The sequence below is a fragment of the Heptranchias perlo genome, chromosome 11 (assembly GCF_035084215.1).
Source record: "Heptranchias perlo isolate sHepPer1 chromosome 11, sHepPer1.hap1, whole genome shotgun sequence".
Classification (NCBI taxonomy): Eukaryota; Metazoa; Chordata; class Chondrichthyes; order Hexanchiformes; family Hexanchidae; genus Heptranchias; species Heptranchias perlo.
In genome coordinates, this window is record NC_090335.1 from 45976887 (window position 1) to 46121065 (window position 144179).

General features: G+C 43.3%; 1 long non-coding RNA gene across 2 annotated transcripts; it reads right to left on the bottom strand.

Moving 5' to 3' along the window:
• Positions 1–7953: 7953 nt before the first annotated feature.
• Positions 7954–84875, bottom strand: LOC137327277 (uncharacterized). 2 transcript variants are annotated; one of them, XR_010964414.1, is made up of 4 exons: positions 84671–84875; positions 68574–68731; positions 63777–63935; positions 7954–8769 (listed from the first exon to the last, which is right to left on the bottom strand). It is a non-coding gene; the product is annotated as an uncharacterized lncRNA (long non-coding RNA). The 2 variants fall into 2 exon arrangements; XR_010964415.1 differs by lacking the exon at positions 84671–84875 and adding an exon at positions 80305–80375.
• Positions 84876–144179: the final 59304 nt, after the last annotated feature.

Sequence of the window (144179 nt, forward strand, 5' to 3'; positions counted from 1 at the left end):
TGAGGTCTGCTTGATGCGGCTACATTCTTCCATGTACCACAATAAATACTGAGTTCTCCCAGGGAAACAAAACAAAAGAAGTACCCAGCAGAGTGTAATGACACTTCTTACTTATTTACAAGACTCTTTGTTTCTATTCTACTCTGTAAGTTATTTGTTTCTTCTTCACAACACTGACAAGCTTTCCATGGCTAGGAGCCAGTTGCAATAGTTATGTATTCAGAATAATATAAGTAGTGACATCTTGAACTACAGCACCAATAAGCAACATGATTATTTTAGGTATTCTAGCTTTAGGCTGCAAAGTAGGCAAATGTAATTTTCCTCATGATTAGCACCAATTTAGCAGTATTAAAGCAGTGGGTGAGGAACCTATACTGTTGGATTCCTGCCCTTTTTATAGCCTACTGGATTTTCTGGAGCCATACCTGGAAAGCAGTCGCCCAAATAAGGGCGGCCAAATTTAAATTTGGTGACAATGACAAGGTGACGACATATATCACATTTTTTATCATTCTCACTTTAGTCATGCTGGACACTAACATTTGCTGGTACACAATAGGCATCCATTGTTGCTAAGAGAGATCCAACAACTCTCAAAATTTAAATTTCCGAAACATTAAGTCCAATCGATACAGGGTCTAAATTAAGTGACTCTACTGAATCTGGTAAGGTTTGCAGGGCACTCTGTCTGTGCACAAGCATTGCGATCGTGGCTACGTTTTTCCCGTAATCAAGGGATCAGCCCTTTATTTTTGTAATAGATTCTGAAGTCTAAATAAATTAAAAGAAAAATAAGTGACATTTTGGTTTATCCATATTTAACAGATGAAATAAAGATTTAGGAGGAATTTCTTTACAGGGAGTGGTGAGAATGTGGAACTCGCTGCTACATGGAGTGGTTGAAGCAGATAGCATCAACATATTTAAGGTGAGTCTTGATGCATACATGAGGGAGAAAGGAATAGTGGGATATGGGGGCAGGGTGGAAAGAGGTAATTAGAGTGGGAGGAGACGCGTGTGAAGTATAAACATCGGCATAGACCAGTTGGGCTGAATGGCCTGTTTCTGTGCTGTAGATTCTATGTAATAGACCAACCACACCATAATTTCTCCAAAAGCAATTTCAACAGTTATGCTCTTCTTTCATGGAGGCACTTTCTCCTTTTAACCTCCTCCCCCCCAGTTTGCATTGGCACTCTTCTCACCTTTCTCCCTCAGTTCATGCTGGCACTTTCCCCTCTCCCCCTCTTTAGTTCACGTTTGCACTCTTCTCTATTCTCAGTTCATTTTGGCAACTTTAACCCATTTCCCTGCAGTTTGTGCTGCCGTCTTTCACCATCTTGGTTCCAACTAGAAATCTCCTTCCCTCACTCCTTTCTCCACTTTCTTCTCCCTTCTCTTCTTAGCATTGCTTCCCTTTCTTACTTCTTCCTGTTCCAAAGGATGAAATACATTCAAAGGATGAACCCAATTTTACAAGCCATCAAGATCACAGGTCTTACCTGGGCCAGTATGCGACCTCTTTGTTAGCAAAGACCTGAGAAGCTAGGGAGTAAACAAGTGACCTGGTATGTCTTGGTACCGGTGCTTCATTGATTTAGAGATGATCAAGGGTGTCATCAGGGCTGTGTAAAGTGATTGACACCAGAAGGCCTGAACTCTTCAAACATGTGTCACTCTGATTGGTCAATAGAATTGAGGCGGTTTCTTTGGAAATTAAGGATATGTAAGATTGTGTTTTTGACACTAATCTTCAGTCTCAGTCTTCAATCATCAATCTTTAGTTCTTAGTTTAGTTCTAGTTCTTGTAGTAGTCCTTGCAGTAGAAGATATAGGAGTTCTGTGCCTAGTATATATAGTCATGATGTGGAGATGCCGGTGATGGACTGGGGTTGACAATTGTAAACAATTTTACAACACCAAGTTATAGTCCAGCAATTTTATTTTAAAAAATAAAATTGCTGGACTATAACTTGGTGTTGTAAAATTGTTTATAATAGTATATATAGAAGGATGTCTCTGTAAAATCGTAAATTATATTTCCAACATAGAGAGAGGTTACAGCCAGATACAGGCAGATATAAGTGTGTCACTTAAATGTACAAGCTTCCCTGAGATGAAATGAGGTAAGATTTAAGCGAGTTTGTCCAGATACAGCTATCACACGTGGAATGTGAATTTACCTGAGCGCAGAGGATCCAGGAGAAATGAACAGCACCTCTAAAGATGAAGGTTCGTCATTCTGATGTTTCAGAAGGCTAACAACATCCTCCCAGAGGAAGGAGAAGAATCCAATTCATCCATGCCAGCTCCTAAGGACAAGATCACATAAGTTCCAGAAACATTGCTAACTATAAGCATGGCAATCTATATCGTCAGCTATATAAGGAGTCCAATCCGAAATTCATCTCACCAATTTATATCAATCTCAGGCACTGATCTCAATTGAAAATTTATAATCAGCAAACAATTACTGCTGACATAACTGAACAGCCTTTGTAACCTCTGTTATTTATTTCGTCAATTAATCCTATCTACTAATTATTTTCATAGTCAGTGTTTAAATTTAAATGCTGCTAATTATGATTCTAAGGTTAACAAACAATTGTTAGTTCATGACTTTGTTGTCTGAATTCTTCGTTGATAACTGGCAAGACAGGATTAATTCATTCACTCAGTAACTTGTACGGATCCTGATGGGAGATTGATAGTGTAAATTCTAATAGAATCCAAATGAGTTGATGTAAGACAGTTCAGCAGGCTAAATTTAGCCAGCTTTAACTCCTAAGCATAAACTGAGTGGTACCCCAAACGGTTCCTTGACGAGTTAAGGTGAAGGAATAAGGATTCATCTGGTACCCTTGATGAATACTCTTGTCAGGATATCAATCCCGGTGTTCTCACGCAGTTGCGTTTCATTCCGTAGGACAGCTGTAAATTGGGGTGGGAGTGGCACTGACTGACGGAGTAGGCATCTCCACTAATTTTTGCTGCCCCATGAAATTAAAACATGTAGGCAGATGCATACACTGAATTCACCTGACTGCCCCTGCTTGGGCTTCATTTAAAAATAGCATTTTGAGCCATATAAGAGTTGTTTATAGGTCACCGGCAATGGTACTTGTAACAACAGTTAGAACTGAGGAAGTGATGAATTAAGATTATCAAAGAAGAAGCGTGTTGAATATTAAAGTGTATTGTATTAAAGTGCCATTTTTTGCCTAGTGTACTGGTACCAACGCACCAAACAAGAATATCAACAACATTGAACTGTGAGTATTTTTCCCACTAGAGATGTTCAGGCCTAAAATTTCTAAGATTGAGCTCTAATGTGTTTTGAAGATTGGAATATCATTCATTATTTTCTAATCTTCTGGACCATACTGTTATTCAGGGAACTGTATTTAATTCAGGTCTTGAAACCCAAAATAAAAGTGCTCCCAGGGGTTTGTAATGTGTCAGCAAGGCCTTGTTTTCATTGTACGCTCAGCAGGGCTGTCCCACAGACTACTGAACATGTAGGACTCAAGAGAGAACAGCCTTTATTTCCCCCAATTCTGTTACAATGATCAAGTAATAGTTTTTAATCAAAAAAAATGTCAAGTATGTAAAGTTTTAGTGCTTTCATTTTATGGTTTTAAATTTATGCTGTATTAATCGGCTTTGAAATGAAAACTATATATAAAAAAGACTTGCATTTACGTAGCATCTTACTCCATCTCTCAGAGATGTCTCAAAGTGCTTCACATACAATGAATTAATTTTGGACTTCAGTGGCCATTGCAGTCTATCTGTTTCAGCAACATCCCACAAACAACAAGGGAAATTACCAGTTTTTCTAGCAGTTTTTTGAATGATATCCCTCCCTCCACTGATGTGGGTGCCCAGTTGCACCGTTCCTAGTCTAGGCAGTTGCTCACCACATGGAAATGTCCCTGATCTCAGGATTTGGGACAGGGTCAGAGGAGCATCCATTGGGTTGGGATAGAAGATCCACGTCAGTCCAGATCCGTCCCCAAGCCATCCAAAGGAATTTCATGGCTAACATTTCTGTCAATTTATGTGAAGTTGGTCACTGCAGCACATAAAATCAGATATTCAGGGCACTAAATTGGGTCGTGTAGCGCCTGTTGTTTCAGCGCTACACGTCCTCTCTGAAATCCAAGATGTTTTCTTGGATGCACATGCACGTTTCCAGCGTGACATGCACTGGACGCCATCTTGGTACAGGAGATAGCGCAGGCGCAGATAACGAACGCTGGAATCATGTAAAGTAGGGAGAAAATGGCTTCAATCAGTGTGCAATGCTGACTTAAAGTGACAGATACCATTTTGGGACTTAACATTCAACTCAACGCACAGTCTTAACCCCAACCATCTGAACCTCAGAGTGCCGAGAGGACCCCCCACCGGCGCTATTTAAAGGGACCATGCAGGATTTACAGGTTAGTGGCTGGATTATTGCTTCTGGCTGGCGAGACATTTGTAACTGTTTTTGGAGGTCTCCTACACTTGAATACTAGGATGCGGGGACATAGCCTAACATTTAGAGCCAGGACGTGCAGGAGTGAAGTTAGGAAATGCTTCGACACACAAAGGATGGGAGACGTTTGGAACGCTCTTCTGTAAATGGCAGTTGATGCTAGCTCACATGTGAAAGTTAAATCTGAGATTGATAGATTTCTGTGAACCAAGGGTAGTAAGGGATATGGGGCTAAGACAAGTATATGGAGTTAGGTCACAGGTCCACTATGATCTCATTGAATGGCAGAACAGGCTCGGCGGGCTAAATGCCACTGACACTTGCTGCCTCTTGATATGCGCCACCTTCCCCTGCAAGAAAACGGGACATGTGTCTGGGTGATGTGTCTGTCATGGTTGAATAGCTGCCAGTGTGTGTGGCCTGTGAGTTGTGGGTGGGCGGCTTGAAACGGTGGTAATGTGTAAGGGTGAGAAGAAGCATCTGGTTGGAAGAATTGAGTACTGATGGAAAGAATTTGTTGGTATGTGGGGGATGGGGGGTATAGTACGTGGTGCAGTTGGTCGGAGACCCCACTTGACAATTAACCTCACTCACCTTCACCACTCATGTCAAAGCGTTGAGCTTCTTCCTGCACTGCATCCATGTTCGTGGTGCTGTGCGCCTGCATTGACTTCGTTCCCCCGCTGCCTCCCACTGCCTTTTGAATATATGTCTGGAGGGCATCTTGCCCCTCCCCCCCATCACCTCCCCTTCCCCCCGCAGATGTGGGATGTCCCTCCTTCTGTCCACCACTTGCACCAAGGTCTCTTGTTTATCAGCAGAGAATCTTGGTGCTGCACTCTCGCAGGCCTGGTACCAACTCAGATCGGCAGATTGGTGAGGTCCAGCGAGCAGATTGGAGGATGTGGGATTTAGTAGTGTGCAACCTTTATTCAATGTTTTAACATAACTCATCAGGTGTAAACATAGCGATGGGACCTGCATCTGTGTTTTACGTGTGCAATGTCTGATCTCCGTTCAGACTCCGTGCAGACAGTAGACTGTTATTTTCAGCAAATAACAGGTACCAGCTACCTTTAAGAGATTTCTAAGAAACATCCTCCCTTTAAGAGATTGAGCTCCCTCTGGTGGTGGAAAGTGCAAATTGCATTGATTCCATGTGCAAGACCTGGAATGGAACGCTGATTGCAGGTAAGTCCTGGGGTGGGCCGAAACTTGCGTACTGCCTGTGCAGGGGCCATTGGGTGTGGGGTAATAGCACATCACGCTACCTACGCCCAAAAACGGCCCCTATCGATTTTTTTCCCCTTCAGACTTATAATAGAGGGCATTTTTGTCAATTTACTAGAATTGTGGAGACATAAGGGGAAACATTCCACCACCAGAGGGAGCTCAATCTCTTAAAGGAAGGATGTTTCTGAGAAATCACTTAAAGGTAGCTGGTACCTGTTATTTGCTGAAAATAACAGTCTACTGTCTGCATGGAGTCTGAACGGAGATCAGACGTCGCACAGATGTAGGTCCCATTGCTATGATAACACACTGAGGAGTTATATTAAAATATTGAATAAATGTTGCACACTACTAAATCCCACATCCTCCAATCTGCATGCCAGACCTCACCAATCTGCTGATCTGAGTTGGTATCAGGCCTACGAGAGTGCATGCACCAAGATTCTCAGCTGATGCACTAGATGCCTTGGTGCAAGAGGTGGACATGAGGAGGGACATCCTACATCTGTGGGGGGGGGGGGGGCGGGGCTAGAGGCCCTCCAGACATATATCCAAAAGGCAGTGGGAGGCAGCGGGGAACGAAGTCAATGCCAGGCGCACAGCACCACGAACATGGATGCAGTGCAGGAAGAAGTTCAATGCTTTGACATGAGTGGTGAAGGTGAATGAGGTCAACTGTCAAGTGGGGTCTCCTGCCAACTGCACCACGCACTACACCCCCATCCTCGACATACCAACAAACTCTTTCCATCAGTACTCAACTCTTCCAACCAGATGCTTCCTCTCACCCTTACACATTACCACTGTTTCAAGCCGCCCACCCACAACTCACAGGCTGCACACACTGGCAGCTATTCAACCATGACAGGCACATCACCCAGACACACGTCCTGATTTCTTGCAGGAGAAGGTGGCGCATATCAAGAGGCAGCAAGTGTCAGTGGCATTTAGCCCGCCGAGCCTGTTCTGCCATTCAATGAGATCATAGTGGACCTGTGGCCTAACTCCATATACCCACCTTAGCCCCATATCCTTTAATATCCTTGGTTCACAGAAATCTATCAATCTCAGATTTAACTTTCACATGTGAGCTCGCATCAACTGCCGTCTGCAGAAGAGCGTTCCAAATGTCTCCCACCCTTTGTGTGTCGAAGCATTTCCTAACTTCAATCCTGCACGTCCTGGCTCTAAATGTTAGGCTATGTTCCCGCGTCCTAGTATTTAAGTGTAGGAGACCTCCAAAAATAGTTACAAACGTCTTGGCAGCCAGAAGTAATAATCCAGCCACTAACCCATAAATCCTGCATGGTCCCTTTAAATAGTGCCGGGGGTGGGGGGTTCCTCCAGGCACTCTGAGACACATTCAGATGGTTGGGGTTAAGACTGTGCGTTGAGTTGAACATTAAGTCCCAAAATGGTGTCTTTCACTTTAAATCAGCGTTGCACATTGATTGAAGCCATTTTCTCCCTACTTTACATGATTCCAGCGTTCGTTATCTGCGCCTGCTCTAACTCCTATACCAAGGTAGTGTCCAGCGCACGTCACCATAAGAGATCATAAGACCATAAGAGATAGGAGCAGGAGTAGACCATTCGGCCCCTTGAGCCTGCTCCGCCATTTAATGAGATCATGGCTGATCTGATTTTTACCTCAACTCCACTTTCCCGCCCTTTCCCCATATCCTTTGACTCCCTTGCTGTTCAAAAATTTGTCTAACTCAGCCTTGAATGTATTCAGTGACTCAGCCGTCACAGCTTTTTGGGGTAAAGAATTCCAAAGATTCACGACCCTCTGGGAGAAGAAATTCCTCCTCATTTCTGTCTTAAACGGGCGACCCCTTATTCTGAGACTATGCCCCCCTAGTTTTAGATTCCCCCATAAGGGGTAACATCCTCTCAGCATCTACCCTATCGAGTCCCCTCAGAATCTTGTATGTTTCAATAAGATCTCCTCTCATTCTTCTAAACTCCAATGAGTATAGACCCAACCTGTTCAGTCTTTCCTCATAAGACAACCCTTCCATACCCGGAATCAACCTTCTCTGAACTCGCTGGAAACGTGCGTGCGCATCCAAGACGCCATCTTGGATGTCGGAGAGCCCGTGTAGCGCTGAAACAATGGGCGCTACACGGCCTAATTTAGCGCCCATAGCATATTATGGGCACAAGCAATCAATCAAAAATCAAAGTCTGAATTTACTGTATGCGTTCATTGCTCTTTTGTTCGAGGATTCATCATTTTTATTTCAAAGTTCATCTTTTTAATTTAATACATTTTTACATTAATTTTCAATAAACAGTTCCATTGATATATAACTGAGAAATCCTCAGTGTTACTGCTTAGTTTGTACAGTTATGACCAGTTATAGCCACTGAAAGATAAGCAAGCCCCTTTATAGTTTGTGCAGAGAGGGAAGAAACAACAGGTACTCTAAGAAAGGAAGTTAACTGGGTAAATGGCCTGCAAATTGTTTATCAGAAAAATATAAACTTGTAGATGATATAAAAGATCATCTCAGTGAGCCAATGAAAGGACAAGAGCAAAACAGTGTGAAATTTACCAAGACAGTGAGAAAGGCCCACACATGGAAAAACATAATAAAATGAAGGAAATATTTTAAAAATGCAGAGATCTTAAATGGAAAATAAAATATTGAAGCACAGAGTAGATCTGCCTGTACCCGAAAAGACAGGTCAACCTTCAAGACACACATCTCCCGCCGCAACTATATTCTGACATCAACCTGCCTCTTCTTCCCTCGGACACCAACAGAAACTATGGTGGCAATAGAATCGTTCAGCACCATGTCGAGCCTAGAATTCATTCAGCTCGGAATTTAGGTGGAGGGGGAGGGGGATGACGCTAATGCTCTTATTGAGGATATCTTGTCAGAAAGTGGAAGTTCAAAGGGGATGGTGGAAACCCTGCAAAAAGGCATCTGGATTGGAGTGAGGTTAGGAGAAGTATGGTTAGAAAAAGGTAATGGGGATGAAGGATCTGGGGGATTGGCATGAATCCAAGAGTTGCTTGCTTTTCTGATCCTCTCTACCTGAAAGGAAGAGAAAAAATGTTTTGTTAAAGCAGCAAATGAGATGAAGGATTACGTTGAACTGATGACTAGGACAGCTATGATGTAGACTGAGCCAATGTTGCTGCGGAGATAGGTTGAGCACATGCATGTGGTGGTGCATGGCAGACAGGGCAGATAGCACGGAAAGCAGAGAGCAGTAGCCAGAGAAGCACTGAACATCAGAAGGTATTAGTGATCATGAGTAAATCCAATGGAGGAAGAGTGAAACTTCAGTTGCAACCCATGTGGATGAGTCAGAGCTGGAAGCAGGTGCCAAGAAAAGAGATTTTGCTGTGAAAACTGGTTTTGGCAAATACATAATCACAAACAAGAAGGGAAAGGGACAACATGATGATGAACAGGATAAAAGAGACAAACAACAATCACAACAAAGAGAACAGAATGTCTTCAAGGCTTGTATTTGTGAAAGAGAAGCGGCAGTGAATAAAACTGTAGAAAGATAAAGGAAAACTGCAAGTGCTGAAAAACTGATATAAAAACAGAAATTGCTGGAATTAACACAACAGGTCCACCAACATCTCTGAAGAAGAAAGAAAGGTTAATGTTTCAGGTGTACCCCCTTCATCTGAGCTGAATGCATTTATTTGAAGTTGACTAGATATTTTATTTACACACTTCACTCATAATTTTGCTGCATCAATACCAATAACAGAGCTGCCAACAGAATATATTCTTAAAATTCACAATTGTTTTTAACAGTGATTTATGATCCTCTGTTATATATAAATATATTGTTGGCCACTAGAGGACACCATTTATCTTAGCTAGAGTCCACAGGAGGTGCACAATGAATATAATTCAACTCCTTGAACGTACAATCCTACAAATAGTTTAACATGGTGCTCAGAGTTACCTTCCATAAGTGGGGAGTAAGAAGAAAATGTAAGCATGAGGAAGGTATAATCAACACTGCATAAATCCTAGGTGTGGAATTTTCAGTCATACCTGTTGTCTGTGTACCAAAGGGCTTCATTTGAGCAATAAAAGTAGGTAAAAGCATCAAGCTGAGTCTGTCATACTGACCACAAGGACAAAACCAAGTGACATCAAAATATTCTTGATTCCTCTTTTTTTTATTTTTGTTCCCTTAATTTTCTCTTCTTTTTTTCCCTCTTCACAGCTTAAGTAACTATAGGATTTGCAAGTGTTTTCTCTTCTTCATCCCTGTCTCCTTGTACCTACAAAGAGACATAGGTTTCTGTCTGGCCACCCTGCATGCTTAACAGTTGTGTAACAATGTATTCATTTAACTATAAAGACGACAGTTTTTTGAGTAGAGAGCTTTCACTATCATTGGGTGCATGGGGGAAAGCTGCCTCTAAACAAATGTGGGCTCCAGCTGATGTCTGCAACATTATTATTGATTCAAGGCTCCTTGACCAATGGTGTATGTTACCTGTCCCACAACACTCCAAGCATCAACACTTCTGTATCTTAAAATACAATGGTTTACAAAAGAAAAACTATATTTTTCATGTCAATGTCTGTTGAGATTTTTTTCTCTCCTCTTTAAGACCCATACGCCATTCCACAGCTGGGAGGGTGACAGGTAACCTGTTGCCAGGGTCACAGTACATAAAATGGAGGTGTACAGTCTCTTTGACAATGACAAGCTACGACAGGTACTGACTGTGGGTAGAAGTGGAATTCTCATGAGGAAAGCATTTATGTAACTGGCAAGCTGTCAATGAGAAACAGCAGAAGCAAAGAAAACTGGGAGAAGGAGCCTGCAGCTGTTTAACCCTTCAATGGCCGATGTAACACTTCTGCATCAAGATCAAGATTTTTATAAGTTAAACGTGTTGGTTAAATTATTCCAAGAATACAGTAAAGTTTGAAATATCTGTAGGCTTCTGTATATTTCTCTAAACTAATAAATCAGTATGATAAATGTGTAGATAGAAACTTGGTACATCGGTGCTGTAATGAAGTATGATGTGGAGATGCCGGTGATGGACTGGGGTGGACAAATGTAAGGAGTCGCACAACACCAGGTTATAGTCCAACAGCTTTATTTGAAGTCACCTGACGAAGGAGGAAAGCTCCGAAAGCTTGTGATTTCAAATAGAGCTGTTGGACTATAACCTGGTGTTGTGCAACTCCTTACAGTAATGAAGTATAACATGGATATGTGCCCACAATTCCCCATGTGTGACTTGGTGATTTTAGGTGGGTTCTTTGAATAGAGTGAAGGATCTTCCTCTGAAGAAGCGAGAACATCATAGATGAGTCAATGTGCAGCACTGTTCCCTGCCAAACTGAGTCATTCTTCTCAACTGAGTCATATGGAGATGTACTGAACACAGTAGAGGTCCTTTCTCCAGAAGAAGAGAAAGAGGAGGATGAGTCAACTGGCACTATTGCTCAGTCTCAGCTACTGACTGCATAGCATAATTGGCAGAAACTTAGGAGTAAGTCAGCTGTTTGCCATTTCTGCCAAAGGTTGATGAATGTTGTGGGTGGTTTTAAAAGAGAGGGGGAACAAAGAGGGATCATGTAATATTCAAACTGTAGAAATTTATTGTGGGTTTTTGAAAGAAAAGTTTTTAAAAATTGAATACTCAAAATGTGTAATAGGGAATTTGTGCAGGAGGGTAGCACTTAGAGAGAGCAGTTATTGATGTAGGGATTGTCTAAGGCTACCTCTCTACTCAATTTATTTTGAGCAATAATCCTTGAACTTTGCTATTTGCTGGATCAGGATGGCTTTCATGGACTAAATGTAGATTTAACTGGCCTTTCTTATAATGCTCTAACCTTGAGTGTGATCTCAGTCACAACATACTATTTTTATGGATCCTTACTTTCTCTTTGAATATTGAGAGGATAAAAAGTCTTAAGCTACAATCTAAAGTTGATTTCTTGCTTAATCTGTAACATATCTAAGGGGCACAATGGATTTATATTTTCAATTGTCAACAGGATGAGTTTTTGAGCTTGTTTGTGCTTCCTGGGGTGGGCTTTGTGGGAGATGCCAAGTCAATCACCCCTGTCCTCGCTAACCTATATTGGTTCCTGGTTCCCCAATGCCTCAGATTGAAAATGTTCATCCTTGTGTTTAAATTGCTCCATGGCCTTGTCCCTCCCATTCTCTGTAACCTCATCCAGTGCTACAAGCCCCCCCGCCGCAAACTCTCCGTTCCTCTGTCTTCAGCCTCTTGTGCATCCTCCTCTTTTTTCCCCTCACTTTTGATGGCTGTGCCTTCAGCCACCTATGCCCCACACTCTGGAATTCCCTTCCTAAACCCCTCTGCCACTTCACCTCCCTATCCTCCTTTAAGAGTCTCCTTAAAACCCACCTTGATCAAGCTTTTGGCCACTCTTCCTAATGTGCCCTTCTTTGGCTTGGCGTCCATGTTTTTCCTCATGGCTGCGTGAAACGCCTTGAGATGTTTTTTGTAAAGATGCTATACAAGTGCAAGTTGTTGTTGTAGCAGTGGTAGCAGCCGCTGAGCGTTCGTCGGAGGGAATTAGAGAAAATCTACCTCTTGTTTCCATTCCTACCCTTTGGAGAAGTACCTGGCTGCTACTAACCTTGATGTCCATTTAAATGTGAGAACTCGGTGGATATGGAACTGTCGGTGTGACCTGCATTGTCGCATTCATTGCAGAGCACTTTGGATCAGCAACAATGTCGTGCCAGGCTTTGTTTGTTTTTAACTACTACCAGATCCTCTGTGGGTTTACTCACGAGTAGTCTGGGTCTGGAAAATATTTATGATGTTCATCCCTAACGTGGCCCATCCAATTAAGACTATTGTTCCAAGTAGGCAAATCTAAGTAATTGTAGCTACTTATAAATTGGTGAGGTCAAGCAGAGGGCAGTTGTTCAGTGCTTATGAGTTTTAAGCTCCAGATCGATGTCTGGATTTTTTTTTCTTTAAGATTATTTTGCATTTGTAACAAAATGTGACATGTGAAGTGTGATATATATATATATATATATATATATGTTATTGAAATGCATTCATTGTGAACGGGTTAGTGAGCAGCTCCTTGAAAGGTTTGCACGGCAAAAATAAAAACTATAATTCAGATTCTTTAAGCATTACTGAAATGGGTGACTGGGGAACAGTTTAATCAGCAGCATTTGGTGCAAGGCTGAGACTCGTTTATAATGCTCTCTTATGATAATATGCTGCTTGACTGGCTCCCAAACATATGTCATAATGAAGATCTGTTGTATGTGTGAGGGTAGGCAGTGCCCTTACTAGCAGTTTGTTGTTGATTACTTCTTCCATCATTTTGCTAAATGTTTTTTATTTTATTTTTAAGTAAGCTGCTTTTCTCATTGGTCTGAGTGATGAATCTATAACATGGGTCCTTTTGCCTTTACTCAAATGGGTGACTGTGAACAGTCAGGTCTTGAATTTCCTTGGACTTTCTGCCATTGTGCCACTGTAACTTTGCTGGAAATGTGTCGGACACCCTGTTTAAGTGTGTAAATTACCCCTTAAATGAGAATCACTAGCCTTTTTTAAACACTTTGGAGCAAGAAAGTTAAAAACATGTATACTGGGAGTTTCTGCGGAGGCTTTCCTGATCAGCTGCCATAACTTCAGCAGGAAATCTGTGGAAACCCCAGATAAACTCATAAACGGATTCCGTTGATCTTCCGCTGAAGTTATGGCGGCCGATCAGGAAAACCCCCAAGAAAATTCCTGGTGATGATTGAAGAAGTTTGGGAAATCTTTCTGACAATCACTTAGTTGCTGGCTGTTTAGAACAAGCTATTTCATGAACCTTGGCTGAATAAACAACACTGATGTAAAACTGCTTTAAGAATATATTAACTTCCATTTTGTTGTTTTATGTACCATTGTACTTTACCATTCATTGCATCAAAATGCAACATATAATTATGCAATATTTTATTTTCCCAAATAAGAACTGAGAAATAGCTCCCACCATGGGTCAGGTGGTAAATTCACTGCCAAGTGAATAACCAGGAATATAGACCAGGAAATTCTCAAGGTTGATCATCAGTTTGTGCTAAGTTAGCTGATCTCCTCCAGTATGGCAATAAGGTGGTTTCCATGCCCTTGGGCTAGGGAGATGAAAAAATAAAGGCATGATTCCTGATACATATCCAATAATTCCTGCTTGAAAGAGTACCTGTGTAGACATCAGCTGAGAACAGAATCAGACTCTGCTGTAATGCCTCCTATGAACATAGAAACATAGCGACGGGAGTAGATCATTCACCTCCTCAAGCCTGCTCCGCCATTCAATAAGATCATAGCTGATCTGTACCTCAACTCCATTTACCCGCCGTAGTTCCATATCCCTTGATACCGTTACCTAACAAAAGTCTATCGGTCTCAGTCTTGAAAGCTCCAAATGTCCCGGCCTCCACAGCCTTTTGGGGGAGAGAATTCCAGATCTCTACTACCCTTTTTGTGGAAAAAGTGCTTCCTGATTTCCCTCCTAAATGGCCTAGCTCTAATTTCAAGATTATGCCCCCTTGTTCTAGATTCCCCCACCAAAGGAAATAGCTTCTCTGTATCTACTCTATCGAGTCCTTTTATCATTTTAAACACCTCAATTAAATTACCCCTCAACCTTCTAAACTCAAGAGAATAAAATGCAAGTTTATACAACTGTACATACATGGTAGTTACAACATAAAAACAGGCCATTTGGCCCAACCAGCCCATGTCTGCATTTACCCTCCACACTAGCAAACAGTCCTAATCACGTTTACCCATCCTGTTCCCATATTTTTTCACCCTCTTTTCCTTCATCCACCATCCAATCTAATCTTGAATGTTGGCATAGTTTCTGCCTTAACCACTAACCCTGGAAGAGAATTCCATAGGTTTAGAACTTGGCAAATAAAAACAGAAAATGCTGAAAAGCTCAGCAGGTGAGGCAGCATCTGTGGAGAAAGAAAGAGAGTTAATATTTCAGGTCGAAGACCTATAGTTAGAATTGGAACATGTTAAAGAGTTAAAGTTTTTAAGCAAGTATAGAGCCAGGGAACGGTGTGTGTATGGGGGGTGGGGGGGCAGTTAGGGAGGGGAGAGAAGGAAAGAACAAAAAGGAAGGTCTATGATAGGGTGTAGGGCAAGAGTGATTAAATGACAAAAGGGATGATGGTGCAAGGCAAAGGTAATGGGACAAGTTAAGAAACAAAAGATCGGTCTAGAGTTGCTGTAAAAGGTAACTGCAGAACTTGGAAAAGGCTGCCAGTAGTCAAGATGCCTTTTGAGTCTTTTAAAGGCTTTAAAAATTATCATCCTGTTGTGATACTTCATTGTAATTGTCCCCATTCCTGTAAATTTCACTTAAATGCAATTTTCCACTCCCACCACTGAAATGTTCCCTACATCTGCACAGTTCTACCACATTGTGGAGCAGATTTGTCTCTTTAGTCTTTGGGTGTAAAGCATTAGAACCATAGAACCATAGAAAAGATGCAGCACAGAAGGGGGCCATTTGGCCCATGGTGTCTGTGCCAGCTCGAAGAACAACCAGGTTGTTCTAATCCCACCTTCCAGCACCTGGTTCGTAGCCCTGCAGCTTACAGCACTTTAGGCGCAGGTCCAGGTATCTTTTAAAAGAGTTGAGGGTCCCTGCCTCTACTACCAATTCAGGCAGCGAATTCCATACACCCACCACCCTCTGGGTAAAAAGTTTTTCCTCATGTCCCCTCTAATCCTTCCGCCAATCAGCTTAAATCTATGTCCTGTAGTTCTTGAACTCTCCGCTAGGGGAAACAGGTACTTCCTGTCTACTCTATCTAGGCCCCTCATAATTTTGTACACCTCAATCAAGTCTCCCCTCAGCTCCCTCTGCTCCAAGGAAAACAACCCCAGCCTATCCAATCTCTCCTCATAGCTGCAATTTTCAAGCCCTGGCAACATTCTAGTAAATCTTCTCTGCACGTTCTCCAGAGCAATTACATCCTTCCTGTAATGTGGCAACCAGAACTGCGCACAACACTCCAGCTGTGGCCTTACCAGTGTTTTATACAGTTCCATCATTACATCCCTGCTTTTGTATTCTATTCCTCGGCTAATAACAGAGAGCATTCCGTATGCCTTCTTCACAACCTTATCTACCTGTACTGCCACCTTGAGGGACCTGTGTACATGCACACCAAGGTCTCTCACTTCCTCCACCCCTCTCAATATATTCCCGTTTACTGTGTATTCCCTTTTACTGTTTGCCCTCCCTAAGTGCATTACCTCACACTTCTCCGGGTTGAACTCCATTTGCCACTTTTCCGCCCACTACACCAACCCATTGACATCTTCTTGGACTCTACAGCTATCCTCTTCACTATCAACTACATGGCCAACTTTTGTGTCGTCTGCAAATTTGCCAATCATGCCCCCTACATTCAAGTCCAAATCATTAATATATACCACAAACAGCAAGGAACCCAACACTGAGCCTGTGGCACACCACTGGAAACGGATTTCCATTCGCAAAGACATCCATCGACTTTTACCCTTTGTTTCCTATTGCTGAGCCAATCTTGGATCCAATTCGCCACATTTCCCTGTAACCCATGGGCTTTTACCTTTCTGACCAGTCTGCCATGTGGGACCTTGTCAAATGCCTTACTAAAATCCATGTAGACAACATCCACTGCACTACCCTCATCAATCCTCCTTGTAACTTCCTCAAAGAATTTAATCAAATTTGTAAGGCATGACCTTCCCTGAACAAATCCCTGATTAAACCATGCCTTTCCAAGTGACAGTTTATCCTATCTCTCAGTATTGATTCTAATAGTTTGCCCACCACCGAGGTAAGACTGACCAGCCTATAATTGTTCGGCCTTTCCCTCGTACCCTTTTTAAACAATTGTACTATGTTTGCAGTTTTCCAGGCCTCCGGTACCTCCCCTGTATCTAGTGAGGATTGGAAAATGATCCTCAGAGCATCCGTTATTTCCTCCCTGGCTTCCTTCAATAGCCTAGGAAACAATCTATCCGGCCTTGCTGACTTATCAACTTTCAAGGATTCCAGTCCCTCTAGTAGGAACATAGGAACATTGGAACAGGAGTAGGCCATTCAGCCCCTCGTGCCTGCTCCGCCATTTGATAAGATCATGGCTGATCTGTGATCTAACTCCATATACCTGCCTTTGGCCCATATCCCTTAATACCTTTGGTTGCCAAAAAGCTATCTATCTCAGATTTAAATTTAGCAATTGAGCTAGTATCAATTGCTGTTTGCGGAAGAGAGTTCCAAACTTCTACAACCCTTTGTGTGTAGAAATGTTTTCTAATCTCGCTCCTGAAAGGTCTGGCTCTAATTTTTAGACTGTGCTCCCTACTCTAGTACTTCCTCTCTCATTATGTTTACCTTATCCAATATTTCACACCTCTCCTCTTTAACTACAACGTCCGGATCATCCCTTTCCTTTGTGAATACGGAGACAAAATATTCATTTAAAACCCTACCCACATCCTCTGCTTCTACACATAAGTTACCCTTATCATCTCTGATAGGTCCCACCTTTTCCTTAGCTATCCTCTTGTTCTTAATGTACTGATAAAACATCTTTGGGTTTTCTTTAATCTTAATAGCTAATATTTACTCATGCCCTCTCTTTGCTTTGCTTATTTCCTTTTTTATATCATCCCTGTACTTTCTATACTCCTCCAGGCTCATTGCCTGGGGATAGTGCACAGAGGAAAATTGATGGGAAGGATCACATGTATGCAATAAAAGTATCCCATTTTTCCATCCATTTAAACTAATGGCTGGAACATCACATAGGCAGCATTGTAGGTGTGTAGTCCCTGCCCAATTTTTCTCTACTTACCTTGCCCAGGAGATGCTTTACACCTTGGTGCTAAAATGGAAAATCTACCTCGACTAATCTGATGGTATTAGCACCAGTCCTTAACTACTGGTGGTAAAAACACCAGTGGATGAAAATTGGCCCAGTGCCTTCAGGAAAGGAAGTGAGAAATGTAGAAGAGAAACACCCTTCCCCTAAAAATACGCAACAAGCATTACACTTTGCCAAAATGTTAATTCCCACCTAATCCGCCACTAAATGTGATGGTGTCTATGAAGCAGTCATCACAGATTAAATCAAAATCCTTAAAGTGCTGAAGGCACCAGAGCAGAAGGACAGTAATACTAGAGAAATGCACTCTCAGCAACTTGAACACTTCTGGCAGCATTGTTGTCTCTGTTAAAGTGGTAAGAAAGCGTTTTGCTTCTGTTGGTAAAAATACACATAATGATATAATTCATGTAACAAAAATGTCTCATCGGTTGCTTGTGTGTGGTGTCATTGTGTTGTGCTGCTCTTCCAGGCCTTTCTTCCCTAAAACAGTAATAGTTAAAGCCATGCTGGCCTTTTTGGTTTTAGTAACAAGGAGAGAGGCATTTTTATGACCAACAATGGCATGACATAATTAATGAAATATAACTTACAAAGAAAGAAAATTAGATTACATTCCACAAAGTCAGAATATATGTGTTAGTGTGTTATTCAGCATCACAAATAATAAAACACCAAATATCGTTCTTTCCTCTCTTTCAGGTCTTCTCTTTTTCTGTTTTGATTTTGTTGTTTCCTTTTATACATTTTAATTGCTTTGTTTCTTCCAGCTTGCCATAATTTGAACAGAATCTCATGGTGCTGCCAGTGTGATATTTTTCAATCAGCATGCACTGTCTTATCAGTGCTACCGATAGACTGAGAATGGAAAAGTGAGCTTGGACAGAATAGGATGCAGCCAGCAGAGAGCCCTGAGAAGTTTGAATTGGGACACAATGGGGATTAAAGGAGAGACATGTAAAATATGTGAAGTGGGACAAAATGGAAAGCAGCCAAGAAACAGATCATGGAGGTGGTAGATGGGATACAGTGGGGTGCAGCCAAGAGAGGGAGATTAACGAACCGGGACAGAACAAGACACATCCAGGAGACAGTCATGACAGACTTAGACTAAACAAAAAGCTATGTATTTATTCATTCCATAATTTTTCTTCTTTTAAACGCCCCACAGCTACGTGCATTAAAATAAACACTCAACCTACAATCTTCAATCATTGGGTAATAACTATTTCATTTTAAAATATTGCAAAACCATTCTTGCAAGAAAATAAGGACTATAAAAGAAATCACGTTTAAAATCCCCAAGTGGGTAAAATCAGCAGCAATATCACATATGACACCATTTCTAATATTAAAATCCAACATTTTGAGCACTAAGGTGTGCAGTGGCACAGCAACGAGAGGAGGGACAACACAAGGTTAATCTCCCATGAGTTGCTGATCTCAGCCAAATTGCTTTCAGGGGGTGACAAGTACAGGTACCTCCTCCCATGTGGTGTGAAAATGAGAGTCATTCCTGTCATGTGCTCCTCAGCAGTAGCTAAGAAGTAGCATTGATAGAAGACTAGAAGCAAGTTATCCCCTCCACCTCGTATCCTCTCAGCTGCAGGTCGTACGTGGGTCGGGAAGTTTTTTGCTCCGTGTGTAAAGTTAAAGAACAAGGCGCTGAAAATCTGTGGGCCTTTGATTCCGGCGTAAGCGTAAACATGGGACTGGCCTGCCAGGAACCTCTGCTGCTGACCCGCCTGGCACTGCTAGATGTGGCTATGAGTAATGAAGTACATCAGGTACATTAGCTGCACGTGGGTGAGCACTTTGGGAGTAGTGATCACAATACAATAAGGTTTAAGATCCAATTAGAAAGGGAAAGAGTCAGTACAAAATCTAGAACACCAGATTAGCTGAGGTGAGGTAGAAGGAGAAATTGGCACACAGAGCAACAGTGGGATGTTTTTAAAAAGGTGTCTCTGAACTTATTCCTTGTTCCATTTCGCTCAGAGTAAAACGTTTTGATGAGTAATCCAAAGTTTGATTATAGTTTAAGACTCAAAGTGCCTGAAAGTAATACAACAAAATATTTATTTTTCCCCTACAAGAATAAATAACACCCTCCTCTGTTTATCGTGCTTGCCTATATACCACGCTATTTGCCTTAAATTTCTATGTTGATGGATTTTGTTAGCTGATACTTAGAATGTCTGTATTTTGGTATTTAAGGATTGATATTTACAGTATCTGCATTTGCAAGTAATTTGGTAAAAGAATTTGACAAAATAACACGATGATATTGTATTACTTAGTTAATCTTTAGTGAATTATTCACTGTTGTGAAGTTGTAAACATCAATGTTTCAATAGCGCCATTTACAGCATCCACATACTAAGATGTAGAATTTGTAAGTAACAGACCTTGGGTGTAACATGCCTCTCATTAAAATGCAGGTTTCTTAAACTGAATCTTAACCATCATATTATCAAGAAGATCTACAGCGCAAATGAAAAATACTTCTATGTTTCCATTTTTAAAATGTAAATGCCTAATAATCACCACTTGAAGTTTACATTCATTTTCTACAAATGATATGTCAAACAAACTAATGATTTCATAAGACCTTTGAGAAGCAAAGGACTAGTCAAAGCATAATTCAAATATTTGAAACAATAAAGAATGCCTGTACCGATTATATCAGCAAATGAACGTGTGTGTGATAGAATCAGAAAATGCTGGAAATGCACAGCATGTCGTCAGAAAGGACATTTGAAAGGATAACCAAAATAGAACTTTACATTTACACTGAGCATGTGCAGTAGTTACATGGATGATCCTGTTACAAATATGCAGCATTGCTCTCTGCTGTCAGCTTTTCACCTTTCTACTGCTATGCATTGCTCAGCAGAAACACAAGAAGGTGGCTTTAGACTGCAGTGCTATAAGCTTTTAAGTACTGTTTCTATCTAGCTACTGACTTATGGGCCTATAAATTTGGCCGCACAGTGCTCGTTTCTCAGGTGCTAACCGGCCTTCTAATCCCCACTATGGCGGGCAGGAAGCGTGTGCACATTTTCAGTTGGAAGTGCGCCGCCCGCCATATTGGAAAGAAGGTTGCTCTGGCGACAGGCGCGCACACCGGCAGCATTGAAAGTCAAGAATAATTTGTGTAAATTACAGCCCTGTGCTCCTTGCAGGATCCACTGGAGATTTTTGATCGCCTTGATGTTTCACTCGCCACGTGCTGAGCTCACACAACACAACATGGCGCTAACCAGCAGGGAGGCCCCCTCACCAATGCTATTTAAAGGGATCATGCAGTATTTAAAGGTTAGTTGCTGGTTTATCATTTCAGGCTGCTGCTTGACTTCTGGGTGGTTTTTAGTGCGCTGTATCACCAAAGTTCACTTTGTCTACACACAGAAAGGTTTTGCTGGACTTGCACTGTTGTTGTTCTTTGCCTCAGAAATAGTTTGGCTGCAGACATGGATGGTCTCATTGGACTGCCTTCGAGGCTAGAGGATGAGGGGAAGCTGCAAGGAAGACACCATAGAAAAGGAGAAGCTGTCAAAAGAGGGAGGAGGAGGTGGAGGGCACTGCACAGGAGGCCATATCCACACAGAATCTTCAGGGAGCATCTCTCCTACATCAGTTTTACTCAGGAGCAATGTGTGAGGCGTCTTTGCTTCACCAAGGAGGCTGTCATCAAACTATGTCACCTGCTACAGCCACAACTCCAGCCTCAAATCAGGGCATGACTGTCAAAGTCACCGTGGCCATCAACTTTTATGCCATGGGCTCTTTTCAGGCTGCTGCTGGTGACATCAGCAACATCTCCCAGTTGGCGGTACACCGATGTATCAGGGAGGTCACCGAGACTCTCTATGCCAGGACAAACATCTACATCTCCTTCCCTATCGACAGAGTGAAGCAGGACGAGAGAACACTAGGTTTCGCACACATGGCAGGCTTTCCCAGGGTGCAGGGTGCCATTGACTGCACATCCATTGCCTTACAGGCTCCCTATCACCAGCCTGGCATCTTTATCAATCGAAAGGGATTCCGCTCCCTCAACATACAGCTAGTTTGCGACCATAGGCCACGCATCATTTGCTTAAATCCACTATCTCTCATCTTGGGGTACCCAGTGAGGATGTTCTCAGGGGGCTGACCTGTCCTTGGTTGAGTTTTAAAGTAAAGTGTAAACTGTGAGAAATAATTTCTATTTCACATAGGTTACAGTCTGTTTTGGTGTAATATGGACACCAAGTTGAGTGGCTGTTAATACAGCTTGACACAACTATTAAAATCTGCATTTATTGACCTAGGAATTTCAGACATTTCCATTATTTTCAGAGGGAAATGTCTGGCCTAATTTGTATAGCAAGAGGTAAAAATGAAATCCAGTAATTTTATTAATATACAAGTTGGTTTCACATGCTATTGTACACAGTAAATCAGAGAATATGGTCTCTCTCCTGCTGTCTCTGATGAATCTGTGTTGCTGAATCTTTATGTCTCTCCTCTTCTGCTTCTGTTTCTCTCTTTCTCTTCTCTACTGCTATTCTCCTCAACTTTTCTTTTTGCTTCTCTCTCTGTCATCTTCTGTTTCACTCTTTCTGTCTTTACTTCTTTTGTTTTGGGTCAAATATGATGGGTGGAATTGCATGATGTGGTAGGAGAAGGAGCCACCAACAGCTGAAGTCTGCATTTAGGGTGGGATTGTGGGGAAATTGTGCTCATTAAGTGTTTCCCATTCCCTCCTCTCCCCAATCGCTTGTGTTTCCCTCACCACCTCGCTCTCATTGTGTCCCATACCCCTTCACTTTCCCTCTACCCATTCTGCTTCCTACCACCCCTTCACACCCATCACACCCTTGCTTTTTCATTTTTGAATGACCCCTGTGTCCTCCCTTGTGCATGGCTCCACTGTCACTCACTTCACCCTTTGTCCTCCCACTCACACCCCTTCCCCAAGAGTGGGTGCCCTTTATTTACAGCCAGTTTCCTGCCTCACCTCCCACTTCAACCCTCCTTCCTACTTGTTTCCCTCAAAGAGGCTTTGTTTGTTCTCAAAATTCAACTTGCTTTTTTTAAAAAAAAGAAATCAAATTAAAGAGGTGAATTCCTTGGGTCTTCTCCCGCTCCACCAGCATAACCTCGGCGGAAGTTTGGCGGAACTCAATCTGCGTGTGTAAATGGGGTTTTCACCAAAGTTATGACGGCAAAGCAGGAGAAGCCCTGAGGAAATTGACCCAGAACGAGAAGAAATTGCTTTCTGTCTGCCATTCTCTTCACCATCAACATCCTGGGGGTCACCATTGACCAGAAACTTAACTGGACCAGCCATATAAATAACGTGGCTACAAGAGCAGGTCAGAGGCTGGGTATTCTGCGGCGAGTGACTCACCTCCTGACTCCTCAAAGCCTTTCCACCATCTACAAGGCACAAGTCAGGATTGTAATGGAATACTCTCCACTTGCATGGATGAGTGCAGCTCAAACAACACTCAAGAAGCTCGACACCATCCAGGACAAAGCAGCCCGCTTGATTGGCACCCCATCCAACACCCTAAACATTCACTCCCTTCACCACCGGCGCACAGTGGCTGCAGTGTGTACCATCCACAGGATGCACTGCAGCAACTCGCCAAGGCTTCTTCGACAGCACCTCCCAAACCCGCGACCTCTACCACCTAGAAGGACAAGAGCAGCAGGCACATGGGAACACCACCACCTGCATGTTCCCCCCCAAGTCACACACCATCCCGACTTGGAAATATATCGCCGTTCCTTCATCGTTGCTGGGTCAAAATCCTGGAACTCCCTTCCTAACAACACTGTGGGAGAACCTTCACCACACAGACTGCAGCGGTTCAAGAAGGCGGCTCACCACCACCTTCTCAAGGGCAAATTAGGGATGGGCAATAAATGCTGGCCTCGCCAGCGTCGCCCACATCCCATGAACGAATAAAAAAAAATTTGTGTCTTTCTCTCTGTCTCACCCTCTGTCTCATCTATGTCAGAAATTAGGATTTCCATCTCACAGGTGTGTGTGATTAGCGTTGACCTTTACTGTCAACAAAGCACAGGTGGAGATAATTAGCTGGCTTCAAAATTCAATTTTTTTTTGAAAATTGAAGTAACATCAAATGAAGAAAGATATTCTCCCCATCTCTCTCTCTCCAACCTCCCTGACTCATCTCTCTCCATTTAGTTTAATACACTTTTTAAAGTTTATAGGGCACAAAATAAAATCAAGAACAGATGTGTAACCAGAGCTATCTTTTTCTCTCTCGTCCACACCCCCATCTCTCTGTTCTTTTTAGAAAAAAAATTCAATATGTACTTTACCTCAATAAGGCTTTTGAAATTTGTCCTTTCATTTTTCAAAATTATTTGAAGAAAAGCTACTGAGTAGAAAGTGCTAGAAGCTGTTGAAAAATATTCCATCAGCATAACTGACTAAACAGTATTGATGCAACCTGGAAAATTAGGCATACTGCACATGTTTAGACTGCACAATACAAATTCAGCTCACAGACACAGCTCTGGACATAAATATCGGCCCTGGATTTCTGTGGGAGTTCTCTCGATCTCCCACCATAACTTCAGCAGGAGATCGGTGGAACCCCCAGACAAACTGTACAAATGGCTGATTTCAACTATTTTTACCATTTCTCCAGGGAGTGCTGATTGCTGAAGTTACAGCGGAATAAATTCAGGACCATTAAGTCTAAGCCCAGGTTTTTGGAAGAGGCTGAGACTGTAAAGTAAAAATATTAAAAGACAATTCAATGGGTAAATTTATTTATGTTATTGTAAAATATGTAATTTATTTTATTTTAATTTGTTTAGACTCTTATTTTGGACATTGGAAATTTCAGTTACAGAAAAAAAATGATGCATGGAAAAAATTTCAGACAGCTTTTGGTGGGAAGATAGTGATTTAACCTTCCTAAAAAATAGCAGCTATTGTGTGTTACATGGCATGACACCTTTAACTATGAAAGGCCTATCTCAGCGTCAACTACTGGAGTAAAAAGTACTGTAGTAATTTATGATGAGTTTTCAATGAAACGCAGACCCCACATACCAAATTTAACATAGAATAGGTAGATAGCTGTAACTGACTGGCATTGATTCACCAGTTTATCTCTCAATAATTGGTTACATTTATATAATGTCTTTAACATGAAACATGTCAAAAGGGGCTTCACAAATAGGCATTATGAAAATTGGAAAAGGCATGAGGACAAGCATATTGGTTTTTACTTACCAGCATGTTAAATAGGTTGGTGACATGAAGGAATTCTGTAATGTTTTTGGTATGTCTGTGTGAGGAGGAGGGGAGAGACAAAAAGGAATGGCTTATTGCATGAACCTGGGAGAGACCCATGTTTGACCTAGTTGTGACGTCATAAATAATTAGTTTAAACACAGCTAGCCTGATATTTCTTTTGGCTTGCTTGTGCATGTGTGTGATTGCATTTATGTGTGTCTGTTTGTATGTTTATTTTTGTGTGATTGTGTGAATGTATGCTTTTGTGTATGTTTGTTTGTATTTGAGTATGAGTGTGTGTCTTTCTGTTTCTTTGTGTGTGTGTATGTGTGTGTGTACCTGTGCACTGAGGGAGAGGAGAAACAAGGTGTTGTGGAGCAGCATGGTTAAAACTAAGAAAACAAGGATGCGATTTTCAATGGCCGGCTGCCCATTTCCTACCTGAAAAACGGGCATCAAGTGGTTGAAAATCTGGAGGGTGGGGAGAGCGGACCTCAGCTGCCCCTTGGCCGCTCAAGGCCCACCTGATGCAATTTTCAGATGGGTCTGTAAATGGACAAATTGCATACCCACCTGAAACAGGCAGGACGCTGTTCAAATATGCAAATTGGAGTCCTATCCCATTGTAGGACTCCGATTAGAATTTAGAATTTGAATTTTGAAACATGTGCCGCGCATGCTCCGCCCATTTGTACCAAGCGGTAAGTGACCTAACCAGTGGTCCTTAAAGGGACCAATGGTGGCCCCTTTAAAAATGGCCCCAAACTTTTTTTTACTTTTATTTTTGTGCTGCTCCTGGTTCCACAAAAATACTGCAGCCTGCTTCCAGCCCCTATTCACCACTCTCTTGGGGATCACTTCCCTACTCCACCCTCCGGGCGGCTCAGGGTGGGAGCTGGCCGCTTTCCCGTCCTCCCGCAATCATAAAGCTGCATTGGTGAGCCCATTGAGCACCATCAGCTCGCCCACTACATTCAAATGAGGCCCAAATCTGAAAATTGTTCGGGCCTCCCGATGCTGGCTTTGGGCAGGTGGCGTGTCTGCTCTGTGGATTTTGCACCCGTTTTGGGCGGAAGTTAGAGATTTACTCCCCAAATGTCTTAATGTGTTTTAGGAAGTTGAGGTAGCCATAGCTAGTTCCAAGTATGCCGGGGTTAGTTTTAATCAAATACCAAAGCCATTTCTCTTATCTTTCGGTGCAATTAAGATAGCAACCAGGCCATGTCATAACATAAACAGAATGACCATTATTTATTGAACTCAATAGTAAATTATTTTTGAGTTGGAAAAGATGCAAAATAAAAAAATAAGTGTAATGTATAATTTAAGCATTAGGTGGTGCTAATTCCTTAAAGATTTTCCATGCATAGTGTGGACAGTGTATGGCAAATGCTGTTGCAGGTGCTATTGGTGACAAAATACTAAGCTTTGGTAGCAGTACCTTGTTATTAATTCCTATATATATGCATTACATGCTCTTCAGTACATCCTGATCCCACAGCTAACTGTAGTGGCAATATAATCCAACCAAAGGCTGTGGTTTCCAATCCTTCCTGTGTTCAAAGTATTGAAATAGCTCAGACATCACGTCAAAATGACAGACTTCTGGTCTCCGTTGGAAATAAATAAACATAATGGCATCATAGAAGTGTGATGATGTTCATTTTAGTGCACTCCCACTGTACATGCACTAAAAAAAAAGCTGCTTTTAGATCTTTCCTGACGCATCAACCTTAAAAATATCCAATCAAAGCTATTTTCCCGGTTTCTGAACCAGTAACCTTTTCACTTCTGAGAATTTAAGGGATTTCTAGCACTTGTGAGAGGAATTAATGGTCTCATTTTTTCCCGATCTGATTGATTTTGATTTTCTTTTAATATTCTGATTGTTACATAAAATGAAATTCTGGGGATCAGACATTCTGAAGAAGATGATGTTATTACTGAAAAAGCAGGCAGATTAATTGTGACAGTGAGATCGGCCTCTAAAGTACATGTTTATTATTTGGGAGTGATAGTTTCCAGAGATTTTGAAAGCACATCCTTCATGAACTTTAACCCTTTACTGCAAAAACATTTATTTTGGACACCAGTAGATGGAAGGCTCCTTCTTCATTGCAATTACCTTTTAAATGAATGAGTCATTTGTGCTGACAGATTAATGTGCAAAGCAGCTGTGTTGCAAACCACATTCTGTTAATGGAGTGACGGGCCTCCCAGCTCACAGACTAGGGTTTGTTGATTGTGAGGACACGAATGCCAATTTTCATGCAGTCAGTGACACCAAGAACTTGATGCATGTCAGTCACCTCCTGTAATCCTTCATCAAGGGACCATATCTGCAGGAAACGTAACAGATTGGGTTGCTGTTACTTGACACTAGAGAGTGCTCTGACGCATTAACTTGCTGATTTGTGAGCTATGCCTGCAATGTCACCTCCTGTATCTGAAAAGAAACCAAGAGCAAACCAGACAAACCGTCCTTTAACAATTCAACTGGAAAAAAAATACTTCAGAGTCAGTTCTCTCAAATTCTGTCTGAAAGCTTAAACTAAAATTATAAACTAAGCCACAATAAGAGCTGTGCAATATTCGGTAACTAAGCATGTACACAACTTTTCATTTTAAAATAAAATTTTCTATCTGACCAGTCAGTAAATTACTTAAAGTATCAATTGCATAGCTTTTGACATTTAGTAATAATGAGTCCTATCCTCTACCGAGTGACTAAAGTTTACAAGAAGCATGAAAGAATTGAGGAGTTTAGTTTTTGAGACACAGGATCCAGCTTTAGCAGCAGGGTTTATTTGAAGCATTGGCAGGTTAGTGGCGGAGCAGGAATATCATTCACCAATGTGAATCCATTGCTAAATCCATGCAATTTAATCCCAGGACCCTTATTTGCTATAGAGGGTAGGTTTGGAGCAGTACTCTTCATCCTGACAGTGATACTGCCACTGGAACGGAGTGCAATAAATCATGGCAGCTTCCCGGGTATCAGGATAAGGTTAGCTTTGCACACTGTCTGGACATTAATAAAATGAATGTTCATAAAATTGAGGAGATTGTTATATGGGCCTTTGAGTACCACATGCATTCCTTCAATTGTTCCTGGGATCTGTGGGAACCCTGCCAGTCTTTAGTACTGGAAAAGTCTTTGTTTGTTTGTCTGCTTCCATTGGGAAGGATATGAATTGTGAACCCTCTTGAATAGAGCATCACTGACTTTCTTGATGCAATGATGAGCAACTGCCTGACTAATGTGGCAAAGGTGATCTGATGCTGCCTGGAAGGATCCAGGTGGAAATAAATTAAAAGTAATGGTGACCTTCACTTGTACAAAGACTGCTGTTCTCCTTTTGGAAGTGGGCTGCAAACGTTCAGTCAATAGTTGACATATTTCCCCAGTAGCCGGCTGTGCAAGCACAGACTTCTGAGACACTGATGGTCATAAAAGTCCAAGTAAGACCTTCTTGGTCTTTGGACCCTAGTGAGCACGTAGAAAAGAGACACATTCTGTGAAGCCTGACTCAATGTGCCTCCAATCTAGCCTCTTCCGCGTCCTAATCCTTATCATCTTCATAGCATAATAGAGGGATTTCAATGGGAAATCCATGTCCCCATTGCAAAGCAGTACTTTGAGCAGAGCTGAGAGAAACCAACAGCAAAAGTCCTGATTGAACCTCCAGAGTACTAAAGAGATCAATATGTGGGCAAAGTAATGCCAACCTTCAGTAACAGCTTCCTCGGTGTGATATCTTCCTCAGTTGCCACTTATATAGTGGTAGCAATTAATTGGGGTGGATTTAGGGTAGAAGTTAGAGGAAATGGGCCGGTGGCGTAAACCACACTGTCTTGACTCCATTTGCGTGTGGCAGATTGGGCTCCAGGTGGGCCTTAAAGGGAACTGGCAGTTTGTCAGGACGATAATTCAGGTGCAGATTTTTTTGTGGCAATTTGACATGGAACGCCACTTAGCTAAAGAAAGAATGAAAGACTTGCATTTATGCAGCGCTTTTATGACCTCAGGACACCCCAAGGCACTTTGCAACCAATGAAGTACTTTTGAAGTGTAGCCACTGTTGTCATTGCAGAAAATGGAAAGTACTTTTTTTCAATTGTGGTGGTGGTTCCTTCATGTTACACCATAGACAGAGCATCGTAAAAGTGTCCATGACTGGAGTGGTTCATTTGTAGTATGAAGTTACTATCTCAACAGGAGTTGTTGATGGGCTGTCTATGTCACCCATCAAGAATAGATACATATTTAAGTTCTTCAACAATATGAAGATCAATTGCATGGGAAGGGGGGGGGGGAGGGGGAGTTGCAGGGAGAAGGAGAATCTGAAATATCGCTGGCACCAGGTAAGACTCCAGCCACTGGAGAATTTTTCTTCAATCCCCACTGACTTCAGTTTTACTAGGGCTCCTTGGTGCCACACTTGGTCAATTGCTGCCTTGATGTCAAGGGCAGTCAATCTTAACTTACCTCTGGAAGTTAGCTCTTGTGTCAATGTTTGGGCCAAGACTGTAATGAGGTCTGGAGCCGAGTGGTTCTGGCAGAACCCAAACTGAGCATCAGTGAACAGGTTATTGGTGAGTTAGTGCCGTTTGATAGCACTGTTGACGACTCCTTCCATCACTTTGCTGATGATTGGTAGTAGGCTGATAGGCCAGTAATTGGCCACATTGGAATTGTTCTGCTTTTTGTGAACAGGACATACCTGGGCAATTTTCCACATTGTCGGTTAGATGCCAGTATTGCAGCTGTACTGGAACAGCTTGGCTAGAGGCGCAGCTAGTTCTGGAGCACAAGTCTTCAGCATTATAGCCAGGAAGTTGTCAGGGCTTGTAGCCTTTGCTGTGTCCAGTACATTCAGTATCACCTGCAGGTCCCTCTCTGTAAAAGGAGCAGTCTTCCCTGGCCACTTGCACTTCCTTCACCCATATGCCCCTTCTTCCAAGTCTGGCCGTTGAATTGTTGGAGCAATTATATATTAGTCAGATTAGTCAGTTCCCCTTTGAGGCACAGCAGCAACACTTTACGTTTGCTGCCATCCATAGTAGTTGAGTCAGTGCAAGAACATTAGCCCTGATTTTAAATCAGGGCGCGGGTTCAGCATGGGGATGGCGGAGTGAGCGGCAGGATTGCTCCAACTCACTGACATGAGGACCAGGCCATTTTAACTCCAGGTCTCATTACCATGGACCAGGTTCAATTCCAACCCGAACCTGACGGGAGTGACGTGGAGGCTGGCACATGAGAGTGGGAATTTGCATGGCAGCAGGCTGCTAGAGACACAAGGAAATGGTCCCTGGTATAAGGCTAGTGACAGGGCGGGGAAGCAGGCCGATTACAGTTGCGGGAATGGGAAGGAAAGCCTGGGGCAGGAGAGGCTCAAAGATTCCTTACAGGGCCCAGTGGAGCATTCCTGCTCCTCCTGGCTAAGAACGATACCTTCAAAAAATTAAAAATGTTTACTTACCTGAGTCTCTTCTGGCCCTGGAGCCTTCTCATGCCAACTACCCCAGGTGTGATCGGCACTGGGCTCAAGTCATGGCCAGGGGTAAAATAAGGCTGGGGTCCGAATGATGTCATCAGAACCCGACTTTTGCATCTCAATCAGGCCCTCGCATGCCTGGGGCCTATCCCAATTCCCATTTTTTCTATTCTCATCTGATGTTGATACTTGTACACTTTCTACCAAAGATCACCGGGTAGCAATGAGCATAAACCCTGGGTAACTTTTGGGCTTCCTAGCCCAGGGATACTGAGGCCAATTCTCAACCTGATGAATTTAAAGGCAAACATTTCTTCCTTTCTTTATGAGCACATGACATGGCAATATAAAGTCTATTAAAACACATCATCGCATCACTTGTGCACAATGTCAACTTTTCTTGCTCCTGAACACAATAAAAGGTTTTCATAAAGAACGTTGCCCCTTGAAAATTGTTGCCTAGTTACTTGTAGTTCTATAATTCTAATTAATAATATTCAGTGTTAAAAGGACACCTCTTCTATTAGTTCTGCCAATATTTTATTACAGGACAAGTGTATGTGCACTAATGTGTACAGAGAATGCTCAGTTATAAAAAAATAAACAAGTCTTTATCACAGGGATGGAGATCCAGATGTGATCTGTATACCTGAATCCGCGCTTAGCATTAGAACTGACAAACAGCAGTTTTCCATGGTATAATTAATCTTTGTCACAAGTCCCTACCCAGATTTCAAGGAGACAATTTTGGTTCCAGCTGGCTGGTGCCTGTTCTAGCCACACATCAGCCACATTCCTATTTCCTTTATATGTTTACTGTCTTCTCTATTGGCTTTCTGGAATGGTTCCAGATTCATGAGGCTCAGGGTATACTTGCCAACAGCTTTAGATGTAACTATTAGCAGCACTCCTGACTGTTTTAGTGTCCTACAATTAAAAGATGAACAGATTGTGCTCCAATTGGGTAATATGAAAATCATAAACATATCCTTATAATAAAAGTTCTTAAGTCTGACATGATCATTGTCCATACTATAACTTGATTCGGTTTGTCAGTTTTCTTTTTCCTCATCAATTAAATTTTGTGTTTTTCTACTTTCTAATCGGCTATTTTGGTTATTTTTCTCATTTTGTTATTCACCAATCATATTGCACAAAACTTTGTTCCCCATTTCAGCTTTTTGGCCAATCATATTCCACCAACAAAATTCTAGCCAATCACATTCTAGAAAAATAATCTCCCACCATGCAACAGCTCACCCATTCTAAAAATAAAACGTATAACAAACACAAAAGTTCACAAAAAATAGATAAACCCAGCTCCAACAACACACCCCTTCCCTGCCATAAAAAGCACAATGCCCCCGAAGCTCTGAACATCCTAAACACCCTCACCCTCACCATCATACTTCTTAAAGGGATCAAGGGATATGGGGAAAAAGCGGGAACAGGGTACTGAGTTAGATAATCAGCCATGATCATTTTGAATGGTGGAGCAGGCCCGAAGGGCCGAATGGCCTACTCTTGCTCCTATTTTCTATGTTTCTATGATTACTACACCGCCAACTGGCTCCACATGTTTGGACGCCTGTGGTAATGACCCCAATGAAATGGAAAAAAAACCCTTTTGTAGGTGTCCGTCTGCACTGTAAACAACAATTCCCAGGAGCATCGCTCTTCCAGCATATGCATAAAGGAATTGGCTTCTTCCACCTATAACCAATAATATCCCCAATATACGCATCACATATTTATTGAACATTCACCTTTAATGAACAAACTTGCACCTTTATTTCAGCAGTAAGGAACAAGGAGAGAAAAGTTAAACAGAGATGGGTGTTGAGGGGAGGGAAGAAATAGGGAAAGAGACTCTCTTGAAGAAAGGGGAATGGTGGAAAGCCATTCTGTTGGGTGCAGGGTCGGGAGAGGGAGAGAAACACTTTCGTGAACAATTGAAGGTGGGCATAGGAAAAAGAAGATAGAGACTGTTGGGCTGGTGAAAGAAAGACCTTATTAATGGTGGGGGGAAAAAGGGAGACACCCTAGCATATAAGAAAAGAGAGAGTTAAATACCCTTTTATAAGGGATGGAGCGAGAGAATCATTTGAGGGGGGAAACTTGTTCAGGAAGAGGAGAAAGTCTGTGCTGTGGTGGAGAGGAGAGAAAGTAAGTGAGGCACTCGGTTGAGTGGAGAAGGGGAAGAGCAGAGGAGAAAAACCCTGCTGTGGAGCACGGGGTTCTCTGGTTCTGCTGGGAGGGCAAGAGATGGTTGCTATTAGGCTCATGTTAGAAAGCAACATATACTCTGACTTAAAAACAGAAAATGCTGGAAACACTCAGCAGGTCATGCCGCATCTGTGCAGAGAGAAACAGAGTTAACGTTTCAGGTCGATGACCTTTCCTCAGAACTGACTCCCTGATTAATCCACTAGTAATATAGAGAGAGCCAAAAACAGATAACAACTATTGGCAGGTATTCAACCAATTATCTGAATCCATAGTCTGCATAATATAATAGGGTAAAAAGCATTTACCCAGCCTCAGGATAAAGGTTAACAGTTTTTTCTCGTTTAATGAATCCTGGACTGAATTGCTGTTATTACAATACCCCTGTTCAGTTGTGTGTGGATGTGTTGGAAGACTGTACCTCACCTACATATAAATGAAATTATTTGATAATCACCAAAAGTCTATGTTAAATTTGAAGCTGTTTTGATGGCAGGGTCTTAAAAATTCAACTCTGTGTCATTGAAATCCAACAATCAGCAAGTTGTTCACAGAATTAGTCAGGCAAATAGTTCTGGAAAAAGGCATGCAGAGCAGGTGTGTCAGTCTAATGGGCATAATGCTACTATAGAATACAAAATTTTCTGCAGCTAGTCCAGTATATTTTACTTAAAATGTGTCCCTTTTTTTGTCCCTTTCCCTACCCTAATCATACATTATGACCTAGGAGAGGACATAACAAGCTGGTCTGTGGTTTCCAATGGCAACTCCAATCAGTTGACAGGAGAAGCCCTTGCTGTGGGATTAACTGGAGTAGACAGTCGACTTCTGTTACCTTGTAAATGGTGACAATATTATTAGTGGCTCTGGGTGGGTTAAGGTGACCTACTTTTCCACTATCCCCTTTTTGAAAGAGCAGGAGTTTGATAGATCAGATTCATTGGTAGTAAGAAGTAGACAATAGACGCAGCTTCTGTATACTTAGCATAATATGTTTGAGGCCTGGACTTTTATTTCATTGTCCAACTGCTAGCAGCCCCTCTTGCCTTGATTCACTGATACATTTCCTGATCACTGCCTCATACAGAAGTCAAATTTCTTTTTCACAATCGTACGAATAGTTTATTAATTCCAAACCCTATAAGAAGGCCATATTTAGAAGCTAAACAACTCATCTTGGCTTTGTTTAAAATGCACTACTTGTCAGCCACCTATAGAGGGAAAAACACAAAGATTATTTTGAATTAGCTGCTCCCTGGGCTCTGGGTTTTGCCGTGGATAATGAGGATCTCCTTCCCACGTGTTGAGGATGTTGATTTAAATGTAGATCTCTGCTATTTGAAGCCTCCATTTCACAGAACAGCACCACACATTGGATTTCCAAGGTAAGGTAATGCAGGCAAAAAACATACAATCATTTAAAGATCAATTGAAGGCTCTGATGGGTGAACTGCAGGCTGTTTAGGATGTGGGATGGATGAGTTTAGGTAGACCAAATGCCTTTTCTCATCTGTATCTTTCTTGTGGTCGGTAAAGTATTAGTGTTGAATTAGTGAAAAATGATTTGAGTTGAGCACGTTTAGGCTACAGTCCCAGTGGTATAATGCTTAAAAATATTTGCTATGATAAGTACCTTTACTGCATGGTTAATTTCAATCCTGAAGTACAGCTGCATGAAAATACAATATGCTATGGGTTGCAAAGATGGAGATATTTAAATAGCCTGAAATGTCTACCAATTAAAGATGAAATTCAGATCCAAGGAGACAAGTTTTCATAATAATTTCATACTTAGTTCTAGACTGACTTACACCACTAGCTGTATACCACTGGATTCAGGACCAATTTCATATTGGTATAAATTCAGTAACAATCATTGGCATTATTTAAATGAAACTAAATATATGACCAGTACATCTCTCTCACAAACAGTTCAAGTTATTGCTGAGTCCAATGCAGTATTCCCTGGCCCTCCAGCACCTTCCCCTTGCGTCCTTTGTGTCTGTAGTTTGAATCCTGCAAGCATTCCACACCTGACTGATATCATCTGCAGTGCAATGTGCATCTGTGTTTCTATTAATAAAAAGAAGTCAGCTTCTAAATGCCACTGTCGTATCTTTTCTGTAAGCTGTTCATCTCTGAATCATAGAATCATAGAATTATAGAAATTTACGGCACAGAAGAAGGCCATTTGGCTCATCGTGTCTGTGACAGCCGAAAAAGAGCTATCCAGCCTAATCCCACTTTCCAGCTCTTGTTCCGTAGCCTTGTAGGTTACGGCACTTCAAGTGCATATCCAAGTACTTTTTAAATACGATGAGGGTTTCTGCCTCTATCGCCCTTCTGGCAGTGAGTTCCAGACCCCCACCACCCTCTGGATGAAAAAAATTCTCCTCAGCTCCCCTCTAATCCTTCTACCAACTACTTTAAATCTATGCCCCCTGGTTATTGATCTCTCTGCTAAAGGAAATAGGTCCTTCCGATCCACTCTATCTAGGCCCCTCAGAATTTTATACACCTCAATTAAGTCTCCCCTCAGCCTCCTCTGTTCCAAAGAAAACAACCCCAGCCTATCCAATCTTTCCTCATAGCTAAAATTCTCCAGTCCTGGCAACATCCTCGTAAATCTCCTCTGTACCCTCTCTAGAACAATCACATCTTTCCTGTAATGTGGTGACTAGAACCGTACGCGGTACTCTAGCTGTGGCCTAACTAGTGTTTTATACAGTTCTTGCATAACCTCCCTGCTCTTATATTCTGTGCCTCAGCTAATAAAGGAAAGTATCCCGTATGCCTTCTTAACCACCTTATCTACCTGTCCTGCTACCTTCAGGGATCTGTGGACATGCACTCCAAGGTCCCTCTGTTCCTCTATACCTCTCAGTATCCTTCCATTTATTGTGTACCTTGCCTTGTTTGCCCTCCCCAAATGCATTACCTCACACTTCTCTGGATTGAATTCCATTAACCACTTTTCTGCCCACCTGACCAGTTTATTGATATCTTCCTGCAGTCTACAGCTTTCCTCCTCACTATCAACCACATGGCCAAGTTTTGTATCATCTGCAAACTTCTTAATCATGCCCCCTACATTTAAGTCTAAATCATTGATATATACCACAAAAAGCTAGGGACCTAGTACTGAGCCCTGCGGAATCCCACTGGAAACAGCCTTCCTGTTACAAAAACACCCGTCGACCATTACCTTATGCTTCCTGCCACTGAGCCAATTTTGGATCCAACTTGCCTCTTTCCCATGGATTCTATGGGCTTTTACTTTTCTGACCAGTCTGCCACATGGAACCTTGTCAAAAGCCTTGCTAAAATCCGTGTAGACTACATCAAATGCACTGCCCTCATCGACCCTCCTGGTTACCTCCTCAAAAAAGGAGTTTAAAAAAAAATATTTCTGAAAACAAAAATTATTATCTTATAAATATTTTTAACAAATTGATATTCTAACATCCATTTCCACCTTGGTAAAAATGAATGTCAATGGGACACTGTCACCTTAAACCAAGCTTGCAAACAGAGAAGTGAATGATGACACATATCAGTGTTGCTATGAAGCCTTTGCTTCTTTAGTTGCAGCTGGTGCTATCAATATTTTATTTTAGTTGTAACTAAACTTGAAATAGATGTTATTTCAGTACACTTCAGTCTTTACCAAGAAAAAAAGAATCAAATTCTGCCCAGCAACTGTACATGGGCCATAGAAAGTCAGTATTTGATTCTGTCAGCTTTAGTGATGTATCATTCTACAGAAATTATTGAAATATATTGGAATGAATGAAAGAGGTATCGTGTTTAAATCAGATCAAAGTAAAGGCACAAAACCAAAGTATAAAAATGAATATTGTGAACAGTACAGTATTGTTCTATATATGGATAGCTGACCTTGAGCTAATCCAACCTCACCTTACGCCTTAATTATCTTTCCCTCCTGTCTCCTATTCCAGCTTAGAATCTGCTGCATCACTCTCTGCAATTTTAATGTGTACCAGATAGCGAATATCCTGGTAACACAGCAGAAAATAACTATACAACACTCTCCTTTCTATCATAATATAAACATCAAAATAGAACATCCTGGAGACAAAAGAAGAAAACATCAGACCACTGACTTTTTTATTTGTTTTTTTTCTCAGTTTTTTCCCCATCTATGTAGCAGGTGTAAATCATGTTGGGGTACTGTTCTGTAAGTGCTGTCAGTTCTCTGGTACCTCATTCAAGTGGCCATTCTCTGGGTGTGTGCCTGGGCAGTGTGTGTTGGCAGATTGTGTAATCATGGGGAGGGTTGCATCACAATCTAATCTTGTTCTCAATATAGTGATCAGGCGAGGGAACCTTTGATTGGCGGGATGTGACAAATGGTGTTCCCCTGAGCTTGTAGTGGGGCCTCCGATTTTCACCATGTATACTAATGACTTGAATGAATGAATGAGAGTTGTATATCCAAGTTTGCAGATGACACTAAGTTAGGAGGCACAGTAAGTTGTGTGAGTGGGAGCAGGAAGTTGCAAAGGGCGTAGACAGATTAAGTGAGTGGGCGGAACTATAGCAGATGGAGTTCAATGCAAGGAAATGTGAGGTCATCCACTTTGGATCTGAGAAAGACAAATAAGAATAGTTTCTTAATGGTGAGAGACTAGGAGCTGTGGAGCAGCTGTGGATTTAGGTGTCCATGTACACAAATCATTAAAAGCTAATATTCAAGTACAAGGAATACTCAGAAAATCTAATGGGATGATAGCCTTTATCTCAAGGGGTTTGAAATTCAAAAGTGAGGAAGTGATGCTTCAGTTGTACGGAGCCTTGGTCAGACCCCATCTGGAGTACTGCGTTCAGTTCGGGCACCAAACCTCAGGAAAGATATCTAGGCCTTGGAAGGGGTACAGTGCAGAGTCACTAGAATGTTTCTAGAACTTAAAGGGTTAAATTATGAGGCCGGGTTGCATAAACTTTGCTTGTATTCCCTTGAGTTTAGACGGTTGAGGGGTGCTCTAATCGAGGTGTTTAAAATGATGAAGGGATTTGATAGGGTAGATACAGAGAAACTATGGTGGGGGAATCCAGAACAAGAGGACATCATTTTAAAATTAGAGCTAGGCCATTTATGTGAAATCAGGAAGCACTTTTTGACATAAATTTAGTAAAATAAACCAGAAAGTGAGGTGGAGAACTGTCACCTGTGCAATTTTCTGGTGACATTTCCCTCTTGCGCCTGTGGCACCTGCCAGTTGGACAGTAACATCCTTCATTTAATTTGCCAATGTTCCTGCTGGGTTATTGCTGATTCATCTACCCAACCAGATGGGAACATAGAAAATAGGAGCAGGAGTAGGCCATTTGGACCTTCGAGCCTGCTCCGCCATTCAATATGATCATGGCTGATCCTCTATATCAATACCATATTCCTGCTCTCTCCCCATGCCCCATGATGCCTTTTGTGTGTAGAAATCTATCTAGATCCTTCTTAGATACATTCAGTGACTTGGCTTCCACAGCCTTCTGTGGTAGAGAATTCCACAGGTTCACCACCCTCTGAGTGAAGAAATTTCTCCTCATCTCAGTCCAAAATGTCCTACCCCGTATCCTGAGATGTGACCCCTCGTTCTGGACCCTCCAGCCAGGGGAAACATCCTCCCTGCATCCAGTCTGTCTAGCCCTGTCAGAATTTTATATGTTTCAATGAGATCCCCTCTCATTCTTCTAAACTCGAGTGAATACAGGCCAGGTCGACCCAATCTCTCCTCATACGACAATCCTGCCACCCCAGGAATCAGTCTGGTGAACCTTCGCTGCACTCCCTCTATGGCAAGTATATCCTTTCTTGGGTAAGGAGACCAAAACTGCACACAATACTCCAGGTGTGGTCTCACCAAGGCCCTGTATAACTGCAGTAAGACATCCTTGCTCCTATACTCAAATCCTCTTGCAATGAAGGCGAACATACCATTTGCCTTCCTAACTGCTTGCTGCACGTGCATGTTTGCTTTCAGTGACTGGTGTACAAGGTCACCCAGGTCCCTTTGTACATCAACATTTCCCAATCTATCACCATTTAAATAATACTCTGCCTTTCTGTTTTTCCTTCCAAAGTGGATAACTTCACATTTATCCACATCATACTGCATCTGCCATGTATTTGCCCACTCACTCAATTTGTCTAAATCGCCTTGAAGCCTCTTTGCATCCTCCTCACAACTCACGATCCCACCTAGTTTTGTGTCGTCAGCGAACTTGGAAATATTACATTTGGTTCCCTCATCCAAATCATTGATATATATTGTGAATAGCTGGGGCCCAAGCACTGATCCCTGTGGTACCCCACTAGTCACTGCCTGCCACCCCGAAAAAGGCCCATTTATCCCTACTCTCTGTTTCCTGTCTGTTACCCAATTTTCAATCCACTCCAGATAATATGGGTGTCTAGGGTTACTAGGCACTCAGCTGTTGATAGAACCCTGCCTGACGGCTGCAAGGAGACATTTATACTTTTTAACTGTATTTCTTCTTGTTTTGTTAAGATAATTTTGTGACAACTGTTGGGCCGGTGCTATTTTGCCCCAACTGCTGTAGTAGTAGCACAATGGGGTTTCCTGTGGGAATCTCCTTGCACTTGTGTTTGGAGGAAGAATGACCAACAGGAGGTTACAAATCAGACCAGACTGCACCAGAGGTGCTCTGTGCCTACCCGCTAGTACTCTTGCACCCACATCATCAGAGTGATGCATGCATATTTCAACATGTCAGGAGGAGTGTTTGCACAGACTGCAGTTCACAACAGGTTGCTACAAAGTGACCTGCAGCCAAACTCTTCCACAGGCACGTCACTGCCAGTGACTGTCAAAGTCACCACACACCTTAACTTCTATGCCGAAAAATTCATTTCAAGGTGCCACAGGCGACATCCATCCCGATGGATGCCTTGTTTGCTCAAGCAAGTAATTTCATCTTCTTTTCTATGGACAACAGGCAGCATTATGAGAGGGTGTGGAATTTTACTGAGTGTCAGGATTCCCAAAGGTCCAGGGGATTATAGATTGCAGCCATGTGACGCTACGCGCTTCATTTCACAATGTTACTACCCACATGAATCACAAAGGATTTAATTCCGAATGCGCAGCTCGTTTGTGGCCATCATCACAGGATTATGCAAGTCAATGCTCAATTCCCAGGCAGCTGTCACAATGCCTTCATTTTAAGGCGGACCACCATTCCATGAATATTTGATCCACAAAGGCAACTAACTACAGTACTGAGGATATCCTCGTCAGCCATGACACTTCGTGACATCCAAGGGCACCAGTTGAAACAGGTGTAATGAGATGCATGCTTCAACCAGAGTAAAGTAGAGCATACACCATTCACATGTTGAAGCAGTACTTGAGATGCTTGGACAGGTCTGGAGCATCCTGCAGTACACCCAGTTAAGATGCAAGGATCATGGTAATCTGCTGCATGCTGCACATCTTTGCCTGTAAAGGTGCCTCATTATGGCAATCCCAGCAAGGGTAGGGAAAGAGAAATCTAGGCCAGGGCAGTGAGGTGGTGGTAGCCTTTACTGCCAGAATTGTCCCTCATTCTTCGCCGCTATACCACGCCATTTTGGGCGGGATCGTGGAGGAGAATCCGACCCTAATTGTCTTACCATGACAAGCAGCAAAACCACTTAAAGATACAAATTTAAAGAAATACCTATTTAGAATTTATTTTACAACAATTAACAATATGTTGCTATCATCATTAATCTGTTTTAGTAATTTTAAATGGCATGGAGAGTATCCGTGAGGAGCTCTATTTTGCAATAAATAAAGCACAGAATGGTGTGGGTCCTTGGTTCAAGTGGAGAATAATTAATTTTTTGTAAAGTAATTGCTCGCTGATAATATTTTTTTCAACAATTTTGTCTGAGTTATCAGTGTGATTGTAGAGTCATGTACAACATAATTGACATCAGGCCAAGTGTTTTCTATTGTTATGTGATTGGTGCCCACATCAGTGATTTTGTGGCACTTTTAAAAAGAAGTTCCAATGCTGGCTCGTTGGAGGCATAAACCTCCGGGCACAAGCCACACTGGATCAATTAACATTAAGCCAACCAGTAGCAGAGCATGTGAACTCTTCACTAGTCGATCAGCTTCTGTTGTACAGAAAACTATGACATGGTTATGAGATAACATTTTCAAGATCTCTTAAGTGTTAGCTGGACAATATACGGACTGTGAAAAAAAACAGTCTGAATGAGCCTGGGTCCATTGCACATAACAATCATGTTATTGTGCAAAACACATGACCCACATCTAACCAGGAAGTCAAAAGGCTTTGTTTTGCCATCATGATTTAAAAGGTAGGAGGGGGTTGTTGTCTCCTTCAAGCATTTTTCAAAGAGGTTCAAAGGTTCAATTCCTGTCAGCAAAGAACAGGCTGCATTACTGAGTCTATTGTGTTGGGAACCGGTTCAAACTGCACCAGGCACTGTAATTCAATCTGCTGTAATTTAAAGGGACATGGATGGGGCAGGACCTTCCTCAGAATTACTACCTGTTTACTAGTGGATTTGTGATGGTAAATGGAGTAACATTGCTGGGGGGGTAATGTCCACCACCTCAAAACCCTCAGTCTAACATTGCACCAGAATTACCCTTCCAAAAAAAGTCACCAGGCCCACCTGGAGCTCCACCACACTGCATTTAAGTGAGGTCAAATGGGTATGGCTAACCTCTCCAACCATTTTCCTTAACATTCACCCCAAACCTGCCCCAAATTATTACCACCGCTACATATACTGGATTCCTTTCCTTTCCAGTTGCAATAAACCTTTCAGGATTGGGATTCAAACCTACCCTCAGTGGGTTAGTGGCATAATCAAATGTTCGGGTGGCATTTCCGCTCCATCGCTAATCTGCCAATGGAAGGACAATCAAGCCCCGTGTTCTCCAGGAAGTAGCATTTGGCAAACTTTTGTTGTTTGTTTGAAAACATATGGTGCAATGACATAACTTGAAAGGCATCATCATTTGTTTGTGCATGGTGTCATGGTGATGAAATGATGCACAACTCTTCCAGCTATTTGTTGCTGAAACAAAAAATGTTTTGCCAAACACTTTTTCATGAACAAAGTGCTCTTTAGATATTTCAGCAGCGTTATTTTCTCTATGTGTCATAAAGTTACTTGCTTGCTCCCTCACTCTTTCCCCTCATTCTTTCTCCATGTCACACATCTCTGGCTGAGAGGATGAGAGGGAAATCAGGTCCCAAGCTGAAGTTAGTTGGCCATTAGGAGATACACAAGAGTAGCCTTAAGTGACTCTCCATCCTTACTGTAGAGAGCAATAGCCTCTGCTCATCATCTCCCTAAGGCAGAGATTGCAACTTCACTCTTTAGGGAATAACAAACAAACATAATAATCATTTCATGAGATAGCACACCGAAGCTCCAACTTGGTATGGTAGTGGGAAGAAAGGGTACAAGAGGAGGTGGTAGAGCAATTAGATAGGATAATTATAGATAAGAAAGTATAAGTGGAAAAATTGATGAAGCTCAAAGTGGAAAAAGCACTGGGCTCTGATGGCATGCATCCTAGACTGCTTAAGGAAGCCAGAGAGGACACAATCTTTCAAACATTCTTGGATTTGGAAGTTGTGCCAGAGAACTGTAGGTTTGCCAATGTATCAGCTCTGTACAAAAAGGGAGAAGCCAGATTACTAGAGAGCAGTAGTAGCTCTGTACTACTGATGTAGTAACATCAGTAGTGAGTAAGCTTCTCAAGCCCATAATATGGAATAAAATTAATTCACATCTAGGTAGAGACATGGGTTAATTAAGGATAGCCAGCATGGATTTGTAAAAGGCAAGTCACATCTGACAAATTGAATAGAGTTCTTTCAGGAAATTATGTAGTATACTGATAAAGGAAATGCAGTGGATGTTGTGTATCTGGATTTTCAAGAGGCATTGTTGACAAAATTAAGACACACAATGTTAATGGGAATGTGGCAGCATGGATAGGAAGTTGGTCAAAGGATAGAAAATAGAGACTCATAGTTAATGGAAAATTTTCAGACGTGAGGGGATGTAAACAGTGTTATCCCTTGGGGTCAGTGTTAGGACCATTGCTCTTAGTATATAAAAATGTTCTGAACTTGGACATAGAAGATACAATAACAAAATTTGTGTACAAAATATGCAGTGGTACATTTTGAAATGAAAAATAAGGATTAAATAGTAAAACTTTAAAAGAGGTAGAGGAGTAAAGAGACTTGGGTGTTCAGATACACAGATATTTAAAAATGTGAGGACAAGTGGACAAAGCTGTTTAAAAAAAAGCATATAGGATTCTAGGTTTTACAAATAGGGACATAAGGTACAAAACTAAAGGGGTAGTTCTAAACCTATACAAGTCATTAGTTAGGCTATAGTTAGAATATTGCACCCAGTTTTAGACCATTTACTTTAGGATGGATGTTAAGGCCAGAGAGAAGTTACAGAATAGATTCCCAAAGATGATACCAGAGATGAGAGCCTTTAGTTATGAGGAGAGACTAGAGAAACTATGGCTGTTTTCATTACAACAAAGACAGTTAAGAGGAGATCTGATAGAGGTGTTCAAAATTGAGTTATTTGATAAGTAAATAGGGAAAAATTATTTCCACTAGTTGAGAGTGGGTAACTAGAGGGCATAAATTTAAGATCATCACCAAAAGAATGAAGGGAGAGGTTAGGATTTTTTTTTACAGAGAGGGTTGTTAGGTCATCAAATCCTACTAGAATAGTAGTGGAAACAGAATCCATAATGGCTTTTAGGAGGGAAGTGAATAAATATTTGAAAAGAAAAATTAAAAGGGTATGGGGAAAGTTCAAGGAAATAGGACTGAGTTGATAGCTCTTTTTAAGAAAGCCAGGACAGGTGTGTTGGATTCAATGGCCTCCTCCAATCCTGTAAAATTCTATGCTCCAGAAATTGTGCTGGGGCTGCTCCACTGGCACAAGTGCGGTGCAGTGGAACCGCCATTCACCCTGTACCAGAGTCACTGACTCCATCTCAAATTGCAGAACAAGTGGCATCTGCATGATTGGTGCAGGCTGTTGATGCCTGCAAGGGTGCTGCAGCATCGCTGTTCCTAATCCACCCTTCGGAAATTCAGCCCCTGTGGTTCTCTATGATTCTGTGCATCCTCTCTTTATATTTACAATATTAAACATTTAATAAATAGGTACCAGATTATGTGTCATATGGAATCATAGAATCTACAGCATAGAAAGAGGCTACTCAGCCCATCACCCCTATGCCGTTACCAAATCTTTAACTGGAGCTATCTTCAGTAATCCCATTGTTCTGCTCTTTCCCTGTATTCTTTTATATTCTTCCTTTTCAAATACCTTTCCAATTCCATTTTAAATGATGTTATAGTCTCTGGCATAATAGACCTGATAAAATGTCTTAAAGATACAGAATCCAAATGACAATGTATCCTAATCTATCCAATTATCTGATCACTTTTTGCCAAAAACAATAGAATAATCAATTGCTGAAACAATCAGTTAGCTCAACTGTGGATTATATTTTTTTCCAGTGATGCCACCATTGCAGAACTAGAAACAGTTAATAGATGGGTAGATCTGTTTTTGCTTCTAATACCGCAGCTCATCATTCTCTGCAGCACACCGTGATGTATGACACAATCCTCCACTGTGTGCGTATGAGGCCTGAGCTGTGAGGCAAAACAAGCTAAGCATTTTTAATGTGCACCAGGATTAATAAACTGTAATAAGAAGTAGCAAAAAATAGAATGAGAAGTTCAAAAATAGAACATGAGATATTATTCAGACTCATTGTTCTTGCTGTCATTGTATGTACTTCATCTTTCCCTGTAGTTCCAGGAGATTTTCATTTCTATTTTAATTACACCAGGTTTATGGGCATGGCCTCAGAAAGGTCATCTAAATTTGTTCTCGCAATGTCAATTAATATTCTGCCAACACTCACTGTTTAGGCTCATGCATGAAGAATGACCCCTTTGGGAGAGGTACCGGAGGGTATCCCACATTCATGGAATTGTACCTCAGGATGATCATGAGTTTAAGGAGAGGAGGGGGGGGGGGGGAAATCTGGAGGAAGTAAAAGAATGGTTTCAAATATATTCCAAGACCATATAATACTACTTACTGGCCTCTGAAATTCTGCATCTTTTAATTTAAATATATTATACACTCAAAATATTGAGTGTAGTATTGTATTTTTTTAAAACAAAACATACTGTAGCAATGCACCACTAAAAATCAAAATTACATTTAAAATAATTACAAGTGTTCTGTGTTTCCACAGACAATAGATCCTGGTGAGCTCTCAATAATTAACAGTCTGTTCCAGGATATGGATAGGTATACAGTTACTACAGACACCCTTACATGTATCCATGGAGTAACGATGGAATGTATAGCTCACTGCAGACCTTGAATTTTAATAAGAATCCAGCCACTCAGGTGTAAGGACAAATGGTACGAGGTGACGTCAAGTTGCAACACAGGAGACCTCTGTTGCTTGGAGACAGTGCAGATCAAAGAAGGGCTGCAGTTTTACTCAGGGGTTGTGTTTACACTTTACACCAAAGTCATAGTGGTATGAAACACAAGCAGGAGCTACTTCAGCAAATCGAGCAAGAATCACTGATTTTTGATGAGTCTTACTTTTTTTAGGACCGTTCTCATGACCTTACTGAAAATAAATCAAACCTTTATTATTTGGTTTTAACTCTACATGTTCTGAACTGTTTGTATGCTTAGAAGTACAGCCTAATTCTTCCTTAAATGGGTATAAAGTTTACCATTTTAATCGAATGACATTCAACAATTTCAGTGCAGAAATTACCCAGCAAAGTCTGTAAACAGGGAATACCCAACGTCTCAAGGTTTAGACAGGATGAGGTGGGATGAACCATATAATCTCCCAGAAATTTAATTCTGGTAGTTGTCAGCTCTGCATTTGCTCTAGTTTGATAATCGAACAGTTAAAGCTACAAGTTACCTTTTCTGGAGATGAATCCATGCTGAAATTCCTCCAGAGTAAAAATAAACAGAAAAAATAATCTACTTTATTGGGCGTGTACCTAATTTAAGTGTAAGTTAGAGACTAGGGCCCTGATTTTAACTGCCCTCACCTGGCGGAAACCAGGCGGGGGGGCAGTTAAAATAAGGCCAGTCACTTACTCCCTCTGATCCCGCTGCCTTCCCTTAGTGTCCCAATCTTAACCTATTCTTTTGAGCAGGCGAGTGGGACACCTGCAGGAAGGAAGCGGAGTCCTACTTTAAATATGCAGATCGGGTCCGATGATGTCATCAGGACCTGATCTGCAATTTTAGTTGAAGGGCAGAGCGGGGGAGACGTGATGGCTTCCCCATCAGGCAAACCTGTCAGGAGCCGGATTGTTGGAAGGTAAGTTTTAAAGTTTTATTTTAGCTTTTCTTGTATGTGAGGAGCGGCAGGAATTCTCCTCCGGGCTTCACAAGGAAGCCATGGGCTTCCCCTGTGCCAGGCTACCCCCCTTCCGATCCTAGCCCGATGTCCACCCACGAGAACGTTCGAGCAGAGGTCACTGGAAAGCAATCAGGAGCACGAATCCAAGGTGCAGGATCGTGATAGAGAAGCTCAGAACCCTAACCCCTATTTGATAGCTGCTGAAGTGGAGTTGATGCTGTATATGGTGGGTTCCCTCTGTGCCACTACATGACACCATGCCTGCAAGGAGATGAAGCCAAGTTTTAGGCAACAGCTGACTGTTACTGCCACTGACTGTGCCAGCCTAAATGTTGCATGGTAGCTGCAGGTATCCTTGGAGCTGATGGAACAGCACCATATCTATCTTACCGCTAACCCACACACTAAGAAGACAGTTCCCTGTGGTCAATGCCAAAGTCTGCAGAAATGATTAGTAGCATCTTGGCAGGTGTGGCCAATCAGGCAGTGCTGGCTCTTGATCACCCTGGAATGCCATCTTTCATGCAGTGCCACTAAAAGCATGACATACTGTGATTCTGAGGAAGTATCCAACAATACGGTTAGTCAGAGATTTACATATCTTAATAATGCTATCAGGTCTGTTGTTCCCACTTCCTTTGGAAAGTATTAATCATTGCCAAGGTGAAGTATGCAGACCTTTGTCTGCAGATGCAGGTGTGTTGGTACCAGTAGGTGGGCACAGAGCATCTCTCCTGCGGCTTGACATCCCTGGCATTCCTCCGCAGGTCCTCTTCTTCTTTCAAACATGTCAGCTAAGGAGATTCCTTTTAGGAGTCTCGTTGGTGCCAGTAAAAGTAAGGAGGCAAAAAAATATTTAAACTAATTGGCACACGGCTCATGAGAACCTAAGTGCCACGAAGAAAAAAAACCCCAAAAAATGAAGAAAACGGTTAAGAAATTATTAAAGTACATTTCCCTTAGTATAACGGTGTCCTTCCCATGACCTTCAATATACTTACCAGCGCCTAGCAACCCAGGATGCCTATTTCAAATGAGCATTCTTTGTATCTGGTGTCAGGACGGACGCTCCTGTAAACTAATGTTAAAATGAAGAATGTTCTGGTTTGAAGTGAGCATTTCCAATACCGCTGCTCCCACCCACTGGAGTGTGCATTGCGACACAAAGTGAGCACATTTCAGGCAAGGCAGGACTTCTATCCATTTCCCGATACTAGCCACACGATTTATGCCTTAATTCGCATGAGAAAATCTAGGCTGTGGTAGCCCACCGACTGAAGTACAGACAGGGGATAGAATCCAGAATTCTCCTGTTCTGTATGGCTCACTACATGGTGCTATTCAGCACTGAACCATTGGGGCATTCTCAAGCTTTTTTTCCTTTAAAATGATATGAGCATGCAATGCTCCACATGCAAATTTCAACGGGGAGGGGATTGCAACAATATAAATGTAGAAATTATTGTTACTTACAGTAATGGACAAACATTTAATGAGTTTGTACGACATTCCTCTGTCTGCTATTTTAATGCATGCGTTGACCCGTTTATTTTAAATGTGGTAACAGCTTAGTTAAAAATAGCACAAAAAGGAATAATATGCAAATAAATTTAGGGAAGATTTCATAGAATCATAGAAAGGTTACAGCATGGAAGGAGGCCATTCGGCCCATCAAGTCCGCGCCGGCTCTATGCAAGAGTAATCCAGCTAGTCCCACTCCCCCGCCCTACCCCTGTATCCCTGCAAATTTTCTCCTTTCAAGTATTTATCCAGTTAACTTTTGAAGGCCATGATAGAATCTGCCTCCACCACTCCCTAAGGCAGTGCATTCCAGATCATAACCACTCGCTGTGTAAAAAAGTTTTCCTCATGTCACCTTTGGTTCTTTTGCCAATCACCGTAAATCTATGTCCTCTGGTTCTTGACCCTTCCGCCAACTCTGTCTAGACCCTTCATGATTTTGAATACCTCTATCAAATCTCCTTGCAACCATTTCTGTTCCAAGGAGAACAACCCCAGCTTCTCCAGTCTATCCATGTAACTAAAGTCCCTCATCCCTGGAATCATTCTAGTAAATCTCTTCTGCACCCTCGCTAAGACCTTCACATCTTTCCTGAAGTGCGGTGCCCAGAACTGGACACAATACTCCAGTTGTGGCTGAACCAGTGTTTTATAAAGGTTCATCATAACTTCCATACTTTTGTACTCTATGCCTCTATTTATAAAGCCCAGGATCCCGTATGCTTTTTTAACCGCTTTCTCAACCTGCCCTGCCACCTTCAATGATTTGTGACATGTACCCCCAGATCTCTCTGTTCCTGTACCCCTTTTAGAGTTGTGCCCATTAGTTTATATTGCCTCTCTTCGTTCTTCCTACCGAATGTATCACTTCGCATTTTTCTGTGTTAAACTTCATCTGCCATGTGTCCGCCCATGCCACCAGCCTGTCTATATCCTCTTGAAGTCTATCACTATCCTCCTCACTGTTTACTACCCTTCTAAGTTTTGTGTCATCTGCAAATTTTGAAATTGATTTTCTGATGAAGTTATTGTGATGTAACACCAGGGGATCTGGGTGGAAAATTCTTCTGAAGCTGCTGCACTGGGTTTCCGCTCAGCTCATTACTTCTGGGTTTTTCTGCTGGAGGTGATGGGGACATAGAATACATGCAGCCTAATATAATGGAGATATTCTAATGACATGAAAATGACAGGAATTCATCATTCTACATATTTCCCATAATTTTCACTCTAGGAAGTCTAGGCCATAGAAATGACTGTGTGTTCCTGGTATCCATGATTGCTAAAGGGGTGGAGGGTGTGACTTTTAAAAGTTAAATGGTCACCTTAGTCTATGCAATTGGTTAGCGATTGATTGCATAGTCCAAGGCGGGATTGTTCTAAAAAAAATGTTTTAAAGTATGGAAAGCCCCAAAGGCTGCTGCCACACATGGCCATTTTCTCTTTTTCCTAGGTGGGCTCCCTATCAGAGGTGGGAATTGTGGTAGGTGCCCATCTAAAATTTGCAAAAGGAAATGACTAAATAAACTCAGTCAGGGTGAGGAGGGCAGATGCAAACCCCATTCTGCTGGAGCAACAAATCCTGAGCTAACGTGTTTGTTTGTCCGCTAATATTGAAAATGGTCATTTCAAACAATGAAGAGTATATTTTTTTTATGCCCAATAATACTATCCCCCCTCAAGTACAGATGAGCAAGTTTATTGGGTTTGATCTCTTGCTGTACGGGGCAAACAAAATCCCTTGAAATCTCCTTTAACTGGATCATGAGGTGCTGTTTTCGTCAAACACTATTATCCGCAGTTTCAACAGTTTGTGTTTCTTCACACAAAAGAAAGTCACTTTTAATTGATGAAAGAAATGGCATTGAAAAATATCGCAAACTACAGCCATTTTATTCAAGAGTATACTGTACATTATCTAAAAAGAAACAAAGTCCAACAAGATCAAAACCAGGACATTCTTTTAAAGTAGTAAAATCTGAACACTCCTTGTGATCTTTGCTCCTTCCTAGGTGGCAGATTTAATTGTGGGACACATCAGAGCTCTGCTTTAATTATTATTGGATTGTTTTCACTGCTCCCATTGTATTCACTAAATGCTCTTTGTACTAAACGCAGACTGTGCACTGTGGTCCAGTTGTTGCAATGCAATACTTTTGAATTCTACTTTTGCATATCTTGTGAATGTTTTTTGTTAAATTTGTTATTAAATTTCACTTCTCTCATGTTCTTCTGTTGTGAAGTGAACAAACACTACAGGGTGATTTTAATGGAGAGCGGGATTTTAACTCGTGGGCCTCATCTTGCTGTCAGTCTCTCGCCTGAACCTAGCAGGAAGCACTAGCTGGCTGCGGGGGGCGGGGGGGGCGTGAGCAGGATTTCAGGCGGAAGGAGGCTGCTGCCTGTGGCCCGAAGGAATGGTCCCCTGCATTAAGGTAAGTGGTTGGGAGGTGGGGGGGGGGGGGTTGGACAGTCAGAGTGGGAGGAAACCCCAGGACAGGGAAGGACCAAGGTTTCCTTGTGGGGCCCAGAGGAACATTGCTGCTTTTCCTGGCCTACAAGAAAACAAAAAAAAATAAGAAACTTACCTTTTCCTGATGTGGCCCTGCTCCTCTTCCCAACAGGTTTGGCCCGGCAGGGAGCCCAATCTGCATATTTAAAGCAGGAGCCTGCTGACTTCTGGCGGGTGTCCTGCTCCCCTGCTAAAAAGAGCAGGTTAATATCAGGACCCGCAGGAAGGCAGCGTGATCGGAGGGGCATTTTAACTGCCAGCCTGGTTAATGCTAACTTTGCAGAGTTTAATTCATAAACCGATATAGGTTCACACTAGTAAAATGATTTAGAAAGTTCTGTTATAGCAGTTTCACTTTAGGTTAGACAAGAAGAAATACTTTTTGTACACGTAGGGGTAAATTTTAACCCTGAAGAACGGGTGGGTTGACGGCGGGTGGGCAGTGAAAATTGTCGGTTTTGGGAGTGGGACCGCATCCCAGCTCCAACCCATAGACTTCTGGGTTTGACCCAGACGCGTCTGGGTGCGCGGGCACTACTGAAACCCAGAAGTCCTGCCAGCACTTAAAGCTGGCGGGACAATATTTAAAGGGCCAATTCAGATACTTAGAGTACTTAAGGATGTTAAAGTTTTGTGGTTTGAACTGCACAAGCCATATTAACTACTTCTGAACATGTCTCCTCTGGCCTCTGAAAGACGCCATGGAAACGGAGGCGAGTTGCAGCCGGCATCCATTTTGGACCTCTACACCAGTGATTGACACACGTGAAGAAAAGGTGAGTTTTTGCAGCAGGGCAATCAGTTCTCTCAGACAAACCTTTGGCTGGGAGTTCTTTGTGCTTAGACTGAGATTTCTTGGTTCACACTCAGAATTCTTGTGTTCAGACATATTTACCAACATTATGGACCCCCTCAAACTGACAACATCAGGATGGGGGGCGCAATGGATTTATTCTACAGTACATCTGAGGAGGACACATCACCATTCGCAGCAGGAACATGTGCAGTTCTGGGAGTTGCAGCTCCACGAGACAGAGGTGCGCCACAAGGACCTGCAGAAGAGCAGAGGGGAGACCGATGGAGGGGCCGAGGTCTCAGAAGGCACTACCCACGTGAGACAGAGGATGAGCTTCCTGGACCTCTCTGAGGAGCAGTGTCTATGAAGGCTCAGATTGAGTCGCCAGGTGGTCGCGGACATCTGCAGGCTCCGCCATGCAGAGATGCCCCCAGCTGGGCCTGGTGGCCACGCATTGCCCGTCACAGTTAAAGTCACCACTGCTTTCAATTTCTTCGCCTCTGGATCCTTCCAGGGTGCCACTGGTGACATCACCAGGATCTCTCAGTCATCTGCACGTAAGTGTATATGACAGATCACAGATAGCTTATTGGCCAGGACATCCGACTATGTCAACTTCTCCATTGACGACATCAGCTAGACTGAGAGGGCAGTGGGCTTCCACTCTCTGGCTGGCTTCCCACGGATACAGGGTGCAATTGATTGCACACATGTAGCAATCCGAGCACCCCCGCATGAGCCCGGACTGCTCATAGACCGAAAGGGATATCATTCCATCAATGCGCAGCTGGTTTGTGACCACCAAAAGAGGTTTCTGCAGGTGTGTGCCAAATTCCCTGGCAGCTGCCATGATTCCTTCATTTTGTGCAAATCCAACATCCCGGCCCTCCTCCACACACAAGACAGACTTAAGGGCTGGCTCCTTGGAGACAAGGGATGCCCCCTGCAGACATGACTCATGATACCTTTGAGATACCCCACCAGCGAGGCACAGCAGCAGTACAACAACAGTCACATCACCACCAGGACTGTCATTGAACAATCCATAGGAATGCTCAAGATGCGCTTCAGGTGTGTGGATCGATCTGGGGGAATCCCTTCAGTACCCACCGTGGGTGGGTAGAATAATAGTCCTGTGTTGCGTCCTGCACAACATCGCTCAACAGTGAGGGTTACGGTGGATGAGGCCCTATGCGCTCCTGAAACATCTGCATCTGCCATCAACATTGAAAAAAATGAGGAGGATGAGGAAGAGGAGGAGGAGGAGGAGGAAGGAGGAGGGGGACGATGGGCAACCCATTGGCAGAACAGTGGCACACCTGGCTGCTCGTGATGCCAGGGGGTCACTCATATTTGATAGATTCTCATAAGGAGATCTGCAAAGTGACAACAGTCAAGTACTCAGACCGCCTGGAACAAGCACCACCACCACCAACCCCCCCACCCCTGTTTGCACAAAACAGTCCTATAACCACACATACACCCATTGTAAACACGCCCAATGGGTGGCATCAAGTCTTGCCGTTCATGATGAGGCACATGCAAGGGCGCTTTCATGAAAGGGACTCAAGAATGGACAAGCTGTGGCAGTGATAGTGACAGGTATGACATTTATTGTGAATGTAGCAAAAAACAAAGAGAAATGAAAAACATGACATTTAGTCAGACACCCTTGTGCATACCCTTGGTGATCACAAAACCTTTGCCTTCCTCTTCCTACTACTTCTACGGGGTGCTTCCCTTGTGGCTTCAGCAGAGGTGGTGGCAGGTTGGTCAGGTCCCTGCCCTGGACTGCTGAGATGCTCTCGGCCTACGCCCTATGGGTTTTGGAGCCCATGAGGGCCCCGCCAAAGACTGCTCCACCTGCGCCTGCGCAGGCGCAGACTCGGCCATTGGGAGAGGAGGCAGCATCGCGGGTAGTGGTTGGGGGGGGGGGGGGGGCAACAGGTGAGATGTGGGAGCGATTTGAGTGAAGTCCCCACTTCCATGTCCTCTTTCGCTATCATCCCTCTCCTGGGCTAGGGCCACATCACCTCTAGCACTCTGCTGGACAACAGCTTGCAGCAGATCTGTGACATGTTCTAAGGCCACGGCTAAAGTATCTGACTGCCTGTTTAAGGCGGCAAACATGTTGGCATCCAGAGTCCGCACGGCCGTTGCCAGGGCCTGAATGGACTCATTTGTGAGCCGTGCTTGAAGCTCAATGGAGGCTGCCATTCTCTCCATCGCAGACATTCCCGCACTTACTTGCGCCACCAGTCCACTAATGCTGGAGGTGGACTCCTCCATCCTCTCCGCTATTGTGGAGAGTGTACGTGGCATATTTTCCAGTACATCACAAAGGTGCATCTGTACCTCGATCATTCTCCTTCTCAAGGATGGCCCCCGGGGTTCAGCCTCTGTGTCTAGCTGAGCATGGCTTGGAGAGGAGTGCGCCCACCGACGTGGACTCTCCGTAGCTGCCCCTGTCACCAGTGTCTGCTCATGCTCACTTGTATGTGGCGAATCACCAGGTGACAACCCAACTAACTCTTATAGGACCCTCCAAGGTGTGAATATCTGCGCTGGTGCATGGCTCGCTATGATGTGACGGTGCACCCTCAGAGGCATGGAGCTCCTCTGGGGAATCGTCCTCGTCCAGGTCGTCTGCTGCTTCAGCATCCTTGAAGGCCTTGGAAGAGAACATACAGCAATATTAAGAATCATTGCAGAAGTGAAGTTGCGATGAGCATCCTGAGGTGTGCGACAGGTCAGTCATTGATAACATTAATTCATGATGTGTGTGAGGGATGTTAAAGTTCTGTCACCAGACGTTTGCTGGGTGCCATTCTTGGCATCTTTGACGATCAGGCATTCCTGCGTCCAGCTGAGCACTAAGGCCTCCTCCTTCGCCTCTGTCAGGGCCACAATTTGTGGTGGCTCCCCTCCAGTCCAATTCCTCTCCCTTGCATTTTGCGCTCTCTTCTCCGACAAGTGGAGAAAGAACAAACGTATGTGTGAGTGAGGGTGACGGGGCAACCCGATGGATGCATTGCTCTGGGTGAGGCTGACAATGAAACAGATGCATCAGAGGGTGAGTATCAGACAGATTAATCACATTGCATCAGGATTGGGGTGAATGGGAGTGGTGGGTTCACAAATGGGGAGGTGAGGAACTGCACAGAAAGTGAAGGTAACATGACACTGAGCCTTAAGTGGGTGTGAGGAGTGATGTGATGGAGTAGGCTTCGCAGGGCAAAGTGTAAGAGGTGGGGTAATGTGCACCACAGATGTTGGTGAATCAGTCGTCGTACTCACATTTCCTGACCTGGTTAGGTCACTGAAGCGTTTCCTGCATTGCATCCAAGTCCTTGAGAGTGTGCTCCTGCTGCTCACCTCCTCTGCCACCTCGAGCCAGGCCTTCTTGGTGGCAGAGGCAGGACGTTTCCTCCTGTCAGCCTGGTATAATGTTTCCTACCTGCTCCTCACACCAGCTAACAGCAACTCCAGCAAAGAGTCACTGAACTGGGGTGTTGGCCTCGTCCTCTGCTGCTCCATGTTTGTGGATTTTTCCATCCTCCCTCAAAACCCATGGTTGCAATTTCCCTTTAAATAATTGAGGTCCTGGCACATCATTCAGGTGCACAGTATGCTCGCTGCGCAGCATGGAGACGCAAAACCCAGAAGTCACATTAAGGGCCTTCAATTGAGTCGCGATCGCTCGAGAAAACGCACGAAAAAATTTTCCCGGTTTTCCACTCGTGCATTGACCCTGCTGCTGCAATCCCGCTGGTATGTTAAAATTTACCCTGTACAGTCTGCATTGGTAACCAGGCCACAGTGTTAAGAGATTTTAGCTGATAGACTTTGGATATTCTCCAAATGGTAAATCAACAGTGGTGACTACATAATGTGCAAATGACTCAGTAATACTCTAGCTCATGCTAACCTGATAGTTGAAAAATAAAATACTTAAAAAGCTTTAGCTGCATCTTTTAGATCCAAATCTCTCAATTTAACACCTTAGAACTTAAAGTACTTTGACCAGCTCTAACCACAATCACCATCATATACTTCCTGTTGTAGCTATTTTACTGAGCCCTTTGGTACTCAGGGTGACAGAAAATGATAGTTAGATTATATTCAAAGAGATCTTGATCCTGTGATTGGCTAAGGCAGCATTGTAAAGTTATTGGCATAGTGACCTGGGAACAGCAGATGGGTGTCTAATTGCCTTCTTAGAAATCTTATGCATAATGTACTTTTATTGCTTCTGTTAACTCCTTTAACATTCCATTGAGGTGCCAAGTTGTTACAACAGTTTTGTAAAGTATATGTGCAATTTATATCTATATATATATATCTTATTCCTTACATATATATTTTTAGAACCTTGTAATATAGGCCCAAAAGTAAAGTTTGAGGTGTGCATATCTTAGAGTTTTTATCATGCAGGTTTCTTTAAGTGTTCAGCTTCACCTCATCCCAAAACAATCGGTCCCTTGTTAAAACTGAGAATCACCCCTTTACATTCATGAGTTCATTTATTTTGTATTCTGGTCCTCCAGCTACTACTCCGTTGATGCAAGCTCATTCTGATGATTGTGGCTAGGGGCTATATAATGAGCACAAAGAGGAGTGGGAGCAGGAAACACCTTTGTCTGGTCCACCTCTGAAGGGGGAGCGTTGAGGATGGGAGGCCAGTCGTTCACACGTTGAATGTAGGGCTGGAATATGGGAGTCCAATCCACTTTTTAGAAGTGCCACAAAGGTCATTTGTCTGGGTACAGCAAAAAGGAATCTCCATTTCACTTGGTTCAGAGCCTTTCTGTTTCTGGAGAGATCATTGGGGCAGGAATGTTGATGCTGTTGTAGTGGTGCACAATGTTGAATAGGCATCTGATGTTGTTCCGAGTGGTGACCTCCATATCAAGCCCGTTTGGTCAGTGTAGACTAGATCAGGACACTTGCATCCAGCCTGATGGGCGGATCTTGGCCAGAATTTTGTAGTCAGGGTAGCCAATTGTATAACAGCATATAAAGCAAAAGATTTTTCCAAACAGATTGAAAAGAATGACTATTTTGAACTTCTCAAGGTGTTGGAATGTAGAAATGGTGAAATACATTGTATTCAGTGGAGTACTTTGTACATCTGCTGTGGGATTGTTTTCATGTTCTGCTGTATCACAGGGAAGTTCTCAAATATGTGGGAAAGGTAATTTATATTAAAATCCAGAAGAGTCTTTTGTGTATTTATTTGGAGAGTTGCCATGTTGACAGGGCTGAAAATAACAGATTGGTTCTCTTGGGCCTTTTAGCGGCTAGTAAATGTATATTGGGGGTCATAGGCAGAAGTTGGGGCTATGCTATGAGAAAGTGATTATTGAAAATGCTATTAAATTTCAGATCTTTTAAAAAAAATCACTGGGTACAATAGTGCAAGAAAGAGGAAAAATACTAACTTGTGGTCTTGTTTCAAAATGGAAAATTATCAGGGATACCAGGAGGGATTTTACAGAAGATGGGGATCTGTGTTTTGTGAATGGGGTTTGTTACCTGCAAGTTTCGGGAATAGTTTTAATTGTTGATGGTGATTTTGTGGGTTCTTGGAAAGCTAAGAATGTGTTGAATTGGTTTTATGTTATTTGCTGGATTTTTTGTATATTTAAAGAATTAAATAAATAATAGGAAAAAAAATAATCAACGCAGTAATCATGGTGTGAAATTAAAAATGCTGGAGATTTAACATAGATCTGCACTTTCTTCAGGAGAAGACAAATGTAAGGAATCTTACAACACCAGGTTATAGTCCAACTGTTTTATTTGAAAATCACAAGCTTTCAGAGGCTTTCTCCTTCGTCAGGTGAGCAAGTGTGGGATTCCATGGAAGGTTACCGCATTTATAGTCAGAGAACAATACCTGGTGATTACAGATAATCTTTCCAACTGCCCGTTGTCAAGGCAATCAAAGTGTTCAGACAGAGTGATGCTACCTATAGGACCACCGAAAACACAAACGGCCATAACAAAAGACAGACAGAGAGAGAGAGAAACATCCGAAAGGAAGAGAAGACAGAGAATGACCCGTTGTGTTAAAAACAGATAACTTTTTTTCATGTCACGCTAGACGTAACCCCACCAGTGAAAAAAAGTTGTCTGTTTTTAACACAATTGCCTTGACAACGGGCAGTTGGAAAGATTATCTGTAATCACCAGGTATTGTTCTCTGACTATAAATGCGGTAACCTTCCATGGAATCCCACACTTGCTCACCTGACGAAGGAGAAAGCCTCCGAAAGCTTGTGATTTTCAAATAAAACAGTTGGACTATAACCTGGTGTTGTAAGGTTCCTTACATTTGTCAACCCCAGTCCATCACCGGCATCTCCACTTCAGGAGAAGAGCTATAGATTCATGTTGAAAGTTATTTCTCTCCTGACTGTGTTTTCCAATGACAGTGTAGTATTTACTTTCCTTTCTTTGATCTTTAGAGGACAATTTTGTAAGGAGATTGAGCTCTACATTATTGTAAAGAGCAGTTTTATTCTGCTAATTCAATTGAAATATTTTCGGAGTCTTGAGTTACCTGATGTAGTGTTATGCATTCTGGGGCCTGGGAACCTACAATGACAATCCCCTGGTGGGAATGAGACCATTATTCACTCACAATGAATGGTTCTGCAAGTGAAAGAGCTTATTTAATTACACACGACTGCAAAAATTGGAAGAGTTTTTAAAAAGTCAGTACCTTTCATTTATTTCAGATTATTAATTTCACATCCATGTTATTAATTGAGACTAAAACTCATTATTATCCTGACTGCTATAATAAGAGAAGAAATATGTTATGGAGAATAACCAACATCATTTTCCTGCAGAAAATTCTGATTTAAACTTTGGCCATATTTTTGTTCCAGTACATTACATATTTATTTTATTACAATTGTTCTTCAGTTACAGCATGTTCTCATACATTATACATGCGTTCACGGTGTAGATCACACACAGCAGTGTATATTACCTCTCTGCGTTTGTTTGTTTTTCATGTATATATATTTCCCCCTTTTTTTCTGATCACATTAATATGTCTGTCTCTTATCTTTCAGTTCTGAAGAACAATATGTATTCTAAACATAGACAATCTGTCTTCTCCACAGATGCTGATTCATCCTCTGTGTTTCCAGCTTTTTTTTTGTTTCAAGTTCCCAGCATGTGCAATATTTTGCTTTTTACAGAGTCTATGATACAATGTGGCATGAAGCATATCTTACTAATAACCCCGAGGGTTTGCTGTGATGAATAGTAGTTGTATTTGAATGTACTGCTGTGATCGCCCACTGTATCGATAGTTGACTGCATTGCTATAGCTTTATGAGCTTCCATGGTCAGGTGGATAGATACAGGTCCCTCTTATGTGTGCCTGAAGTGGTGGTTATTTTATTTGTATGATGGCCATTACAGATTTGGTATAATTTAAGAATGGTGCATCACTTAAAAATTCACAATGATTATCAATTGATATAATCATTTTGGAAAGTCAATTTTTGCATGCTACATACTAAATAATATGTTTACTTCACAAGTATAGCAGTCGATATAAATTAGAACATGCATAGCGCATCCCAATATGAAGGAAAGTTAGACACATACAGAGCAGTAAAATTAATACCCATGTCAATATTAGACTTGATGTTAATGCAGTTATTGATAATTAACAATTTTGGCATTTTCAATTTAATGCATCATTAAACCTGGTGCCATTTATATCAAATTATTCATCTGACATCAGAATTTGATATTTACTAAAATCTCTGGTTTATCCACTCCACTTCACAAGAACAGGGAATCAGTAAGCGTGAGAAGCTTCTTCCAGAATTTATAGAATCAACCACAACTTACATCTGAGAGGTTGCTGGTGTTAATGAATGCTGTGAACTTCCTGTCTGGAACAGTACCAGCAAAGTCAGACGAGTACATGCTTTGCCTAGTGATTCACTGAATTAAACCAGAGCAAATATCTTACTTATCAGGAAAGGCTGAACAGGCTGGGGCTCTTTTCCCTAGAAAAAAGATGGCTGAGGGGTGACCTCAAAGAGGTTTTTAAGATAATAGGGTTTGATAGGGTAGATGTAAAGAAAATGTTTCCACTTGTGGGGGAGTCTAAAGCTAGAGGTCATAAATATAGAATAGTCGCTGGTCAATCCAATAAGGAATTCAGGAGAAACTTCTTTACCCAAAGAGTTTAAAGAATGTGGGACGCGATACCACAAGGAGTGGTTTAGGCAAATAACACAGATGCGTTTAAGAGGAAGCTAGATAAGCACATGAGGGAGAAAGGAATAGAAGGGTATCCTGATAGGGTTAGATGAAGTAGGGAGGAAGTAGACTTGTGTGGGGCATAAACACCGGCATAGACCAGTTGGGCCGAATGGCCTGTATCTGTGCTGTAGTTTTGAAGTAACTCGATGTAAATAGAAGTCTTTGGCTTTAAATTGGTTAACCCCCGAAAACGACCGCTGGGATTGTGGTCCGCGATTAACCCATGCACGGGTTACATGATTGCTGCGGGGGGTGGGGGGGGGGGGGAGGGGGGGGGGAAGAGAGAGAGAGGGGGGAGAGATTAACCTGCGATTAACCCGGTTTATATGATTGCAGCGTACAGCCAGCACTATCTGCGCTGTTGAGTGGCTGCTCACTAGCAGGGTGCCCAGATATCGCAAGAGGCTAACACCACTTAAAGGCAGCCTGCACCTCTTAAAAGGGAGGTGCACTGGGGCTGCAGGAAGTGGTGGAAGTCAATTGTGAAGTGAATCTGTGCTGCAATATAGTGAAGCATGGTGATGATGGGAACTCTGGAATTTTTAATGAGCAACAACTTGGCTGCTCAAAGTTTGCGGGACTCTGATATTTTCAAAATATAAGATACGGGTCTGAACAGAGATCAGAAATCGCACACGTAAATCACAGATGCAGGTCCTGTCCTTATGTTTACAAACTGTTGAGTTCTTTCAAAACATTGCATAAAGGTTGCTTACAACTACATCCCACATCCTCCAATCTGCATGCTCGACCCCGCCAATCTGCCGATCTGAGTTTGTACCGGGTCTGTGAGAGAGCGTGCACCAAGGTTCTCTGATGATGCGCTAGAGGCCTTGGTGCAAGAGGTGGACAGAAGGAGGGGAATCCTATATCCGGGGGGGGGGGGGGGGCAACAGGCCCTCCAGACATACGCTCAAGAGACTGTGGGAGGCAGCAGGGGATGAGGTCAATGCTAGGAGCACAGTACCATGAACATGGATGCAGTGCAGGAAGAAGTGCAATGATTTGACACGAGTGGTCAAGGTGTGTGAGTTCAATTGTCAAGTGGCATATCCTACCAACTACACCACTAGTCACATCCACTGCTCCACGCACTACACCCCTCCCATCATCCACATACCAACAAACTCTTTCAATCAATACTCAACTCTTCCAATCAGATGCTTCATCTCACCCTCATACATTACCGCTGTTGCAAGCCGCACACCCACAATTCCCAGGTCACACACATTGGCAGCTATTCAAACATGATAGCCACATCACCCAAACATCTTGCAGGACACTCACTGACACACGTCCTGCTTTCTTGCAGGAGAAGGTGGCGCATACCAGGAGGCAGTGGCTCCATGGAACATGAACTTGCTGTCCTCTCTCAGGATGACAGCATTCCTGTCCTACCCCTGCTACTCTGCCAGTGCCCTTGCTGTTGCCTGTCAGCTAGCCAGCCCACTCTCTGTAGAGTATTAAAACTTTATTATAGGAACATAGGAACAGGAGTAGGTCATTTAGCCCCTCGAGCATGTACGGCCATTCAATGAGATCATGGCTGATCTGTGACCTAACTCCATGTGCCCGCCTTAGCCCCATATCGCTTAATACCTTTGGTTAACAAAAAAAATCTATCAATCTCAGATTTAAAATTAACAATGGAGCTAGCAGCAACTGCCGTTTGCGGAAGAGAGTTCCAAACTTCTACCACCCTTTGAATGTAGAAGCATTTCTTAACTGCACCCCTGAAAGTCCTGGCTCTAATTTTTAGGCTTTATCCCCTCGTCCTTATATTCAAGTATAGGAGACCTCCAAGAACAGGTACAAATGCATTAGCAGCCTGAAGCAATAATCCAGCAATGGATCTGTAACTCCTGCATGATCCCTTTAAATAGTGCTGGTGGGGGATTTTCCACGCCGTTTAAGACCGGTTCAGCTGTGCGAGGTTAAGACAGTGTGTTGGTTGGAGCGTGGAGTTCTAAAATCGCACAGTGACCTACCGCATAATCTCCCTACTTTACATGCTGCCAGCGATCGTTAAGTACGCGTCTTCAAACGCCTTTACCAATATGATGTCCTGCGCACGTCACGCCAGAAGTGTGCGCACGCATCTTGGATGCCATTTTTGGTGCTTAGGAGTCCACGTAGCGCCTACACAATGGCCAGTGTGAAATCGATAAGTGGGGTATAATAGGACTTATTGCATCATTTCAAAATGATTTCCGAATCACAGTGACAACTGTATTCAAACCAACACGAGTTCCGGATTTAGCTTTGGGTGTGAGACCGCATCAAAGAGGTACTCTCACACTTCATGATTCCTTCACACCATTTGCAGTACAATGTTTTAAATCTCAGATAGCCTACAGACAGACCTGCCTTTACATTTTTTCAATTTTCTTCTCTCCTTCCCTGAAGATATTAACTCCTTTCTGGGATACAGCTCCAGGTGTGCCAGTTGCCCACTGGTGCTATGTCCAAACGGCAATTATTTGATGTGCAAAACTTGACCATGGATGTTGGCACGCTGTTTTAAATTGGGGGGCATTATAGCTGAATCCGATCCTGTCCTTAATTGATATCCACTCAGATTCATGTGCCTTTCCACAGGTGCCATGACCAACCTGTACAGGAAGGGATTCTATTCTGTCATTGTTCAGGTGGTAGACAACCATCTGCAGAAGACCATGCATGTTAATAGAAGCTTCTTAGGAAGTGCATACTGCAACAACCTTAGATGCCCAATTGTTTGAAGATGAAAAGAGGCTGTTGGGAGACTTGGTTACCTATTACAGCCCTGGTTAATGACATTTGTACCCCAAAGGAGAACAAGTATAATGAGGCATATGTGGTGGACAACAATTGCAAATGAGCAGACATTTGGGATACTGATGCAACCCTTCAGATATTTGGATCACTCAGGGAGAACAACACATGAGCCAGACAGGGTCTGAAACTGTAGTGATGGGCTGCCTGTTACACAATTGATCAACAGGCCTTGCCCTGAAAGTCGTTGAGGGTCAGCACGAAACAGGAGAGGACACTGGATGCTGTACTGGAAGCAACATCAGTAAAACAACCAATAAAGAGAGGAAGACTGCAGTGTCAGGCTCTAGTTGTCATCATCTTCAATTGAAAATATTCCCCACCACAATACAAATTACATCAACAACATTAAGATTCCCACTACATCAAGGCCCCCTATAACACATTGGTCACAATACTGAAAATTCTCCAAGACAATCCAAATTTCACATAAACAATAGCAGAACCCATTTTCTTCATCATACTTCTGTTGCCCATACATCTGTATATTTAGCCTTTCCATACCTAGTAATATTGCTTGCCTTCCTGATAAGCACAATAAAAAGAGTGACTCAAATTATTAAGGAAGTCGAATGTTTTAAATCATGTAATAGAGCATGCAATCAATGTGTTGTAAGATTCCTTACATTTATGTAATGTATCACAGTGCTGGCTCATTATACCACATGCATTTGTACCGAATGACCTATCCTGTGAACTAATCTTAACTGAATTCTTGATGGAATTTGGATTGCCACTGACCAATAGGGTCCTACACCTATGGCAGCAAATCCTTGTGTAGTTCCAGTTGATAGGGCCTGGAGTTTCTGGGGGAGGGGTACATCCAATGTCACATGTGTAGAGGCCTAGGTGTAGCATTGGTTTAGGAGCCAACTGTCTGTAACTAGGAGACTAAATCCATGCCACTGCTCAAGATCAATTCCTTAGGGAGGCCATGATCTGTGTGAGCCATAGATCACTTGCCTTCCATGCGGTCTTGAAAAACTTTTCTCCTGCCTCTATGTGTTCCTGGAGAGGCTGGAAACCAACAGTGAATGCTTCCTGGAGTTTGGACCCATCTCCATAGCAGCTGTGTAATCATTCATGTTAGAGTTACTCATACTTTGTCAATGGCCTGGATTAATGGGACCTTTGCTGCATATACCATCTATAGCGTTCCATGCTCTATGGTCGACAGCTGTGCAGGTAACTGTTCCTTCGTGACTGAGCAAATCTGTGTAGTGGATTCCATTAAACAGCCCCTAAACTTTGCAGGGTTTTTTCCATGGAGACAAAACCCTTGTAAAAATCTAGTGCCAATGCAGCATTCACTTTTGTAAGCAGGCCCAGCGTAATCTGAATCCTGAGGCAGTGCAGCACAGCCACTAATCAAACTGAACCTCTGCCCTACAAACATTTGATGTTTTGTAGCCAACATGACCTTTCTCATTTATGTTCCGTGCCTCACCCTATGTTCCCTTTTGTATCCCTGACGTTTGACTTTCTAGTTTGCGTACATCTCTCAATTGGCACTTCTTGAAGTGGTGTTGACACCGTGTTGTGCTGTAGGAGTTTGCTGGGAGGGACTGGCTCAAGCCTAAAAAGGAAATATGTGACATTTTGAGTACGTGGCCTCAGTAATCCTTATTGTGGCTGTACTCACAGGACATGCTGTACTCTGGAATGAATGTCTGTGCCCCAGATAATGTTTCACTTATTGGCAATGTTGCACAAAGTAGGCATTCTAATACTAACCTTGACTTGGAACATCTTCCGCTTCGCCATTCTCCATGTCTTCTAAGGTCTTTAGGCCTATAATCTCCATTATAGCCATCTCACGAGGGTAAGCTCTGTAGCGTGGCTGGTTCTTCTGTCTGTCTGCCTCTACTGACAAGAACTGCATGCCAGCTTTACCTGAAAAAAGGTTATGTATTTTACACTGATAATATATGCATGCAGCAAAAGCACCTTTGACACCATGCACAGTGAAGCATTATCATGCACTTCCAAGATATAATAGTGTAAGACATCATTGCTAGCTCTTGCTTTGATTCCAGATTTCAGAATCAAACCCTGAGTCAGCTCTGAGTTTTTGAGCTCTCCTCATATAGGATTCGATCCCACTTCATCTTAATCTGTAATACGGAATTCCCTTCTGCTCTTATAGAAATGCTTCACTTATTTCCTTCTGCATAAACACATCGCCTGAAAAGCTATACAAATATTTATGTCGCAGATTGATATTCATTGTTTGCTTTTATGATTTCCTTCAGGTTAGATCATTGTTTTCAGACTTCATCCCGTATTCACTGAGTGCGTGGTACTTCACAGACATTCTCAGTTATTTTATTTCTTCCTACCCCTGTTTTGCTCACTTGTTATTGGGGGTGGATGGGGAGGGCATTGCCTGCCCATCATCTCCTGTAACTGCATGATAAGAAATTTGAGTTATTTTCATCATCCCTCAGAAATTTAAAAATTCACTCTTTAAAAGTAGAATTGCTCTTGAAAATCTAGACAGCAACAAAAGGGGGTGAAAATATTGTTGCACTCACCATGATTTCATGTTTTTATAGCTACCTTTACTGTTCTCTGTTCAACTCCTTCATATGAAACGTAAACATTTATTTGTCACTTAAGCTCCAGTTCCCACAAGCTCACTCCAGCAACTGCTGGACTTAAAGCCCATGGGGTAGAGTTTAATCAGCGCAATCCACCAGAACCAGCACAAAAGAACGAGGAAAATCAGGGAAAATCAAGAGTAATTTACGTCAAGCGTAAATCGAGTTTCCACGAATTTCAACTCTGGTTCAAAAATCATTGCACGCGAAGCCGGCCCCGCCCACAAAACTGGCCACGCCCCCAGAGTGAAATAACGAGGATGGCAAATTTCCACCGATTGCGCCCGTTTGCGGCCATTTGGGAAGGGTCTTCAAATTAAATTCGTTTTCTTAGGCATACCGGCACTAGTAGGCACGTTTTAAATGTTTTTACATATTAGAAAATATTTAATTTACTAATAAACTGACTAGTGTACACCAATGAAACTAATAAATGGTTCAGTATAGTTTTTCTGTGTCATTTTCAGTGGTTTAAAATCGGGTTACTCACAAGTGGGAGGACTAGACACTCATTAAAAATGCTGATTTTTTGTGATAAATCCATTTTCAGCTGTATTAATAAAATGCACCAGGTTACTACTCCTAAATACATCAATGAATATTTTTTAATGCAAAAGAAAAAAAATAAACGGTTATGTTTTATTACGCTGACTGACTGCGCTGGTTCATGGAAGATTTTACTTTGTGATTATGCAGATGCATTTTTGCGGAAACTTGAACTGTAACCAAACCAGTGCAATTTCACACACAATTTGCGCCCAATTTGCCGAGTGCCCCCAAATTGGAAACTCTACCCCTTCATGTATTAAATAATGGCGTAAGTGGTTGCTTATCACATTAAAGAGAGCCTGTGCATTACTGAAAATGTGATACAATTGGCTGTACGGTTGTGTGCCTGTTACAGTGCATTTAAACAACCACAAGTCCAAAAAAGCAAAACAGGATTCCAGCGTGAGTTAGAATTTAGAGAAATGAAAATTAATCCACTGTTTACTCATATTGGGCATACAGGGAGGAATTTATAGGCATATCATACATGCCAGCTAATAGCATTTTAAGCTGACAGCCAGCATTTCAACTCATTTCCCCTTGTTGGTGTTTTCCCCCCAAAAAATCAGCTTTTTTCACTGAGATTGGAAGGTGTCACTGCCAACCAATCAGATTATTTGGAAAGCAAGATCGAAGGCTGTTGGAAGCAATCAAATCAGTTGTACTGGAACCAATCAGATTTTACTTTCTCTCATTGCTTGCTGCACAGAAACGTGAAGCAGTTTGAGTTATTGGTTTCATTTAGCCCAGTTAAGATTAAGTAGTGGCAGGTTGGCTATTTTGGAAGGTCATGGGCTCAAGCCATTTGCCAGAGTTTAAGCACATAATCCAGGCTGACACTTCAGTGTAGGACTAAGGGAGTTTTTTCGACCTACCTTGGCTCCCTCAGATTTATAATTTTCATCCTTGTGTTTAAAGCCCTAAATGGCTTTGCCCCTTCCTATATCTGTAACCTCCTTCAGAACTCTGCGTTTCTCTGACTCTGGTCTTTTGTGCATGCCTCCTCTCTTCACCTCATCACTGGCGGCAAAGCCTCCAGCCACCTATGCCCCATGCTCTGGAATTCTCTCCCTAAACCCCTCCATCTCTCGATCTCCTTCTCCTCCTTTAAGACCGTAAATCCACTTCTTTGTTTACCCTTCCTAATATCCTTCTTTGGCCCGGCATCCATTTTTTCTTTACGCCTCTGTGAAGTGCCTTGAGACATTTTTCTAAGTTAAAGGTGCTATTTAAATGCAAGTTATAGTCATAGTGTTGTCCTCCTGATGAGATTTTAAACTGAGGATCCATTTGCTTGTTCACATGGACATAAAAGATTCCATAACACTATTTGAAGAATAGCTGAGAGTTCTCACGATGTTCTGGCCAACATTCCTCTCTCAAGTGACAGCTCAAAAATTTAACAGGCCGTTTGTCTCATTTGGACCTTGCTTTGTGCAAATTGGCTGCTGCATTTGTCTGCATAACAGTGACTGGATTTCAAGTGAAGCACTTTAGGATGTCCTGAAGATGTGGTAAAGTGCTATATAAATGCCAATTCTTTATAATTTTCTTCTTGAATAAATCACAAAGCTTTATTACAAGAATTTTTCTTTAATTCTACAAAATCATTTAAAAAACTGCACTATTGTAGGTTTGAGTCCCTGATCCCAAATGCAATTGGATGCAGACAAGACAGTTCTGCAGAAGGAATAAAACTAATAGGGTGAGTTAACTTGTGCCACTCTGGTGCATTCTTTCGTGTCTGATTATAGAACAGTATTGACAGATGCCTGAGAGCAATTTGCCAACCCACTCACATGGTTGAGCAATGGTGCATGGTGTAAGGGGAGCCTAAAGAAGATGCAAAAAATAGAGCATGTACAATAAAGATGTGCAGGAGATTTTAGATCCCTGTCGATCTCCTGTGATGTGGAGATGCCGGTGATGGACTGGGGTGGACAAATGTAAGGAGTCGTACAACACCAGGTTATAGTCCAACAGCTTTATTTGAAATCACAAGCTTTCGGAGCTTTGCTCCTTCATCAGGTGAGTGATCTCCTGTGGCATTGCACACAGGGAATCCAAACCATGTGAATTCTTCAGAGCGAGCAGTGTAGAGGGTGGGGAGATAATTGAACTGGGGCCCAGGCAGGACTGCAATGCTGGAGGAAAAAAAGAGGCTGGGGCATTCAACCATCTGCAATACACTACCTAGCTCTTTCAGTAAAGATCAGCAGTGCCCTCAAACTTAAATGCCACAAGGCCCTTCCATGCATCTGCAGGGGACATCTCTGGAGTCAGCCACTTTGTTTGACTTCATCCGAAACACCTGTATCACAGCCTGTATCCTAACTCACACCAAGTCCCGTTCACCCATCACCCCTGTACTCGCTGACTTACATTGGCTCCTGGTCCAGGAACACCTTGATTTTAAAATTCTCATCCTTGTTTTCAAATCCCTCCATTGCCTCGCCCCTCCCTATCACTGTAACCTCCTCCAGCCTTACAACCCTCCGAGATCTCTGCGCTCCTCCAATTCTTGCCTCTTTTGCATTCCCAATTTTAATCACTGCACCATTGGCGGCCGTGCCTTCAGCTGTCTCGGCCCTAAGCTCTGGAATTGCCTTCCTAAACCTCTCCGCCTCTCTCTCCTCCTTTAAGATGCTCCTTAAAACCTACCTCTTTGACCAAGCTTTTGACCTGTCCTAATATCTCCTTATATGGCTCGGTGTCAAATTTTGTTTGATAATCGCTCCTGTGAAGCATCTTGGGATGTTTTACTATGTTAAAGGCACTATATAAATGCAAGTTGTGGCTGTTGTTTTGTACAACTGACACTTTCTTTCTCTTTTATCAGAATAGATATAGAGGTAGATGTTCAATTTGTCACCCAGGTAAAAAATTGGCAGACTTGCTGTCTGTTATAAAAACAGCTCGATTTTCGTTTCTATTGATCTATGACCCAACACCATGAGGATCGGGCAGGAAAGTGGAGTTGAGGTTGAAGATCAGCCATGATCTGGTTGAAGGGTGGAGCAGACTCGAGGTGGGTGTGTGGCCTACTTCTGCTCCTATTTCTTATGTTCCTATGTGTCACTTGTTTAGAGGCATGTGACGGTATTCAACCTCCTCTGACAGTGTGCCACTGCTGTTGTCATGTGCGCAATGGCAGACTGCGGTGCAGACAACTGTTCCTCCATGACAGTGCAGATCTTTGAGTTGGACACTTCCACGTAACCCAAATCATCGCCCACTATCATGCAATGAGATAACTGACTCCTCTGTCTGGGACTGGTCCTGTAGCAGCCTCTTAGCGAAGGTAGACCACTGAGGTCTGCATCCACATTGCAACTCGGGAGAGGCAGGATAGACTGCACCAGGAGGCCCATCATCAACTTACCACTGGTACCCTTTCATCACCGGTACTCAACCTGCCCTTTCTTGTCAACATCAGCATCAAAATCTCCTGTGCTGATTCAAGTTTGAGTGATGCCGATTGGTGGTTTGGTGTGTGGTACTCTTCAGGTTTAACTTGTGGGTGATTGGGATCTTCTTGCTCTGTGAAGAGAGCAGGTAGTATATTATAAGTAAATAATCACAGTTATTCTTTTGTGTTTTGAAACTGTCATTGAATGCACTTTTATGTGATAGTGCACAATTGGGGTGTATATATAAATTGATGTAACACACCATGCAAATCACAGAATGTCTGAATAATATGGTACATCTCATGAGTTATACACTCTCTTACAACCTCCAAAAGCCCCATGCCTTCCAGGCTCCATCTCAAACAACTTAATAGCTTCCACAGAAGGAGTAAGTTGTTTTCTACCTGTGGCTCACCACTTTTGTATGCAACAACCACCAGTTATATACTAGTTTAGCCTTTAATCATAAAAGCAATGTGAACACATGGAAATTCTTCCCTGCTGCATATTTTCTTTACCATCATCACATATATACTGTACTACCACATGGGTATGGTGGCATAGTGGTTATGTTACTGGACTAGTAATCCAGAGGCCTGGACTAATAATCTGGAGTCATGAGTTCAAATCCTGCCATGGCAGCTGGGGAATTTAAATTCAATTAATTAAATAAAAAATCTGGAATTAAAAAACTATTATCAGTAATAGTGGCCATGAAACTACCAGATTGTCTGGTTCTTCTGGTTCAATAGAATCATAGAAAGGTTACAGTACGGAAGGAGGCCATTTGGCCCATCGAGTCCGTGCCGGCTCTCTGCAAGAGCAATCCAGCTAGTCTCACTCCCCTGTAGCCCTGCAAATTTTTTCCCTTCAAGTACTTATCCAGTTCCCTTTTGAAGGCCATGATTGAATCTGCCTCCACCACCCTCTCGGGCAGCGCATTCCAGATCCTAACCACTCGCTGCGTAAAAAAGTTTTTCCCCATGTCATCTTTGGTTCTTTTGCCAATCACCTAAAATCTATGTCCTCTGGTCCTTGACCCTTCCGCCAATGGGAACAGTTTCTCTCTATCTACTCTGTCTAGACCCTTCATGATTTTGAACACCTCTATCAAATCTCCTCGCAAACCTCTCTGTTCAAAGGAGAACAACCGCAGCTTCTCCAGTCTATCCACGTAACTAAAGTCCCTCAACCCTGGAATCATTCTAGTAAATCTCTTCTGCGCCCTCGCTAAGGCATAGAGATGTAAGTCCAGAATATTAAAATCCAGCCCAGTTCGCGGGGTTATTAACATCAGCTGCAACAAACTCCAGCTGCCTGAACGAGCAAGGTTCGGTCCTGGGAATCGGACCACTGCCGTCAACGGTGAACTCGCTGGTGTGTCTGCAGGTGGGATGAGCAGGTGAACCCCTTCCCGCACACGGAGCAGGTGAACAGCCTCTCCCCGGTTTGCACTCGCTGATGTGCGAGCAGGTCGGACGAGCAGGTGAACCCCTTCCCGCACACGGAGCAGGTGAACGGCCTCTCCCCGCTGTGAACCCTCTGGTGCTTCAGCAGGTCAGACGAATTGGTGAATCCCTTCCCGCACAGGGAGCAGGCGAACGGCTTCTCTCCCGTGTGAATGCGTCGGTATATCAGACGGTTGGACGAGTCCGTGAACCCCTTCCCGCACACGGAGCAGGTGAACGGCCTCTCCCCGGTGTGAAAGCGTCGATGAGTCTCCAGCTGGAGACGCTTATTAAATCCCTTCCCACAGTCCCCGCATTCATACGGTCGCTCCCCGGCGGTTTTTTTTTATTCGTTCACGGGATGTGGGCGTCGCTGGCAAGGCCGGCATTTATTGCCCATCCCTAATTGCCCTTGAGAAGGTGGTGGTGAGCCGCCTTCTTGAACCGCTGCAGTCCGTGTGGTGACAGTTCTCCCACAGTGCTGTTAGGAAGGGAGTTCCAGGATTTTGACCCAGCGACAATGAAGGAACGGCGATATATTTCCAAGTCGGGATGGTGTGTGACTTGGAGGGGAACATGCAGGTGGTGTTGTTCCCATGCGCCTGCTGCTCTTGTCCTTCTAGGTGGTAGAGGTCGTGGGTTTGGGAGGTGCTGTCGAAGAAGCCTTGGCGAGTTGCTGCAGTGCATCCTGTGGATGGTGCACACTGCAGCCACAGTGCGCCGGTGGTGAAGGGAGTGAATGTTTAGGGTGGTGGATGGGGTGACAATCAAGTGGGTTGCTTTATCTTGGATGGTGTCGAGCTTCTTGAGTGTTGTTGGAGCTGCACTCATCCAGGCAAGTGGAGAGTATTCCATCACACTCCTGACTTGTGCCTTGTAGATGGTGGAAAGGCTTTGGGGAGTCAGGAGGTGAGTCACTCGCCGCAGAATACCCAGCCTCTGACCTGCTCTCGTAGCCACAGTATTTATATGGCTGGTCCAGTTAAGTTTCTGGTCAATGGTGACCCCCAGGATGTTGATGGTGGGGGATTCGGCGATGGTAATGCCGTTGAATGTCAAGGGGAGGTGGTTAGACTCTCTCTTGTTGGAGATGGTCATTGCCTGGCACTTATCTGGCGCGAATGTTACTTGCCACTTATCAGCCCAAGCCTGGATGTTGTCCAGGTCTTGCTGCATGCAGGCTCGGACTGCTTCATTATCTGAGGGGTTGCGAATGGAACTGAACACTGTGCAGTCATCAGCGAACATCCCCATTTCTGACCTTATGATGGAGGGAAGGTCATTGATGAAGCAGCTGAAGATGGTTGGGCCTAGGACACTGCCCTGAGGAACTCCTGCAGCAATGCCCTGGGGCTGAGATGATTGGCCTCCAACAACCACTACCATCTTCCTTTGTGCTAGGTATGACTCCAGCCACTGGAGAGTTTTCCCCCTGATTCCCATTGACTTCAATTTTACTAGGGCTCCTTGGTGCCACACTCGGTCAAATGCTGCCTTGATGTCAAGGGCAGTCACTCTCACCTCACCTCTGGAATTCAGCTCTTTTGTCCATGTTTGGACCAAGGCTGTAATGAGTCTGGAGCCGAGTGGTCCTGGCGGAACCCAAACTGAGCATCGGTGAGCAGGTTATTGGTGAGTAAGTGCCGCTTGATAGCACTGTCGACGACACCTTCCATCACTTTGCTGATGATTGAGAGTAGACTGATGGGGCGGTAATTGGCCGGATTGGATTTGTCCTGCTTTTTGTGGACAGGACATACCTGGGCAATTTTCCACATTGTCGGGTAGATGCCAGTGTTGTAGCTGTACTGGAACAGCTTGGCTGGAGGGGCAGCTAGTTCTGGAGCACAAGTCTTCAGCACTACAGCTGGGATGTTGTCGGGGCCCATAGCCTTTGCTCTATCCAGTGCACTCAGCCGTTTCTTGATATCACATGGAGTGAATCGAATTGGCCGAAGACTGGCTTCCGTGTTGGTGGGGATATCGGGAGGAGGCTGAGATGGATCATCCACTTGGCACTTCTGGCTGAAGATGGTTGCAAACGCTTCAGCCTTGTCTTTTGCACTCACGTGCTGGACTCCGCCATCATTAAGAATGGGGATGCTTGCAGAGCCTCCTCCTCCCGTTAGTTGTTTAATTGTCCACCACCATTCACGACTGGATGTGGCAGGACTGCAGAGCTTTGATCTGATCCGTTGGTTGTGGAATTGCTTAGCTCTGTCTATAGCATGTTGCTTCCGCTATTTAGCATGCATGTAGTCCTGAGTTGTAGCTTCACCAGGTTGGCACCTCATTTTTAGGTACGCCTGGTGCTGCTCCTGGCATGCTCTTCTACACTCCTCATTGAACCAGGGTTGATCCCCTCGCTTGTTGGTAATGGTAGAGTGAGGAATATGCCGGGCCATGAGGTTACAGATTGTGCTGGAATACAATTCTGCTGCTGCTGATGGCCCACAGCGCCTCATGGATGCCCAGTTTTGAGCTGCTAGATCTGTTCTGAATCTATCCCATTTAGCACAGTGGTAGTGCCACACAACACGTTGGATGGTATCCTCAGTGCGAAGACGGGACTTCATCTCCACGAGGACTGTGCGGTGGTCATTCCTACCAATACTGTCATGGACAGATGCATTTGCGACAGGTAGATTGGTGAGGACGAGGTCAAGTAAGTTTTTCCCTCGTGTTGGTTCGCTCACCACCTGCCGCAGGCCCAGTCTTGCAGCTATGTCCTTCAGGACTCGGCCAGCTCGGTCAGTAGTGGTGCTACCGAGCCACTCTTGGTGATGGACATTGAAGTCCCCCACCCAGAGTACATTTTGTGCCCTTGCTACCCTCAGTGCTTCCTCCAAGTGGCTGCACTTGTGCCTCACCAGACTGGACGATCCCCGTCCACACACGGAACACATGTGCGGTTTGTCCGGGCTGCGATCGGCGCTCTCTCCTTCCACGTGCAAAGGCCGATGATACTCGGGACCTGATGAATCGAGCGACTCCGTCAGATCTTGACGTGAGCTTTGGTTTGGTTTGAGGATCCCACCTCCAATTCTTCCATTTCTAAGACCCTGAGGCAATAATGTCCTTAGAAAAGGAAACCTGCTGTCCTTACCTGGTCTGGCCTATATGTGACTCCAAACCCACAGCAATGTGGTTGATTCTTAATTGCCCGCTGGAATAGCCTAGCAAGCCACTCAATTGTACAATCTCGCTAAAAAAAGTCATAATAAGAATAAAACCTGACGGACCACTAGGCACTGGACACAACAAAGGCAAACCAAGCCCAGTCAACCCTGCAAAGTCCTCCTCCACATCTGGGGACTTGTGCCAAAATTGGGAGAGCTGTCCCACAGACCAGTCAAGCAACAGCCTGACATAGCAATACTCACAGAATCATACCTTTCAGCCAATGTCCCAGACTCTTCCATCACCAGAGGTGGCAGTACAGTGATATACAGTCATGGAAGGAGTGGCCCTGGGAGTCCTCAACATTGACTTCAGACCCCATGAAATTTCATGGCATCAGGTCAAACATGGGCAAGGAAACCTCCTGCTGATTACTACCTTACTGCCCTCCCTCAGCTGATGAATCAGTCCTCCTCCATGTTGAGCACCACTTGGAGGAAGCACTGAGGGTAGCAAGGGCACAGAATGTACACTGGGTGGGGGACTTCAATGTCCATCACCAAGAGTGGCTCGGTAGCACCACTACTGACCGAGCTGGCCGAGTCCTGAAGGACATAGCTGCCGGACTGGGCCTGCGGCAGGTGGTGAGCGAACCAACACGAGGTAGAAACATACTTGACCATACTTGTTCCCTACTTCTACCAGCCTTGCCCTTCACTTTATAAGGAATGTGCTTACCCTGAACCCTGGTTAACACACTTTTGAAGGCCTCCCACTTACCAGACGTCCCTTTGCCTGCCAACAGACTCTCCCAATCAACTTCTGAAAGTTCCTGTCTAATACCATCAAAATTGGCCTTTCCCCAATTTAGAATTTTAACTTTTGGGCCAGACCTATCATTCTCCAAAGCTATCTTAAAACTAATGGAATTATGATCACTGGTCCCAAAGTGATCCCTCACTAACACTTCTGTCACCTGCCCTTCCTTATTTCCCAAGAGGAGGTCAAGTTTTGCCCCCTCTCTAGTCGGGCCATCCACATACTGAATGAGAAATTCCTCCTGAATACACTCAACAAATTTCTCTCCATCCAAGCCCCTAATGCTATGGCTGTCCCAGTCAATGTTGGGAAAGTTAAAGTCCCCTACTATTACCACCCTATTTTTCTTGCAGCTGTCTGTAATCTCCTTACATATTTGCTCCTCAATTTCCCGTTGACTATTTGGGGGTCTGTAGTACAATCCTATCAAAGTGATCTCTCCCTTCTTATTTTTCACTTCTACCCATATAGACTCCGTGGGCGAACCCTCGGATATATCCTCTCTCACTACTGCCGTGATGTTCTCCCTAATCAAGAACGCAACTCCCCCTCCTCTCTTACCTCCTGCTCTATCTTTCCTATAGCATCTGTACCCTGGAACATTGAGCTGCCAGTCCTGCCCCTCCCTTAGCCATGTTTCAGTAATAATTATAACATCCCAGTCCCATGTACCCATCCATGCCCTGAGTTCATCTACCTTGCTCATCAGACTTCTTGCATTGAAATAAATGCAGTTTAATCTAGACTTCCCTTGGTCTTTGCCCTGCTTTCTCAGACCATCTGTCCGGTCATGTTTTGTACACTCTCCCTTACTGCCTTTTGTTTCTGTCACCACTTTACTTCCCACTGACTTCCTGCATCGGTTCCCATCCCCCTGCCACTTTAGTTGAAACCCTCCCCAACAGCACTAGCAAACGCTCCCCCTAGGACATTGGTTCCAGTCCTGCCCAGATGCAGACCGTCCAATTTGTACTGGTCCCACCTCTCCCAGAACTGGTTCCAATGTCCCAGGAATTTGAATCCCTCCCTCTTGCACCATCTCTCAAGCCACGTATTCATCCTTGCTATCCTGTCATTCCTACTCTGACTAGCCCGTGGCACTGGTAGCAATCCTGAGATTACTACCTTTGAGGTCCTACTTTTTAGTTTAACTCCTAACTCCCTAAATTCAGCTTGTAGGACCTCATCCCATTTTTTACCTATATCGTTGGTACCTATATGCACCACGACAACTGGCTGTTCACCCTCCCCCTCCAGAATGTCCTGCAGCCGCTCCGAGACATCCCTGACCCTTGCACCAGGGAGGCAACATACCATCCTGGAGTCTCGGTTGCATCCGCAGAAACGCCTGTCTATTCCCCTTACAATCGAGTCCCCTATCACTATAGCTCTGCCACTCTTTTTCCTGCCCTCCTGTGCAGCAGAGCCAGCCACGGTGCCATGAACCTGGCCGCTGTCACCTTCCCCTGGTGAGCCATCACCCCCAACAGTATCCAAAACGGTATACCTGTTTGAGAGGGGAATGGCCACAGGGGACTCCTGCACTACCTGCCTGCACCTCTTACTCTGCCTGGTGGTCACCCATTCACTTCCTGCCTGTACTCCCTTTACCTGCGGTGTGACCAACTCGCTAAACCTGCTATCCACGAGTTTCTCTGCATCGCGGATGCTCCACAGTGAGTCCACCCGCAGCTCCAGCTCCGAGATACGTTCGGTCAGTAGCTGCAGATGGACACACTTCCTGCACACATGGTCGGCAGGGACACTGGTAGGAGGGGCATATCACGGGTGCGAGGTCTGCTGCCATGACTTGCCTTGGCTTAGTTACCCCTTTTAAATTACATTGAATTTAGAAAATGTTAACTATACTAGGGACCTAGGTTCACTAAAAAAAAACACGACCTGCTATAAAAGCTGCTTAGTTTCCCAGCTCTTAGTTTAAACCAATGCCCTAATTTAGAGAAAAAAAACAGTAATACTCACCAACCAATCACTTACCTGCTGTCCTGTGACGTCACTCCTTGGTTTTCTGTTGTTGTTTTTGACCCGTTCAGGTCCGCCGCCGCTCTGGTCTCGGGCCTCGGGCCACCGCTCTTTTATCCCCGCTCTCGGTCTCTCTCCTCTGCTCCCGTTCAGGTCCGCCACCGCTCTGGTCTCGGGCCTCAGGCCGCCGCTCTTTTATCTCCGCTCTCGGTCTCTCTCCTCTGCTCCCGTTCAGGTCCGCCGCCGCTCTGGTCTCGGGCCTCGGACGCCGCTCTTTTATCCCCGCTCTCGGTCTCTCTTCTCTGCTCCCATTCAAGTCCGCCGCCGCTCTGTTGTTGGAGGCCAATCATCTCAGCCCCAGGACATTGCTCCAGGAGTTCCTCAGGCCAGTGTCCCAGGCCCAACCATCTTCAGCTGCTTCATCAATGACCTTCCCTCCATCATAAGGTCAGAAATGGGGATGTTCGCTTATGATTGTACAGTGTTCAGTTCCATTCGCAACCCCTCAGATAATGAAGCTGTCCATGCCCTCATGCTGCAAGACCTGGACAACATCCAGGCTTGGGCTGATAAGTGGCAAGTAACATTTGCACCAGACAAATGCCAGGCAATGACCATCTCTAACAAGAGAGAGTCTAACCACCTCCTCTCGACATTCATCGCCATTACCATTGCCGAATCCCCCACAATCAACATCCTGGGGGTCACCATTGACCAGAAACTTAACTGGACCAGCCATATAAATACAGTGGTTACAAGAGCAGGTCAGAGGCTGGGTATTCTGTGGCGAATGACTCACCTCCTGACTCCTCAAAGCGTTTCCACCATCTACAAGGCACAAGTCAGGAGTGTGATGGAATACTCTCCACTTACCTGGATGATTGCAGCTCCAACAACACTCAAGAAGTTCGACACCATCCAGGACAAAGCAGCCCGCTTGATTGGCACCCATCCACCACCCTAAACATTCACTCCCTTCACCACTGGCGCAATGTGGCTGCAGTGTGTACCATCCACAGGATGCACTGCAGCAGCTCGCCAAGGCTTCTTCGACAGCACCTCCCAAACCCGCGACCTCTACCACCTAGAAGGACAAGGGCAGAAGGACATGGGAACAACACCACCTGCATGTTCCCCTCCAAGTCACACACCATCCCGACTTGGAAATATATCGCCATTCCTTCATCGTCGCTGGGTCAAAATCCTGGAACTCCCTTCCTAACAGCACTGTGGGAGAACCTTCACCACACAGACAGCAGCGGTTCAAGAAGGCGGCTCACCACCACCTTCTCAAGGGCAATTAGGAATGGGCAATAGATACTGGCCTCGCCAACGACGCCCACATCCCATGAACCAAAAAAAAACATTTCCCTCATCTGAAAAGTATTTAATTGGCTGTGAAGCGCTTAGGGATGTCCTGAGGATGTGAATGGCGTTATATAAATGCCAATTCTTTCTATTGTTATTTGCATTATCTTATTTGACACATCTTTGAAAACATTTTCCATCTGTTTTTGCCTATGTCTTTAACAACTGCTACTTTCCTTCATGTTTATATATTGCAACAAAAATGAAGTATTTTTGTCTGTGTTAGTTTATTAATTGTTTTCTTTATTATAGAATGAAGATTGATTTCTGTTGACGATATATAATGTGTGTGTGTGTGGGTGTATATCAATCTCCAATGGCATTGCACGTGGAGAAACGTGAGAGGGCAAGAAGGTGGCAGATGGAATATAATGTGGGGAAATGTGTGGTTATTCATTTTGGTAGGAAGAATAGAATACTTTTTAAATGGTGAGAAACTATTAAATATTGGTGTTCAGAGAGATTTGGGTGTCCTCGTGCATTAACACAAAAATTTAGCATGCAGGTACAGCAGGCACTGGGAAGGCAAATAGCATGTTGGCCTTTATTGCAAGGGGGTTGGAATACAAGAGTAAGGAAGTCTTACTACAATTGTACAGGGCTTTGGTGAGACCGTACCTGGAGTACTGTGTACAGTTTTGGTCTCCTTATCTAAGGAAGGATATACTTGCCTTAGAGGCGGTGCAGCGAAGGTTCACTCGATTGATTCCTGGGATGAGAGGGTTGTCCTATGAGGAGAGATTGAATAGAATGGGCCTATACTCTCTGGAGTTTAGAAGAATGAGAGGTGATCTCATTGAAACATACAAGATTCTGAGGGGGCTTGACAGAGTAGATACTGAGAGGTTGTTTCCTCTGGTTGGAGAGTCTAGAACTAGGGGGCATAGTCTCAGGATAAGGGGTCAGCCATTTAAGACTGAGATGAGGAGGAATTTCTTCGCTCAGAGGGTTGTGAATATTTGTAATTCTCTACCCCAGAGGGCTGTGGATGCTGAGTCATTGAATCTATTCAAGGCTGAGATAGATAGATTTTTGGACTATAGGGGAATCAAGGGATATGGGGATTGTACGGGAAAGTGGAGTTGAGGTCGAAGATCAGCCATGATCTTATTGAATGATGGAGCAGGCTCGCGGGGCCATGTGGCCTACTCCTGCTCCTATTTTTATGTTCTAATCCAGAACAAATCTAGACTTGCAGGGAAGAGATATTTGGACAAGGATGCACAGACATAAATCAGTACCCATTTTAAAGTCATATATTATGTCTTTATTTTTATATTTTCATTATAATTTCTTATTTCCTCATTTATAATAGAAACTGCCTATATAAATTTGTCATGCAGTGATCACACCTACTGTAGTGGCTCCTCTGGCAGTATTGCGTAATTATGGAGTGATAAATTTACAATGACAGTTTCCATTATAATTAAGGACATAGGAATTTATAATGGAAATGTTGACTGGAAGTGCATGCAGATGTAGGATTTTTAATGTACCACTAGTTAATCTCCCATGGAATTACACATGGGGAGTCAAGACCAAGTGTAGACTTCAAGTGGTGGGATTAGAGCTGGGGATAATTAGACCAGGAAGCAGATATAATTTAGTCTTTATTTCTGTCCTTTTTTTGTATTTCTGTTATAAATTCCTATGTCAACATTTATAGCGGTAACTGCCTATGTAAACTTGTGCTTCCACTGGGGGAGAGGGTTAGAAAAAGTTGACAGGAAGAGTTGGCAGAGATATATATGCACACACAGATGTATGTTTCACAGCATACATGTTTCTGTTAGTAAAAAAAGTTAGCACATTGACCTGGAGCTGGAAATTTATAAAATTATAAAATACCTGGCAAACTCCCTTTGCCAGCAGCAATTAAACTTAATTGACTTCAGGATTTACAGCAATTAAACTCTGCGGCCTTAAAAAGACAGGCTAGTTTAACATAGCTCACCTCAGCAAAAAAAAACTTGCATTTATATAGCACCTTTAACATAGTAAAACGTCGCAAGGTGCTTCACAGGAGCGTTTTCAAACAAAATTTTACACCGAGCCACATAAGGAGATAGGTGACCGAAAGCTTGGTCAAAGAGGTAGGTTTTAAGGAGCGTCATAAAGGAGGAGAGGTAGAGAGATGGAGAGGTTTAGGGAGGGAATTCCAGAGTTTAGGGTGTAAGCAGCTGAAGGCATGGCTGCCAATGGTGGAGCGATTAAAATTAGCAGAATATTCCATTGTGCTTACATAGTATAAAACAGAATATCATCTGACTTACTGCGAGTAACATCAGAGGAGGTCAGTTGGTGATTTTTGAATAAATACAAATAGTTGCACATCATACTTTCACACAGACCTGGAATTTTACATATCTATGTGGCAATTTTATCAACTGGCCAGAATTTTTGTTCAAAGGCAAATACTTCAAGCAGTTTCCATCTGTTCACCACACATCAGAAAAGGGGCAAAAACCTCATCTGTTCTCCAGTTGTTCCTTTTCTTAAAGAAAAAAAGAAATTCCTAAGCACTTTGAACTTTTGATATACAAAAGTTGTCAGAGAATTATTTTCAAAGCCAGGACACAGGTCATTGTTGATTCTCATCCAGTATTCCTGTCTTGGCTGAGCCAGAACAAGTGAATCTGGAACAAATTACACACAGTCTGGCACACACTGTCAGGAAATACTAACCACTATGAGCAAGCGTAAAATTCTGCCTGCAAACTTTTTATGGATTTGGGAGAAGGTAAAGTAAGCTACACTATAAAGATGATTATATTAATTACTTAATCTATCGGTTAATTAATAGATCAATAGTAGAGCCGATTTTTTTTCCCACCTAAAGGTACATTGACATTTGGATAGAATATTAGTGTTACGGTCTGGACTTTCTCCCAGTATTTCTAACTTGCGTTTATAACATAAAAAAACAATAATTTTTCCCAAGCTCACGCAGGCTGCCAACACTCACTGTCTGGGCTCACATATGAAGAACGGCTGCTTTGGTGAAATAGTATTGCGTGGAAGATGTCTGTAGTGCTGTAACCCAGCATGACTTAGTGCCTTCAGGAGACATAGGGTTATATTTGGAAAGCAGGTTTTTAAAAAATCCCTCTGACTTGCATCATGTATTGAGGTTGTGTAAAAATATATTGTGCAATGACATTTCCACATTGCTGCCATTTTTAATAATATTTTCAACTCATCCTTTCAATTCTCCTATACCCTATTTCAACAAAAAGTCTTTAACTTTCAGTAAATACTGCTTTACATTTGAAAAGTCCTGCTGGTGTACACAGAGGTAAGACACTGGGCCCAAAATTCTGGGAGCCAGGGAGGGTGTAAAGCAGGCAGATCACCTGTGGGGTAGGGCTGCAGTTTGAGGTATAATCCAGATCTGCTGAATTTCTGGTCCATGTAATCAGTGGGCCAAAATCTGGATGGAGGGGGGAGGGGGGAATGGGTGAGTTGTCCCCCCACCCTCCCCAGATCTGCTGATAGCTGTTGGGGGCATGTCTGGGAGAGTTCCTGGCTTATGGTGGGAATTCTGCTCAGTAAGCTCTCCCAAAGCCCAGCAGGACCTATGCCAGCAGAGAGGTTGGCAAAAGTAATCAATCCCAGAATATATCAAAATACCTTGAAATGTCTGGCCATTTTTTCCAAAATACTTTGACTTTTGTCTTTATCTGTTAAGGGTTTCAGGCTCCACCATCAGAATGGAAGGATGCTACTATGATTTTCTTCACCTTAGTGCACTTCTGTTGCACTGGTTCAAATGTGGGTTTCCTGCCCTGAATATTTAAATGAGCCTAAGCCTGTTATGAAAATTTAGGATGGGGTCTACAGTGTTGAACATCTGTGGTCAAGAGTCCTGCTCTGCCGTACTTCCGGCTACGGAAAAAGGATCCTGGAATTTCAGGGCCACTGAGTTTCCAATAGCAGCCATCCAATCTGAGAGAGGCAAGAACAAAGAAAGCTTAATTCAGAGGTCAAGTTAATCTCACACAGCTCCTGGTGATTGGCTATAATTTGTCATTAATAGAGCAATGAATGACAATAGTTTATTACTTGTCTTTTCTGTGGAGAAAGGTATGGGAAAGACTTAACTAGGCTGGAAATAAAATTGAAAATATAAAAGCATATTAGAAGATAAATATCAGCAGCCTGGCCTAATCCCTTGATGGGTAAGCGCACTGTGCTGTGTGGTATGAACCATATAGACTGCAGACATCCCAGGTTCAATTCCTAGTCTGCCCTGTACTGATTAGACTCATTGGGGTGACAGTGGGGAAACACACAAATGGTCCCATTTTCCCCGGGAACCCTTCCCCTTTTTTGCATCAGGCTTGGCTACCCACAGTTGAATGGGTTAACAAATAAAGAAAAGACAGTTGTGTAAAGTACTGCAGGACTATCAGTGCCGATGACACCATACTTCACCAAGAGGAAGGGATCGGGGAGAAAAATATCTGTAATGACAAAGCGTGTATCAGAACTGATCATTTCCCTCAGTTGGGTAATATAAACAGACATCTTACGCCCGCTGTTCACTTTCATTTGACTTCAGTTATATTTTTGGATGATTGTAAACATTTATTTCTTGCTCCTTTTGGTTGTCCTTCATGGCACTCAGTGATTTCCCATTTCCTCTGAGGGAAGACATGTAACCTCTACTCTAGGCCTCTCACAAGATCACAACTCAACTCAGAAAAACATTGCCTTAGGAAATATAGGTCTCTATTTTATTAATTTTTTCCAAATCTATTTTCCAGTGACTTTAAATGACCTATCTTTTCTGACCTGTTCTAAATGACTCAGCAATGTAATACAATTCCTTCAGTACACCCAATCCAGCTGGTACATGATTTTTGAAATGTCGGCATTTTTTAAAATGCTGAATTCCAGGAATATTCTACAAGCAAGTCAGCAAAAGAAGCAAAAAACTGAATAAAAACGTTACTGTTCTGAAAACAGGGGACTTTTTTTCTTGTGAAATATGTAATTATGATACCACTGAAAGATGGTTTCCCAGGGTGTGGTTGCATAGCAAAATGCGGGTTTATGGTGACAAATTCTTACCCACTAAGTTCTAAGATTTGCTGTCGGGGTTAGGTAGTGAGCAGAAGTCAAATAGTTGCCCACAAGGAAGCGGCCCATTGACCTCAAGCTGCTTTTTCTGGCTTTTACCTTCTGCACAGAGCAATCAGCTTTTCATAATCTAGAAGAACATATTATTCAGCAAAAGAACATGAAATCATGCATAATTTCCATGATAAATTCTGATATGTATCAATGAATTTCATATCTGTTATGAGCGGTGCATTGATGTATCAACCTACTATGCCAGTGTGCGATAGAACAATTCATCCCTGTAATTCTTCACCTAGCAAATTTCATTTCTCATCTCAGTTGTACCATCAAGTGGGCCAAGAAAAAAATGGTGCATTGGTGGTTACAGGATAACATAAGTAGAGCCTTAGGAACAAGCTGTCTTTCCAACTACTTAGTCAATAGTGAATTGCGCAGAGGCTCGGAAGGAAAGGAAATAAGAAATACATATTTAGCAAAGTTCCAACATGAAGGGCGACATGATAACTTAAGTGATTTTGAGTATTTGGCTTCCACCTTGAAAATTAGGAGTTGTTCTATGGCTGCCTGCCACCCTGTGTTGGGTGAGTTTTTATAGTTTTAAATGCCAGAATGTAAAACAGGAACAGAAAATTCTGAAAACACTCAGCAGGTCAGGCAGCATATGTGGAAAGAACAGAAGAGTTAACTTTTCAAATGTGGACCTTTGAGTCAAAACTTTTTCCAGCATTTGCTGTTTTTGCTTCAGATTTTCAGCATCTACAGTTTTTTTGCTTTTTGTTTCCAATGCCAGGACCGTGTTGAGTACTGATGGACTGTCGAGTAGCAGGAGGTCGGTTTGCGCAACTTTTTTTAAACAATCTCAGTCAAAGTGTCCGGAAGAGGCTGTGACTGAAGGGCATCTGAGGGATGGAAAATAGCATGACCAGTGAAGCCTTGTAAGCTTTGTCACGTCTTTTAAAGCTTAATAGTGATATAGCTTGGGACAAATCACTTAACTGCTTGTTCAGCTAAGGAATGGTATGTGGCTTAGGAAAGTCTAAAGAGGGGGAAGAAAATAGTTGTTTTTAAATGGGAAAAAAAAACTTGGCAAGATTTCTTTTGGATTGTTTTGTGCCAGCAACATAGTGGAAAGATTTCCCCTTTCTATTTCTAGGGAAATGTAACAGCATTTTTTTAAAAAACACGCTTCTAGGGCTTACTAGAAATCGTAACCAGAGGAAGTCTCGCTATTTTCACCGTGTCGCTAACAATTCCAGTGACCAGGGAGAACCCAGTTTGCTGCCTTCACTTGAAGGAGGCGCTACCTTTAGAGACACGACGCCTCCAGTCTGCCAATCCCCGGAGCAGCATTGGCCGCATTCACTGGGAATGTCCTTCAGGGAACTGAGAGAAAAAAATGTTTGCAAAAGGAATGCGTGACCTCTGCTAATCCGACCCAGTGCTGGTAAACAGGGTGTAAATGCACATAATTAATCTACCAGATCCTACTGGATTTAATCTATAGAATCTATAGGACCCCCCCCCCCCCCATCCATCTGCTACATTCGGTGGGCAAGAAAACAGTTTGGAATGAAACGCCACGCATTATCTTTTAAAACAAATCTTTTTATTTGACAAATAAAACAATTTTACGACTTTCACTTCCTTACGATAGCGGCCCTTGCCTGTGTTGTTAGGCGCTGTCACCTTGGGTCTAGCAGCGTTTCAAAGGTGTTTTGTTATTCCCCAAGGCAGTTCTACTCGAGCAGTTGAGACTAGGAGGAGCCAAGGTCGAGTTGAGATCATTGGACCCTGATACGAAATTAAATGTCACAGTTCTGCTCTTGTGCAGAGCGATTAGTTCCCCATCCAGGTGTAAGAAGAGTTGGAATATGTAAGAGGGGTCTGTTAGCCGAGTTTGTGGCTTGGCTGTGGGTACCGTTAGCCAGAGTCTGAGGCGTTGTTTCTTAGAGACCAGACCGTGCAGACATACCGGGGTAACCGCAAATATCCAGAGATATTTCCCTAAACAACCGGGCCGGGCTTAAATGCAGAAAGAAAGAACAGGCCAAATACACAGCGGATACAACAAGCCGTACAGCGCTGCCTCCCTTAAATGCATAAGGGAGAGCTCTCCTAGAAATCATTACCGGGATTTGTATTTTCACACACCGCACATCATACTGACATTAATATATACATTTACATATTTATATACTTTTTACAAAATAAAACATTCTGGGTCCACGGTTTTAGTTTAATCTTACCGGAGCTGGACTTTGGATCATCGGAGTACTGGTTAGGCGCTCAGACTGTGACCACAGGACCTGCGTAAAATGAAAGCGGCAGGGTTGAGGGTGGAAGAAAGTAAATTGGGGATGGAAGGCAAATGCACATAGGAAAGGGGGAAGAGTGAACGAGAGCAGTTAGAAGATCCTATGGCAGCAAACCTAACAGGAGTGAGTTGAGGCGGTGTTACAGAATAGTGTCAGTAATGGCATATGAGACCTGTGTAGTACCCAGCACGAACCCCTCCTGCAAGTAGCAAACCTCACAAGAGTGGTATAACATTATTAATCACCACTGCCTACATTATTATCCCATTTAACCCACTTTCTAAAGGTCACATTTGCTCTCTCTGAACACCAAAAATGTTACTGTTCTGGAAGTTATGGATTTTCGATCAAACTGCAAATTAGGAGGACACTTCCATTATGGATTTTCACTCACGTGCCTTTCAAAAAAAACTTGTGCGAATACAGAAGTGACCCAACTTCAACTGTTATTTTTATTTTTCAAGATATGTTCAGGCATGAATTGCAGGATGCTTACAACGTACTTGAAATCTAGTCAAGTCTACACATTGTAAGGCAGTAGGTGCCTGCAGCTTGTACGTATTCAGCTCTGAAAATTCAGCTGACAGCATTACCTTCAGAATACCTTCCCTGTTGCTCTGCTGAAGGTCATGTCAGGGACATTTACTCAACTGATTGCTTGCCTTGCCAAATGATGTTTTCCATACAGGCTGCCTTGCTTTGTATTTCTAGTCTCTTTGAAATAAAACGTCTGCCTTCAGCTTTGTCATTGAAGAAACTTTTAAAGAAAGAAATATACTTCCAGATAATGTATTTTTTGATTTTTTTATGTTGTTTGCTCTTTTTAAATTGGTCATTATGGTGGATTTGGCATTACTGTCAATTAAAAATGCAATTCCTGACAAACATTACATTAAGCATATTTCACAAAATATTTTATTATCAATAAATTTATTGTGTATTTCATAATATAATGAGAATATTGTTGAATTATGAGGCATAATCTTTAAAATACTATGAAATATAAAATAAATTAATATCCCTTCATTATTATTTGACTTTCATTTTTAAGAATTTATACAAAAAAAGATGGCGTTTGTACTGATCTAATAATAATAGTGCAAGACAAGCTAATCAAAGCACAGGAAAGCTTTATTTTAAAGACGTTATTGCTAGTTAACATAATATCTGAATGGCTGTTGATTGTGATGATTTGTTTGCTGATGGGATTTTTATAGCCATTTGTACACTTGACACATTGTAAATTCATTCTTGGGATATGGATGTCACTGGTAGGGCCGGTATTTATTGCCCATCCCTAGTTGGGCGATGTGCCTTCCACTTGAGCTGCTGCAGTCCGAGTGGTGAAGGTGCTCCAACAATGTTGTTAGGTAAGGAGTTCCAGGATTTTGACCTCGCGGTGTTGAAGGAAAGGTGATATATGTCCAAGTCAGGATGGTATGTGATTTGGAGGGGAACTCGGCCCATGTTCCCATGCACCTGCTGCCCTTGTCCTTTTAGGTGGTGGAGGTTGTGGGTTTGGGAGATCCTGCCAAAAAAAGCCATGCGATTTGCTGCCAAGCATCCTGTAGATAGTACACACTGCAGCTACCATATACTGGTGGTGAAGGGAATGGATGTTTGAGCTGGTGGATGGAGTGCTGATCAAATGGTCTGCTTTGTCCTGGGTGGTGTCAAATTTCTTGTGTATTGTTGCAGGTTCACCCATCCAGGCAAGTGGAGAGTATTGCACTCCTGACTTGTGCCGTGTAGATGGTGGAGAGGCTTTGGGGAGTCAGGAGGTGAGCCACTCGCCACGGAATACCCAACCTTTGACCTGCTCCTGCAGGGCATTTATGTGACTGGTCCAGTTGAGTTTCTGGTCAATGGTGACCCCCAGGATGTTGGTGGTGGAGGAATCGGCGATGATAATGCCGTTGAATGTTGAGGAGAGGTGGCTAGGCACTCTCTTGTTGGAGATGGTCATTGCCTGGCACTTGTGTGGCAGGAATTTTACTTGCCACTTATCAACCCAAGCCTGGATGTTGTCTAGGTCTTGCTGCATGCGGGCACAGACAGCTTCATTATCTGAGAAATTGCAAATGGAGCTGAACACTGTGCAATCATCAACGAGCAGCCCCACTTCTGACCTTATGATGGTGGGAAGCTCATTGTTGAAGCAGCTGAAGTTAATTGGGTCTAAGACGCTACCCTGAGGAACTCCTGCAATAATGTCCTGGGGTTGAGATGATAGGACTCCAACAACCACAACCATCTTCTTTTGTGCCAGGTATGACTCCAGCCATTGGAGATTTTTCCCCCAATCCCCATTGACTTCAGCTTTACTAGGGCTCCTTGATGCCACACTCGGTTGAATGCTACCTTGATGCCAAGAGCAGTCACTCTCACCTCACCTCTGGAATTCAGCTCTTGTTTCCATGTTTGGACCAAGGCTGTAATGAAGTCTGGAGCCAAGTGGTCCTGGTGGAATCCAAACTGAGCATTGGTGAGCAGGTTATTGGTGAGTAAGTGTCGCTTGATAGCACTGTTGATGACTCCTTCCAACACTTTGCTAATGAATCCATTTGAAATTTGTGTTCTGGTACTGGTTGCATAATGTGCATACAGTGATGTATACCACCAACTATCTGTTGGTCAGCTCCTATGTTGTGATAGGGCAGTGACTACATCGCATAGCATTACGTTGATACACCGTTGCACTGATATAATGGGTGACGTTTATGGTTTCTTCTCTAATTGAGAACCCCCAAATAGCATTATTTAATTGGAAGTGTAGTGAACAGTGAGGAGGATAATGATAGAGTTCAAGAGGATATAGACAGGCTGGTGGCATGGGCGGACATGTGGCAGATGAAGTTTAACACAGAAAAATGCAAGGTGATACATTTCGGTAGGAAGAGTGAGGAGAGGCAATATAAACTAAAGGGCACAATTCTAAAAGGGGTACAGGAACAGAGAGATCTGGGGGTATATGTACACAAATCATTGAAAGTGGCAGGCAAGTTGAGAAAGCAGTTAAAAAAGCATACAGGATCCTGGGCTTTATGAATAGAGGCATAGAGTACAAAAGCAAGGAAGTCATGATGAACCTTTATAAAATACTGATTCGGTCGCAGCTGAAGTATTGTGGTCCAGTTCTGGGCACCGCACTTTAGGAAAGATGTGAAGGTCTTAGAGAGGGTGCAGAAGAGATTTACTAGAATGATTCCAGGGATGAGAGACTATAGTTACTTGGATAGACTGGAGAAGCTGGGGTTGTTCTCCTTGGAACAGAGACGGTTGAGAGGAGATTGATAGAGGTATTCAAAATCATGAAGGATCTAGACAGAGTAGATAGAGAGAAACTGTTCTCATTGGCGGAAGGGTCCAGAGCCAGAGGACATAGATTTAAGGTAATTGGCAAAAGAACCAAAGGTGACATGAGGAAAAACTTTTTTACACAGCGCGTAGTTAGGATCTCGAATGCACTGCCAGAGGGGGTGGTGGAGGGAGATTCAATCATGGCCTTCAAAAGGGAACTGGATAAGTACTTGAAAAGAAAAAAATTACAGGGCTACGGGGATAGGGCGGGGGAATGGGACTAGCTGGATTGCTCTTGCATAGAGCTGGCGCGGACTTGATGGGCCGAATGGCCTCCTTCCGTGCTGTAACCTTTCTATGACTCTTTGATTCTAGTTTATAAGACAACAATCTCAGATTCACAGTAGCTGAGAAGTTACACATTGGACAACTACTGGATACAAAATGTATCCAATGGAAATATCGAACAAATGATATGTCCATCATGCATTTTAACATTGGGTCTGCCTGTTGGATAAATATTCAGTGGCGGCCCATGATGCCATCTATTTATAGGTCGTGCTTTTAGCTGCCTGGATCCTAAGCTCTGGAATTCCCTTCCTATACCTCTCTGCCTTTCCACCTCTCTCCTCCTTTAAAATGCTCCTTTAAACCTACCTCTTTGGCCAAGCTTTTGTTCACCTGTCCTAATATCTCCTTATGTGGCTCGTTGTCAAATTTTGTTTGATAACGCTCCTGTGAAGCACCTTGGGACGTTTTACTATGCAAGTTGTTTTGTTGTTGTTGTTGTTATGGCATGGGTGTAACATGAGTTAAGAATTAAGGTTTTAAAAGAAGTTAACAATTCATTAAATAATATGTGGCAGATTTACCAATAGAATAATTTCAACCATAAAGAGATTGTAACCTGCTTTTTCAGCAAGAACAAGAGAGATTATTATTCCCAATGCTGAGCCTGCAAGCCCTGAGATAGTAAACAGGCTCTGTGCTATTCTCTTGTCTCAAGTTCAGAAATCTTTTAAGTTGTTGGTTCATTTTGTTTGCCAAATGTAATGCACCCACAAGATTAATCATTAATGATTTATCAATGTCTATATTTTTAATGATATATACATCTATAAAACAGGCCTTTTCACAAATGGATCACTTGCGCTTTATAATAGTACTGGTGGAAACACAAGACACTATTAACAGTACTGAGGATATTAATCTATAGTTCATGACACAGTACCATTAATATCTTACAACATAGGTATTTTACCAAGTCCAACTTCAAGTTAAAGAGGTTTGTAAACACATTTCTTTTAAGGTCGATAGATTGTAAATATTTATTTTGTTTCTGTGTGGCTTAATTGGACAGGTTTTCTGGCAGAAATGGTACCAGTTGCAAATTATTTGATTTGGAACCCATTGCTCTGGATAATGCATTCCACTTAGGACAAACTTTTCCTGTGAACCAGACAGGGAAGCCAAAAGATGGCAACATGCAGCCTTACAAGCTGAGTTTCACCATAACACAGGAGCATACAGTTCACAATGCTAAGCAAAGGCTTCTATTTATAAATAAATTAATTAAATTTATCATTGTTTTCAGAGGGTTAAGTTCCTTTTAGTATTGCACACTTCTCAACCACAAAAAGAAAAGATCAAAGCCCTGAAATTATGCCATGGGACGCCAGTCTATGAATGTTGAACACTCACCATACAAATTCCTCTCTCCGCTAGTTTGGTAGCGGCATCAATCCATTTAAAACAAATGGGTTAATGCCTGCACTATTATATCAGAGAGAGGAATTTCACAAAATCACAAGATAATTACAGATGAGGAAGGCCAGTCGGCCCATCTTAATTCATCCATCTAAAAGATCCTAATGTTCCTCCATTGTAGCCTCCAATTGCTTCTTAATTGATTCCAATTACTAATTACTCTAATACTCTAAATTTATTCCATATGTTGATCACTCCCTGAAGAAAAATTTCCTGATATCAGTCCTAAAATGATCTTTTAATAGTTTGAACTTGTGTCCCCTAGTTCAAATCCCACAGCTTAATTTAAAGTAAAATTCTGGGTTAAGTATGTAAAAAGGAAGAGATTAGCGAAAGTAAACGGGGTCCCTTAGAGGCAGAGGTAGGAGAAATTATGATGGGGAATAGGGAAATGGCAGAGACGTTAAACAAATATTTTGTATCTGTCTTCACAGTAGAGGACACAAAACACATACTGGAAATAATGGGGACCCAAGGGTGTAATGAGAGTGAGGAGCTTAAAGCAATTAAGATTAGTAAAGAAAAAGTAATGGAGAAATTAATGGGACTATTTAAATAAAGGAAAGACTTATTTAAGTAGGAGGAGATTTACGAGGATGTTGCCAGGACTGGAGAATTTTAGCCATGAAGAAAGATTGGATAGGCTGGGGTTGTTTTCTTTGGAACAGAGGAGGCTGAGGGGTGTTTTAATTGAGGTGTACAAAATTATGAGGGGCCTAGAAAGTGTGGTTAGGAAGGACCTATTTCCCTTAGCGGAGAGGTCAATAACCAGGGGGCATAGATTTAAAGTAATTGGTAGAAGGATTAGAGGGGAGCTGAGGAGAATTTTTTTCACCCAGAGGGTGGTGGGGGACTGGAACTCACTGCCTGAAAGGGTGGTAGAGGCAGAAACCCTCATCACATTTAAAAAAATACTTGGATATGCACCTGAAGTGCCGCAACCTACAAGGTTATGAACCAAGAGCTGGAAAGTGGGATTAGGCTAGATAGCTCTTTTTTGGCTGGCACAGACATGATGGGTTGAATGGCCTCCTTCTATGCCGTAAATTTCTATGATTCTATTCTATTATTCTGTGATGAAAAGCTGACAAATCCGCTGGACCTGATGTCCTTTATCCTAGGGTTTCAAAAGAGTTCCAGAATTCCCTGGATTCTAGAATGGTCCCCATGGATTGGAAGGTAGCAAATGTAACCCCGCTATTTAAGAAATGAAGGAGAGAGAAAACAGGGAACTATAGGCCAGTTAGCTTGACATTAGTAGTAGGGAAAATGCTAGAATCTATTATTAAGGACATAGTAACAGGGCACTTAGAAAATCATAATATGATTAGGCAGAGTCAACATGGTTTTTTGAAAGGGAAATCGTGTTTGACAAATCTATTAGAGTTTTTTGAGGGTGTAACTAGTAGTGTAGCCAGTGGATGTAGTATATTTGGATTTTCAAAAGGCATTCGATAAGGTGCCACACAAGAGGTTGTTACACAGTATTAGGGCTCATGGGATTGGCGGTAATATATCAGCGTGGATTGAAGATTGGCTGACAGACAGAATAAACAGGTCATTTTTGGGTTGGTAGGCTGTAACTAGTGGGGTGCCGCAAGGATCAATGCTTGGACCTCAGCTGTTTACAATCTATATCAATGATTTAGATGAGGGGACCGAGTGTAATACTTCCAAGTTTGCTGACGATACAAAGCTAGGTGGGAAAGTAAACTGTGAGGAGGACGCAAAGAGGCTGCAAAGGGATATAGACAGGTTAAGCGAGTGGGCGAGAAAGTGGCAGATAGAGTATAATATGGGGAAATGTGAAATGATCCACTTTGGTAGGAAGAATAGAAAAGCAGAATATTTTTTAAAAGGTGAGAGACTAAGAAATGTTGGTAGTCAGAGGAATTTGGATGTCCTTATACATGAATCACAGAAAGTTAACATATAGGTACAACAAGCAGCTAGGAAGGCAAATGGTATGTTCTCCTTTATTGCAAGGGGGTTGGAGTATAAGAGTAAGGAGGTCTTGCTGCAATTAAACAGGGCTCTGGTGAGGCCACACCTGGAGTACTGTGTACAGTTTTGGTCTCCTTACCTAAGGAAAGATATACTTGCCTGAGAGGGGGGGTGCAACGAAGGTTCACTAGATTGATTCGTGGGATGAGAACGTTGTCCAATTAGGAGAGATTGAGTACAATGGGCCTCTATTCCTTGGAGTTTAGAAGAATGAGAGGTGATCTCATTGAAACATAGAAAATTGTTAGATGGCTTGACAGGGTAGACACTGAGAGGTTGTTACCCCTGGAGGCTGGAGAGTCTAGAAGTAGGATCATAGTCTCAAGACAAGGGGTCGGACCAATTAGGACCGAGATGAGCAAAAATTTCTTCACTCAGAGGGTTGTGAATATTGAATGTTGAACGGCAGAGCAGGCTCGAGGGGCCGTATGGCCTGCTCCTGCTCCTATTTCTTATGTTCTTATATTCTTATAACTCAGACACTTTTACTCTTTAAGGACCATTGGTTTGGCTGCCAAGCGCCTGCAGAAACTGACCACAGCATGTACGGCACATGCTGCGGTCATGCATAATTAATTTTGCAAAGGGAGCCTTAAACAGGCCATTAGGCCTGATATTTGTTAATGCAAAGTGCCTAATGCCTACTTTAGGCGCGCAGCCTGGGCACCTATGGAGGAACCTTTACCAATATGATGGGCAGCACACTTCTGGCACGGAATGAGCATGTACACACCACCTGCCATATTGGACCCTTAGGTGCCGGTTTTATGCCTATATAATGGGCGCAACGCAATCCAGTTTCTAGGCCTTAGTTCCTATTACCACAGTAATGTGTTTCAAAGCTGGGGTTCGAACTTTTCAACTTCCTGGTCAATTCAACACTAGGCAATGCATTTATCAACTAACTATCGGGGGAATGCTAACAATCACATTTACTTGATTTCTGAAGGCATTTTTGCAAATCAAGGTCTGTCTTTAATATTTGCATCTGAGCACTGGCAAAGCAATCAACATGAGCTAATCAGAGCCATGAAGATGTCATTAGTAGAATACTTTGAGTAAGAGGTTAATTTGGAATGGGACTAACTGTTAATATTAAATAACCTTGAACTTAAATTGAAGTCTATACTTTTAATCTTAACAAGGATTTGATCCGATGGAGTTAATATTAAACCACAATATCTGTCAGTTTATTTGATAACCAAAGAAGATGGTTTAGAGATGGAAAACTTTTGAACTCATTGAGGATTTAATCTTATCAGAGTTGATGTGAAACAGAGTGTACACAAATAAAATCTTAATTATTCTTAGTGTCATGGCATGTATCACAATACCCACTTGTTCATAAAGGTGGATTTTATTTGCATTTGCTAAATGTCCCTTTCCATTTCAGGGATGTTTGCTGTATTTTTATGAAATTCTCTACATATCGTATATGAAAGATTTTGTATTGGTACAAAGGTATATCTAGTTTATAATGTTTAGAACTAGAAGTAATTCTGTTTGTGTTGGCTGCCAGTACTGTGTAATCCATCTGTTTTTGTTAACGGATGGATTTCAGATCAGTGACTTCAACACAAAAATATTTGCATGTTTATAGGTTTGTATGCGTGGAGTTGTTTATAAGTTGCCATCTTTCAGTTTCCTGCAGCTGTACCTTCTCTGAATGCTGGGGAATATCCTTACAAGGCAGCGGTATGAAAATAGCTTTGTTGGTCTCTACAGGTGGCTGAGCACTCAACCTGCCCGTGGCAACCAATTGTATTTGGTGCTACTGTCGGCAGCTGATTATGTTTGCCACCGGTGATGCTCTGCCTTCAGTGATGCAGGAAAAATCCACCTCTTCAGGTGGTATTCTGGTGCCATCGGTGCGCACCAGTGACAGACACTGCTGCCAAAATGTGGGACTGTCAACAGTGGCAATTGTACAATATAAATGCATTTTTTAGAAGTAATTATTAATCCTTCTGGTCTGTTTAAGTACACTTCAAACACTGCCTCTAATCCTGAATAGTGCCGAATCATACTGGTAGCATAAGCCCCCACTTTGAAAGCTGTGGGATAATAGTGAGCAAATCCTTAACGCAATTGTCTGAAATTCCATTGCCTGTTATTTTTAGTAGAGGCGTTAACCGATTTATTAGTAATGGGTCAATGCTGCACTAAGAGAGCAGACAAAAGAAGTTCAGATGAACACACTAAGTGTACGCCATTAACCTAAGGTGTAATGTTAGGGCCTTAGTGTAAATTGCTTGCTACTTGTGCTTTTGTAAGTTTTAGAGACATAAAAGATCAAACTGGGAGTTCCCTTTCTCCCCACTGCGTGGCATTCCCTTCAATTTCTCCCCTCAAATCTCCTAGTGTGGTTCCAGAATCCTTCCAACACCTTGCCTGAGTGGATATTCTTTATTCATGAGCCTAAACTGTGAGTGCCAGCATGCTATGTGGTGTGATGGCGTGCTTTGGTGATGGGAGGGAAAAACACATCTTGAGGTGGGCCTCTGTATTGCCCAGGACAGTAATGTCATCTTAATTCGGAATTCACAAGCTTTCGGAGGCTTCCTCCTTCCTCAGGTGAATGTGGAAATGAAATCCTCGAACCCTTCGCATTTCGAGGATTTCATTTCCACATTCACCTGAGGAAGGAGGAAGCCTCCGAAAGCTTGTGAATTTAAAATAAAATTGCTGGACTATAACTTGGTGTTGTAAAATTGTTTACAATTGTCAACCCCAGTCCATCACCGGCATCTCCACATCATCTTAATTCGGGTCATAGGTGCCATCACAATACAGCGAGATGGTGAGTTTACCCAACATCTGCTCTTCCAGCACGGAGTTACTGGATATGAAAATGAACAGGTGCCCTGGCTAATATTTTTTTCCTCATCTCGGGGCACTAAGGCCAGTTATAGTGACCCATCTGAGAACAACTGAGTCAGCACAGGCCAGGCAACAAATCTGGAATATTCATAGTTTGTGCTGCTCAATATCACAACACAATGCATATACCCACTAAGCCTCCTAGTCTCCCTTTGTGCTTCTTTACATTTTTGTATTTCTTCTGGTTTTCATTTGCATCACTAGCCTTAGCTTTATCAAATGTTTCTTTCTTTATTTTTGACCCAGTCTCCTTATTCATCCATGGAACCCTTTGGCTTAACCCCTTTTTTCCTGTTCAGAATGCTTTTCGTTTGTACTCTGCCTATCTAGTACTTAAATATTTTTCACTTGTCCTCTGCTGCTTTATCAGTCAGTTTCTCCATCCAATTAATTTGTGCACAGTCCCTTTTAATCTATCTGAAATTTGCTATTTCCAGACCAACGCTGTTAGCTTTTGACTCCTTTATTTCTTTATTCTGATTTTAAAACCTAATTATGTTATGATCACGGGCATCTAAATGTTCTTTTACTTTCAGGTCACATATTTGCCACATTTCATTGCTCCAGTTCATGGAGTCCCACATGGCAGACTGGTCAAAAAAATAAAAGCCCATGGGATCCGAGAGAAAGTGGCAAATTGGATGCAAAATTGGCTCAGTGGCAGGAAGCAAAGGGTAATGGTTGATGGGTGTTTTTGTGACTGGAAGGCTGTTTCTAGTGGAGTCCCACAAGGCTCAGTACTAGGTCCCTTGCTTTTTGTGGTATATAGAATCATAGAATCATAGAATCATAGAAGTTACAACATGGAAACAGGCCCTTCGGCCCAACATGTCCATGTCGCCCAGTTTATACCACTAAGCTAGTCCCAATTGCCTGCACTTGGCCCATATCCCTCTATACCCATCTTACCCATGTAACTGTCCAAATGCTTTTTAAAAGACAAAATTGTACCCGCCTCTACTACTGCCTCTGGCAGCTCGTTCCAGACACTCACCACCCTTTGAGTGAAAAAATTGCCCCTCTGGACCCTTTTGTATCTCTCCCCTCTCACCTTAAATCTATGCCCCCTCGTTATAGACTCCCCTACCTTTGGGAAAAGATTTTGACTATCGACCTTATCTATGCCCCTCATTATTTTATAGACTTCTATAAGATCACCCCTTAACCTCCTACTCTCCAGGGAAAAAAGTCCCAGTCTGTCTAACCTCTCCCTATAAGTCAAACCATCAAGTCCCGGTAGCATCCTAGTAAATCTTTTCTGCACTCTTTCTAGTTTAATAATATCCTTTCTATAATAGGGTGACCAGAACTGTACACAGTACTCCAAGTGTGGCCTCACCAATGCCCTGTACAACTTCAACAAGACATCCCAACTCCTGCATTCAATGTTCTGACCAATGAAACCAAGCATGCCGAATGCCTTCTTCACCACCCTATCCACCTGTGACTCCACTTTCAAGGAGCTATGAATCTGTACTCCCAGATCTCTTTGTTCTATAACTCTCCCCAACGCCCTACCATTAACGGAGTAGGTCCTGGCCCGATTCGATCTACCAAAATGCATCACCTCACATTTATCTAAATTAAACTCCATCTGCCATTCATCGGCCCACTGGCCCAATTTATCAAGATCCCGTTGCAATCCTAGATAACCTTCTTCACTGTCCACAATGCCACCAATCTTGGTGTCATCTGCAAACTTACTAACCATGCCTCCTAAATTCTCATCCAAATCATTAATATAAATAACAAATAACAGCGGACCCAGCACCGATCCCTGAGGCACACCGCTGGACACAGGCATCCAGTTTGAAAAACAACCCTCTACAACCACCCTCTGTCTTCTGTCGTCAAGCCAATTTTGTATCCAATTGGCTACCTCACCTTGGATCCCATGAGATTTAACCTTATGTAACAACCTACCATGCGGTACCTTGTCAAATGCTTTGCTGAAGTCCATGTAGACCACGTCTACTGCACAGCCCTCATCTATCTTCTTGGTTAGCCCTTCAAAAAACTCAATCAAATTCGTGAGACATGATTTTCCTCTCACAAAACCATGCTGACTGTTCCTAATCAGTCCCTGCCTCTCCAAATGCCTGTAGATCCTGTCCCTCAGAATACCCTCTAACAACTTACCCACTACAGATGTCAGGCTCACCGGTCTGTAGTTCCCAGGCTTTTCCCTGCCGCCCTTCTTAAACAAAGGCACAACATTTGCTACCCTCCAATCTTCAGGCACCTCACCTGTAGCGGTGGATGATTCAAATATCTCTGCTAGGGGACCCGCAATTTCCTCCCTAACCTCCCATAACGTCCTGGGATACATTTCATCAGGTCCCGGAGATTTATCTACCTTGATGCGCGTTAAGACTTCCAGCACCTCCCTCTCTGTAATATGTACACTCCTCAAGACATCACTATTTATTTCCCCAAGTTCCCTAACATCCATGCCTTTCTCAACCGTAAATACCGATGTGAAATATTCATTCAGGATCTCACCCATCTCTTTGAACTTGAATGTGGGGGGCTTGATCAAGAAGTTTGCAGATGATACAAAAATTGGCCATGTGGTTGATAGTGAGGAGGAAAGCTGTAGACTACAGGAAGGTATCAATGGACTAGTCAGGTGGGCAGAAAAGTGGCAAGTGGAATTCAATCCGGAGAAGTGTGAGGTAATGCATTTGGGGAGGGCAAACAAGGCAAGGGAGTACACAATAAATGGGAGGATACTGAGAGATGTAGAGGAAGAGCGGGTCGTTGAAGTGCATGTCCACAGATCCCTGAAAGTAGCAGGACAGGTGGTTAAGGTGGTTAAAAAGGCATTTCCTTTATTAACCGAGGCATAGAATATAAGAGCAGGGAGGTTATGCTAGAACCGTATTAAACATTGGTTAGGCCACAGCTTGAATATTGCGTACAGTTCTGGTCACCACATTACAGGGAAGATGTGATTGCACTAGAGAGGGTACAGAGGAGATTTACAAGGATGTTGCCAGGGCTGGAGAATTTAGCTATGAGAAAAGATTGGATAGGCTGGGGTTGTTTTCTTTGGAACAAAGGAGGCTGAGGGGAGATTTAATTCAGGTATATAAAGTAATGACGGGACTAGATAGAGTGAATAGGGAGGACCTATTTCCCTTAGCAGAGGGGTCAGTTACCAGGGGACATTGATTTAAAGTAATTGGTAGGAGGATTAGACGGGAACTGAGGAGAATTTTTTTCGTGCAGAGGGTGGTGGGGGTCTGGAACTCATTGCCTAAAAGGGTGTTAGAGGCAGAAACCCTCAACTCATTTAAAAAGTACTTGGATGTGCACTTGAAGTGCACCAAGTGCTGGAAAGTGGGATTAAGCTGGATAGCTCTTTTTCGTCCAGCACGGACACGATGGGCCGATTGGCATCCTTCTGTGCTGTAACTTTCTATGATTCTATGATTCTTTACCAATACTGCATCTTTCCTTATTGAACTTGTAACATTCTGACTTAGGAAACAGTCCTGAATGCATTCTGTGAACCCCTCCCATTTTGGCCACTACCTCTGGATTGTTAAAGTCCCCCATTGTTTACAGCCCAATTACTTCTACAAATCTCTTCCTCTATTTTTTTCTCAGTATTTAACAGTTTATAATGGCCTAAAGTAATGTTGCGGAGCCCTTATTATTTCTCCATTCAATTCAGAGACTCTCAGTCTGAACTCCAGCTTTTTTGATAATATTCTTTCCATGTTATAATGTTATAATTGCATCCTTAATTAGTAATTCCATGCTTCCTCCCTTTTTGCTTACTCTGTCTCTACTGAAAATTTCACATCCAGGAATGCTTGGTTCCCAGTTCTGCCTTAGTTGAAGCCAAATGGCTGTTAAAGATGTAACGTGATACTTTCCAATTTATAAGTTAGGCTTCCATTACCCCAATTTTGGCCCCAAAAACCCATGGGCTGCGATCCCGGTGGTTACACAAAGTTCATGTCCGTTGCTGCCCTCCAGCACTGACCCTGCCGGTGTTTGCGGAGTCACTAGGAGGGTACCAAATTTTTATGGGACCAGCAGGCATTGGCAGCCATTGTAGTACCTCACCGATGCCCATCTGCCCCGTGCAGCCATGCAATCCGGTGCCTGTCAACCATTGGAGATGGGGTTGCACAGCCTCCCCAGGACCCATTGTGTGTCCACTCGGCCCCCTTTATTTTTTAAAATTCGTTCATGGGATGTGGGCGTCGCTGGCAAGGCCAGCATTTATTGCCCATCCCTAATTGCCCTTGAGAAGGTGGTGGTGAGCAGCCTTCTTGAACCGCTGCAGTCCGTGTGGGGAAGGCTCTCCCACAGTATTGTTAGGTAGGGAGTTCCAGGATTTTGACCCAGCGACGATGAAGGAACGATGATATATTTCCAAGTCAGGATGGTGTGTGACTTGGAGGGGAACGTGCAGGTGGTGTTGTTCCATGTGCCTGCTGCCCTTGTCCTTCTAGGTGGTAGGAGTCGTGGGTTTGGGAGGTGCTGTTGAAGAAGCCTTGGCGAGTTGCTGCAGTGCATCCTGTGGATGGTACACACTGCAGTCACAGTGCGCCGGTGGTGAAGGGAGTGAATGTTTAGGGTGGTGGATGGGGTGCCAATCAAGCGGGCTGCTTTGTCCTGGATGGTGTCGAGCTTCTTGAGTGTTGTTGGAGCTGCACTCATCCAGGCAAGTGGAGAGTATTCCATCACACTCCTGACTTGTGCCTTGTAGATGATGGAAAGGCTTTGGGGAGTCAGGAGATGAGTCACTCACCGCAGAATAGCCAGCCTCTGACCTGCTCTTGTAGCCACAGTATTTATGTGGCTGGTCCAGTTAGGTTTCTGGTCAATGGTGACCCCAGGATGTTGATGGTGGGGAATTCGGCAATGGTAATGCCGTTGAATGTCAAGGGGATGTGGTTGGACTCTCTCTCGTTGGAGATGGTCATTGCCTGGCACTTGTCTGGCGCGAATGTTACTTGCCACTTATGAGCCCAAGCCTGGATGTTGTCCAGGTCTTGCTGCATGCGGGCACGGAATGCTTCATTATCTGAGGGATTGCGAATGGAACTGAACACTGTACAATCATCAGCGAACATCCCCATTTCTGACCTTATGGTGGAGGGAAGCTCATCGATGAAGCAGCTGAAGATGGTTGGGCCTAGGAAACTGCCCTGAGGAACTCCTGCAGCAATATCCAGTGGCTGAGATGATTGGCCTCCAACAACCACTACCATCTTCCTTTGTGCTTGGTATGACTCCAGCCACTGGAGAGTTTTCCAGCTGATTCCCATTGACTTCAATTTTACTAAGGCTCCTTGGTGCCACACTCGGTCAAATGCTGCCTTGATGTCAAGGACAGTCACTCTCACCTCACCTCTGGAATTCAGCTTTTTTGTCCATGTTTGAACCAAGGCTGTAATGAGGTCTGGAGCCGAGTGGTCCTGGCGGAACCCAAACCGAGCATCAGTGAGCAGGTTATCGGTGAGCAAGTGCCGCTTGATAGCACTGTCGATGACACCTTCCATCACTTTGCTGATGATTGAGAGTAGGCTGATGGGGCAATAATTGGCCGGATTGGATTTGTCCTGCTTTTTGTGGACAGGACATACCTGGGCAATTTTCCACATTGTCGGGTAGATGCCAGTGTTGTAGCTGTACCGGAACAGTTTGGCTAGTTCTGGAGCACAAGTCTTCAGCACTATAGCCCAGCTGATTCTTGATATCACATGGAGTGAATCGAATTGGCTGAAGACTGGCTTCTGTGATGATGGGGATATCGGGAGGAGGCCGAGATGGATCATCCACTTGGCACTTCTGGCTGAAGATGGTTGCAAACACTTCAGCCTTGTCTTTTGCACTCATGTGCTGGACTCTGCCATCATTGAGGATGGGGATCTTTACAGAGCCTCCTCCTCCCGTTAGTTGTTTAATTGTCCACCACCATTCACGACTGGATGTGGCAGGACTGCGGAGCTTTGATCTGATCCGTTGCTTGTGGAATCGCTTAGCCCTGTCTATAGCATGTTGCTTCCGCTATTTAGCATGCATGTAGTCCTGAGTTGTAGCTTCACCAGGTTGGCACCTCATTTTTAGGTACGCCTGGTGCTGCTCTTGGCATGCTCTTCTACACTCCTCATTGAATCAGGGTTGATCCCCTGGCTTGTTGGTAATGGTAGAGTGAGGAGTATGCCGGGCCATGAGGTTACAGATTGTGCTGGAATACAATTCTGCTGCTGCTGATGGCCCACAGCGCCTCATGGATGCCCAGTTTTGAGCTGCTAGATCTGTTCTGAATCTATCCCATTTAGCACGGTGATAGTGCCACACAACACGTTGGATGGTGTCCTCAGTGCGAAGACGGGACTTTGTCTCCACGAGGACTGTGCGGTGGTCACTCCTACCAATACTGTCATGTACAGATGCATCTGCGACAGGTAGGTTAGTGAGGACGAAGTCAAATAGGTTTTTCCCTCGTGTTGGTTCGCTCACCACCTGCCGCAGGCCCAGTCTGGCAGCTATGTCCTTCAGGACTCGGCCAGCTCGGTCAGTAGTGGTGCTACCGAGCCACTCTTGGTGATGGACATTGAAGTCTCCCACCCAAAGTACATTCTCTGCCCTTGCTACCCTCAGTGCTTCCTCCAAGTGGTGCTCAACATGGAGGAGGACTGATTCATCAGCTGAGGGAGGACGGTGGGTGGTAATCAGCAGGAGGTTTCCTTGCCCATGTTTGACCTGATGCCATGAGATTTCACGTGGTCCGGTGTCAATGTTGAGGACTCCCAGGGCCACTGCCTTCTGACTGTATATCACTGTACTGCCACCTCTGGTCAGTCTGTCCTGCCAGTGGGACAGGACATACCCAGGGATGGTGATGGAAGAGTCTGGGACGTTGGCTGAAAGGTATGATTCTGTGAGTATGGCTATGTCAGGCTGTTGCTTGACAAGTTTGTGGGACAACTGTCTCAATTTTGGCACAAGTCCCCAGATGTTAGTGAGGAGGACTTTGCAGGGTCGACTGGGCTTGGTTTGCCTTTGTCGTGTCCGGTGCCTAGCGGTCCGATGCCGGGTGGTCCGTCCGGTTTTATTCTTATTATGACTTTTTTTAGCGAGATTGTACAACTGAGTGGCTTGCTAGGCCATTTTAGTGGGAGAATGAGAATCAACCACATTGCTGTGAGTCTGGAGTCACATATAGGCCATATCGGGTAAGGACAGTAGGTTTTCTGCCCTAAAGGACATTAGTGAACCAAATGGGTTTTTATGACAACCCGGTAGTTTCATGGACACCACTACTGATACTAGTTTTTTTTATTCCAGATTTTATTTAGTTAATTGAATTTAAATTCCCCAGCTGCCTTTATGAGGAGTCCAATCCTGATGTGTGTTATTTTGTATTGTCCAGTCTTCAGGCTGCATCCATGGCCTGGTCTTTCTATGATGTGGAGATGCCGGTGATGGCAATGCAAACACTCTGTTGATGGACAGCACAGTTGGACACAGAGATCAGTCTGCTCGCAGTTAAAAAATTGAGCTGCCTGTCGCAGCTAATACTGCCAGAGACATACATTCAAGTTCACCTTTTGCAGCGCTGCACCTCCAGTGGTGTGAGGGAAACCTACCTCTTGAGCTGAGTCTCTCTACTGCTGTCATCAGTCAGGGGCTGCCGCTGGTGCAGTGTTGCAATATAAATGTGATTTGAATACATGCAATAGTCTGTTTTGAAAACTCACGCTGGGGAAATGATTTCCTTGGTTGACGTGTGCAGCGATATTGAAGATGTGTTTGTGAAGATTTCCACAGATTTTTGTCAAATTGTAAGCATGTTTTAAAAGAACACGTTTGCTAGAAATACTGAACTGAGGAGCATAGTGACATTCAAAATCCTTAACCTTATATTGGCTGCCATGGTAAGTTCACAACATAGCTGCTGCTGCATCTGTTGTACTGTCAATTTTTGCAGTGTGGATTTTACCATTTTTTCCCTACATTTTTATTGAAACAAATAAAATAATTTATTGCAAATTATGTAATTCCTCTGTCCTCTGTGTATAAACATGGTGCAGTGATTTTCATGACACTTTCAACAGCAACACTGTCCATTTGAATGAGGCTGATAAATTGCATGAACAGTGTTTTATTCTTCGAGTTGATCATACATATTTCAGATAGGTGTAGCTGGTCAAGACTGGGCCAAATATGCTGTAAATCAGAAAACATTAGCACAAGGAGTATTTTGCAAAAGCTGAGATTGCTAATACGTTCACAAAAAATTAATTTTGCTGAGAAACATTTACAGTAAATGCATTACTTACATTCTGACTAAATATAAAGTTAAATGCATGAACGGAGCTAAATTTATTTGACAGTACAAATTTCCTGATTTCTAGCACACTAAAGCTGTTGGTTAATGATTACACAGGTGATCAAAGTCTGTTAAGATTCTGTCTACACTACCTATCACATGGCATTTCTATTTTTATAAATGCAAAGCGGCATAGTTTTGGGGGAAGAGATTTGCGCAGAGAGATTATTGAAATTATTCCAATTAACTGATCCTGTGGAATGTGTCGGGGTTGGGCTTTCACTGAACCAATGCTGGTGTGCCTGGGAACACCAGGAGAGCGGTTTATTTTTTGGTCTGATTGTGGAATCAGCCCTTTGATTTTCCAAATCACGTGGTGGTTTGCAATGGCATCCTGGCAGTTTTTTTAGATTTTGAGAACTACTTTATGGAATACAGCAATGTAATGATGTTATTGTGGATCATGTAACCATGATGTGTATGCTGTTCACGTCAGAATAAAATCAATCTGTGTATTCAGTGCAAATCACTTCAGGTGAACCAGCATGGAGCCAGATTTATTCTGGATCGCAAGTTCTTGGACTTAATATAAATCAGGCATTAGTGACTGACATTTACAAATATCAAAGCTGCAACAATAATAGGCAGTATGTCAACTTGCTGCCTAATTATCGTGCTTGGCTATGTGGATTTGGAATTGATTCATCGATCTAGCAGTAATAATTCTTAATCTACAATTGATTGATCTAATTGATTTTTGTTTTCTTCAGTGTAACTTGCTTACATTTTCCAGCTCCTAGAAACACCACATATTTGAGCTGATTTTTGTCTTATTGAAGTAGTTCATGTTTGTGAATGTTATGTTTGTGCTTCTAGTTATTCCTACTAAATTATGTTGCAATAACTGAGAGATTTTACCTCATCACAATCAATCCTCTATGGAAATAAGGTACAGTCCCTAGGAATACTGGGCTATATTTATGTCCCTTTCTAAGTCTTCACTTTCAGTCCGGTTGAAAATATATTACCTATCAGTGTTCATAGTCTACCAACATACAACCAACCATTTTGCTATTTATATCCTGGCAGACTTAGAGACGTCCAGCAAAAGGAACAGAGACTGAGGTAATTAACTCATTCAAGAAAGAGCTGGATTAACATTTGGTTGGGTATGGGATTGGTGATTGCAAGTATAGACTGAGATAGAACCATTAACCACAGAAATTTGCAGCACAAGAGGAGGCCATTCAGCCCATCATGTTTGTGCTGACTCTACTAGAGCAATTCAAAACTAATCCCACTTCCCTGATCTATACCCATAGTACTGTATCTTTCTCTGCTTCAAATATTTATCCAGTTTTCTCTTAAATGATCCAACAACCCTCAGAATAAAGATATTTCTCCTAACTATCTCCCTACTCTATTAGGGACAATTTTTAATTAATGAATCCTTGTCATTAACTCCGCAACCCAGAGGAAATAATCTTTCCTTATTCATCCTGTCAAAATTTGTCATAATTTATAAAACCTTTACTTAAATCTCCTTAGCCTTCTCTGTTCCATTGGAAATAGTCCTAGCATCTCAAATCTCGCCTCATAATTATATCTTCAAATACTTCATGGGACATAATAGTTCTTAAGCTGTGGGAAAAGCCAGAGTTGAATTGTAGAGATTCAGTAGGTTTGCTTGATTATCTTTCTGGATCAAGGAGTTTTATACATCAGTGTTTCTATTGTCAAAGTATTATAGCATTAGTGATGTAAGTTGAGCTTACATAATGCTGATAACTGACAAAGTAGCCAAAAGGGGTGGATGTCATTCTGAAATCAATAGAGAAATACATAAACAGAAACAGGCTATTCAGCCCAACCAGTCCATGTCGCCGTTTACCCTTCACATGAACAAATAGTTCTAATCGCTTTTATCTGCCTTGTTCCCATGCCCCTTTATCCCCCTTTCCTTATCTACCCATCCAATCTAATCTTGAATGTTGACATAGTTTCTGCGTCAAACACTAATCCTGTAAGTGAATTCCACAGCCTCACAACTCTGTGTAAAGAAGTTTATCTTGCTCTCTGTTCTAAATCTCTTGCATTTAATTTATATCGGTGGCCCCTCAACTATTGGAAACAGTCTGCTTCTATCTATCATACCTAGCAACCCATAATCTGTGTTGTTTTAACAAAAAAAGGTCACATTTTTTGTCTTTCTTCGCACTTGTATTTCCTCATAACAGGCAGCATCCTAGTGAATCTGAGTTGTACCCTCTTTAAAGTCTTTTGATAATGTGTAGACCAATATGGCATACAGCACTCTCACTGACGGCTTATTAAGGTTTTATATAAACTCATCATTACCTCTTGGCTTTTATATTCTATACCTCTTGTGATAAAACGTACAATTCCATTAACTTCTTTTATGGCTTTACAACCTAAGATGTTTCCTTTAATGTCCTGTGAATCTGTCAGCTGTGCCTCAGTAGTAGCACTCTTGGCTCTGAGTCAGAAGGTTGTGAGCTCAAGTCCCACTTGAAACTTGAGTGTATAATCCAGGCTGACGCTTCAGTGCAGTACTGAGTGGGTGCTGCACTGTCGGAGTGCCATCTTTTGGCTGAGATGTTAAACCAAGGCCCTGTCTGCTTTCTCAGGTGGACGTAAAAGATCCCATGGCATGATTCGAAGAAGAGCAGGGGAGTTCTCCCTGATGTTCTGGCCAATATTTATCCCTCAACCAGGTTAAAAAAGATTATCTGGTCATTATTTCATTGCTGTTTGTGGGACCTTGCTGTGGGCAAATTGGCTGCTGCGTTTCCTACATTACAACAGTGACTACACTTCAACAGTATTTCATTGGTTGTAATGCACTTCAGGATGCCTGAGGTCATGAAAAGCTAGATATAAATGTAAGTCTTTCTTTTTCCTTTTACCCTCAGATCCCTCTGCTCTTCCACAGCATGAGCCTACTTCCATTCAGAGTATAATTAGTGCTTTTTTTTAACAAAATGTATCACCTCACACATATTGACATTGAATTCCATCTGACATATTTTAGCCCATTCCCCAATCTTATCAATATACGTTTGGTCTTCTGAAGAATTAACTATACCTATTTTGATATAATCTGCAAAATTTGACACCACTTCCTCTAGGCCTATATCCAAATCATTGCCATACACAGTGAATAGAACTGGCCCCAGAAATGTGGAACACCACTATGCCACTTCGAACCATGCTGAAAATTTGTCCTTAACTCCTACTCTCTATTTTCTCCCTTCTAATCAATTTTTAATTTAGTTGCTATCCTTCCCTTAATTCAATAATCCCTTAATCTTCTCTACTAATTTCCCGTGTGGTATCTTGTCAAAAGGCCTTCCTAAAGTCCATGTACACAACATCCACTGCATTTCCCTCATATATGTCTGTTACCTTTTCAAAACATCTCACAAGGCTTGTTAAGCACGATTATCCTTTTTTTTGAATTGATGCTGGCTACTTTTATTTTCTCTTAATCTAGATACGTGGTAATTACATCCTTAATTAAAGATTCTAAAATTTTGCCTACCACAGAGGTTGATCTAACTGATTGGTAATTACCTAAATTAGTTCTGTCTTCCTTTTTAAGCATGAGTACTACATTGGCCACTCTCCAGTCCTCCAACACACATCCACACTCACTAAAGCTCTGAAATACGAGCCCCAGTTTTAACTTGTGGTACGTTCAGAGTGGGGAGATGCGGGGCAGCTGGAAATCCCCTCATGGTGGAGAATTGACCATGAGGTCTGGGCCATTTCAATTCCGGGTCTCATTAGTATTTGGTAGAACTGTCTTCCACCCGAGACATCAGGGCCGACATATGGGAGCAGGAATTTGGACGGTAGGCCGATGCCACCAGGGATGATCCCAACATAAAGTTAGTGCTGGGGGGACAGTAGTTTGAAGGGAGATGCCGACACTGGGAGGATGAGGCATGGCCGTGATTGAGGAGGCACGCGGATGCGTTGTGGAGTCCGGGGGAGCTCTCGTGCTCCTCCTGACCCACAAAGAATCCTCAGAAAAGTTAAATAGAAGTACTTACCATGGCCTTTTCTGGCTACTCTGCTGACTCCCACCAGGTCTGGCTGTCAGGCCTCCCAATTTTAAGAGTTTAAATTGTGTCACGGTGCAGATGACACCATAGGGCTGCGACTTTTCAATGTAAGGTAGATCTCCACCTGCCTGGGCAGGCGGCCCTCCCATCTCTGTTTTGAGATGAGTAAAAATGGCGGCAGCAGGAATGTGTCAGGAATGCTGGACAAGCCCCTCAGCCCCCATTTTAATGACTCGCCCGCCCCGTTTGCATTACAATCTAGGCTATAATTTTTAGGGCCTCGACAATTTCCTCTGTCATCTCCCTCGGGATCCTAGGATGTGTCCCATCGGGCCCTGGTACTTTGTCTTCCTTTAGCCTACAACACCAGGTTATAGTCCAACAGTTTTATTTGAAAATCACAAGCTTTCGGAGCTTACCTCCTTCGTCAGGTGAGTGAGGGGTTCTAAAAACGCATCGCATATATTAGGCTGAGAGACGATCACAGCAATCAAAGGTGTCATTGGTGTTCAGACAGGTTAGCCACGGAAAACATTACATCCCAGTATACTGAATACACAATGGGTCAGATTACAAAGACAGAGAGAGAAAGAGACCCGAAAGGCAGAGAGAGAGCGAGAATGTCCAGTTGTATTAAAAACAGATAACTTTTTATTTTCTGCTGGTGGGGTTACGTGTAGCGTGACATGAACCCAAGATCCCGGTTGAGGCCGTCCTCATGGGTGCGGAACTTGGCTATCAATTTCTGCTCGACGATTTTGCGTTGTCGTGTGTCTCGAAGGCCACCTTGGAGAACGCTTACCCGAAGATCGGTGGCTGAATGTCCTTGACTGCTGAAGTGTTCCCCGACTGGGAGGGAACCCTCCTGTCTGGCGATTGTTGCGCGGTGTCCGTTCATCCGTTGTCGCAGTGTCTGCATGGTCTCGCCGATGTACCATGCTCCGGGGCATCCTTTCCTGCAACGTATGAGGTAGACAACGTTGGCCGAGTCACAGGAGTATGAACCATATACCTGGTGGGTGGTGTCCTCTCGTGTGACGGTGGTATCTGTGTCGATGATCTGGCATGTCTTGCAGAGGTTGCCGTGGCAGGGTTGTGTGGTGTCGTGGACGCTGTTCTCCTGAGAGCTGGGTAATTTGCTGCGACCGATGGTCTGTTTGAGGTTGGGTGGCTGTTTGAAGGCGAGTAGTGGAGGCTTGGGGACGGCCTTAGCGAGGTGTTTGTCGTCATCAATGACATGTTCGTCATTGATGACATGTTCGATGACATTATCGGGGTCAGATTACAAAGACAGAGAGAGAAAGAGACCCGAAAGGCAGAGAGAGAGAGAGAATGTCCAGTTTGGCGATAATTTCCTCGGAGTGGGGTGTCTCCTGATCGGCCGCTGTAACTTTGGCAGAAGATTAATGGAAATCCCAGTTATAACATGTAAGGCTGGCCCAATTCAGCTTCTGGCCAATGGTCACCACCCAGGACGTTGGTGATGGCGGGGACACAGCGATGGTGGTGCCATTGAAAGACAAGGTGAGGTTGCTGGGCTTTCTCTTGTTTGTGATGGTCTTACTTGGAACTTATGTGGCATGAATGTTACCTGCCACTTGCCAACCCAAGTCTGCTTGTTATCTAGGTCTTGTAGGCTTGGCGTGGACTGCTTCATCAGAGGAGGAGATATGAATGGAGCTGAAGACTCTGTAAGTGTCTGCAAATAGCCCCACCCCTGACCTCATGAAGGAGCAAATTTCATTAATGAAGCAACTGAAGATGGGTTGGGCCAAGGACGCTTCCTTTAGGAACTCTGGCAGTGATGTCCTGGGGTTGTAAGGACTTGTCTCCGACAACCAAGACCACATTTCTTTGCATCAGATATCACTTCAGCTATTGGAGAGTTTTGCCCCCACTGACTTGAGTGCTCCTTGGTACCATACTCAGCAGTTACTCTTAGCCCTCCGTTATCTTTCAGCTCTTGCGTTCATGTCTGTGATGAGTTCTGGAGTTTAGTGGTTGTGGAAGAACCTGAACTAAGCATTGGTGAGCAGGATATTGGTGAGTAGATGTTGCTTGATAGCACTATTGATGACTCCTTCCATCACTTTACAGATGACTGGGAGGAGGTTGATAGGGCAGTGATTGACTGAGTTAGATTTGTCCTGTTCTTTTTCATATAGAACATACCTGGACAATCTTCTACATTGTCAGATAGATGCCAGCCTCATTTCTCTATTGGAACAGCTTGGCTAGGGGAACGGCTAGCTCTGGTGCACAGGTCTTTAGCATAACAACCAGGAAGTTGTCAGGACTTTTGCTGTGTCTAGTGCACACAGTCACTTCTTAATGTCACTTGGAGTGAGCTGAAATGACACGTTGTTGATGACAAGGTCAAGCGGATTACTTCCTTGTGTTGGTTCCTTCACCACCTGACGCAGGCCCAGTTTGGCAGCTACATTCTTTAGCATTTGGCCAGCTCAGCCAGTGGTGGTACTTCTGAGTCATTCTAGGTGAAGTCCCCCACCCAGAGTACATTCTGTGCCCTTGCTTCCATTAGAGTTTTCTCCTAGTAATGTTCAACATAAGGGAATACCAATTCATTGGCCATGTGATTGATAGTGAGGAGGAAAACTGTAGACTGCAGGAAGATATCAATGGAGTGGTCAGGTGGGCAGAAAAGTGGCAAATGGAATTCAATTCGGAGAAGTGTGAGGTAATGCATTTGAGGAGGTCAAACAAGGCAAGGGTGTACACAATAAATGGGAGGATACTAAGAGGTGTAGAGGAACAGAGGGACCTTGGAGTGCATGTCCACAGATCCCTGAAGGTAGCAGGACAGGTAGATAAGGTGGTTAAGAAGACATGCGGTATACTTTCCTTTATTATCCAAGGTATAGAATATAAGGGCAGGGAGGTTATGCTATAACTGTATAAGACACTAGTTAGGCTACAGCTTGAGTGCTGCGTACAGTTCTGGTAACCACGTTAAAGGAAAGATGTGATTGCACTAGAGAGTATAAAAAGAAGATTTACAAAGTTGTTGTCAGGGCTGGAGGATTTTAGCTATGAGGAAAGATTGGATAGGCTGGGGTTGTTTTCTTTGGAACAGAGGAGGCTGAGGGGTGATTTAGTTGAGGTGTATAAAATTATGAGGGGCCTAGATAGAGTGGATAGGAAGGACTTATTTCCCTTAACAGAGAGGTCAATAACCAGGGGGCATAGATTTAAGTAATTGGTAGAAGGATTAGAGGGGAGCTGAGGAAAATGTTTTTCATCCAGAGGGTGGTGGGGGTCCAGAACTCACTGCCTGAAAGGGTGGTAGAGGCAGAAACCCTCATCACATTTAAAAAGCACTTGGATATGCACACTTGAAGTGTCATAACCTACAAGGCTATGGACCAAGTGCAGGAAAGTGGGATTAGGCTGGGTAGCTGTTTTTTGATCGGCACGGACACGATGGGCCTCCTTCTGTGCCGTAAATTTTCTATGTTTCTATGTTTCGTCTGTTGAGGGGGGGTGGGGGGGGTGGGGTGGTAGGTGGTGATCAGCAGGAGGCTTCCTTGACTTTGTTTGATGTGAGGCCATGAAACTTTATGGCCTATAGAATCAACGTTGAGGACTCCCAGAGCTACTCCCACTCAACCGTATACCTCTGTGGCCCCATCTCTGGTGAGCTTATCCTGCCGGTGAGCAGGACATACATCATTGATGATAGAGGAGCCTGAGATGTTGGCTGATAGATATAATTCTGTGAGTATAATTATGCCAAGCTGTTGCTTGATTAGTCTGTGGGACAGCTCTCCCAACTTGGGCACCAGACCCCAGACATTAGTGAGAAAGACTTTGCAGGATCGCCTGGCCCAAGATTTCCTTAGTCTTAACCTGATATGAAGCCTGGGATATTGCCAAATAAGTTGATTTGCTTTTGTTCTTATTACTGTATTTTGTAATGATTGCTTACAATCGGGAGGCTTTCTCGACCACTTCAGAGGGCATTAAAAGTCAACCACGTAGTGTGGAACTGGAATCACATGTGGGCCAAACTGGGTAGAGGGGACAGGCTCCCTTCCTCGAAGGATGTTAGTAAACCAGATTTTATGATAATCTGGAAGCTTTCATGGCAACCCACAAATTACCAGATTTATCAAATTCAATTTCATAACTTGTCATGGTGGAATCTGAATTCATAACCTTTGGGTTGCTAGTCCAGTACCATTACCACTGGGCTACTGTACCCAAGAAAAAATAGGGTAAATCTCAGGTAAAGTAGTACTCTGTACATACACACTTACACCGGTGCCCATACATCGAATGTATATTTAAAAAAATATATTTTATTGAATTTTCAAGAGTTTATATTGTCACACTCTTAAAACCAGCTAACTCAGCACAGAGCGGGGATAAATCCTAGGACTGTCCATGTTTCCCTGACTCAGCTAATCATTGACAGAGCAGGACCAGTGATACCTGCTGGGAAGTGCATCTGCATGGAGGTCTAATGAAGAGAGTATTGTGCTCAGATGCGATGCCCTCTGTGGTCAAATCCTGACACTTACTGACTAGTTTCACACATGTAAAATGGTCACTTGGGGGAAGTAGCAGAGATTGCATATAAAAAGTAAAGTGAGGAGCCATTCCTACAAATTACATATTAGGCATATTTAGTGTCTCTTTAAGAGGTATTGTATTCTCTGAGACACACACATCATATAATAGTTGATCTTTTTAACTGCATTCATTAAGACTTGCGCAGGTCTATTCCATGCTTAATGGTGACAGTTTGTGCCTACACAGGTGTGGAAGACTCATAACATATGAGGGATGCAGGCACAAACGAGCTATGACGTCTTTTTGTCGCTAGGCAACAAACTCTCATTGCATGCCATAATTATGGTGATAGTTTATTTCATCTGTATTCCTAATGAAGCTCTGAAAGGATTATAGATTGCAGCTTGGACCATTAATGCTGATTCATTGCTGTAATTGAACAGATTTAATATCATTAGTGAAGAGTAGACAGTCAGCAGACAGCAGACAGCAGAGTTGGAAACGAGACTGTAAACGAATGACATTAGGTTGGATTTGAACCCCCCCCACACCCGGCAGGAACAGGGCGGCTGCACAGTTATAATAGCCTGGGAGTACTTACCGCCCTGTCCCACTCGATTTATGTCCGCTGCCATATTAGCCACACACATTTTTTAGGTGTTCCAAGCGCCCACGAGAAGGAGGCAGGTGCCTCATGAATATAAGCAAATCAGGGTCCTATGATGTAATTAGGACACCAATGCAATAGTAACATGAAAAAGTGGAAGTCCTGCCCAGTGATGTACCTGCTGAGTAAAAGCTAGCGGGATTGCTTTTGGAGAGCCACTGGAAACAGTATTTAAAGGGGCACTGAAGAGCAGGCACTCAGATCATAGGGATTTGGGTGCTATTGTGCCTTTTGGATTTCCAAGGGATATTTGAGCTTGGAGATTGCTTCTGTCTGATTTTTTTTTTTGCCTTATTTACCTCAGAACTTATGATGGGTGTCATTCTTGCTGCTTTGACTTGGATGGAGGAAAAGAAGCAGCAACAGCAACGACAGTTGCAGGCTGAACAACCAGGAGGAGTGGCAGTTGGGTCTGTTAGACGACATCAGGTGAAGGGGGCTGCCCTTGGAAGGCCTTAGTGTCTATTGGCCAAAAGTTAGTTTCCTGGATCTTTCTGAGGAGCTGTGCAGGAGGGTACTGCATTTTTCCAGGCAGGCTGTCGCTGATCTGTGCAGCTTCCTGCAAGAAGACCTGTTGCCTGCTGGTCCAGATGGCCATGCTTTGCCAATGGCTATGAAAGTCACCACTGCCCTTAACTTCTTTGCCTCAGGCTTGTTCTAATGCGCTATAGAGGACATCTCCTGCACATCCCAGTCTGCAGTGCACAAGTGCATCAAGCAGGTCACCAATGCCCTATTTTCTAGGACCAAGCAATATATTACCTTCCCTATGGATGCCTTCAGTCAAAATGATAGAGCCCTGCGATCTCCAGCGGTGGCTGGCTTCCCTCACGTGCAGGGGGTTATAAAGCGCATTCACATGGCCATCAAGGCACGAGAAGACCAGCCAGGAGCTGTCATCAATAGGAAGGGATCTCACTCCATTAATGTGCAGCTGGTCTGCGATCTCCGCAACAATATCATGCAAATCTGTGCCAGGTTTGCAAGCAGCTGTCACAACACCTTTATCCTGCGACAATCAACCACACCCCGTATTCCACCCTTCCAGGAATGTTAGTGGCTAGCTGTTTGGGAACAAGGGCTACTCCCTGCAAACATGGCTGATGACACCTCTGCACAACCCCAACATTCCTGAACAGCAGAGGTACAACTAGAGCCATGGGATCACCAGGATGATCATTGAGCACACTATGGGGCTCTTGAAACAAAGGTTTAGGTGCCTGCATATGTCTGGGAGCTCCGTACAACATGTCCCAGGGAGTGTCTCCCTCATTATTGTAGCGTGCTGAATCTTACACAACCTGGCACTCTAGAGAGGATTGCATTTGGAGAAGGCAGAGCAACAGCGACAGTCATCATCTGATGTTGAATGCTTTGGCGAAGGCAAGGAAGAAGCAGGAGAAGGAATGCCACTACTACGCCTTGCAGCCAGAGATCAGTTAATAGCACAACTCTTTGGGTGACCTGTTCATTCCCCTCCTGACAAACTCACAAACACAGGCTCTGTCCAAGCCTGCTGTATGTCGGTCTTTGGAATCTTCTTCCCATTTGTGGGAAAGAGAAAATCCCTCCTTGCCCTGAACTCTTCTAGTAGGACCTCCAGGGAGATGTCAGAGAATTAGGGGGCAGCCTTGTGACCCATTTGGAACAACCAGCTCTTCGCAGCAGAGTTAGGCAGCATTCTGTCAGAAAAGAATGCAACCTCCCTTTAAGGGGCACATTCATGCTTTAAATAGGTCTTGGAAGGCCCACCGGCCCAGCCATCCCACCCTGAAAGTGGGCGGCAGCCCATTCCTGACACAATTGGTTGGGCAGCCCGCCAATCAGATGCAAATAAGGCCCAGGAGTTAAAGTCACCAATCGTGAGGCTTGGGAGTTAAAATTGCTCAGACCTCACACTGATGACGTTGGACAGGTTTGAAGCTCTCACCCGAAATCTGCTCCCAGTTAAAATTCTGTGATCATGACTGTGGTGTCTTTTCCCTCCTCATCCTCTTTGACCTCTCTGCAACCTTTGACATGGTCGACCACATTGTTCCTCCTCCAATGCCTCACCTCTGTTGTCCAGCATGGTGGGACTACCTTCATTTAGTTCCACGCTTACCTATCCAATCGTAGTCACAGCATTTCTAGCAATGGCTTCTTTTCCCAAACCCATACTCATCCACCCCCTCCTCATTAACATCATCATGCTTCAATGCACTCCTGGCCGGCCTACCATCTTCTGTACTCTGTAAACTTCAGTTCATCCAAAACTGCTACCTGTATCGTAACCCGCATCAAGTCCCACTCACTTATCACCCTGTCCTTGCTGATTTACATTGCCTCCTGGTCCCCCAATGCTTCAGATTTAAAATTCTCATTCTTGTGTTTAAATTCCTCCATTGTCTCACCCCTCCCTATCCCTATAACCTCTTCTAGTGCTGCAACCTCTCTCCAAACTTGCCTTCCTCTAACTACGGCTTCTTTTCACCACACCATTGGCAGCTGTGCCTCCAGCTGCCTGAGCTCCATGCTCTGGATTTCTCTCCTTAAACCCCTCTACCTCTCCACCTCTCCTCCTTTAAGACCCTCCTTAAAACCAACCTCTTTGACCAAGCTTTCGGTAACCCCTTATAATATCTCTATCTTTGGCTGGGTCACCATTTTTTTCTTTACAGCTCTGTGAAGCGCTTTAGAATGTTTTGCTACGTTAAATATGCTACATGACTGCAAATTTTTGTTGTTGTAACCAGGAATAAAAAAAGCGTACAATAAAATTTGTGTTAAAGAGGCAGAATCAGTGTCGCTGGCAGTAGAATGGCAGAAGTGTTTCAACCACCAGTAATCTAACAATTAAAAGTATAGGATTTGTTGAAAAAAATCTTATTAATTTCAAGCATGGTGTAGTTTCAATTACTGTGACAGGGTAGACTGCAACTGTATGTTTCCACCCATTTTCAACTTCACCATGACACAGGCACACACAGTACAGTGACAGGAGTGATAGATGAACTCTCCTCTACTTTACTTCATTGGATTTGGAGAGAGTTGGGACCAGCTGCATTTGAGAAATAGACTTGGCTCAGTGGTAGCACTCCACCTCTGACTCAGAAGGTTGTGGGTTGAAGCCCCACTGTGGAGACTTGAGCACATAATCCACATTGACACTTTATTGCAGTACTGAGGGAGTGCTACGCTATCGGTGGTGCCGTCTTTCGGATGGGATGTTAAACCAAGGCCCGGTCTGCCCTTTCAGATGGACATAAAAGATCCTAAACCACTACTGAAGAACGAAGGGGCTGGTCCCATTGTCCTGGCCAACATTTATCCCTCAACTAACACCAGCAAAACCAAATTATCTGGTTATTTATTTCATAGCTGTGGGATCTTGGTGTGCACAATTGGCTGCAGTGTTTCCCTACGTTAGAACTGTGACAACATTTCAAACACTACTTTGAATCAGGCTGTGAAGCACGTTGGGATGTCCTGAGGTTGTATAAGTGAAACATCTCTCTTTCTTTACTAGGGTAGCTAAAAAGGAAATTAAGTTTAAGAAAAAGAATAAGCTGTAGAAATGTTAACAGGGCATGCTTATAGTGACCATGAATAAATTAATTTTGGTTTGAACTTGAAGAGGTTTCTCTAAGGTCACTTAAGAACCCAATAAATAAATATCCAGGTGAGAGGTTGAAATCTTTCCTTTTCGCTCCAAAAAATAAAATGTTTACAGCCAAATACTAAAACTGCGTGTTATAATAAGGCTTGCATGAGGAATTCATTTTTCTATAAAATGCCAGCTGCAAAAGTGTTCATTACAAACAGATTTAATATTTTTCTGTGCTGTGTGTATATCCTACAAACTTTAAAGAAAGTCAAGTCTATAGGGAATGATTTCCGTGGGTCTATGTCCACTAGATCTCCTGGGTGCAGCAAATATTGTGAAATTGGGGCTGATTGAATGCACACCTGTAAAGAAACACACCTGATTTTCTAAAATTCACTGGGCTCAGGTGATTCAGTGTGCCTGGGCGCAGGGCCAGAAAAATCTCCCCTACAACTTCAGTGCTTTTGGAAGTTAATGCATGACTACATGGGGAAGTTGGCAAATCCAGTTCTCATATGTGAGTTTGAGATAAAAAGTGAATAGTTCCTTAGAAACTGCAGCTCTTGTTTAGTCTATTAATATTTAAAGGTATTTCAGCATTGTACTGTACAACAGAGGGTATGGCTTCTGGTTAATGTATGCTTAATAGTCAATGATTCTTCAGGTAGTTCTGGAATGCTGAAGTCATGCATATTTTGGAAGAGGTCAAAGGTGAAAACCCCCCTGATGATTAGTAAATGTACAGCAGAGAAACAGGAAAGCAAATTGGCCATTCAAGGTTATATAAGGTTACAGTCCTTATTGCATTTTATCATCTATTGATATTGTTGGACATTATTGTACCTTTTGTCTTCTATCTGAAATAATTTTATATTGTTCTCTGTCAAAACCTCATATTGCGTTTTAAAAAAAAATGTTTTTCTGTTGAGTGAAAAGAATAGCAGTTACAACCTACGAGAAAAAATGAGGTATGATGCAACCGTACATATTTTTCAGATAACCTGACATCAGATAGTTGATTATATATTATTTAGCAAAGTATTTTAACTGTTTCGCTTCAATCAGATAACTGCAGGGATTGGACCTGGGATGTTTCCAACTCTGTATGGTTCTGCACCACATAGGGTGGTGCATTTACCACTGGGCCAACAGGGAACCTTCAGACCTAATAATTTAGTTAACAATTCTGGAGCTGGGAGGACAAAAATGGAGTTTGGGTAGATTTTGTGCAAGTACTTGCCAATGGAACCTGCCATACAGAAGATTATGCCCCATATCCTTTGACTTTTGGGTTTAAAACAACTTCAGTTCAAAAACTCTTTAAAGGAATTATGGAATGTAATCTAGAGCTGGGCTTTATGGCCAAACACGAGGATGAGCACAAGATATGATCCCTGAATTAGCAGGTGAGCATGCAGTAGAGAACTTCAACTGAGTTGGATGAGCCTATAATCGATGAGCAGAAATTTCCTCCGATTAAATATTGGGAAGACTGATGCCATTGTCTTCAGTCCCTACCACAAACTCTGTTCCCTAGCCACCAACTCCATCCCTCTCCCTGGCCACTGTCTTAGGCTGAACTAGACTGCTCGCAACCTTGGCCTCCTATTTGACCCTGAGCTGAGCTTCCGTCGCCATATCCTCTCCATCACCAAGACCGCTTACTTCCACCTCTGTAACATCGCCCATCTCTGCCCCTACCTCAGCTCATCTGCTGCCGAAACCCTCATCTGTGCTTTTGGGACGTTTTACTACGTTAAAGGTGCTATATAAATGCAAGTTGTTGTTGTTGAGCAGTACAGAGATGGTGTGCAAGGATCAACTCTGGATAGCAGAAGGGCCTGTGGTAAATATTTTTGAATCTGCTTGTATTTGTTGCCAAATGGATGGCTACTTATGTTGTGCTGTGTAATATATGTGAAGAACAAAAGGACATATTTCATTAAGCAGATAGAGCCAATGAAGAAAACCAGAGCTGCCAAGAAAGCTCACTATGAGGGCACCTAAAGTTAACAGCTGGCATTAGCTAGGTAAGTTATTTGCCTTGCTCTTTGTGATGATCTTGTTCAATAGGAGTTAATCCTTCATCGTGTGTAAGCTCTTAAATGAGACTTCAATGGCAATTCATCTATTTTGTTTTACAGAATTAACTGAAGTTGAGTGGGTGGATTGCTTGTCCAGAAGTTAAAACGGCACTTTATACATCCTCTAACAATGAGTGTGACAGTATTTATGAAATGGCCTATTTTTGCTCAGGCTGCATGAGATTTATGAGGAACTGGAGCGTGTCTTCTCTAATGAAAAATTAATTAGGTTTTTATTCACCAGCAGTTCTGAAGGATTTTTTACACTTGTTCCTTGCCTGTCATTCTCCATTGCTTTTCACCAGCAGATGCAAGCAGTGGACTATGAAGGTTAAGGGAAAATCATGATCAGTTTGACGATCCGGATTCTTTCCCCTCAGTCTGGTTCAGTAATAACTGAAGTCGAATACATTTTAAAGTTCAACACATCTTTAATAGCAGGGTTCTTAGTCTGCAGCATTGATTTGGACTCCTGATAGAGTCCCTCTATGCTGGCAGAGCAAGAACAACAACATACAGAAATCCACACGTTTTTATACAAATCAATAGGGTTGGAACATACTTAACGAGGGTCAACACCAATCATAAGCCGGGCATAGGTTGCCATGCGAGGTTACATTATTTCCGACCAATCATAAATAATCATGTGCTGATCATGCTGCTGTTAGACATCAAAGGGGATAACTTCCTCACTTTCCAACTTGGAATGTTCTTCCCTGTTCCTTCTGTTCCTTATCTCCCAACCTGGAATGTCTTTCAACTTTGGCTAAGCTCGTTCCCTATATTGATCTGCCATAAACATGGAGACATTCAGACCAGTCCTTGACTCACATCAAAGCCTCTACATTGCTAAGACCATGCAACCCTGCTGACTACGCAAACATATGGCCCAGCAGGAGGGCCAGGCCACTTGTATCAATCTCAGTTACTAACTAATTAACCCTTTCTAACCATTTTGCATTCTGCTTCTTTGCCACGTAGACATTTTAATATTTTACTAAAAACTGACCACGTAGGGATTCTCATTCCCCCCTTTTATCATTTTATGATAACCAATTATTACGGTGCTCACTGGTTCTGCAGCGCAGCAACATTTAAGTAAGCAATAAACTATAAGAATTATAACAATGAATATGACTAGCCCTTGAACTAGAGAAGTCCCAATAGAACACAGACATGTTTCATCAATACGCCTTTGTATCTTATCTGTTCTCAGGAACAGACTCCTTCTAAACATCTCTCAAGTAAGCTGCGAATGTCCTTGGTCAGCTAAACCTATTCATGTTAGTTTGAAAAGGCTAACATAGTCAAATATCCTATGGTGCTTTATGTTTTGTTTCCAGCCTAACTAGACTGAATGGTACCTTTTAGACCATTTTACACCTGTGAATTGGTGCCCTCCCCATTATATCCCTTAATCCAAATTCTCCCTACAATATCCCGTTAGATGCTGTACCTCATCTTAACCAGGTTCCCTTCGTGTTGGCCACCAGTCCGGGTGGAAGAGAGGCAGAGCATCTGATAATCCTATCAAACTATAATTGTTTTCCCTTTTACATGCACCTTACCCCAGCGGGTGCTACTCCCAGTACCATTAAGATGTCTTCTTAGTTGAAACCACAGAGACAATGGGGACATTCTCACCCAGGCTCTGTTTTACTATCTTTGCCAAACCCTTCATCCTCTACTTACATTTATTACATGCAATGAAAATCAAGAAGCACATTACAACAAACTGCACTACGACTAATACATATGAAATTAATCTAATCCAAGGATGGATCTGTATATTCAGTCCCAAATTCCAGAGGTCATTTCACCAGGTGGTGACTTTAATTTGGTCAATGTCATGCTTAATGTTGTTATTGTCCTGTTGTAGGTTATAATAAACCTTCTGGGAGAGGCGTATCTCCATTCGCAATGCTTTCAAGTATTTAGGAACAGGGGTGTCAGATACCCAAATGTGTCCTGATATGCTTTTAAGTCCTTTCTGACATTCTCAGAAACTTGTAAGGTGGTGAGGTTATGCCGGTGTATCTCTACCAGTTCCTCGGGTCCAATCCGAACCAGGACTTCAGAAATGGAGTAGAATTCTGGACTTAAAATATCACAAGTTAGATTGGCATATTTAAACGTTTTCAAATTAGTTGTAACACAATATTCGCCCTCTCCGGCATATGCCACTTAAGTGGGTTTTAGATCCGCCTCTAGGACCTCCATGGTACAGTTAATATCCCGATTGGTACCGGTATTATTAAACCCACACTGTGCTTCTGGGCTGTGTCCAACACTATGTGGACACACAATGATAGCATGTCTAGTAACACATCCCTTTAATTTTGTTCCAGCCAATCAGCTTAAATCTACGTCCTCTAGTTCTTGAACCCTCTGCTAGGGGAAACAGGTACTTCCTGTCTACTTTATCTGGGCCCCTCATAATCTTGTAATTTTGTATCCATCGTGCGGATATCTTCTAAATATTGTTTCTCCCAATTTTATTGTTAACTGATGGGAACCTAACCCGGAATTTTGGAAATCCAAATTACTGTGTCCCTCTTTACTTTAATTTCAGTCCTTTTGATTGATACCAGTGTTTCCTGACTCTTTCATTAATTAGTTGGTTTCTCTATGGACCATGTGTCAGTGCCTTGTTTAAAAGGATTTCTCACTCGCCTGGACCACATTAACCATTTTCCTGTTGTGCTGTTGTCAAGTAACTGAGCCTGTCTGAGACTCATTCTTCACTGTATCTTCTTCATGTATCTCCGCATACTAGCAGCATCTCATAGGAATGAGCTTAGTGTTCTTGGATATTAACTTTCTGCTGGCCAGTCTCTTCTTCCTCATGGTATTTCCGAACATTTCCCATGGCACACATCATATGTCCTGTAGGATTCAGTCCTGTAAAAGCAACTGGTTTATTTAAAGAGTGGTTGCAATAGCTCACCAGGCCATAGGCCTTTGTAATCATGTTCTTCATCCTGATATTCTTTTCAGATGATGGCAACATACATTTGTATCTTTTATGTCCACTGTAGCCATTCTTAGGTTTTCAGGTTATCTTATCAAAAAGATCAGGGGTGTCTAGAGTGCTTATCTCCCCCTGAATGGTCCCGATGTCAGGGTAGTGGCCAGGCTATTGAGTGTAGTTTTCTCATTATTCATTATAGGCAAGGACACAAATATCTCCACGAGAAAGCTATCAATTTACTATTCTCAACTACACTTTCCTGACTTCCACTAGATTGTATATTTATGCCAGATTGATTTTTTATCATGCCCAATTCAATGACTTTAGAGAAATTCCCATATCTCCCCACCTCGAGCATTCTGTCTCGGAAGACAACAAATAGGTTAAAACAAAACAAATCAAAATGTTTTCAAAAGAAGAGAATCCGGTTGATATCACCACGCTGTGACATTTGGTATCCGCTGATGTCTGCAGCTCAAGTCTTAAATCTTTAACACCACTGGATCGTTTCCTGCACCAAATTTCTCCAGCAAAGGTTGCACCGTAACTTTGTAACTACTCTTGGTAATCCTGCACCATCAACACTCACGTGGTCCCAAAAAAAAACCAGGGTCACCTGTTTTAAAAGAAACACAGAAAATCCATTGCGGCTCTGCAGACTGGAATTTCTAACTCCAAGTCCTAATCTCTGTGTTTTCAAGATGTAACCACATTAAGCAGATATCATTAGCAGCCGCCTGCTAAGATACGTTATATTCCTCTTTTATTAATTTATTAATGGTTTGGGCATGTGTTTCTAGCACTGTAGCTATCCTTTGCAAATATATGGTCAGCATTTGATCCTCAGACAATTCCTTATCTGTATTTTCATTTATCTTTTAATACATCTTTAATGCGAGACCCTAAATCTCTGACCTTTTGATCTAATGTTGTCAAAGCAATGGTGTTAACAACTGAGGCAAAGGCAGTTGCTATATCACTTATCACAGATCTTTACGTCTCCATATCTGCCTATCTCTTTTTACGATGTCCACCTCCATTCCATGTCGCTCTTTGTTTTAACACTTGAGTTAGGAGGTGTTGATCTAATTGTTGAGTTTTCTTAGCAGTCTCAATGCGAGTTATATAATTTGTCAGGGAAGGTCTCCCCTCTTTGGTCAGATCTTGTATTCTACTATTAATGTCAAATAAAATTGAATAGCCCCAGAACTTGTCAAAACTTCCTTATCATACTGTGGCAGGGTAAAACTGATAGGCGTTTAGTACCCTGTGTCAGTACATAGCTCAAGTAATGGACTTCCAATTGTCTAACCTATACTTCCTTTTCATATGATTTGTTTTACATTCCTTTCTTATCAATTTTTCACTGTAGCGTGAAAACTTATCTCTCAGTCAATTGTAGCCTTTGGCATTTCCGAGTGATTGGGACAATTTTACTAATATAACCTATACCAATTATTACCTCATGTTCACCTGTGTTCTGGGCAAGCCTCAGACAGTTCTCAACTGACTGGGTCATTTCTATCTGTTTGAACTGCTCTTGGCATGACAGTCTGGCTTCTTGGGATGGAAGGGGTTAACATTAACTTGCTCTTGTGGTAGGAGTAACTTGATCCTTCTCCCTTTTGAGATTAAGTTCCCACCTTCAAAATTTCTCTTCACACAGGTTTGACTGATTTTTTTACTTCTCACATTTGTGGATTGCTTTATACTATATTTTTGCACACTATTTTTTCACATACTTTTAGTGGATGTGATTATAATCAACGCTCCGAGCTGTTCCAGCTTTCCGACTTTTCCTATCACAGTGATCCTGATAGTTTTTTTAATGTATCCCGTTAATTTTTAACCTCTTTTTAAACCACAGCCAATCACAAAATAAACATTCAAAATGCCAATTTTTTGAAGATCCCATGTCTGGAATTTAACATTCCCACACTTTATAAGAACCAGAATTTAATAGGTCACTTAACCTCAATAACTCCAATTTTAATTCGGCAGTATCAGAATTAAACACACGACAAGACAGATACATTACACAAAGGAAGAAAACACGTAAGACACAGTAAGAAGGGGGCGTGGCCCACAACACCGACAAAAAAAACACTGATTAAGACAGGCTTTTTAAAGGGACAGTACACTTACACAACACAACCTTTCTTTTTCGGGTCTCTGTCTTTTAAACATTTGTCTAGTCACTTAATTCTATCCATATTTTTTTACAGTACTGTCTCCATAAAGCAATTAGTTCTTTGGCTGAGGTACCTCTGTATTTTTCCAAATTAATTCCTGAGCCTTTTTTCGGCATCTAAGTTTTATCAATAGTTCCTGTTTATATCCAATCATCAGGAACTTAAACCCTGACTACCCTCAGTGATATTAACCACTGACCTACCGCTTACACGTTATTCCCTCAGTGATATTCGACCACTGACCTCTTCCTGCTATTTCTGTGTATTCGCCAGACTGACCTGAATCTTGCAAGGACGCACACGAGTGTTAGCGATCGGACGATTCGTCGTCAGACTGACGGATTGGAGGAAAACCGACATAGTAAATTAAGACTACTTACATCGGGGCGCCATTTCCTTCCTCCGTGTCTGAGATAATCCGCCTCTTACTCCGCGAACTCTCTGTGAACGACCGTTAAGATCCCACCGCTGCCACCAAATGACGATCCGGATTCTTTCCCCTCAGTCTGGTTCAGTAATAACTGAAGTCGAATACATTTTAAAGTTCAACACATCTTTAATAGCAGGGTTCTTAGTCTGCAGCATTGATTTGGACTCCTGATAGAGTCCCTCTATGCTGGCAGAGCAAGAACAACAACATACAGAAATCCACACGTTTTTATACAAATCAATAGGGTTGGAACATACTTAACGAGGGTCAACACCAATCATAAGCCGGGCATAGGTTGCCATGCGAGGTTACATTATTTCCGACCAATCATAAATAATCATGTGCTGATCATGCTGCTGTTAGACATCAAAGGGGATAACTTCCTCACTTTCCAACTTGGAATGTTCTTCCCTGTTCCTTCTGTTCCTTATCTCCCAACCTGGAATGTCTTTCAACTTTGGCTAAGCTCGTTCCCTATATTGATCTGCCATAAACATGGAGACATTCAGACCAGTCCTTGACTCACATCAAAGCCTCTACATTGCTAAGACCATGCAACCCTGCTGACTACGCAAACATATGGCCCAGCAGGAGGGCCAGGCCACTTGTATCAATCTCAGTTACTAACTAATTAACCCTTTCTAACCATTTTGCATTCTGCTTCTTTGCCACGTAGACATTTTAATATTTTACTAAAAACTGACCACGTAGGGATTCTCAAGTTCACGAAATTCATTAAAGAACCAGATTTGAACTTTTATGCATTTGGATGATTGAATTTATTGCAGATAGAATTACCACTATACCAAAAGTGAAAAATTAAGTTTTGCTACTTTGCAAGCACAAAGAGTCTTCTCACACTTCCCAATAAGAAAATCTAGACCATGGTATCTGTCTAGTTGAATTTTCATGATGATAGGTGGTCACTGTAAAGTCCAGCTAAGGATCTCTGGGAGAAGCACACGACTCAATTCGACTGCCCTTTATTTTACATTCTTCTCCTCTTCCATGCCTAGTCATGAGGCAACCCATTTCTTCCAGCACTTTTGCATTTTTTTTTCATTTTGGCAAGGCTGACATTTATTGGCCATCTCTAGTTGCCCTTGAAAAGATGATGGTGGGCCTTCTTCTTGAGCCGCTGCAGTCCATGTGGTAAAGGTGCTCCCACAGTGCTGTTAGGTAGGGAGTTGCAGAATTTTGACCCAGCGATGATGAAAGAACGACGATATATGTCCAAGTCAGGAGAGGAACTTGAAGATGATGGTGTTCCCATGCACCTGCTGCACTTGTCCTTCTGGGTGGCGGAGCTCGCAGGTTTGGGAGGTGCTGAGGAAGAAGCAGATTGGGTTGTTTTCTTAACAAAGATCCTTTTTTATGTTGCTAGGTTGTTAGCCTGACCAGGGGGACTGGCTAGATTCAATAGGGATCACCATTCCACTTTCATCGGACTCATGTGACCCGCTGGATGTCAACCCAGTATTCAGGACCAGAACTCTCATCTCTGCTTGGCGGTGTGACCTGGAATGGGGCTCAAACCCATAACCTTCTGACTCAGAGGTAGGAATGTTACCACTGAGCCAAGGCTCACTCCCTTTATTGTACATTACATAGCTTTAATTATTTTTATACTTATTTTGAAACAGTGACCAAAACAGCTGTGAATTTCAATTGAAAATAAGAATTTACCACAATATCTGGTTAAGAAATGGTTATGAACAATTTTTTTGAGCTGAAAATTTCTCCATTACTGTTTTATCACCTTCACCATGATACAATTAAAGAAAAAATTGAGGTGCAGGAAAAGGCACATGTTTTAAAAGCTCAAGAAATGTAATCCTCAAAAGAGCTTACCTAACCATTTCCTTGCCCACCCGCACCCCCCTCCCATGCATCATTTCATAATGTAAGGAGTCTTACAACACCAAGTTATAGTCCAACAGCTTTATTTGAAATCACAAGCTTTTGGAGCTTTCCTCCTTCATCAGGTGAGTGTAGGATTCTCTGACTATATATGCTGTACCTTTATGGAACCCTACACTCACCTGATGAAGGAGGAAAGCTCCAAAAGCTTGTGATTTCAAATAAAGCTGTTGGACTATAACTTGGTGTTGTAAGACTCCTTACATTTGTCCACCCCAGTCCATCACCGGCATCTCCACATCATCATTTCATAATGCACATATCTCCTTGACACTTACAGTACAAAGAATAGTCATTCACAGCCTTTAGATTAGAACAATCACTCGCATGTCTATGGTTCTGTTGTATAGGCTTAAGAACACAAGGTTCTGGGTAAACGCAGGCTGACCGGCAATGGCTTTTCCTGAGACTGACATCATAATTGAATTAGTCAGTTCGCATTCAATTACTTAAGAGCTACCTGCCTTGGATTAACATCTACAAACAAGAAGGGTACAATCCTACTTAAGCGATGTAGACGCTCCGCTCACAATCTGTGGCTTCAACTATACATGACGAAGAGTCACCGCCCAAACTAAAATGGTTGGTCCTCTACAATAGTGTAGATAACTGTTGATGAGTGAAACAAAAAGGATGGCATACAAGGGACAAGTGCTTTGCATTGTAACTATGGTCACCTTGCTTTGATTCTTTTTACATGAAGAACCCTTTTTCCTATCCCATCACTTGTCATGGTTTTTCAGAACTTCGGTGATTATTAATGGAATTTTCTGAGATAGCGATGAATGAGTAATTAGATAACTGTTTCAAAGAACCTTGGGTGGAAGAGAAAAACTGACATAATGTGAGAATATGGGACTATACCTAAGAATTACATTTAAATTATGTAGCACCTTTAATAATTCTATTTCCTACACCAGCTATCCTTGTGGCCACTTTATGATACAATGGGCGGGGGGGGGGGGGTGATTTGTGTGCCCCTACTCTCTGTTTTGTGATTAAAAATGAGGCAATAGCTAGACCAAAATAATGTGTGCAACAGAAATGTCAACTTAATATTGTGTTCCCGTCGTGCCAAGTTGTGGGCAGACTTCAATCCAGGCAATCAGAGCTCCTGTTGGAAACATGCAGGAGCCTCATTAATATATGCTAATCAGGGTTAAATGACGTAGTTATGACCCCCAATGTCATTTTTGTCTCTGTCTGTGTTGTTACTGCCAGTTCCTGCTCCTGGCCACAAATCATGGGTGGTGCAAGTTGGGAGGCGGCCATTTTCAGCGATACTTAAAGGGATCTTCGGCTGCTTTCAGGTAATACCGTGGAAAGTTTTGGGAGACATTTTGCGTGTATTAGCTTGTGGTATTTTGCTACTTAGACGGTTTCAAAGTGCTAATTATCACCCTGGTATGAGCCCCTTGTGTCTGTCTTAAGTGCTTTACCTATTCTAGCAATTCAATGAGGTGCTCCTCAGTGGCTGCAGCATGGGAGGTGGAGGCTGCTGTGCTCAGTCAAAGGCCCATGAGATGCTCATGGGTGGTGGCATTTAGGAACTCGGGCCTGAAAGGGCCTGGCTGCAGACTGTAGCAACTTGGCAACTGCGAGGCAGTCTGCCCAGCAGGCTTTCTGGCACCAGAGCAGACATTGTTTGAGGGGCTCGCTAGGGTCCAAGCGTTTTGTAATCATGTGAGATGACAACATGTTCCATTCCCATTGCATGACTGCCCCTGACCTAGCTGTGGCTCAACCTTATTGATCTGGGGAGAGAGCAGTCTGTAGGACATCTGTAATGCAAATAAAGCCCCTATCCATTTGGTCTCCTAGCCTGTCCAAAATAGAGCAGATAGTTGAGCCCTGAGCCTTGATGGTCCCAGTATGAGCAATGATTAGTTTAAAAAGGAATCCTCTTCAATAGAAGGATGCATGCCGAGTATGTTTTTTCTATTATACTTTATATGTCACTTCACTCATTAAAATTTACCTCCTGTGAGCACCTCTTAAGATTCTGCCTGTCAGGCCTGTTGTGTTAAACATTGCCATTTGGAGATTACTGGAGATATTGTTGTGAACCTTGTATACTGCATGTTCTAGGTTTTAATTTGCTACATGGATTTCTCGTAATTCCTATTCTCTCTCACATCATAGACATCAGATCCCCAAAACTAGGGGAAAAAAATCACTTGTAAATTTATTTCAGGTATCCTTTCATTTCCACAGAACTGTGGACTATTTCTAGTGCAGTAATTGAAATGTTAAAGATTATGCCATTTTCATCACTCGTATTTACATAGCACCTTTCATGACCTCAGGATGGCCCAAAGCGATTTATAGACAATGAAGGACTTTTGAAGTGTAGTCACTGTTGTAATGTAGGGAAACATGGCAGCCAATTTGCAACCTGCAAGGTCCCACAATGGGATAAATTACCTGATAGTCAGTTTTTAATGATGTTGGTTGAGAGATAAATATTTGCCTGGACACTGGGAGAACTCCCCTGCTCGTCTTGGAATAGTATCATGGGATTGTTTACATCTACCTAAGAGGGACACGGGGCCTTGGTTTAACACCTCATTCAAAAGACAGCATCTCTGACAGTGCAGCACTCCCTCGATACTGCACTGAAGTGTCAGACTGGATTTTGTGCTTAAGTCTCTAGTGTGGGTCTTGAATCCATGACCTTCTGACACAGAGGCGAGAGTGCTACCACTGAGCCAAGACTGACACTACAGAGTCTATTTTAAATTCTGGGCCAGAACGTGGCCTAGAGAGCAGCCAATTTGTCTTGGAGTGGCAGCGGGGCCCTGCCTCTTTTAACAGCCGGGCTGCTGGTTGACATCCTGACCAAAACGGGAAGTGGCTGTCTGACCGTTAGAGGCTGCCGCCAGAAACCAGAGCGAACGGTCCTCGGCACCAAGATATATCTTCAGGAGCAAGGTCTGACAAGGATCGTGATCGAGTAAAGGAGAGGGAAGCCCTGGCAGGGGAGGCCCAAGGTTTCCTTGTGAGGTCTGGAGGAGCACTCTTGCTCCGCTCAGTCCACAAGGAAACTTAAAAAAAATTAAAACAACTTACCTTTGTGGGCCTCTTCTGCCCCTGGATCCACTTCCCAACAGCTTTGGCCTGGGGGGAAGCCACCAGTGCTCCTTCACTCAGGCCTCGGGTTAATATTGCAGTCAGGCCCCAATAACATAATTGAAGCACTTTTAAAGAAGGATCCCACCAGCTTCGGACAAGAATCCTTGCTGCCTGCAATTTAAAATTGCAGTCAGCCAGATTGGAGTGGGAAGCCAGTGGATGAGTCTCCTGTTCCATTTTAACTGTACCCCCCCCCCCAACCTGAACGGGGTGCATGGAGGGGTTAAAATCCCTCCCCCCTTCCCCTGAATGTCTGCTTTAATCTAAAACTGCTTCTGGGACAGGGTAATAGTGCCTTGTATCATCTCATTTGTGTAGCAAGTAAATGAGGTGGCACTAGTAGGACAGGAGGCATTGCACACCACCAGAAGAGGTGGTTTCAGCTAACACCTCAAGCAGTCATCCCACCTGCAGTGACAATGCAAACACCATTTGCTTTGTTATTAGAGGTAGAGGAAGTCATGTTTTTTGGTCATTTTGGTATAGGTTAGGAGGTGAATTCTCATGTCTACCCATTAGAAGTTAGTGAAATGGTTTGCACACAGTATGAAGACTGGGGAACATACTGGCCAGTCAAATAAGCACTGTTGTGTATTTTAAAACAACGATGCGTGCACAAGCTTGCAATAGAAAATGCTCCATAATATTTACAGCACTGGAATTGGGAGTTGGTTTTCCAGAACCATTGCAGGAAGTGATTCTGCAGTATAAATGTGTTATCAAAGCCTGTAAAACCCTTACAAGCATCAAGTTCTTCAAAATTCACGGCTTCAATCGACCTGTAGATGATTACAAAAGCAAAAGTTACTTTATATGGAATTCACAAACACAATTGTAATTTTAACCCAACCCGTCTGGGAGGAATGGGGTGGGTGGATCATTAAAACAACAAAAATTGACTTACTGCCTCATTCCTACTGGAAACCCACCGACTGCCATTTTAACTCAGGAGCTGACTTTGGTGGCAAATGCACTCACTGGAAACAGGCAGATGCCTCATTAATTGAGGTGCAAATGAGGTGCTATGATGTCATTAGGACCCCGATGCTATTTTAACTGGGTGGGTCAGAAATCCCGTCCAGCGGCCAACTCGCTGAATAAAACCTCGTGGGATTGGCTTCACAAATTGACTGACATGATTGGAAGCATAGTGTGAACTGAGTTCCTTCCTTTATTGTAATTGTTGCAGTTTATTTAGAAATCAAGCTTTAGAATTCACAATTGATGCCTTTCATTTCAGTTCCAGTTAAACTGTTTTTGTGGTTCCATATGGTGACCCTATAAATAGTTAACTTGGGACCAACTGTCCCCTACAATTTTTGGTTAGTCTTGGCTTCTATGTTGACGTATTTATCTATGTCTAAACCTGCCACTCAAGTTCCATGAAAATGATAGCTTCCTGAAGCTTGGGTGTGTATTTAGGTCCCAAAGGGTTATAATTCATGAAAACAGGATTTGTAATGAGAACAAAAGTTGAAGAAAGATCTTTAAATTATATGTGATTCACAAATAATAACTGGATATAATTTGCACTGAAGATCACTGAGTAGATGTGGACTATAAGAAATGGTATTTTTATCTGAATAAACAATGCAATTACAATTAAAGACACTGACGTGGAAAGTACAGAAATCTCATTGTCTGAGCCCACTGTTTAATGTGGCTGCTTTAAATCTCTTCACACTCTCAGTTTTTTAACAGCGAAAGGTGCTGATGTAAACAAACTATCCCCTCAGCACTATCCAGCATGGCACAGGCAATAAAGTTGTAGCTGAGCTATTTTTAAAGTGTTTGAATAGGGTGAATTTCATGTGGAAGCTTCGGAAGAAAGACAGGACTGTTTAAAGGCCTGAAATTTTGCATTAAATAAAAGGTATGGGGAGAGAGCCACCTTCTTACTCCTAGTAACATGCCACATTGGTCTTTTAAATCTATCTGTTGTACTTTTATTGAGTTTTGCAAGTTTGGCTATGATACAAATTCAGAAAAGTAACACATTAGAATGAGATAAAATAGAGGAAATTTCAATCTGTAAGGAAAAACAATATAGATAAAACAAAATGGAGGGGAAGGCAAGAAAGAAAGATTGGGAGAATGAAGGCATTTCTCTGAAATCAAATAGTTAAAATTAGACTATGAGTCAGGGCAGTTTAAAATTAGAATGTGGTAAAGTGTTACAGTAACTACACATCTACTTAACTCTTACATTTTCCCGCCCCTCCTCCAAGCAGGATGACAGCGCCTCTTTAGGGGCTGCCAGTTCTAGGACTCTCATCTTACAACTAAAGCTGATGCACCAGATTGCCCCTTATTTGTATATAATTCAATAGTTTCAATTCTAAGGGTCAGGACCGTGAATGTGGAGAAAGGTAATGTCACCTTGTGCCACTGGGATAATACGTTGACCGGAAAAAAACACTTCCGGATTATACACTAAAAGTAACAAAAAAATAATACATTTGGGGTCAATTAAATCCCCATTACATTGTTTTTGTAAACTGCCAACAGCTATCCATAAACAAAACCAACTGCACTATTTCTGTCAAAATATCAGAATAGTGCTTTCCAGCAACATATTGTATTCATTTCCTCCCATTTGTGACAGAGGCAGTGTGAATATCAGGTGCATAATATGCATGATTAGACTTCGGTGACAAAATTAATGTAATGTAACAACGGCATTGACATTCCAAGGATTAATACACCATTTCAGTGCCACATCTTAAGTATTTCACGTTGCAACAAATGAGGAAGGGAAAACATAGAAACATAGAAAATAGGAGCAAGAGTAGGCCATTCAGCCCTTCGGGCCTGCTCCGCCATTCAAAATGATCATGGCTGATCATCTAACTCAGTACCCTGTTCCCGCTTTTTCCCCCTATCCCTTGATCCCTTTAGCATTAAGAAATATATCTATCTCCTTCTTGAATACATCTAATGACTTGGCCTCCACTGCCTTCTGTGGTAGAGAATTCCACAGGTTCACCACCCTCTGAGTGAAGAAATTTCTCCTCATCTCGGTTCTAAATGGCATACCCCATATCCTGAGACTGTGACCCCTGGTTCTGGACTCCCCAGCCATCGGGAACATCCTCCCTGCATCTAGTCTGTCTAGTCCTGTTAGAATTTTATATGTTTCGATGAGATCACCTCTCATTCTTCTAAACTCAAGTGAATATAGGCCTAGTCGACCCAATCTCTCCTCATACGTCAGTCCTGCCATCCCAGGAATCAGTCTGGTAAACCTTCGTTGCACTCCCTCCATGGCAAGGACATCCTTCCTCAGATAAAGAGACCAAAACTGCACACAATACTCCAGATGTGGTCTCACCAAGGCCCTGTATAGCTGCAGTAAGACATCTCTACTCCTGTACTCAAATCCTTTTGCAAAGAACGCCAACATACCATTCGCCTTCCTAACTGCTTGCTGCACCTGAATGCTCGCTTTCAGCGACTGGTGTACAAGGACACCCAGGTCTCGTTGCACCTCCCCTTTCCCCAATCTATCACCATTCACATAATTATCTGCCTTTCTGCTTTTACAACCAAAGTGGATAACCACACATTTATCCACGTTACACTGCATCTGCCATGTTCTTGCCCACTCACCCAACTTGACTAAATCACTTTGGAGTCTCATTGCATCCTCCTCACAGCTAACATTCCACCCCAGCTTTGTGTCGTCTGCAAACTTGGAAATGTTACATTTAGTTCCCTCATCCAAATCATTGATATATATTGTGAATAGCTGGGGCCCAAGCACTGATTCCTGCAGTACCCCACTAGTCACTGCCTGCCACCCGGAAAAAGACCCGTTTATTCCTACTCTCTGTTTCCTGTCTGTCAACCAATTCTCAATCCATGCCAGTATATTCCCCCCAATCCCATGTGCTTTAATTTTGCACACTAACCTCTTGTGTGGGACCTTATCGAAAGCCTTCCGAAAATCCAAATACACCACATCCACTGGTTCTTCCCTATCTATTCTACTAGTTACAGCCTCAAAAAACTTCTGTAGATTTATTAAGCATGATTTCCCTTTCATAAACCCATGCTGACTTTGTCCAATCCCGTTAATGCCCTTCAAGTGTTCTGTTATCACATTTTTAAAAATAGACTCTAGCATTTTCCCCACTACTGATGTTAGGCTAACTGGTCTGTAATTCCCTGTTTTTTCTCTCCCTCCTTTTTTAAGTAGTGGGGTTACATTTGCCACCCTCCAATCTGTGGGAACTGTTCCAGATTCTATAGAATTTTGGAAGATGATCACCAATGCATCCGCTATTTCCAGGGCCACTTCCTTTAGTACTCTGGGTTGTGGATTATCAGGCCCTGGGGATTTGTCAGCCTTTAGCCCCATTAATTTTCCTAGCAGTATTTTTTTAATAATATTGATTTCCTTCAGTTCCTCCCTCTCACTAGACCCTTGGTTCCCTAACATTTCTGGCAGGTTATTTGTGTCCTCCTTTGTGAAGACAGAACCAAAGTGTGTGTTTAATTGTTCTGCCATTTCTTTGTTCCCCATTATAATTTCCCCCATTTCTGACTGTAAGGGACCTACATTTGTCTTCACTAATCTTTTTCTCTTGACATATTTATAGAAGCTTTTACAGTCAGTTTTTATGTTCCCTGGTAGTTTACTCTCATACTCTATTTTTCCCCTCTTAATCAATCTCTTTGTCCTGCTTTGCTGAATTTTGAACTGCTCCCAATCCTCAGGCTTGCTGCTTTTTCTGGCAATTTTATATGCTTCCTCTTTGGATCTAATACTATCCCTAATTTCTTTTGTAAGCCACGGTTGAGCCACCTTTCCTGTTTTATTTTTGCGCCAGACAGGAATGAATAATTGTTGTAATTCGTGCACACGTTCTTTAAATATTAGCCATTGCCTATCCACCGTCATCCCTTTTAGTAAAGTTGCCCAATCTATCATAGCCAACTCGCTCCTCATACCTTCGTAATTTCCTTTATTTAGATTCAGGACCCTAGTTTCGGATTCAACTACTTCACTCTCCATCTTAATGAGGAATTCTATCATATTATGGTCGCTCTTCCCTAAGGGACCCCGCACAACAAGATTGTTAATTAATCCTTTCTCATTGCACAAAACCCAATCTAGGATCGCCTGTTCTCTAGTTGGTTCCTCAACGTATTGGTCTAGAAAACCATCACGTACACACTCCAGGAATTCCTCCCCCACAGTATTATTGTTAATTTGGTTTGACCAATCTATATGTATATTAAAGTCACCCATGATTATAGTTCTTGCATGCATCTCTAATTTCCTGTTTAATGTCCTCCCCTACATCTCCACTACTGTTTGGGGCCTATAGACAACCCCCACCAACGTTTTCTGCCCCTTGGTGTTTCTTAGCTCCACCCATACAGATTCCACATCGTGATTTTCCGAGCCAATATCCTTCCTCACTATTGCATTGATTTCCTCCTTTACTAACAATGCTACCCCAGCTCCTTTCCCTTTTTGCCTGTCCTTTCTAAATATTGAATACCCCTGGATGTTCAGTTCCCATCCTTGGTCACCAAGAGATGTAATGCAGGTTGTGAATGGAAAGGTATTGTGGGCAAATTTTCAACTGATTTTTCAACAAAAAATAAGACACCTAATTAGAATTCAAATGCAATAACTATATGTGCAACATATTTGCACATATAGTTATTGTTTGCTAATGTAGCATGCCTGGTGTGAACAATAAGGTCCTTATATTGCTGGGAATCTCACTGAAAATAGTACAAGACCTCATAATCTCTTGGTTTCTCTGACTGGCAAACAAATAACACCCTGATAAACTGAATATCTCAGGCCACCAACTATAAACCAAGTTTATCAAGAAATAAGATTAGCAGAAGCAAAAGTTAAATAGCAGCAGAAGATAAAGTACATTGGTTTGCTTAACTTTCAAAATCTGCTTCAAAACTTAATGCTCTTTAATTGGAACACATATCTTCTGTAAGGAACAGTTTGTGCCTGAATTCACAGAGTACTTCCACTCACTTGAGTTTGCCAACTGCCTGGCAAAGTAGATATTCACTAAAGAAACCTTGGTGGGGAATTTCTTCAGATCTGCTCCCTTTCCACTGCTGTAACTTCGCCGGAAGTGTAGCGAAAACTCCATTTACGTGCATGAACGAGGTTTCCACACCACTGCTGGCGAAGGGGTGGCATTGGAGCAGCTCTGAGGAAATTTCTGGCCCTAGGTACAGGAGCCCGAATATTCCCCTTCATGGCTTTGATACCCAAAAGGAAAACCAAAAGGGTGCCTTCACAATCGACAAAGCTGTCAATCAAAAGGGTTTAAAGGCAGCAGTCAGCCTGACAGGATTTCCTGATACAGAGTGCTAAATTGGGCCATCTAGCACCCGTTGTTTCGGTGCTTTGCGGCCTCCTGGAGATCCTAGATGGCATCTTAGCTGTGCACGCACATTTCCAGCATGGCGTGCGCGGACGCCATCTTGGTATAGGTATTAGCTCAAGCGCAAATGTAAAGCGCAGCATGTGAAGTAGGGAGAAAATGCGTATAATCAGTGTGCAACACTGATTTAAAGTGATAGACACCATTTTGGATCTTAACGCTCATCTCCACAAACAGTCTTAACCACGCACACCTGAACGTGTCTTAGAGTGCCTGGAGGACTGCCCACCAGCTTATCTTTAAAGGGACCATGCAGGTGTTGCAGGTCAGTTGCTGGATTGTTGCTTCTGGCTGCTGGTGGAATAGGAAGTGTTTTTTTGAAGCTCCCTATTCTTACTGAGAGTTGCTACAGTACATTTGAGAGTGCTTTGGCAGGTACTGCCTTACGGTTCGGAAAGTTACAACCGTGGCTGGGGCTCCTGCTGGGCATTGAGCACGAGTGGGAGCATGCTGAGAGGCCACTCACAGAAGGTCAAGCAGCGAGGAGAGAGAGGAGGAGGAGGCGCAGGCCTCTGAGCAGGAGGCCGTATCCAATGAGGGCCTCTGGGACCAATTCTCTTGCCTCAACATGACTGAGGAGGATTGCATCCGACGCCTGAGGCTCACCCAGGAGGCCATGATGGAGATCTGTCAACTGGTGTGGCCACAACTGCAGCCTCAGAGCAGGGCAAGGATAGAATTGCTTGTAGCTGTGAAGGTCACCGTGGCGCTGAACTTCTACAGCTCAGGATCATTTCAGGCCTCTGCTGGCGACATGTGCAACATCTCGCTGTATGCAGCGCACTGCTGCATAAGGGAGGTCACAGATGCACTGTACCAGATGCGGAATAGGTTCATCACCTTCCCTCTTGACAGAGACAAGCAGAACGAGTGAGCACGGGGGTTCACTCCCCATGGTGCAGGGTGCCATTGACTGCATGCACATTGTCCTGTGTGCCCCGCATATCAACTCGGCCATCTTTGTCAACTGAAAGGGCTTCCACTCCCTGAACATGCAGCTGGTGTGCGACTACATGCATTGAATCATGGAAGTTGATGCACAGCAGGTCTACAATGAGAGCCATGCTGCCACACGTCCACAACGTCGTGGAGCACACCATAGGCCTCCTGAAGCAATGCATCCGCTGCTTGGATCGTTCTGGAGGAGCCCTCCAGTACTCCGCGGAGCGGGTGGGAAGATTCATGGTGGTATGCTGCATGCTGCATAACCTCGCCATCATGAGGGACCAGCCCTCGCCACCGATGATTGGAAAAGACCCTGAGCCAGAGGTGGAGGAGGAGGAGTATGATGCTAAGGAAGAGGAGGAGGAAGAGGCTGAGGAGGAGGGGGGGAGGAGCCGGAGGGGGAAGTGCAGGAAGACGCAAGAGTGCAAAAGGGAACACATACCTTGTCTGTAAGGTCTCTGCGTGTTCGCCTGATCCATGCACGCTATCAATAATGTCAAATACATCCCTGAACTCACCAACAGTTCGACACTCCTCACCTGTCCGCTCCCACAAGATATTCAAATCGGCTTCCACCTGATTACACATTGATTTCCCCCTCAGCTCGTCGCACAAATAAAAACCACCACCAAATGCAAATTCAAATTCAAAGTCATATTTATCAATTAACAAATAAAATTATGGAAACAGAACAGAACTATTCGCCCTTGTGCATTCCCTTAGTGCTTGTAGTTAGTCTGCCTTTACCTTTCCTAGTTCTCCTAAGAGGTGCATCCCCAGTGGCTGGAGCATAGGTGGTGGGAGGCTGCGGTCCTTCAATGGAGGAGTGTGCAGGTGTCCTTGGAGGATGACCTTGAGCAGCTCTGGAACAGGAGGGCCCAGCTTCAGACTGCACCACCTCAGCATGGGCTGCAGCAGTCTGGCCTGGCTCCCTTTTAGGCAACGAAAAGGGCACTGGCGGAGTGGCAGGGGTGGGAGCAGGAATGCTGTTGTCCTGAGAGAGGACAGCAGGTCCAACCGCCATGGCGCCACTGCCACTCGCAGGGGCGGCACCTCAGCAATCCTGGTGATCAGCTGGAGAACGGATTGCTGGTTCCACAGTGGTCCCCAGAGCTACGATAGCAGCAGTCTGAGCAGCAACCGTGGCTTGCAGACCTTTGATGACATTGGTTTGTGCTGCAATGGAAGCTGCAACATTGGCCATCAGACGCTGTATCATGGTGGGTTCCACAGGTGTGATGGAGGTGACCACCTATTCCATGTTGGAAAGGATGGGCTCCAAGCTCTGCGTAAAGTCCTCTGCCAAGTTGGAGCTGGACTCCTCCATGCCCCTTGTCATTGTGCGCAGGCTTTCTGGCAGGCTTTCCAGTGCCCCAAGCATTTGCTGGTGTACGCCCATCAGCCTCCTTCTATAGCCTGGCCCATCGATGTCCTCATCTGACTCCTCTGCAGCAGAACTAGTGAGCGACCTCGCCCTCCGGCAAGCTGGCACCTGTGGTATCCGTTCCCCCCGCCCCGGCTCCTGCACACTTGTGCTCGGTGTCTCACCAGGTGCAGATCCCTCCTCTAACCTAGCCTCTAAAGGATGTGCAGTGTCAGTCTCTGAGATGGCGGATGAGAGTGTCAGATCGAGTGACGGTGTGGCTTCAGTGTCCCCCTCCTCCTCCTCGGACGCTGCCACCATGTGTTCTTGGGTATCTGCAATGACAAAGGGAAACAGTTTGAGTTGTGGAGTGGGGAGTGGAGCAGGTAAGGTGTGCGTGCCAACAGCATCTGCAGCACGCGAGTCAGAAAAGATTATGGGAGGAGGGAGATGTGGGAAAAGAGAAGGAGCATTAGATATGCAGAGACCCCCTACGTCGGGACCTCCAGCGCGGCCTGTTGTCACGGCTGCAGTGACGGCCCGCCCAATGATCTGAAGCACTGTCTCCTCCAGGGGGGTGAGGATGTGTAAGTGTGCCCATCGATCCTCAGGTCCCTCCTGCTGCCGACTGTTATGCGCCACCTTCTCCTGCAAGACAGAAGACAGTGTGTCAGTGAGTATCCTGCAAGGTGTGTGGGTGATGTGCCTGTAGTGCTGTAATAGTTGCCAGTGTGTGTGACCTGTGAGTGTGGTTGTGTGGCCTGCAAGTGTGATACTATGTGCGAGTGAGATGTAGCGTGACAAGTGCAGCATTGCATATAGATGGGCAGTGTTTGTTGGTGGGTGGGTGACGGGGGGTGGGGGGTGATGCGTGGAGCAGTGGTGCAGTTGGTAGGATGTGCTACTTGACACTTGCATTCACTCACCTTGACCACTCGTGTCAAATCATTGAACTTCTTTCGGCACTGCATCCACATGCGCGGTGCAATACTCCTGATGTTCACTTCCTGAGCCACAGCCTGCCAATGCCTGAAGAGCTGCAGTCTGGAGGGTCTCCTGCCACCCTGTGGGTACATGTTGGCCCTCCTTTCATCCATCCTCTCCACCAGGGCCTCCAGTGCATCATTCAAGAAGCATGGGGCCCTCTCACGCACCGGTCCAGCCATCCTTCGGCCATCTTTCCCTCCTCCTAGAGGACTGTGCATGTCCTATTTAAAATGTGCACCTGTAGCTTTAAGAGGTGCAGGCTGCTGATGACGTGCGCTGAGCACGCCTCATTCTCCATGCAGCCTCTCAGCAGCGCGGGTAGCGCTGGCTACACGGAGATATCATGGTAAGTAGCAGGCAGCTCAAATTTCACGCGCTGCCTGCATAGGGGCCATCGGGCACGGGGTAATAGTGGATCATGCTACCTGCGCCGGAAAATGGGCCTTATCGAATTTTTTTCCCCCACAATGTTTATGTCTATGGGACAAAACAATTCTTATACAAAGCAAGGTTGGCTGGTGGGGGGCACCCAGGGCAGCAGAGGCCTGAACTTTTCTTGTGAGACCCGGAAGAGCACTCCTGCTCCTCCTGGCCCTAGAAAGGAACATTTTTTAACTTACCTTCAGTGGCCTCACTGGCTTTCTGACAGCTTTTCTGGTGGGGCGGCTGCAGCAGGCACCCTGTTCAGGAAAGGGTTAAATTGCACCCCATGCGCCTCGATTTACATTTATTAATGAGGCCGCCAAAACCAGCAGCCTTAAAATTGCAGTTTAGCGGGAGTGGAGCGGTAAATGGAGCCGCTGCATTTTAACTGCTCTCCTGCTCCTTTCTTGCCAGTCAGGGAGAGTTGTAGACACAAGTGATACCAATAGGCATGCAGGCAATTGTGTCAAACAAGCAGGGGACAAATTAAAATGCCTAGCCTCCACCAAAATGCCATAAAGGAATATTGGAAATATAGGACCACAAAATCCTCAGGCTCACAGGTGAAGTGTCAGCACAAGTCAGGCATAAGAAGCTTGACCAGCATGGATATTTGGATGGGACACAGAAATACCAAGTCTCCACCCAGAAGACTGCTGGCTGCAATCAATTGGAAGAGCATGCAGCAGGCGGAACTTCCATCTGCCCCAAACATCCTCAGCCCTGGCCTCCCTACTGCTGTAACCTGGATGCTGGGATGAACCCGGCTTATAGGCCATTTGAATGGTGAAGGTGGGGCCCCCCTGAGGGTCCTGGCCTGGGCCCTCAGCAGTATTCTGAGACAAAGACCTTTCAATCCCCTTATAAAAGGTGCCGAAAAGCCGCACTGTTAGGATCAATTGTAGCCAGTGGCGGCAGTAAACAGGGGCGGCTTGCCTGCACCACTTTTCCCCTCTCTCCTCCTCTGGCAGGTGCCTAAGATGTGCCTACATTAGCATGGACACCACCAAAGCCATTTAAATTGTGACCCCCTGACCAAGGATTCACAAGGGAGTCAGGAGCAAAGGTCACCGACGCCTGCTCCGTCACAATTGCACTGGTGGAGCAGGGCCAAAGGTTTTCAGCCCCATAGGATTTTATGAGCAGAAACAGGACAGATCACCAATCTGGCACAGCCAACTTCAACTGTTGGTTATAAGCACCATGAGAAAGGGATTCAGAAGCCTCACAGATGGCCAGTATCATGTGCTCACACAAATCAATAAGTCTTTTGAGGAGATGCCCTCCAGCAATGACATACATGCCGTCAAATAGCCCTGTACAAGTCGGGTTGCCAACTTTGGTTAGATATATTCCTGGAGGTTTCATCACATTTGCTCCTGCCTCCAACGGCCTCACCCCTACCCTCCTACCATTGATCACCCGAAACATCCATCCTTCAATGACACCGCCTTCCCATGTTAATTGGAAAGTGAACAGAGTCTTCATTACCCAATTGGATGATTCAGTCAAATGGCCTTTTTTACCATCTCCTAATATTTTTATAACCAGTAAACATTCTCCCACCAACAGTACTTCTTCAACTTAGAGGGCCAAATAGTTCACAGCACACAAGTGGAAAACATGCCAGTAAACTAATTAAACACATGCACTGAAACAAAAGTCAGCTGTGGCTCAGTGGTAATACTCTCGCCTGTGAGTCAGAAGGTCGTGGGTTCAAGCTTTGCTCCAAAAACTTGAGCACATAATCTAAACTGACACTTCAGTGCAGTATTGAGGGAGAGGTGCTGTCTTTTGGCTGGGACATTAAACCGAGGCCCTCTCTGCCCTCTCAGGTGGACATAAAAGATCCCATGGCGTTATACGAAGAAGAGCAGGGGAGCTCTCCCCGGTGTCCTGGCCAATATTTATCCCTCAACCTGCATCACTAAAACCAGATTAACTGGTCATTATCTCATTGCTGTTTGTGGAACAAAGGGCATTGAAAATTGACAGTGCGAGATATCTTGATGTAAGTGCTGAGATGTGGCCACCTGAACCACCGCCGCTGACTGCGCCAAAGTTCGTGGGGTCAGGGGAGGTCCTGACATTTGCATGCCTTTAGATGGTTAGGGGAGCATCTTGAGGGCACCCCACAGAAGGGGGCTGAACGTTTTGCTGAAGAGTCCTGAACTGAGAATGAATGTCAGGTCCTCCCCTCTTCTGAAGAAACACGTAGGTGCCCCTGCAGTCCCACTACAAAGGGGCACCTCAAAAACTTATAAACAAAAACTGACTGGTCAAATCTTCAAAGGTTCTGGCCGTTGGTTACCAGACGTACCTGTGCTGACCATCACGGTGGGTCCCAAAGATACTCGGGACGCAGGACCTCCAACATTTAGAGTCTCTGTCCCCTCCTCTTACAGCAATAGCCTTGTAAGGAGCCAGCAGAGATTCCGACCCCTGGCGGGGACAAGGCTGGGGCCCAGCATATCCAGGTCCTGCCTTTCTCTACTAACCTTGATGCTATTCAGCAAGGTCCCCTGGGGCAGTCCCTTGCTTTTCAAATTATACAGCACAAAGGAAACATCAGGTCCTGGAGGTGGTGTGGAAAAGAACAATGAGGCTTCTGCCACAGGACTGGAGAAACTGAAGTGCTTTATTTAGCTTTGAATGAAGGTGACTGAGGGGAGACCTTGCAGAGTATATAAAATAAATAGCATAGAAAAGATAAATATGGATAATTTCTTTTAGGTAAACCATAACAGTAAGACAAGGGAAATTAGGTTCAAAATGGAGAAGGACGAACTTAAGATTGATAACAAGAAGAATTTTTTCACGCAAAGATTAATCAACACTTGGAACAGACTCCCAAGTAGGGTAGAGGACTAGGGTCGTGGAGGTGAAAGCCTTAGAGTTACTTAAGTCAGTTGGATGCTGTGACGGGAGGAACTTTCTTTCTTTCTGGATGAGCTAAGATGAATCGAATGACCTTCCTCATCTGTATTTAGCTTGTGATCTGATGAAATACTTGAGGAAAACAAATAGCAGTTCTGTGAATGTAAATCTGTCCAAAAGAAAGTAATAGTCCCAATTCAGCGTCTGCAGTGATTAAACTGCTGCTCTGCACTATCATCCTTCTGCTCTTCCATGGCTTGCAGCTATTCATTATTCAAGTCCAGGCAGGCTTGTAGCCATAGCAATTCTGTGCAGCCTGCAGCTTATGCAATCATAATACATACCCCTGTGGGGCATATTTATGGTTCCCCCTGATTGATTCAAGTTTCTAAAACATTGTTTTAGCACCCCAAATGTTTTCTCAGTGAGGTCCCTGATTTACCCATGTAAACTTTTTTGATGTGCTTTGCTGGGAAATAAGGGTCATGTAGGTGTCATCAGCCAGTGTTCCAGCATAAATCTCCGAGAAACCGAATGTCCATCTTTCCCTTTCCTTCAAAGAGCTTCATTATGCTGGAGTTTCCTAGATCACACTTACCCAGAAATTACAATGAAATTTCCCTCTTTGTTGTACAGCATCCCAAAGATCCAAGAGGCAAGTTCTGGCAGTAATGTAGGTTACTCCCTCCTCCCTCCAACAATGTGCTTTGGGCCTTGGGTTCTCTGGTTGCTACTTTTCAGCCACAGCCAGAAGGCCCTAATGCTCATAGCCACAACCACTACTGGAGGCCTCTCAAGCTTGCAGCTCTGCTTCTGTTTCTGTCTCCCCCAATCCCAATAAATGGTCCTGTGAGGGGGTGGGCCTGTGCTGGGAATGTGACTGGACCATAAAAATGTCCCAGGCCAGGAAAATTGCTGGTGCTTTTCCAATCAAGGCACAGCATACCCCCAGCATGCTGCCCTCTTAGCTTTTCGTGATATCACTAACTCCAGAGCTGACTTGTAGTTAAATATTCTCATCAATTTTCTCCCAACCTGCTTAGTTCTGCACTAATTTTTAAATGATTGGTGTTACCAAGACCGTAATATGTTAAACTGGCCTAGCCTGAATACTTTTTGCAAAGTTGGATAGGAGCAATCCCCAGAATAGGTGAATGGTCTGTTTGTGCTTTCTCCCGGCATTGCACCCATTTTAACTTACATACACTTTTTCGATAAAATGATGTAACAAAGAAAACTATGCCCTATTATTGACTTCCTTACAACCAATAAAGATCCCAAAGAATTCCTGAAGGAGAATGATCATTTTCCTCCACTTGGCTCTGACTGACACACCAAATAACAAAGATTGTTCCTTTGTGACCTGTTGTCCAAATTGTCAATTTTAACTTTGTATGTTCCACTGCAACAGCTGATGCAACTTCTGTTCAGCGACGCCATCTTCTGAGGCATCAGTTCTGACATCCTCCAGTTTTCCCGCGAAGCTTTAGAGCCCACAGCTTCATGATGTTACAGCAATTTCAATCTGTCCTAGGACAGAAAAAACTCCATAAAAGCAAACATTTCACAGAAAAATGATTTGATTTGTGAAATACATATACAAATGTATAATTTGGCAGTGATTAGTGAGTTGACATATTTATGGAATGTGGAATATGTTGTGCAAGGATCATAATTTTGCATCTAAATGTTATACTTGGATGAGAAACTCTGCACAACGAACATGAATGGGAAGTTGTTTAATATACTGGAATTCCATGTTTGCAACAGGTATGCTTCTATGTGGAGTCAACTGTATATTATTAATTGGTAGAATTTTATAAGCTATCATCCAGCAGCTGCAGGGTGATGGAAAACATGTTTCGTGCTCCAGAGTGTAATGGAAAATATGATGGTCAGGAGTTTACACTAGCCAAGAAGTGGCAGTAACTGCAGATTCATGTCAATTAATCAAAGATGTTTTCCAGTCTCTCACAAAAAACCTGCACGACTTTGAAATGATTTTGCAAAACCAGTTTAGACACTAAGATACAATGAAAGTTTTATTATTTTCATACTAGAAGGTATTATTGAAGTTTCTCCAATTGCTATAAAACTTTCGGATAACTCCTGTGATGGATCAGCGGGTTAATGCATTGCCTGGTGTAATACATTGCTGTATGGACCATGAATGTCCCAAGTGAGATCCTTGAACTTTTGAGTTAGCTGATCTCAACTGGGGCAATAATACATTTGTTACAATTGACCTCAGCTCCCCCGTGCTAGCAAGAGAAAAAAAATCAGCCAGGGTTCCCACTTCTGGTCACTATTGAGTGACCCCCTGCTGAGAAATGCATGTGTGGATGTCAGATGAGAACAAGATTGGATTTGGCCATAATGCCCCAATGGGCAAGTGCTTACTGTCTCATGAAGAATGACCCTTTTGGGCCAGGCTCCACAGGGCTGCTGTTTCCATTGAGTTATACTGTACGTAGCATGACTCAGTGCCTTAAGGAGAAAAGGAGAGAAAAATTGAGCAGAAAAAAATAGAATATTACAGATTGTGAACTGTCAACATCCTG